The sequence below is a fragment of the Filicampus tigris genome, chromosome 11, assembly GCF_054856515.1.
Source record: "Filicampus tigris isolate MCC_2025a chromosome 11, RoL_Ftig_1.0, whole genome shotgun sequence".
Taxonomy (NCBI): Eukaryota; Metazoa; Chordata; class Actinopteri; order Syngnathiformes; family Syngnathidae; genus Filicampus; species Filicampus tigris.
In genome coordinates this window covers 3,903,965-4,048,143 of record NC_141227.1, presented here as the reverse complement: position 1 = coordinate 4,048,143, position 144,179 = coordinate 3,903,965, and the positions used below count along the sequence as shown (strand labels likewise).

General features: G+C 40.4%; 3 protein-coding genes and 1 long non-coding RNA gene across 8 annotated transcripts in view; 1 reads left to right on the top strand and 3 right to left on the bottom strand.

The window, feature by feature from the left end:
* ltbp1 (latent transforming growth factor beta binding protein 1) overlaps window positions 1–26,763 on the bottom strand; it is an 84,027-nt gene extending 57,264 nt beyond the window's left edge. For 2 of the 3 annotated variants that reach the window (XM_086045177.1, XM_086045179.1), the window contains exons 1-4: window positions 26,002–26,763; window positions 23,801–23,871; window positions 15,278–15,614; window positions 2,197–2,342 (exon numbers count right to left, since the gene is read on the bottom strand). In XM_086045177.1, the coding sequence (XP_085901303.1) occupies window positions 2,197–2,342; window positions 15,278–15,614; window positions 23,801–23,871; window positions 26,002–26,393 (946 nt within the window). In that variant the 5' untranslated portion in view covers window positions 26,394–26,763. The remainder of the gene's footprint in view (window positions 1–2,196; window positions 2,343–15,277; window positions 15,615–23,800; window positions 23,872–26,001) is intronic. The other variant, XM_086045178.1, reaches the window with a different exon arrangement.
* Window positions 26,764–34,540: 7,777 nt separating this feature from the next.
* On the bottom strand, window positions 34,541–100,637 carry ttc27 (tetratricopeptide repeat domain 27). The gene is made up of 20 exons (XM_086045871.1): window positions 100,355–100,637; window positions 89,648–89,831; window positions 88,120–88,249; window positions 85,199–85,339; window positions 81,325–81,427; window positions 78,833–78,991; window positions 77,572–77,699; window positions 71,671–71,783; window positions 68,675–68,741; window positions 58,245–58,358; window positions 55,040–55,135; window positions 52,368–52,490; window positions 46,295–46,522; window positions 45,987–46,085; window positions 44,483–44,535; window positions 42,975–43,140; window positions 40,010–40,207; window positions 39,792–39,903; window positions 39,020–39,120; window positions 34,541–36,427 (listed from the first exon to the last, which is right to left on the bottom strand). The coding sequence occupies exons 1-20, from the start codon at window positions 100,443–100,445 to the stop codon at window positions 36,302–36,304; spliced, it is 2,532 nt and encodes an 843-aa protein (XP_085901997.1). The 5' UTR covers window positions 100,446–100,637; the 3' UTR covers window positions 34,541–36,301.
* An 11,654-nt stretch (window positions 100,638–112,291) lies between these two features.
* Window positions 112,292–144,179, bottom strand: part of birc6 (baculoviral IAP repeat containing 6) — a 112,732-nt gene continuing 80,844 nt past the window's right edge. For both annotated transcript variants that reach the window (XM_086044536.1, XM_086044537.1), the window contains exons 65-73: window positions 138,796–139,018; window positions 137,226–137,371; window positions 135,360–135,470; window positions 132,105–132,322; window positions 130,883–131,044; window positions 128,559–128,636; window positions 125,038–125,226; window positions 115,811–115,945; window positions 112,292–113,513 (exon numbers count right to left, since the gene is read on the bottom strand). In XM_086044536.1, the coding sequence (XP_085900662.1) occupies window positions 113,334–113,513; window positions 115,811–115,945; window positions 125,038–125,226; window positions 128,559–128,636; window positions 130,883–131,044; window positions 132,105–132,322; window positions 135,360–135,470; window positions 137,226–137,371; window positions 138,796–139,018 (1,442 nt within the window). In that variant the 3' untranslated portion in view covers window positions 112,292–113,333. The remainder of the gene's footprint in view (window positions 113,514–115,810; window positions 115,946–125,037; window positions 125,227–128,558; window positions 128,637–130,882; window positions 131,045–132,104; window positions 132,323–135,359; window positions 135,471–137,225; window positions 137,372–138,795; window positions 139,019–144,179) is intronic.
* LOC147139447 (uncharacterized) overlaps window positions 142,982–144,179 on the top strand; it is a 3,387-nt gene continuing 2,189 nt past the window's right edge. Inside the window, exons 1-2 of one of the 2 annotated variants that reach the window (XR_015088642.1) lie at window positions 142,982–143,150; window positions 143,235–144,071. This is a non-coding gene — a long non-coding RNA (uncharacterized LOC147139447). Of the gene's footprint in view, window positions 144,072–144,179 lie in introns of both variants that reach the window. The other variant, XR_015088643.1, reaches the window with a different exon arrangement.

The window sequence follows — 144,179 nt, the reverse complement described above, 5'->3', positions numbered from 1 at the left end:
ACTAAATTGTTAGCGTGTGGTCCGTCAAAGATTCAAAATTTATGACATCCCTTCCTATTGTACATGTAATCTGTCTTTCAAAAAATTGCAATACTGGTGCAACCTATCCTCGTTTGGGCACGCCCACCGCCGGGACAGCACGCGGTGCGCACGCCGTTGCACACACCGGCACGACAAAACACAGGTCTGCGGTCAGTCGTCTCTGATCACGCACACTGACACCCTTTAGACTTACACTAGACTTACACTATCACTAATAGGAATGACTAAATGTGACAAAAACTAATAAGCATTTTCGAAGACCAAGACTAAATCTAAAATGCCTGCCAAAAACAACACTGCTCGGATGACGCCGTCTTGGTTTTTATACTTTTAAATCAATTCAAGCGTTAAATTATTGACTGAATGTATTTAGTAGGGACTATTATGTGGACGTGAGAGTGCAATAGCAATTTAAGGTATAATACAACTTGAACGAAGCAGTGCCTGGGAACTCAAACAAGCTGGCGTTTGTTTTGTTTTTTTACCTCCTGTAAAGTTGTGATTTTGTCACTACGAGGATCCCGCCCAACAGCGATGAATAGGCTAACATCTTCATTTCAGATGTTCAAAAGTGTTTGCGGTTCCCAGTGTTTTCGTTTTCGAAACCGTGTTGAAATGGCTCTGAGTGTTACATGTTGCCAACCCCTGACTAGAAGAAATTAAATTGAGTAAATTCAACAGAAACTTTTTCCAGTGTGTGAAACGGCCTACTGGAGGAACTCAGGGCCGAGTGTTGATATTTTAATTTATTTTAAGGATGCGAAAGACCTTTATTCTGACTACCTTGTTTTCTGCCAAATACTTATTTTAGTTTAACTTATTTGGCATTTTCTATAACATAATTGGTAATTGCAGTATTGTATTTAGTCAATTAGGGTCTTATATCTGTATGATCTTAATATAATTATTTATATTTTTAGTAAAGTGATATAGTGTATGTATTCATTCATTTGTGACACTCTGCAACACTGTTTCCTCACTAGGGGGATCGTCAGCACTGGGAGTTGTGATTGGCTCCGGCTGCGGAGTACATTTTTGTGGGTGTGGACCTGTCTCTGTGGGGCAAGAGAAGCCTTTTGCCTGTCGTCCCGTCTCCTCGTGCCTGTGTGGCTCGATCTGTTTCAGAGGCTGTGAGCTGTAGCAACTCCTGGTGTTGACGGCCCTCAATGAGGGCCCCTGCTCACTCCACTTCTCTGTTCTACGCCATCTCCTCATCTATGTCTTATCTTTTAATCTTTAGTTTAGTTTAGTTTTTGCTCATGTGATGGGGGTGCAGGAAATGGTGGGTGGAAATAAGACACTTGTTGGAGGGATTTGGTTTTTATTGTACGATGCTGTTACTGTAAAGCACTTGTGTTGCTTTTTAGTTAAAAAGGAGCTATATCAATAGAGTATTGATTGATATTTAATGGTTTATGTTTTCTATAGTTTACATTTACAGCAGTTTGTTTAATGTGTGGTTGGTTGTGTTATTTGGGCAGGTTTGCATACAGTACATTCGCTGCCGTCGCATTGGCACATAATGATACGATAAAATACGATAATACGTATATTTTTTTTTATCCACATTTGAAAGAGGCCTGATTCTTGTCTGAGGATAGTCGATTCCATGTGGGGTTTTTTCTCTTCATGCTGCCATTAAGCATATCCAAATTGTGCCAGAGCAAAAAATTGGAATTGTCACTTTGCAGTTCAAATCAAGTCAAATATAGCAAATAGGACACTTTTTCCTCACAGAGGTTTCTGTGTTGGAATTCAAGTCGTCAAGCTTTGTTGTATCAGGCTTGCAGGTGGTCCCAGTGTCTTTGGGGGTTCTCTGTCGGGAACCCACCAGGTATAGTCTCACATTAGCAACATTTAGTGGGACTGAAATTGGCAGTGCACAGCTGCAGCATTTTGTTTGCCATGGCATTTGCCTAATACTATGCATCCATTATGATTGTCACAGTTTGTTAAATGACTTCTCTGAAATGTTAAGTAACGTCCCTGAATGAAAAACGTTTGATCCTGCCGTAAACTCCTCCCACCACTGGCAAAATATCACCCACTACCAGTATCAGTCCAGCATTTATCAATGGATTCTTTTAAAGCCAGGGGGAGAACAGGAGCACATAATCTCTTTTGAAAAGAAAGCTATTAGGTATAAGGACTCACCGTGTATAGGGTTGTGTGCCACTGATAGAGGGATGGGCCTTTCAAGTTGAGGTTTGATGTGTGTCTGTGTGTGGGTGGTGTGTGTATGGTAATATTTCGGCTTTATGACATATTGCTGGCCAGGGTGCATGGGCATAGACCGGATTCTGGAGGGAAAGAGAGAAGAAAATAAAACATAAGATACCTACACCAGTAAACATGTCTGATGGAACATATGATGTCTAAATATAAATAAAAAGGAACTGCGTACTTCAGTGGGTCACTAATTCAAGCTACAGTAATGAATTTTATTTCAACAGATAAAGAAAAGCTCTTAATTTGATTAGTGTATCAAGTAAAATCCAGAAAAAATGACTGCCCCCTGAGATGGATAAAAATGGGGGGATTTTACTGCTTAACTCATATTTCACAAACACAATATTACCCAGAATGCTGTCTTTAGACTAGTGGCCCTGCATAGAACATATTCTTGTAAAGAATTTTTGGGGATTGACTTCCACTTCAAACCTGTGCAACAGAACACATTCGAAAAAAAAAAAAGCTGAAGTAATAACTCAGTTTTGAGCGCAATACAATTTTGAAGAATTTTAAAGTTCAATTTGTTGCTCTAATGCATTTTTCTTTGAATTTACATTACAAAAACTGTATGTAACTCATGTGAACCGGAGGTGGCATAATTCTAACAAGTGTTAAGTTTTGTTTTTATGTACATTTACAGATGAAATGTCAGATAAAAATAAGTATGAAAAAATCAACCAGCCACTGTTTTGCTTTTGTTGTTTTTTTCTTTTCCTCATCCAATGTGGATATTAGAGGTATGAACAAGCAACTCTTGTGATGGCATCACCAAACAATTGTTGTTACAAAAACAAAAAAATATCAGACTGAAAAGCGGAAACATATCATGGACCAGGAGAAGCCTTCATTGTTGAGTGAGGTCACACAACATGTCAATGTGGTCTAAGGGGACAGGGACAGTTAGGCCCACCATACATTGAGCGACGCAATTGACTGAGGTGGACCATCTCATCATCACAAAAATTAATGTCGGATACTCTTCACTGCACAACAGATTAAGAATCACACATTGATCAACCCACCGCAACGGAAAAATTGCAACCCTGTATCGGGTTTGAGGCTAAACTTACAATATAACAGGGTTTTTCCTACATTAAAAATTGAGAGGCTGCCGCCTCCAGCTAATTGTGTGCCTGCCTCCAGCCAGAGCGATTGATATTGTTCAACATTGCGCGATTGATGTCCCTCTGCGGCAACTACGTATTTTAAGTACAGTTGCAGCATTCGCCACTATGGAGGCGCTATATCAGGCCTGGCCAACCCGTGTCTCACGAGCCGCATGCGGCTCTTTGCCCGGTTCCATGCGGCTCTTAGCTCTTTTCACTCTGACCTTGCAGTGCGCCATTGTCAACCGCATTCATGTGTATGTGGTGAGGGGCGGCGCCACAGAATGGAGCGTTGGCCGTACTCGGCTGTCTGCCACGACGCTGTCGTTGGCGACAGCAAATCCCCTCGGAGTGAAACATATCCGACTTTAGAAAACGTTTACAGTAGGAGAGGGGCTCGCAAGCGATTTACTGTTTTTTTGGCGGACTTAAAGCTTGAGTACGATGGCAGAAGCCTTGATAAATAAAGTGCATTTACTGTATCAACGCTGAAAGATACATCTTGTCTTCTCTTGATTTTCCTTTTTAAAATGAGTAAAGACCAGGCTTTCTTTTGTAACAATGAAACAATGATATATTTTGTAAATCAGTGGGAAAAGCCTCACTTTTTACTTCCTAGTCGGCCGGCCACTTCCAAATATAGCCACGTTCTTACACGTATGTTAACTTAGGTCATTATTTTAAGAGGATGACGATATGAAATAATGAATATAGCAAGGCCTTCTTTGCTGCCCTAAACACTATCAGAAGCACTAATAACCTATATTTACAACTTACAACAATATGAAATTCTATTCATTTATTTTCAACATTATGCTCATTTCATAGCTATTCTTTGAGCTTCTTAGCCTGCAGGAGTATGCATTTTATATTTTTTTAGATTCATTTTAGAATTCATTCCAGGTGGACATTGTGAGAATAGGTTGGCCAACACAACAGGTTTTTTTCATCCCGGAAAAGGATTTATTCTATAGTTCCGGAGCAGAGAACTAGTTTACAGGTAGGCGCAGACAAAGGAGGTGTGTCTGTGTAGTCATCCAGGTCAAGGTAATCAGCAAAGTCTGAATCAAGGAAACTGAAGTGGTCGTGTTTGACAAAGACCTTTCACCTTGAATCCAAAAGGCTTCTTCAAGATTAGGAATGTGATGGGGCCTTATATGGCTGCTTTGTCAGAGAAGCATAATTTTTCCAAACATAACATAGAAATTAGGGGTGTAACGGTACGCTAAATCACATTTCGGTTCGGTTTGTTTATGTTGGAAACATCGGTTCGGTATATTTTCGGTACAAAAAAAACAGATTTTTATTTATTTTGAAAAGATGAAAAGTAAACAGTAATTTTTTTTAGAAAAAAAAATAAAAACGAACCATTTGGGTGATATTCTAAGAAATTACACCAGAATAAAAAATACACTAACAATAAAGATCTCTTAATTTTGTAAATTAGTAAGTCACTGAAATAGGGCTGGGCGATATGACTGAAAAGTATATCACGATATAAGTGTTTCATATTGGTCGATATCGATATATATTGAATTTTTTTTCAACTATTAAAAATTATGACCCAAAGCAAAATACATTTAGGTTATTTATTTTAACATTATACTTAACCTTTAATAAGAGGTCAATGTAAGTATGAAAGAGTGAAACAAACAGGTCGATATAAATATGAAATAAACTCCATTTTAAAGATAATGTGCTTAGAAGGGCAGAGAAATGTTTGAAAAACTGTCACAATCCAAGTATTTCATATCAGTCAATATTGATAATTATTGATTTTGTTTTAAACCTTACCTTTAAATAACAGTTAAATGTTTTTGTACATCGTTATGTAGTGTAATGTGCAGTTTGTCCTCCATCAGTGCATTGTAAATGCATATTTGCATTAGGTCTACCCCAAAGCAGTTGTTGACACATATATTAGCCTGCATTCAATGTTCATCCAATGTAAGTGAACGAATACTCTCTTGCAGTACATACATCATCGTTGACCAACCGTCTTAGGACTACTTTATCTTTTTAGCGGACTCATTATTGCCATAGTCCATTCATATTTTACTTGCTTGATTTGACCTTGAGTGCGATGCCGGTGTCGGATAAGGCTAACTACTGCTGGCATGTCAAAGACAAGCACTCCTCTACTTGTACACCATAGCTCCATCCACGGGTTTTTAATAGGGTTATCATGCATAATATAAATTAATTTTAAGAGTTGTACTGAGTCGAGTAGTCATTTATTTGACGCACTGGACGCGAGCATACCGCACGGCCGCCGGCCCCGCGAGCGTAGCGCACGGCCGGCGGGCCCGCGAGCAGGCTCCGTTGAGTTAACAGCTTCTTCCTCGTTGGTTTAAAAGCTGCTTCTTCGTTGGTTTAAACGCTTCTTCTTCATGTTTGGAGGCGGAAGCGCGCTAACTACATCACGCACTATGCTGCGATCGGGTTTGTTTTTCTTTTTTTCTGTCGAATGTTTTATCGAAGGCATTTTCTATTGGTATCGATCACGTGTCAATCGCGATACATATCGATATCAAATTATTGGCCCTGCCCTACACTGAAATCTTTAAACACTCAGCAGCAACAGCCTATGACACATCTAAGTATTCAAGTTAAGGACAAGTTGTCATTACATATATACACTTTTTGTGATGAAAAAAAATACATAGCAGTTACAATAACAGTTACAATTATTGCTAACTATATTAAAACTTTTTATAATGAAAAAAATACAGTAACTTTTAAAAATCTTTATGAAATTGTGTACACTTTTTAGGCATTGAAATCTTTGAATGTTCAACAGCATATTGTAACAAATTGGGTTATCTGTGTTGTGTTCAGATTTGTGTGCTGCTGATTTGTAATGTTTCCGAGATTCATGAATGCATCGTACAGAAAGCGAGACGAGCAGCGGAGAACTAAGAAGAGCGTGTGCAGTTCTACTTGGATTGATAAAAACGTGATAATTAAACTACGTCTGACGGCGTGTTCCTGGAAGACGCTACAATATGATAAATTTCTCTATTTAAGTTTGACGTTTTGGGCTAAAAAGACTAAGAAACATTCACTGTCATATGATGCCGTGCATGTTACACGTGCTACCTGCAACATAGCCGCTGATCTCATGTAGCATTGTCGGCACACAACTTTGGAACTTATCCATGTACCTTTCCCTATTGGTGATTTTAACAGGAAAGCCAGAATTTCCCTAACAGGAGGCCGCAGTGTACGGGGGACCTTCGAGCTCTGGCTTGTTTGTGTATTATCACGACTTCTGGCGTACTGGCTCCTCTTTTGTGCCGCCACCCTCCTCTCCCGCATGCAACAGTCAATAGTGCCCGTGTGTAAGCTCGCGCTAACAATAAAAACTGATCCGAAACAGTACGCAAAGTGGACCAAACCGAACATGCCATACCGAAACGTATTAATAAACCCACGTATACCGTTACACCCCTAATAGAAATACATTTCAAACCCGCTAACACCCTCAGAAAAAAGTTGTTTCACCCCAAAGACCCGACAAGCAAACTTAGCAATGTTGTTTATGGAGTGCAGTGCAGTGCAGTGAGAAGCAGAACGACCTTTACATTAACACTAAGCCGCCGCTGCACTGGCGCATATCGCAGCAGCGGCTTCTGCGGGTCCAGAATCAGCAGTTCATCAAGAAGGATGGACATTCCTTGGAGGACAACAAGGCCTGAATTTTGGAGAGGGGGAACCGCTGGGTTGAAAGAGGTGTAAAGTTGGCTATCTACTGTACATCCAATTAAAAAAAACATTAAGGTACTTAGGTTGGCTGAGCCAGACTTTAGTTCAACAAGCACAGATGACACAGTATTACTGTCATTTAACAGATTCATCAGAGCGTCTTTGCTGATGGACAGAAATCTTTGTTGTCCCTGTATTCGATAAAGAGGGAAATTCGACATTTGGGACAGAGGGGACAACTCTTAGGTTGATCAGGTCTAAAAAACACAACATACTGGAGGCAATGGTTGCTGAAATAAACAAAGCATATCTGAGTACCGAAGAGATTGTCAAGGCTGCCGAGACCTTGGCGAGGAAGCACCCTGCCTGAAAGAAAACGGTTCCATATTGGGGTTTGAGGACTGGCAGAATAGTCTGCTATGGGAAATTATAGGGCCTAATCGGAGCCGGCACAAAAAATGTGGCTGTGAATGCAGGGAAGGGTAGTAGGACCAGTCCAGAAGGGGCAGCACCCAGGGTCAACATCAAAAGACCCAGAAGAGAAGAAGTCAACTTTGTTCCCAATTACCCCCACGGAGAAACTAATCGAAACCCAGAGACGAGACTCGAATTGGTGGAGCAAATGAAAAGGACATCCATAGAAAGAGACATGATTCTTATTCTTCTAGAAATGCAACGCACGTTTGTGCTCAGGGACTCTGGGAAACAGCCATCTTGAAGCAAGCTTGGCAGTGACATCACAAGCTTGGTTCCACTCTGCTATGCAGGCATCAATTGAAGTGGCTTGCAAAAATGGATATGAAGAAACCAAGAAAGGGAGATGGTGACAAAAGAACCAGATGGGGAGGTCTTTGTTTTGCGCCTGGAGGTTTAATTGAGTTGCACAACAGGAAAAAAAGTGATTCGCTCATTCTCTGATGGCAACAGGTCACCTGTGGGACAGTCTGCACTAACCAGGCATCTGAATTCAGATTTGAGTTCAGAGTGGTTTTCTTCACTGACCTGCTTCCGTTCTCCTGACAGGAACAACATGAAAACTGAAGTGCTAAAAACATGAAGTAATAATGTATCTTCATCCTAATAGTCTGCAGGATTTGACATCTGTATTTTGTCCCAATAATTGACCAATACGTGACATGAACAGCATGCACCTTTTTTTTTTTCCAATTAAAGAAAACAACTTTGGAAGCAACTGATTTGACAAGTGTACCTGAGACTGACTGTTTTAGTCAAGTAAAGATGAAATGTCACATAACCTTACAGAACTTGTTATTGTTGAAAGCTAACATACAACAAGGAAGAAGAGCTTCGCAACAGAGCTGTCATGGAGCACAAAGCCTTGCAGTTCTTCAAAATAAAACACTCCTCTCCGCCCACCTATCACCAACGCATGACAAATAGCCTTAAAAGAAGCCTGCACAGTGTTTAAGTTTTATTTATGTGCACGAGAGAAAGTTTGAAAAGGTTCTGTTGTTCAAATGAGCGTGCATAGCATGGTGACATCATTAACAATATGCAAGAAAAAGAATTCTCCATCTGTTCAGTAATCTATACATGATATGAATGTGGATGACCAAAGGTAAAATCAAATTGCATGATTTGACGGCACAATTTGTTTTCAGAAAATTAGCTAATGAGTCCTATATAATGCCCAAAGTAATCTCTGCTATAAACCTTGAAGTCATCATGTTTGATATGTTCATTTGGTGAGGTTTGACTCTTCAAAGCACAGATTAGATTGAGGTCTAAAACTGTTATCAACTAATTTAAGATTTAGGTAACATTTTGAATTATTAATTGTAAATTTAATCTAAAGTTAATCAGCATCTAACACGAATCAATTAAAAAGTGTTGGTTTTTTTTAACTTCAATGATAAATGAGAATGGGCAATAGATGTAGCATGGATAATTCAGGTCATCCATCTCATCAATCACTCAGGTAAAACAATTTAATCAACCACTAATGTAATGTAAAATGTTAAAACATAAAACATGCACAGTAACATTCCATCATTCGATCACAAGTGGCAGAATGTCAGCTAGCCAGTCATATGACTTGGACTTCAGTCTCGAGTCGCTGATTTTATGACTGCAATCTCGCTGTTCCGCGCCCGTGGATTCGTATATTCACAGATTTTTTTTTTTTTTTTACATTTTTGTATGTAAATGGAAATGGACTGTACTTTTAGCCAATTGCAGTAATGCACTAATTTTGAGAGACAGGACAGAAGTCACAGTTGGGTTATAATGACAAATTTGACCTTTAACAGGAAGCACTTCTGTGCTGTGTTCCAATTGTTTCAAAATGAGGCATTTTCTAAAAGGTTGCCATTCATACACGTCTTGTGATGCATCAGGAATGTTTTCAAATAAATTGGTGGTGAGCAGTTACTGGATCAGCACAAAAAGACTGACCAAGACTTCGCTCCGCAACAGTAGGCCAAAATGAAGACGATCGTCATGATGGACAGGACATCGACTGATTACAAAAACTGAATTTGAGCCTTGAGCAAAATCACAATACGAACCATCCTCCATTAATATAATGTTGTTTAAAGGAAACACATGATTTAAAATGAATTTTCCTTCATTCTATTTGGCAGTGTGTACATACATAAAACTTGCAAATATCAATGGCATCTGATTCCAACATTTTTTATTTTATTCACGTCGTAAGCCACTGCCTATGAAGAAGGCAACGTTGGGAGCCAGCTTCAGTCTCTAAAAAATATTGCGACTTTCAGTCTAATATTTTCAGGATATGATTCGGCAACGCATAGATGTGACAATCAATCATGGTTTTCAGATGTAGAGCTTTTCATTGAAGTGCATTGGAGGTACACAGGCTGGTTTGTTTTGTTTTTCATTGTCACTGTAAATGTCTTTTCTTTCCCCCCTTTCCCGAAGAAAGAACATGAAACCTGACGGTTAGGAGTGCTATCCAAATTATGGGAATACTTGATGTAAGGTAAATTTATAGCACAACAGACCGGGGGTCTCACTTATCAACGCTGCATAAGCACAAAACGGGGCCCGAAAGATGCGTACGCAACTTCCTGCGTAAAGTATGTGACCTATCAAAAAAAAAAAAAAACTTGACGGGAAAAATTGCGCAAGTGTACAGCGGCCGGACTTATCAAAGCTGCGTGCGCACAAAACAGGCGTGAAAGATGCGTACGCAATGTGCTGCGTTAAGTACGTGACCCTCTCCCCCAAAATTTTTAGGGGAAAAAGTGCGCACATGTACGGACCCTTGAACCTGTCCATACGCAGATTTTGAGAAGCTTCCTTTCGAGCAACTCTCTAATCTCGTAACTCGAGAGGAATAAGCAAAGGACACAAAACCACTCCATTCTTTTATCATCACTTTTGCACTTATTGTACATTGTCAATGAAAGACAGAACAGTACTTTAACTTCTTCATCAACCGCATCAACTGGGTGGGCCCTTGGATTTACTTAATTCGGACGGTTGCACATGAATAAAAATAACTGACGGATAACTGACGGAATTGTCTACTCTTAAAAATATTTAAATATAGTGCAACGAATTGGGTTAGCTGTGTTGTGCTGACGTTTGGGCGGCACAGTGGACGACTGGTTAGCACGTCCGCCTCGCAGTTCAGAGGTCGTGGGTTCGATCCCGGCTCCGGCCTGTGTGGGGTTTGCACGTTCTCCCCGTTGTCTGCGTGGGTTTTCCCCAGGTACTCCGGTTTCCTCCCACATTCCAAAAACATGCATGGTAACTTGATTGGAGGTTTGATTGTGAGTGCGGATGTTTGTCTCTCTGTGCCCTGCGATTGGCTGACGACCAATTCGGAGTGTCCCCCTGCCCGAAGACAGCTGGGATAGGCTACAGCACTCCCTGTGACCCTCGTGAGGATAAGCGGTTAGGATAATGGATGGATGGATGTGATGACGTTTGTGGTTTGCTGAGTTGTGTTTTTCCCGAGGTTCCTGAATGCATCGCGCGCCTGGCTGGATGGGAGGTGTGTTCTTATGACGGTGTTCTGTTTTTGCACTGTAGTTGGCGTCGGCTACGGCCCACAGTGTCAGTTACCACAGTAGCCGTGTTGGAATAATAAAAAGGGAGATAATTAAGCTACCTCTGATGTCGTGTCTTTGGAAGACGTTACAATATGTTCATTTTACACAAGTTTGTTACGTGCAACCGATGTACATGTCCGAATTAAATAAATCCAATTGAATTTTTTTTTCAGTAGCTGATGGTGTTGCTGTGCAGTCCACCCGCAGCGCAGCGACACTTGCTGGGTCGCGCTTGGGGGTCGAAGCCGCACTCACGCGCGAGTCACCGGCTGGGAACCGCTGGTGCGCTGACTGCTGAGCTAAAACATCCTGGCCACCAACAAAGCAGCCAGCACTTTTTTTCCAAAAAAAATATTTTTTAAATATTTTTTTGTAGATTTTACAGTAATATACACAAATTTATCACATTTTAACCATATGCGCAGCCAATGTACACTAATTACGTAAATTGAATAGGCTACTTTTTTCAGTGCAGCAACATTTGCATTCCCAAGTTGTGTCCCTCTGTCTGAGCGCACACCTACGCCTGTCATCCATAACGATGGAGCAGCAATTAAGGCTTGATGGGTCACACCATCGCAATTGTGTAATCATCTACTTTTAAGCCCGAGCACTTTCTGTTTTTCCTTCTGTCCTTACGGACGTGTTTGTCGATATTTTTTGCACGATGCCAATTTAGGCCACCAAACAAGATTCCCTTCCTTATTTCCACCCCACTGAAAAGCATTGTCGTCATGATTCATCTTTCACAAAGTATTGGCCAGCGTGGCTCATTCATTTTCATGTACTGCTTATGCACTGACCATATATGGATAGATTTGGCCATGTAGAGGGCGGTACATTCGGGCTCCCAAGTTCAGTGACTTATCAAGGGAAAATGTCCTACAGGTGCGTGTATGTACGCACGGTTTGATAGGTCGGATTTTTTTCGTACGCCATTTTCGGATTTTGTGCGTACGTACACTTTTAGTTTGAATCCTACGCACTCTTTGATAAGTGAGACCCCAGGAAACAAGTCCAAAATTAGCAGTCTAGTGTACAGCACGTAACACGTCACAGGGCTTACGTGAACCGGTCAAAAATGGCCAATATGGTAGTGGACAGGAATTGTCATTATTTTAATCCTTAATTATCTTAATTTTTTTTCAGCGAATCAGTTGTCATATGTATTTGCACTTTTATTCTTTATTTTTGAGCGGTGTGTTGCTTTTCATAAGTGGATTTGAAGTGCTATGATCTGTTTTGTTACTCAACTGTATGTACTGCTATGTTTTCAGACACTGCATCTTCAAAGTTTGTAGTACTGTACAGCAACTGGGTCATGAATGTCACCATACGCAAAATACAACACTATACACAAACAAACAAAATAACTAGCATTAGTTGTAAAATTATTTTCAGTATTGGCGCTAAATTTACCAATGTTTGACACTTATTTATCCTTATTAATTTATTTGTAAATGTGCCTACTTTAATTTCCAGTCAAGTGAAAGACAAACATTATGACACTCCCTCCATAGAGCACAATAAAAGCTTCAAGGGTAAATCATGGTCAGAAAGTGGAAAAAAGCAGTTGAAAATAATCCTGTCTTGATGTGTGGTTCCCTGCGATTGGCTGACAACCAATTTGGGGTGTCCCCTGCTTACTGCCCGAAGACAGCTGGGATGGACTCCAAGTGCTCCCCGCGACCCTTGTGAGGACCCTTGTCCGTTTGGCTGTATGTGTGATTATAGGGCTGGAATGTGACGAGGTGTTCTTCACCATCAGTGCAGTCCACCCTATAAATCATGAACGACAGGTTCATTCCATTGCAATGGCTGATGACGAAAAGGGTCAAATGCTGCTGCGGAGAGGCCCAAATGCTGCAGCTGAAGTATATCAGCATCAGACCATTAAATGTGGCTCCCAGCAGAAAGAGTGCCACTCCAATGGGATTTCCCAAAGGGAAAACAAATCACCGTATAAGTCATTTTCTCAAAAGCAGGGTTTCAGTTTTGGTTAGTGCACAAAGCAAGTCACAAGAAGGCATCCTGGGATGTTGATACTGTTTGATGCTCGGAGTTTGATACTGAAAGACTTGAGAAGCCCTGACCTCAACTCCATCCCACATTCGGTACGAAACAGATTGTGAGCCAGGACCTCATGTCCAGGATCAGTTACGTCTGACCTCACAAATGTTCTTCTGGATGAATGGTCAGAATTTCCCACGGACACACTCAAGTAAGCTGCAAAGAGAGACCAACTTCACAATTTTCAGTTCCTTTTAGTCTATTTTCCAACTGTGCAAGTCTTTGGGGTGTGCTCTTTGGGGAATAAGCAAATTTAGACGCTAGCGCATTGTTAAATTTAGTACATATACCTTATTCCTTTGCATGCAAAGTATGTCCTTGTGTGGGACATTGTAAAAATCTCTGCCAGCACCGATGTACACTTAAACGAGCAGCTATCTCGGTTGACAGTTCAAATCCACTCTCCAGATACGCCAACTTCCTTTCTTCATTCTCCAAGCCTGCCTGTTTTTTGCTCACTTCCGGCCGATGAAGGAAGCTCGCTGTGTTGTCTACCACTCGGGCTCAAAGACCGCAATGATATTGTCCCACACTGTTTTTATTTCACCACAACTTTATTTGGCTGTGTGTTTGCTTGTGTTGAGCCTGCGTGTAATGTACATTCATTGTTCACGCTGATTGGCTTTTCCCGTCTTGATGCTGGCAAAAGTTCACTTCAGCCCACCATGGCGAAATGGACTTCAAACGCTTCATCTGCACCGGATGGCATGCAACCGCATGCACTGCATTGACTATATATGGAAATGCACCGCCAGAAAAGCTCAGCTCATGTTTGGTCTGATCGCACCTATTGTACCTCCTACCTAACAACATAAAGAGGGACCTATGGTTAACTGCAGCAGAAATTAAGCCTGGAAATATTCATTTTTGCGGCGATATTGAGTGGTAAAAGTTAAGAAATGTGTCACAGGCTACGCATTCAAACTACTCCCACAAGACTGCACACTTGAGTTAGTGGATCACTTGAGAAGAGCCTTGGCTGGATCAAACCATTTTCAAGCAAATAAAATACTGTTTATTTATTTATTTATTTATTTTTAAAAGGGGACCTTTGACAAAGCGCCTTTCGTTGCTATTAGCTAGGTATGCACATAACAGCAAACAGATCTTTCAAGAAACTGCAAATTTAAAAAAATATAACATTATATACTTGTGGTTTTATAATTGGTCCGGAGCATTAAAAGCATAGTGCAGTGTACAGTATATGCTGTGCTATTTTTGAGGGGTGTCAGGATATCCAAACATCACGATATGATAATTCTCACGATATTGTGGGGATGTTGGCGATGAATAAAAGTTCACGATACTGTATAAAAGCTCATGATATTGAAAGAAAAATAAATAAATAAGAAAATAAAAAATAAAGCGTGTTGAGTGTTCAATAAAGTTAAAAAAAAAAGAAAAAAAAGGAAAGAATATTTAGACAATGGCCAATAAGAGGAGGGTCCTACACGTCACTATCTCTGATTGGCTGAGACCACAATATGCGTGTTTGTTGAGTGCGGCTTCAACCTCTGATTTTTTTTTTCAGTTGCACCAGATTGCGTGCACCCAAGAGCCCTGCATTGACAGGCAACTCCTGCATAATAGAATGGAAAATAATATAATAGATGTATCAACTGTGCCTTTTCAAAGAAAACAAAGCTCAGTTTTGTCAAGTGGTATTATATCATGGGTTTATCAACGTAATTATAGTGTGCATTAGAACTACAATGGGTCATATGACGCAGAGGTGTTGCTAATATTTTTGGTACTCTTTCGTAGCTAAGCGCTGGCCAAATTGTTAGTTACAGCACTCATTATGATACACACCACTGCAAACCACAACCTCAAGAATAAATACATTACGGCTACAGGCAGAGAGCAGGCAGGACTTTAGAGAAGCCCCGCCCTAAAATGCACAATGCTGCCATCTGTAGCTCAAATGATGTCAAATAAATATAAGGGAAAACAGGTCATATTTACATTGAAACTGAAAGGCACAATTTTTGGTCCAAATTAAGATCTCAAGTTCATTGCAATCCAAATTGATGTAACAAATGATCTAATCATGTTGAATAAATAAACAGTACTTACTGTTGCTGTATGTGCTGTTGGATATAATGCGGCCTCACAAGCTGTGGAGAAGGTTTGACAGTCAGTTTCATCAGGGCAATGTTGTCTGCTTGAGGTGGGGGCAGATCATAAGCATTAGGGGGCACTTTCTGAGGTATGGGCCGCTGTGGTCCTGCGTGGTGTCCATTCATGTGACCGCTGCTATGATCATTGGTCGGTCCTTTCCCAGGCTGTGCTGGAAGGGTGTGTGTGGGCACAGTCTTCTGCTCACATGCCTTGCCGCTCGAGCCAGGCTTGCAGACGCAGAGCTGAGGCCTGAGGCACATTCCTCCGTTTTGGCACTGAGGGATGCAGTTAGCTGGAATACAAAATCCAGACAGATGAGAAGAGAAAAGCAGGGACAGACAGATGGTGATAAGAGGCCACAGACGTGTACACATTCATTCATGATTAAATGTGATTAGATTGTAAAATAAATTACATGCTAATTAGACAACTTTTGCCCACAAAACTGGTTGGCAAAGTTGTAAAATCACAATCCATCGAGAACTTACTAATATCACATTAGACCCGGCGTTCCCTAAGAATCTTGGGTCAGAGATCGTATGCCCAGTAGTTTTGACTTGCGATTTTATTTTACGCAAACAGCTCTGACTTGACCAGTGGCCTCAATAAAAGTGGGTTGAAAACGTTTAGAGAGAACTAAGTATTGACACAATTAATCCTGAAAGACATTTTTTAACTTTATGAGTGTACGTGATTGACGTAGATTGACCAGTCCAGCACAGTCAACAAATCGAAGCCAGCTAAGGTCATCTCTACCTTCGCTGTGACAGCATAAGTGTTCTACAATGGCTGGATAGAATGTACAATGTGCTTGAAGTTGACCAAGTCCTTTGCAATACAGCACTTCCAATGACAATCGGTTATCAATTACCTTACCTGTATAAATAAAGAAAAAATTAATGGAGCAAAAGTGTTTTTCATCAAAATCAGATGATATGGTTGGGGATATTGATGATTTGCATCAGTTTATGTACAATATATCAGTGTCATTTATATAACCGTTGGTTTTGGTTTTGACATTGTCAAGCAGACTGAATTACAGTTTCTCATTAAATGTGGAGACGGGTGCCTCAGCTTAATTCCAGGCTGTCTCTAGCTCTAACAGCTGTGACGTCATGTAAACTGTCATTTTTAATTGCCACTGTGGTATGATGCCGCACCGACAGGGCAGCGATGGACCAGAAAAAGTGGGAAAGCGCTGAAGAAGACATTCGCCACAAGTGACATATTTTCTCTTGAAACCAAGCATGCACTGAAAATGTTGTCCTGTATTTATCCCATTTTGTTTTGTCAAGTGGTTGCATGAAATAAACTCAATTGAATCCAGATAGGGCGGCAAGGTGGTCAACTGGTTAGCACGCCCGCCTCGCAGTGCAGAGGTAGTGGGTTCGACTTTGGTCCCGGCCTCCCTGTGTGGAGTTTGCATGTTCTCCCCGTGCCTGCGTGGGTTTTCCCCGGGTACTCCGGTTTCCTCCCACATTCCAGAAACATGCTTGGTAGGTTAACTGGACACTCTAAATTGCCCCTAGGTGTGACTGGGAGTGTGAATGTTTGTTTATCTCTTGTGTGCCCTGCGATTGGCTGACAACCAGTTCAGGGTGTACCCCGCCTACCGCCCGAAGACAGCTGGGATAGGCTCCAGCACGCCCGCGACTTTTGTGAGGATAAGCGGATTGGATAATGGATGGATGGATGGATGAATCCAGGTATATTTTTTAAGCAGAATATACATCTACCTAAAAAAATGTATCTGAATCCAGATGATTTTACTTTGTGCAACCACTTGACAAAATAAAATGGAGGAAATTCAACCAGCATTTTTTTTCAGTGTGCTGCGTTTTGGGCTATTCAGAGATGTCTTGTAAACTTATGTAAGTGTCTTTCAAGGCCAGCTGGCGTAAAGTATTGGTAAAACTGCGCAGATGATTACTGGCAATCAAAAGGTTAATGACACTGATGACATGTGGTAATTTGTCAGTTCTGAAAGTAGTAAGCCTCATGAAAGGGAGATGATCAGTGAAGGTCAAGGGTTCAGAACAGGACTTTAGAGGTGAAGTAAGAGCATTCAGTTGAGGAGGATCAACCTTACATTAACGTAAAGCCGACGCTAGCAAACTGACGCTAGTAAATTGACATTATAATGACCATAAGTTATGGTGATTTTAACCATATCTTAACGGTGATTTGAAAATAGGTTTTCATTCATCTTTGAATAGTTTCCCCGATAGTTTCCCCAAAACAGAGAACAACAGGTTTTTACCTGCAGTGGCTGAACAAATTCAGCTATACTAAGGCAATATATGTCACTTATGCCGGATGCATTATGGCATTTGCTTCTGCTCTTGTGAGTCAGCCATCTACAAACTACAAGCTGGATACTGTAAAGAAGAGTCCTTAGATGATGGCCATCCAAGTCAGCTATAGAAAAAGAAAAATACATCCAGAGGGGTGCATGTTAGTTCACTCTTAAAATCCCCCCCAAAACTATATTAACTGTTTTTTACTTTAATTGCTTTATTACGCTTTTTATTCTTTTCCAAGAGAACACCTTGCGATAGCTGCCAAGGTGGACAACTGGACATGGACCACGGGGCTCAGTGGCCACAGCACACAAGCTATGAACCCATTTATGCAGCGGCGGTGTGGAACATGCTCACATGCGAAGAATGGTTCCACCTCTGACAAGAATATCCATCTTGTACATTATCAGTGAACATTAACATTTTTTATTTGATTACATGCTCCATTTCTACAAATCTGGCACCCTACTGAAAACTATACGCTCCATCTTGGGGGTATCCGACTAATTACATTATTTCAGTATTTCACCAGCTCGTGTTTCTCCAATATCAAAACAATATCACCCATACTCGACTTGTGGGCTACCATAATTAGCAAAAAAGTTGCCAGGTAAACATTACTTTTGACATACCATGGCCACGTAATGTAGCTACTTGCGGGTGGACAAGGAGGTAGAGACTTTTTACTCTGTGTGGATTCTTGTCTGTACTCGCATTCTCGTGGACTTGAAATATCAACATTCGCAGAACATGTGTTGTTTGAATCCAAAGTCGGCATCTTGCCTAGAACAGTCAAAATGGCAGGATGTGGCCTTGTGCTACACATTTTGGTGAGGGTGTATACCTGCTTTCCATACAATCCAAGGATGCATTCATTACATGATATTGTCAAGATACCTAAAAGATGTTCTCTCAGGTTCTTTTCACAACATGAACTTGCCTAAACCATAAACAGGTTGATAAGAGTGGAATGCCCTTGAAGCTGTCCGATTTGCAATTTGACCAAAAATCTCAAATTCCTGGAGAGCAAACCATCATCACAGTGCTTGTTGTCATGAAGGGAGGTTAACATATCTTGTGGGCATCTTTTGTGATGTCGCCACATAAGCTTACCAGTGGTTGCAAAGAACATAATGAACATGTAGCCAAAATCAAAATGGTTCATATCCAGCATGGAGATGACCAGTGGTTTGCCAACAGATGGCACTGAAAATGCACGTCTTTTATTTCATAACCAAGCACGTTGTGTATCAATTTCATAAACAGTAAACACAGTCTTCATGACCTGTGTTTTTGTCAACATTTTTATTTGGTTTTGTTTCATGTTATGTATGTCTTCTTGTGGTTCATGTCTTGTCCTGTTGGTTCGGTCTTTTGTTTTCACACCCCCGGCCCCCTCGTGTCTTCCAATCGGCTCCCTCGGCCACTCGTATCTTGTCCAGGTGTTTGTCAGTTTGCTTCTATTTGGTTCGGCGGTTTCTTCCCGACCTTGTCGATTGTTTGTGTTTGCTCTTAGTCGTCACGTGACCGAGTCAAGTCATGTCATGTTGAGTCTTATCCTTTTCTTACTTTGAATCTTGTTGTTTTGGACTAATGTTCATTTAGTAGCTTTGATTTCTCCATGGACCTCATTTGGCTTTTTGTTCTTCTGATATGAAATTCCTTTTTGGAGAACACTCCTGCCTTGCCTCCCCGCTTCCCTGCACTTGGGTCCACAGACACGCTAAATCCCAACACAGTGGAAGCAACTTCAAAATGTATTACTCTGCTGCCTGTGATTTGTAATGAATAAAGAATGTTGTATTAACCTGCATCAAAAGACAACAGCAAATCATTTTCTTAAAAAGAAACAGGTAGTGTATCTTGTAACTAGGAAGGTATTGGAATCCATACATGACTCACTACAAACCTCTGAAATATTGAGCCGGTGGGGAAACAACTTATTTTCAAAGAGCGTGACTGCCCAGCGATGACATCACTGACGTCTTTTCCCACTGGGAGCTGAATTATATTAGCGGTTTGAAAGAGAGAAAACTTTCCACTTAGGGTAACTTTTTTTTGTTTTCTTTTCAAACAAGCGTAAATAGTTTTCATTTCACTCACCCACCTCTTGCCTGGAGCTGACGTTGCCATCTGTTCCGTAAATTGTTTCTCTCTCTTTGTCAGACTGGCGTAAGCAACTTAAGAGGTTTGTTCTGTGACAATGAGTTTGATGGAGTAAGTACTGTAATCTCCCTGTTAGGCAGGAAGAGGAAAGAGATCAGTCATGGTGATGTTCTCACCCTTTTGATCAAACTATGTCGGGTCTGGCATGTGCTGCGCTCCCCACCCGCCCTCGCTAAGGTCTGTTAGGGGGTCTGAAAAAAATAACATGGTTGTCTGAATGAGTGAGTCAGTGTGTGCTTGCGCTCTGTGGAAGCGATCCCATTTAGAGGCAGAAACGTTGGGATATAATGATTTTCCTTGTGTCACCTTGTTGTAATGCTGTAAAATGTCTAAGTAGGTGCAAGAAAATTGCCCAGACATTATGAACAGCTGCAACGGCCTGTTGTGACCTTCTATGTGGCAAGGACATACAATATCGTCACAGAATACAGGTAATGGTGGAAGGATATTGCCACTATATAAGCAATATGCTTTATTTTTGATACAATTGGCCTCTGTAAGGCTAAGAGGCTTAGTTCATCAAGAAAGGGCTTTTAATCAACTACTGAAGTCCCAAAATCATGTTATTCAACCCATGCTATTGTTACATTATTTATCATTAAATGTAGGATGTATTCATACACTTTAACTTGGTAAGTGAGTACTTTTCTTTCACATATTTCATTGTATATCCTTATTTTCTGTTGAGGCTGGTCCTTCTTTTGGAATATGCGTGAGAAAAAAAAAAAATCATGAAAAAGTCCAAGAAAAAGCAAAACACCCACAGTTAACCTTCGATGTCCACTGTACAGCCTTCTTGTGACATCATGAAGGTTTTATGTAGGTCATGTTTATTTTGGTCAAAATTTGACCACGTGGGTCCACAGAAGCATGCCCTTTTTTAAGCTAATGTGTATTATTGGTTACCATTTAGTGAAATGTTGGGTGCTGGTTGCATGGGGCCAGTGGGCAAGATCATGTTTGACTTTTTTTTTTGTGCGCGTGTATTTTTAATGCACTTTTCTGATTGATGTAACCATCATTGTTGCAAAAGCTGGCATTGCTGTCCTTGCCAATATTAATTTGTCCCTCTCACGGCATACATGACTGTCATTGTGACAAAGTCTGCTGCTTTTGTTGATATTGATTTTGCTTGTGTCGTCTTTTAATGTATGTCTTGTTTTGTCCTCACTTTTTCCTGTCTGCACCCTGGCAAGCGCACTGTATAACAGCACTAGCAATTAGCTAAAAATGTCACATAACAGCTGTGCACTGTTGCACTAATATTCATTTAGTTTAGCCCCGACTCACTGCAAGGGTACTAACTAACCTTGTATCAGCTAAGGTAGCAAGTGCAACACATGAGGTCTTCGTATGTAACCAACTTGTCAAGTTACCATCTAAAAGTCAAAAGTGTTGAATCTAATTCATTCTCATTTTCCATGCTTATCCTTTTTAGGGACAAGCTGGAGGCTATACCAGCTGATTTTGGAGAGAGGCATAGTACACTCTGGATCGGAAAAAAAAAGCTGTGAACTTACATCAAATATTGCATCAAGGTACACAGTTTTCATATTTTGTCGATGCACTGACATAAAAACACGTTTATACTCTGAACAAACTGTTTCAGCAAATAATGTGGATTTTTTTTTTTTTTTTTAAACAAAGGCACAATTACCTTGTGTGTGTAAAAATGTAATCATCTGCCGAGGAACCTTTTTCTGCAAGATATCATCCCATTGCATTAAAATAATTCATTAAAAGGTTATGCACTATGGAAGAGATTGGTGGTCTGAGGATGGACATTCTTCCCAGAACATTTTTTTAATGTCACAGCTCTACGGTGTCTGCGCTGCTCATGTAATTCTATAATGAGCACTAATATGCTTGGCCCTCAAGGAAAAGTGGAAAAAGTACTTTGGTAAGCATTCTGCCAGGTGCTCTAATGGTCAACCCTCAGGGACTACAAATCTGACTGAATTTGCACACTGTAAAGGATGGAACTGTTCGAATGGAGCAGGGTGTATAACACTGCATGTCGGTCTTGGGCCGCATCCACACTGCGACACTGCTGATTTATTTTGTTTTTGTTTAAGTTTCCTGTTAACATGAAATTGTTTGAAGACAAGTGTCTGTCAACACACACATAAGTTTGTGTGTGTGTGTGTGTGTGCAAGGTGGTGGTTGAAGGTTTTGTCTTGTGTTGTAATGTATTAAAAAAAATGGCTAAAAAGTAGCACATTTTTGCTGATTTAAAGAGTCAATATCGGCTGATTAAATTGGCCGACCAATCGGCCCTACTTACTGTATGTTCCATTTAGATTCATCTTAAAGGGACATTGTGTATAATTTAGTGCCATCTAGTGGTGAACTAATAGAATGCAATGACCTAAGCTCGAAATGCGTGTATTTTGAAGCGTGTGCACTATGGTGCCTCAGAGAGAGAGACCACACATCGCAGGCCTACCACCAATTTTTCAGCAGAGGTATAAGCAAAATGTTATCACAATCGACTTCTAGTATTCCCTCAAGTGAAAAAGTAAGTGCATTGCATTTGTTACACATGCTGTAGTCATGATGCTGAGTAACTACGTTCGCCAAGTTTGTTTCCTTGGGTGTCCGTAGCAGAAAGATGGCAGCAAAACATGGTAGCCTCCTGCAGGGGAGGCGTGCCCTATGTAATATAATTAGAGATTACTTCACCTACGATTATATAACAAAATGTATGTTGATGTGATAGAACAAGTTTTTTTTTTTTGCATATTATTGAAATTAATAGTGGGTTTTTAAAATAAACGAGCATTGATAAATCAAAACATTCTACACACTGTCTCTATTTTTTCCCCCAATGTTGTCCAACAGTTGTGAAGAAAATGTGAAAAGCGAATTTGTCAAACTGAGTTGGCAGGGGAGCAGACATTCATTGCCATTTTCCTACATACTTGACCTTGTCATAGTGAACTAAGAAATTCCCCCAAGTCACAATTATGTTTTGTCTACACCGGCCAGCCACCGTCCGTGCCTTACAAGCACACATAAGCAGATTTGACAAAGAGCTACTCTGCTCTGCCATTCAGTAACTGACTAGGGAGCTTATTCAAATGTTTCTTTGGTCCGCAGCTGAATTATTTTGTAGTGGTGACTCATGACTTAACCGCAACCACAAAGGCCGTAATACCAGAAAGGGATGAACATTTGACTACATTTCATTGAATGAGTATGGAGAAAATGAATGACTCTCTCTCTCTGTAGCTCTGTCTCTCTCTCTCTCTCTCTCTCTCTTTCTCTCTCTCAAAACATGCTGCCCAGAGAAGTTTTGCTCTCAATTATGAAAAATTGCTTCAACAAAGAATGATCAGTTACGTTCTACAATCAAATGTACGAAGACTTACCACATGTACAAAGGTCTTACTTGCAAAGTGTCATTACAATACATGTAGTTTTAGTATGTATATGAATAAAACGCACAACCACATTTTCCGGCCAGTGACAATAATTAATCAGGCATGACTGATCACATCAGTTTTTACGTTAAAGATGACACACATACTGTACATAGTTTCTCAAATAGAAATGTCTGGCCACGGTTTAAGGTACAGTATGACATAGTCTGGTCATTGTCCAGATGTTTGCGCAGTGCTTCCTGTGCCTGTATAAACAAGGGGAGCCTCTCCACCCTGAAGTGCTCAGCTGATTGGAGTTCCCAAAATCACTTCACCACTGGGCCAAACCAAACAGAGTCGCATCATACTGAGCGACATGCACTTCCATTGCATGCTCTTTGTCAGCAACAGTTTATTCTACTGTATTTATTATTGTGTTCTACTTTGTTTACCGCGACGCAACATACTGGATGCGCGATGATGCAACGAAGAGAGAACCCAGTTGGATTACGGGTTATCATATTCTTAAAAAAAAAAAACTGTTCAAATTCTACATGAGCAACGAGATTTTTGGAAGCCTTTATCAATTGCTTCATCATGCCCATCCCTAATCTAGACTATTCGTGCAAGGAATGTTTGAAGTTACTTACGCTTTGTGCACCGCTGGGATCCTTGAGCTTTACTCCATCCATGGCAGCATTGGCCTCCGCAGATGTTCACTCTACAAATACAAAACAAGCAGAGGCAACTATGTAACTTTCAAATGTTGCTGCACCTTAGGGCAACAGTAGAGATACTAACTTTCATCAGACCACTTGACAACCAAGTGGTCATTGGAAGTCATTGCAATTCATTCCATTTCATCAAAGAGGAGCCGCGCAAGACAGGCTGGAGTGCTTTCAGATAATATTGATGACAATGTGCAGCAATTTACACAAGTGGAGAACACATTTTGCAGAAAACAAAGATCAGAATTCCTGTTTCAAAAAAACTCTTGGGATTCTAAAACAAAACACTCTTGACGTCCTTCTTTTTTATTTGGCATGTTTTTCCTCTGTTGTGACCTTTCTAGATTAAGAAAGAAGGGAAATGCTAATAAATAGCACTGCATACAAGTGGACTGTGCCATTCCTCGTCTCTTGCGCATGTTCCGCCAATTATCAAGCTTCTGAAGTTTTTTTTTTTTTTTTTGCAGTTGCCTGCCTCTACAGACTTGTGCACTTCCATGAATTACAAATTGAAAACTTCTGGTGCTTTGCTCGCCCAACTAGAAGCCCTCTCATGTTGATGATACATTGTAGGCCTGTTTTGTGTGTATGCGTGTGTGAATGCATGTGGTAGTAGCACATTGTGATTCATCATGGAGAGTATGAATGAAAATTTGGCAGACTCTTTTTTTCTTTACGACAGTGTGGCGAACCAAAGGTCAAACCAAATCAAGATACAAATCATTTCTGGTCGAGTTCCAATCCCACAATGAATCGATGTTACTGCAGATGCATTCGGCTCAATTTGAATTTCTTCACAAAAGGCAAACTATGAGATATGTTTCATCACATATTCCACATTTTCTTGAATTGCTCTTTTTTATTATTGTGTCACACAAAAGTCATTAAAACAATCGGTCAGGGACTGACCACTACTTAGGTCAGTTTGAGCCAGCTTTTTTTTCTTTGCAAACTAAAAACTTGATTGTTTTGCACAAAAAAGTTGGGCCATATTGAGCCACGTAACAGGCCACTTTTTGACCCAGCTTTTTTAAAAAATGAAGGCTCTCCAACAATTTTCATACACTTGACACATTTCAACCCTCATCCTCTGATTTGAGGCACAAGTCCTTACACAAGGGGTATCTAAACAGGACCAGATGAAAATGTGTGGAGGTCGACCATACAGCTTCCGTTGCTTTAATTTTTTACAGTATTTGTTACGTGACTTTGTCGTACTTTGCATGTTCTAGTAGTTACTCATGATAGTGAATTTCTGAAAACAGACACAGTCTCTTACCGAACTAGACAAAAGTTGTTTGGTATTTCAGTGAAAAAAATCTGTCAATTTCCACTTGTCCTGGAAGCAACAGCCTTCTCTGTCAATGTCCTTTTTCTTCGCGACAATCTCTATTTTAAAAATGCGCTGGAAAGGGCCACACAAAGATCGCGCAGCGAGGGGTTAACTCTGACACCTAACATGACTTTGAGAGCGCTGTGTTTGGAGAGGAAGGGCGTGCTCGAAGCGCATTTCCGAAAGCACCTGAGATTGCGGCCACAGCTCTGCTGCCATCTTCTGGTGAAATATAAAATAGCTTTTTTTACACTCATTTTCTACTGCAGCCAGCAGTACTGACGGGCCAAACATAATTTTCTGCCAGAGGCTGCGGGCCGGTGGAAATTTGAACACAGGCCGCATTTGGCCCCCAGGCCCGACTTTGGACACGGTGCCTTTCACAGACTAACAGCTACAGCGTGGACACAAAAGTTCACTAGTGAGTGCGGACGGTTGTGCATGTGTTCCAAATGTTGGGAACCACCCAAGTAATTAATCATACGAAACAGGCATTTAGTGTAAAAAAATGTTTATCTTAGGTAAATAATTGAGTTTAGTATTGTGTGTATATGATGTTCAGAATTTCAGTGCGTATGTATCGAATTGAATTAATATTAAATCGCCAAACATAGGTCAGCACAGCAGACGATCGAGTCACACAGCTGTCATAATTAAGAAGTCTTGAGAAGCATGACGACGATATTGAGTCACTTTTCACTCAAGTAGTCAAACCAATCAGAAGAAATGACTTTGTGAATGAATACAAAGGTAGCCTAATTTCGCCCGCACGGCAGACAGACCGTCTTACCCAGACTGCTTGAGAAGCTGCCTGTGCTGGTTCGGCTCCGGACCCGGACCGCTGTGCCGAACAATGGACTCCTGAGCCGTCGAGGCTTGCTTCCCCATCCGGCGGGTCCGGACCTGGCCGCCCAATTTAGCGGTGAGTTCGACGTTGTAGGAGTGCGGAAGCCCCGACGCGCCGTGACGCGTTGAAATGGAGCTGACTCGCATCCCATCCCCTCTGTTAGCTCCCGCCGAGCCCGGACCGGGACCGGTACCGGTACCGGGACCTGGACCCGGCCCGGGTTGGAGCACGTACAGCTTCCTGACGCTGCTCTGGTGCGGTTGTGCCCCAGCTGACAAACAGAATGGTGAGAGAAGGAAACCAAATGAAAGTAAGAGGCCCCTACTCCAAGCCATGTCCGCGTCGTATCCAATCCAAAGTTTGGAAAAGTTTTTAAATGGGGGCTCGGCTCCGTGAAATAAGTTTTCTATGAAAACACGCCAGGGGGGTTGAGTTCAATTCTATTAGTCTTCGAACTCCGTATAGTAAAGTCCTTAAAAAAAAAATGAAAAAGAAAACAATATATAGCTCGCGTCACTATGGCAAATTCAACTAAAATGATTTTAGCACCGAAAGGTACACCTAAAAATGACCGCTATCCCCGCGCAAGTAGCTCCAGCAACGGCTGGTCGTGGCCACTACGTCCAAGGATCTCCACAAGTCCAGGAAAGTTTCTTGATGGAGCAGAAGGCTGCCAGCCCAGCAGCAGCCTGCCTCCAGAAGTGACGTCACGAGGGGGAGTCAGTGCAGACACACCGCAACTACATGAGCTGGGAGTTCCTCGGACCCAAAGGTGTCGTCAAGGGTTCCTGTTCGAAATATGCTCACCCGCGCACCTGCACACTAGACTGACCCACTCTGACACCTTTGTGCTCAGTAAACATTCGCATGTGAAGAATGTGGCAATTCTGTCTGACTTCTGCTTGGACTAGAATCAATAGACCTTCACTGTCCACAGCATTTAGTACATAATAAATCTGAATCAGATGCGGGTTTTTGTTTTTTGCCAAGGATGTTAAAAACAAGAAAATTGTATCCTAGTTAGAGGTACTATTTCACTTTCGCAAAAAAAAAAAAAAAAAAAAAAACCAAAAAAAGTATGTACCTTTTCAACATGATGTCACGTCTTCTGGGTGGGAACTTTGAATGTGTGAAGTATCAGTTGAAAGAAGTTAATTACATGAGGTAAATCGCTTAGAAGGAAGACTTAATGCGATTGACATTTATACAGGTAAGTTGATTATAAAATAGATGTGGAGGAAATTCAGACACCATTAACATGATCATTGAGGGACTGGCTAATTAATTGACTTTTCTGCCGCTTAGATTGAGCTCTTCTTTGTTTTTGCTCTTTTTATCACAGGTTGCGGGTTTTTGTGGTGGTGGCAAAAAGGGGGACCCAGGTGCCGGAAGGCAAGGCAGGAGTGCAGTATGAACTTAAAACTATCCATCCATCCGTGCTGGAGCCTATCCCAGCTGTCTTCAGGTAGTAGGTGAGATACTCCCTGAATCGGTGGCCCGCCAATCGCAGGGCACACAGAGACAAACAAACGTTTGCACTCACAGTCACACCTAGGTGCAATTTAGAGTGTTCAATTATTCAACCACGCATGTTTTGGAAATGTGGGAAACTGGAGTACCTGGACAAAACCCACACAGGCACGGGGAAAACATTCAAACTACACACAGGAAGGCCGGGAGGGTCGGATTCGACCCCACAACCTTTGCAATGCGAGGCGGACGTGTTAACCAGTAAGCTACCATGTCGCCCAACTCCATCCATCCATCCATCCATTATCGATACCGCTTATCCTCACAAGGGTCGCGGGGCGTGCTGGAGCCTATCCCAGCTGTCTTCGGGCAGTGGGCGCGGGACACCCTGAATTGGTTGCCAGCCAATCGCAGGGTACACAGAGACAAACATCCGCACCCACAATCACACCTAGGGGCAATTTAGAGAGTCCAATCAACTTAGTCGCCCAACTCAAAACTAAATATTTATGTGTAATTAAAAATACATAGAAGATATATAGAAATCCCCAAAAGCTTGCTTGGTTTGGCCTGGCTTAAATGGTTCGATCACCCAGGCACTTTTATTATTAGTTCTCATTTTTGCTGCAGGTAATTGCAAATGTACTGTGTACGTTGTTATGTAGGAGATAGCTGATGTTGTTTCTAAGTAAGAAATTGGGGGTTGACCCCAGTGAACATACTTTTTTATTTTTGGGCCACAGCAAGCTGGCAACCAGTTCAGGGTGTACCTCGCCTACTGCCCACAGACAGCTGGGATAGGCTCCGGCATACTTGCGACTCTCGTAAGGATAAGTGGTTCGGATTTTGGATGGAAGGTTAGAATAAAATGAAATTGTACATCCACTACAGTGGGGTGCTAGTGAAAGTTTAGTTGGACTCGCCGGTGGACGCCTGTTTAAAATTAGAGGCGGACCGGCCTATAGACGGGTACTATTTTTTTCCCCCCCGGAAAAAAAGGCGAATGACGAACGACTGAACGGTACCCCAGACGGATGACGAATAACGGACACTCAATTTTTAGTAAAATGTCCAACTCTGATTTTCATGTTCATGGGGACATCTTCGATGTAAAGCCTACAGTTAATATCAGTCCTACCATTATTAAATATATCGTTGCGGTACATGCTAGATTTACTCCATTACTCAAGTAACTTTTAAGATAAACTGTACTTCCCAGAGTAGTTTTCATGCAACATACGTTTTATTTTTGCTTGAGTGAATATATATATGTTCAGAAGAAACGGTACATTAAGCTGCTTTACATATACTACTTTTATTCTTGTCTATTAATTTCTTGCTTGCCTGATTTTTTTTTTTTTTTTTTTTGGTTGGGGGTGGGGTATGTGAGACCTCATTCTAAAGTAACAGTAGTCTTGAGTAAAATTTTTGGCTACTCTACCCACCTCTGGTCATTTTGAAAGGGACAAATTTATTCACAATTTAAAATATTTCCCTGCTTGTGGCAATTTGTGGAGGAACTCAAATGTGTTGTGTTCCCCTTTATCTGGTGATTAAACATCTTAATTTTCTATCCATACATTATAGGTGGCAAAAAATGGACTCAAATTAAACTGCACTAAACTAACCACCAGAGGGTGCCGGAACTGCACAAATGGAAAAAAACATGGGCTTTTAAACAGATTTGCTCCTATTAATATCGTGACACGACGCCGACGATATATTGTGGCAATTTTAATATCGCGATACCACAATATTACGGCTATTGTGACATCCCTATTTTCTATGCTTTCAAAAAGTCTCGATCAAGTTTCTTAGTTGTACGTTCAGGGTCGTTATTCCTCTGCACTCAGCCATCCTGTCAGTTTTGTAACATTTGTTGAATGTGAGCAGAGAGCAGGGTCCTCACAATTCATCTTTTACATCTGTCAGCAGTCACACATCAATAAACACCAGTGAGCCTTTTCTGTTAACAGGCATAAATGTCCATCTCATTCAGCACTGCTTCAACCATGTTAGCACTACGTGGGAGTCTTTGGATTGTGTCCTGTTCATTTGCTTTTGCATACTTTTCTCTTCCAATGATGACGATAAAAGTTAGCCTTGGTTTTATCTGTTCAATGAATCTGACCCAACAATATAGCAGGCCATGTTCCTGTGCTTGAATGTTACCAGCGGTTTGTGCCGTGCCATAAACTCTGTACTATATTTACATTCATGCAGGTATCTCTTGAATGAAAAAGTTGACACTCATACGCTTGATCAAAAGATGTTAAAGTATAATCACTTTTTAGAAAGTGTCCTACAGTGTGAATTGCAGCGCCACTTCAAATTGCCATTTTATCTCACCCAGGAACATTATGTAGGATCTTACATGTCCAATGTTTGGAACATGATGTCTTTTTTGTGACTAAAAGGTCTCTTTCTTAGCTGTTACAAAATAAACATGCAAGTACACTGACAGGTACTCAGCTGGGATTAGAAAAATGCACGCAGGTGATTCGAGCAAGACCTTACAAGCGTTTGTGTTAAAAAGTGATCGTGTGGGAGATTCCTTTGAAAAAGAGATCCCAGAGGAGATTCAGAAAATCGAAAAGCCATTTGCTTCCTCCCGCTCATAAGACTCACCCACTTGCACAAGCAAAAAACATGAAGAAACTGAGAAGTCTTGGCACAAGGAAGCCCTGGAGGCAGAGAGGAAAGCAAAATGTACTTTTCGGGAGGCTCGAGAGAAGGAACACCGCAATAAGCACCAGCTTGAAGACGATTGAAAGTCTAATTCTACGCTTGTAAAAACTCTGTAGAATGAGAAAGGGAAGAAGGCGAGTCTTCGTATTGAAACGCAGCTCATGACGAAACGTGGATACTCTTTGTAAGATGATAGAAAGGCAAGAGCGTGGCTGCACAAAGGTTGCGGGATAAACTGTGTAAAATGACAGCGAAAACGGGAACAAGACAAGAAGGCAATGAAGATGCTAAAAGGATTTGGAGGCAACTTTACAAAAAAGAAATAGCAGAATTGGAGAGAGTAACATATGATCAGGTCCAGAAACTGAAGGATCAGGTCACCAAGATGCAGGAAGGACGTGTGGAAAAAGACCACGAAATGACATTGTCACTCTTCAAGAGTCAGGCTCTTCAACAGGATATCGAAGCTAATGGGCGACGGTTTCCACCGCTCGGGGGCAAGTCGGCCAACCGGCCTCTGCGAGAGACGATCTGCAACAAACAGGAGCACGTTAAGAAGGTGCTTTTTCAACATGAGACGCAGGTCGAGGCAAAAACTGTCCTGAGTTCTGAACAAAAACAAGCCGTCGCAGCCTCCGACTGCCTTCAGAACCACATTCACTCATTCACAACATGCATTGAAGAACAATGACCTCATCTTTGAGAAGCAAGCAGTCGCTGCCAAAATCCAGAACATGGCGGACAAACTCCGAGAACGTGAGCTGAAACGGAGCAGACACAGCTGCAAGAGGCTCTCAAAGAGGAGAACGAAAAGATGTTCAAAGTTCGAGGAGAGAGCTGCCGACGCCCTCCAGAAGCAGAGGAGCATCTTTGAGAAGCGCAGCCGAGAGCTTGACAATGCTTTGAGCAAACGGCCACAACTAACGGACCAAAAGCGGACGCTGAGTGTGGCTTTACACCATGCTGTGGACGGCAACTTAAGGCTGAAGAAACAACAAGAAGAGGAAGCTGCTTTACATTTGAAAAAGCTCGCTGATGCTGAATCCAAGCTGCAGCAGCAGACGCATTCCCCGGAGGGATGCAGACAGGCTCTTGGCCAGCTACAAGAGGCACACGCAGATGTGGCCAGCAGACAAACTGAGCTCAACTCCAAATAACAGGAAGTTCTACAAAGTCACACAGCCTTGCAGGTTAGATATGAGGCAAAAGCTAAAGCCTGACCAAAAATGAGTGCCCCTTTAGTTCACCATACACGGGGGCTCATTCTTTTTTCCCCGACCACCGACCTCAAGGATGAGCTTATAGACGTACGGCACATCTGGGCACAATTTACCGCTGTATGCGTGGATTGAACATTTTAATATAACTGAATAAACTTTTTTACTTTTCTTTTCCAGTTTTCATTTCCGAATTCCAACACCATATTCATACCAGGCCTACACAATGGCGTCTTATTTAAACAATGCAATTAACTATTTTATAGCAAGCCAAATTCATTTTTAACACAATTGAGTTGCATGGCCCGTTCAAAAAACACACGGCAAGATCCCCGTCACGCACGAACCGATTCATTCACGTATATTCTCACGTCAGACGGAAAATCTCAGAAAACCCCTCGAGATTAAATGAGACTTCGCAGTAAACATGGCGGATGTAGAGGCAGCAAGTGTGGTCGGATCGTGTATGGAGAAAAAGTGACACAAAAAGAAAAGACGTTGGGCTCTGTTGCGCCATGACTGTTTTGATTTTGGATTCCCACCTCGCTTTCTGATTGACTGCACGTCACTGTCAACCGGCTGCGTGCTCGTTTGTCACGTCATGTCCATACACCGTGCAACTGCAAAGTCGGTCCAAAACAATCCAACATGTTGAATATCCCCGATTTGACGTCGGACGTCCTCCCGAGTGGTCGAGATCAGTCTGAGCACACCACACACGGCCGGAATATCTGCTAAAACGATCTTTGGAGCCATTGCGGGAGTCGGCCCCAACCTACGATTGAAATGAGGCCGTTTCACCTGCCCTGTGAACCGGGATTTGCTTGGCACACTTCTCTAGGGCAGCCGTCTGCGGTCCACTCTTTTTTTTTTTTTTTCACTATTCACCGCTTTTGTGTAAGAACATATTTTGACGGATTGTAGAAGCCGTGGCACAGCGAAACTGAGGTAACCGTCTTGCGGGCAGCTCTCCTGTACCTGTTGAACCCACCGTCTTATGGCAAATATAGTTTTAGTGCGGAACCGGCCTGGTCAAGTCAGCCACCACAACAGTTGTTTATAGGCTACATTGCAATGCGCCGCGAGGGTCAACTTGAAAACAAAAGTAAAACAAGTAACACCGTACATAGCAATTTCTAATCAAGATTTTATTATGAAGTTGGCCCTTGGAAGCAATCGTTGAACTGTGCTTTCCAGTGCTAATGCGCACCGCTGACTATAAAAATGGTATGATGTAGCAGTTGCAATGGACACTGCGACGGGTGAAGTTTATATGGCAGCAGGGCCTTAGATGAGTTAAAAAAAAAAAAAAAAGCTGCCTACTTCTTTGTGAAATTGAATTTGTATTAATGATTCTGTCACTGGGCGACTGGTTAGCACTTGTAAGGAGAAGCGGTATAGATAATGGATGGATGGATGGATTCTGTCACTGAATGATCTTCTGGGAGTGAATTCCTCAGTGCAGAATATCTCAACCTTTTCTATCACAAGCAATCCAAGAAAACATTTTATGGGGGGAGAGGGGGAATTCCTGTGATGCTTTAACACTTTTTTGTTGTTGTTTATCACAATATAGAAAGTAAAAGGGATTATTTTGTCGAATTAACTAATTCATTTTATTTCCAGGGTTCGAGTGGGGTTACAATTCACAATGGTCACAACCAGTGTTGGGCAAGTTAATTCCAAAATGTAATATATTACATATTACTAATTACTTGCATGTGAAAGTAATATGTTTCTTGAAAGTAGTACTGTATTTGTCATGTGTTACTGAAGTTTAATAAGTTACTTTTTGTTTTTTAATCAAGGATTAATTTATTGAATAATGATTTCAAGACTTTAAAACTCATAAAACCAAATGCAAACTTTGCTACCATACTATATTTGGTAAAGTTAAATTGTAATGGCCATACACGTATTTAACTATATATAGTGTGAGCTATAATATTAAATGTTTCGACTATGGTGAGAGATCACTATCTTTTGATCAATATTTGTATCGTGTGAAAGCGAACTAAACGATTGAAAGGGAGCCTGGGAACTGCTCAACATGACGTGACGTTCGCTGATCTCTGATTGTGTTGATTGTTTACATTTTTAACTTGTTGTGTAAGTGAGGTAATAAGCTGCCCTTTTGGCTAAGCTATACGGTATGTGAATAAATTTGCGTTGTGGTCCCGAATTTTGTAACGAGTTACTAGACTCAGTACAGTAACTAATAATATTACGAGAAATTTAGAGTAACTCATTATATGACTTCGTTACTACCGAAATGTAATGCGTTACTGTACTGCTACAATTCTTTAGTGTTGGTTATTTAGATGTTTGCAGAGGTGTCATTAATCAATTGACAACTAATCAACTATCAAATCAATCAACAACTATTTTAATAATCAACTAAACATTTAGAGTGATTAACTTAAAATTGTCCAAATCCTCTGATCTCCGCTCAACAGTCATTATTCGGATTTCTATGGTCCTTCATGATCACAGACTGTTATCTTTTGTGTTTAATCAAAATAAGACATTCACAAACATCTGCTTTAACTTTAGAAAACATTGACTCACAGATTTTTGGCGGCAGGGCTTTGTCTTTATTCCCCATGAATAGCAGGTGAACATTATAACGATGACTTTACTAATATCACAAATATGGGTTACGTCGGCGCTCTGTTGTAAAGCAAGGGCTTTTTCTATTCCCCATATTGTACCGACTGATCAGACACACTTTCCAATGTTGGAACAAGGCCCCTTTCTCATTCTGTGGTTATTGACAATTGCATTGTATTGTATTGTATTGCGAATTCAGGCACCCGATTGGCCGCGTAACGCCAACCCGGAAGTGAATCATATAAATGCAACACTGACGCGCAAAAATTACATTTTAAGACGGGCTCATTATTTTTGCAGCGAAACAAGACCAGATCGATAGCAAGGAACTTTTACCGCACCATTCCGTGCTCTCCCGCCCTCACCACATCTGTGATTATTAATCACATTTATGCCTATAGTTAAGTGTGGAAATGTTCAAATGGCATGATATTGGCCATTTCAAAACATCAGGCTTCACTTGAAACAATGTTTTTTACTGAAAATATGATAACATATTTAGATTGTAAAATGTCTTTATTAAAAGTCACTTGGGGTAAGGGCAAATGTACATGCTCCTGGTCATGCAGTCCTCCAATCACAACAATGAATTCCAGAAAATGGCAAACAGCAGTAAACGAGATTAAGACAATGTCAAAAACAGAATATTTCAGTTGATGGTCGATGCTTTGACATAGTTTCCTTTGAAATTGTGGTACTGCTTTCACAATAGATTTTCCCAAACAGATGAAAAATAAAAGTCAAGGCACAAGATCAATAAATGAGGGAACTCAGATACCATATCGCTGGCGTGGGGCCGAAATCTTTAAGACACAATTTCGTAAATTTCACTTTTTTTTTGTCCAAAAATCTATACCATTAGTCAGTCCAAACGTGGGTGTCATTTTTTTTCTTTTTACAAATTACTGACCAATCTAAAGGGTTGAAAATGTCTTGCTCACTTTAATGATGCAATGGTAATGATTGAACAAACATGCCATTTTTTGGGTCTCCTGAAAAGTGACTACTTTGGAGGTACAAGGTTTTGGCCCGGCGCCAGCGACAAAAATAGTATACATTCAAATGCATCCAGGGGACCTGACTACCAGTAGCCTATATACTGTAAGTACAAAGTGGCCAATTTTCAATAACATCCAAATCTTTTTGCCTTTTATATGGGCAAAGCTGTAATGAGTGCTCAGTGTCATCACGTTCAATTCAAAAGGTGTGAAGAGGTTGGTTCATTGTCTAATTTCACATCAATTCCTTCATGTAACTTCACCTAATAAATAATACATGGGTTAAATAGCATTTGTCTTTTGCGATTTACCTCAGCCAAGAGCATAACATATGAAGTGGATGTAAAAAGTCCACACACGTCTGTTTTTGGTGAATTAAAAATTAGACCATGATCACCACTTTCAGCACCCCTTAGTGTGACATATTACAACTCAAATGAAAAAAAAAAAAAAAATCTTTTGGAGACTTCCTTTTGCGCACACCTGCCACCATTTAAGCTGCCTCTGATCAATACCAAATAAAGTTCGGATGTTCTAGTAGACTTTTGCTGTCATTTTTATGGCCACATCTTACAGTACAAGCCATGGAGCACAGAGAGCTTCCACAGCATCAGGGGGATGCTATTGTTCAACAGTATCAGTCAAGAGAAGGGAACAAAAGCATTTCCAAGGCATTAAATATACCATGGAACACAATGAAGACGGTCCTCATCAAGTGGAGAAAATTTGGCATTACCAAGAGCAGGATGTCCCTCCAAAATTGAACAAAAGCGCAAAGGGCAATTCAAACTTGGGCCTTCTGAGTGTGAGGCAGACGTGCCAGCCACAACAACATCATGGTTGTCTTTACAAAATGTCACTTGTTCATTTTGTAACTTTTTACAAGGCTTTGAAATTCATAATGCACATGATATAGTCGCTGTTTACACATCATTTGTACAATATACATATCCTTGACATCAGGATGAAACCTGTCACAATCTGGTGAATATATGTTTTCATAAAATTATACAATAACCGGTAATCAATCCAAATGTGTGGGTGTTGATTTAAAAAAAATATATTGACCAGTCAAAAATGTTGAAATGGCTTGTTCTCTTTGATAATGCAATGTTAATGGTTGAACAAACATGCAGCTTTTTTTTTTTGTCTCCTGACACCTGATAATTTAGGATGTACGAGGATTGCGCCCGACGCCAGCGATGTGTAAGATAAAAAATTTTTTTTAAAAGCCGTGAAGAGACTCCTTTGTATTGGTGTTCACGATGATTGCCCACGCAGTTCTCCACACAGCTCCTGCAGTTCCGTAACAAGATGCTCTAGAAGAGCGACGTCATCTCGCAGCTCAGCACGGATCTCACCTGAAGCCACGTCCGTGTGCATTTGCTGCAAGACAAGACGAGAACATTCCAACAATTAGTGAAGGTGGGGAGACAATGAATGAAAAATCAGCCTGTGGTAGATTAACTATATCGAAGAGTTCTGCAGAATTTACAGTGAAACAATTCAACTCTGAGGGACTTAAAACTGGATTTTTTTTAAAAAATTGATTATATACAGTGCATAATTATCACTTTTTAATGCTAGTAACCCTACATTTTCTCACATGCACACTTCAAATTGCAGGCCCTGTGACCTTATTGAACATTTAAAGGCACGTTTAAAAACGCAACTTTACTGAGGTCTACTAGAATTGTCTCATTTTTAATTTCAAGTCAGGAACTCTTTGAACATATCACCATGGCAGTGGAAAAAATGATGAACTTTGCACCCTGCAGAGTGCTCGCTTTCTTATTTCTCCAAATGTTTTGAATTGGGACCCTGACAAATTTGAACCTGACAGACTGCACCTCCCCTGAAGTGCTCTGGCGCCCTCCAGGGAGGGTGCATGTCACACATTGTCAACAACTGCATAAAGTGAACCATGCAGACCCATGCAAAGAAGCTGGATGCATGCAAGTGCCAGGAAACTTTGTCTCTTTGCATTTGTATGCGACTCCAACGTGTACCACATTCCTTAACACTGTAGACATTTAAATGGTACTGATTATTACCCAAGCGTTTAGAGTGGTCTCAGACCTTAACCCATTAAGGCCTAAAGCGCCTTTCTCAACAGCTCCCCAAAACCTAAGGTCGCCTTTGGAATTACCCTTGAAAAAGTTCTCCCAGAAATTCAACACTTACAAAATGATTAATATCTCAGCCCCTGTAGCAGACAGAAACATAATTCCAAAAGAATTCAAGCGCTTAGACATGTGGCTTTCACACAGGCAGAATTTATTATTATTTACTTTTTCAATCGAAGATGTAAAAATAACGTGTCAGCGCAAGAGAAGCACTATTTCAATTTTTTTTTTTAATCGAGTGGTAATTACCATCCTCTATTCTGTTACAAAGACGTCAATATCGTAATTGTCTACAAACCATATCATATCACGTTCGACTGGTTCCACTGGTCGTGCACGTCGTCTATATATCACTGCCGTTACTTACTTTAATCAGAGCTCCCGGCGATCGACGGCGTCCGCCATTAGCCTACCTACGGCTCGAAAAAATTCCACGACATCCTCCGCGGTCTCGCGACGCCGTCACGTGTATATTCTGATGCATTAAGTTGGCTAAGAGACGGAGAATTGCATTAAAAAAGGACAGTGACGTATCCACTCTCCCGGTTTGAAAGGTAGAAAGACGCAACAGCGCTCCCGGCTCTAGTGGTAGAAACGCGGTTATGCGCTCCCGGGCTTAATGGGTTAAAGGGGACGTGAAAAATTCTGTTAGCAAACTGGCATGAATTCTGCTGTGATGTCACAATTTGTCTAATTTACATAATAATGGCGCCACACCAAGTTTATCCATCCATGAATTGGCAGCCAGGTTGCCTGAAGATCTGCTATTGTCTAGCGATGGCCGGAGTCCAATTGCTGAACTTCATGGAAGCGGCATCGTTACTTACAAAGCTAAAAGTCAGATGACACAAAGACTGTTACCAGTGTTAACTTCTGATAAAAGCACATACATAAGGAAAATAAAACGTTTTGGATAAAGTTTGAATAAAAACAATATTAAATTCCAAACCGTTTATTTTAGTTTTCTTTAGCACAGTGTATTTCAAGTATTTCGTATTTATTTTTGATAGTTTCACATTATAAATGCTACAGCGTATAGTACATAGTTTTTGGTTGCCATTAAATGCACAACATTTACAGCAACCCAAAAAAATAAGGCAATATTGCCTTGAAGCGGAAGTCAACCCAAACATATTATTTTCAAGAATATGTTCTGTGCAAGCCCACCAGTTGATACACGGCATTCTGATAAATATTGCTTTTGTGGAATAAGAGTTAATCCGCCAGTTTTTAGCCATCTCTGGGGGCGGCCATTTTGTCACTTCTGTAAACTGAAAATGACATCACAGTTGCTCAGGGCTCAGGTAACGACCAATCATGGCTCACCTGTTTTCTGAAGCTGAGCCGTGATTGGTCGTTACCTGAGCCCTGAGCATTTGTGATGTCATTTTCAGTCGACAGAAGTGACAAAATGGGAGGATTAGCTCTTATTCCACAAACGCAATATTTATCAGAAAGCTGTGTTTCAACTAATGGGCCCGCTGGGAACATATTCTTTAAATAAATATGTTTGGGTTGATTTCCAGTTTAACTTTAAGTGGCTCCCACATTTATAAAAATGTCAGGAATGCTGGTACATGAGGAAATTATTCATTTGTGGATACCTTAAAGAATTCAAGCTGTAAGCTAATGCTGGTTATATAGGAGCAGCTGCTTGCTGGTGCGATTATGCCGCGATTTACATCTGATCCGATTTGTCGACTAATCGCCACTACTGTTGATTAGTTGACGAGCAAAATACTTGTTTGTGGCAGCCCTAAATTGCGCAACATGTTTCCTTGTTGAAGTCTGATCCATGAAAGCAATGTGCACTTAACGGCTGAATGTCTTGAAGAAGATGAGTGGATTGTACCTTTGCCTTGCTGGCCAAGCCCCTCAGGCTGAGGCGTGTCGAGGAGAGCATTTGAAGAGCTTCTGCACCATTCCTTTTCTTCTTACTACAACTGATGGTTACTATAAAAACAAGAGACATGTTAACGCTGATCATTACTGATATTCATCTATGTGAAGACACTCATCATGCTGATGAATTCTCACAATGTTACCCACGATGTCTTAACAAGGTAGGAAAGAGCTAAATATCGATATGCACACTTTATTGCTGTAAATCTCGGAAAGTGTTGACATTTTCAAATCATCACTGCGACAGAATTCCTAGAAAATCACAGTGTCCCATCGCTGGTGAGTAGGGGTCCGCATCTCTCCACAAAAGATGATTCGATATGGTTAGGTGCGAACCGATTCAAAACCGGCTCGGTTTGAAAGTGGAACAACTCAGTGAGATTATGATTCGATTCGAAATAATATGGCTCAGTTCGATAGCGTATGATGCAATTTCTTTTTTGCTGTTGTTTTACTCACATTTGAATGAATTTGTCAGTACTGTAAATGTTCCAATTCCTTGTAAGATAGAACTCCAATAAAAGACGATTCCATACGTATCTCAATACATTTCAAAGTGGAACGATTGGATTCGGATCAGTTGGATGGACTCGCACCTTTTAAATGAAAACACGGTTTTCCGGTTCAAACCGTTTTTCGTTACACCCCTACTGGTGAGCGATTTTTAGAACAGGCTTACAGGCTATCGTGTTTGACAACAACAGCAGTGACTCCGCACTCACCTTCAGCCATCTCGATGGCTCTTTTGATCACTTCCTTGAAAAGATCCGGCTCCTTTTCCCAGCCACCAGCTTGAAGCTCACAGCGATGGGCCTTGCACAAGAACTGCAGTGCCTAAAACCCCAAACCATAATGACTCTTTTGAAAGAAGAAAGGAGCAGACTTTTGGCGTTGTGGTTGTGTGTGCATGTATTGTTTGAAGTAAGATGATCGCACAGACCTTTTCATTGTCTTCTGCATTGGAGCTGCGGCCACCGCCATAGAGCGCGGCATACTGCTGCCATATTTCGGCATCACTGCTGTGGCGGGCACTGACGCGGCCCAGGAGTTCCTTTAGTTTGGACTGTAAAGATGCTGTCTGCTCACCCTGGCTGTCTGTCAGCTTTTCAACGACAGCCCGAACTAGGATCTTCACAATCTGCAACAGACCAATACCATTCGTACACATTGCAGAAATATTTATTGGAAACATACACAGAATATAACCGTAACGGTAATTTGGGAATGGTTTATGCTTCTACTGTCATTGATGCTCTATTTTTGTAAACGCCGTAAAATAGTATAGTACAATGTCTTGATGGTTTTCTTCCAAATCCACACTCACAATAGCAACATTGGGTGTTTTTCTCCCCCTTCTTTTGAAGAATGTTGTGTTTCTGACAAAGTGACTGATTCAAATTAAAAGGTGAACTCCAATTGGAATTCCTCATTGCAGTTCGATACGGTAAAACACAGAGCCCACCGAATTAAGTAGTTCATGAGGCTGGGTGGTCTCTTTACGGTAAGTGTCAAGTTAATTTGCATCTGCACATTTATGGCCTCGATTTGTCTGGCGAAATAGGGATATACTTTATACTCTGTGTATCATCACTCGCTGCTTTCTGAATACATGGTAGGAGACCTGTTGCTATTTCCTTGTTGATTGCATAAACATGCAGAAGGTTGCATCTACTTATTTGGTTTCAATTTACATCATATTACATACTGTCAAAATAGAAACAATACATCAGCAAGACCCAAAATGTTCTTATACATCTTAACGGTCTAAGTTTCTATGCAACAGCGTAGGACTTATTGCATAGAAAGTGATGGAAATGGGATGAGATACATTTCTTTTGAATTGACTTCCAGTTTGACCCCCGTCCCAAGGTACTCAATGGTGCTTTTCCAAAGCGGCTTCCTTGACGCAGCCCTACAGTATGCTTCCCCAACAATCCATTCGGCAGCGGCCGTCCTTTGCCCTGTCTGTTGCCCAGCCGATCCCATCCCGTGACGCGAGTACATGGCTCAATATGGAGACACCGATCAAGCCTCAACCCAGAAGCCTTAACCCATGTTGACAGGAAAAATTTAGTCAAAGTATCATAATATGTAAGAAAAGCTTATTTCTCTACAAATGTAAACGTTGGAGCCTTAAGTGGTTTATTTGAAGCCAAGGTTTAATCTACTAGATTGGTGGGAGTAATATTCACAAGACGTGATTGACACTGGATTTACGTGTTGTAAATCACCCCGTGTTTTCTTTTTCAGATTAGAGAGATTAATAAGTGTTGCCATGTACAAAAAGCATTTCCTCTGTGCCTCCGTGTAAAATGTGGCACGAGAGTACGTAAATTGTCTTGATTATGAACAATCTTACCGACGGCCAGGAAGGCATCTTGCTTCCTCAAATGTTAATTAACGATTTACGTGAATGACTTTGGACAATGTTGTGATGGCAAGATGACTGGGTCAGAGCAGTAATTGCTTGGAGTTGAAGAAACACAGCATGTTGCAGCCACTAGAGATAGATCAACATGTTTTTTTCACCGATAGATACCGACGGCGATTATTAGTAGTTATGGAGGCCGATAACCGATATTCATTTGGCATCAAAACCTAAAAAAAAAAAAAAAAACCTCTTAAAGCTGAAATCAACCCAAACATATTTTTTTCAAGAATATGTTCCCAGCAGGCCCATTAGTTGAAATAGGGCATTCTGATTAATATTGTGTTTGTGGAATATGAGTTAAGCAGCAAAATGCACCCCTTTTTAGCCCTCTCAGTGGGTGGCCATTTTGTCACTTCTGTCGACTGAAAATGACATCACAGTTGCACATGGCTCATTTAACGACCAATCACGGCTCAGCTGCAGAAAAATGGTCAGCCATGATTGGTCGTTACCCGAGCCCTGAGCAGTTGTGATGTCATTTTTAGTCGACCGAAGTGACAAAATGGCCGCCCCCACAGATGGCTAAAAAGGGGTGGATTAACACAAATGCAATATTTATCAGAATGCTGTGCTTCAACTAGTAGTCTTGCATAGAACATATTCTTGAAAATAATATGTTTGGGTTGACTTCCCATTTAACTTTGTTTAAACATCTTCAAGCATGTTTATTGAACAATTTTCCAGATTTGTATAATGTTGATTTATTGTTATTATTATTATACATTTTTGACAATGTGACATCAACGACAGTAAAACAAAAAGTTCAGGGAGCACTCAAGGTCGTCAGCATGTTTTGAAAAGTGAAATGATAACTTAAACAATAGCGAAGTCCTCCAAAATTTCCAAATTTCCAGAAATGTTAAACCTTCACATATCTTAGTATTGATTCCAACACGGTGTTAAATTGATTTATTATCGGCCAACAGATAGTAAAAAAAGGCCCATGCCGATATTCATCAAAATGCCAAATATCGGTGCCGATTATCGGTCTATCTCTACTAGCCACATCCAAATCCAAATGACCTCAGACTGATTTGAGTTGTTGCGTAGGCAAAGATGATAATCGCCATAATAATCAGTAGGTTGATCCGTTTGACGGTTGTCTCATCGCTGTATTCGGACAAGGATTTCATTTGTATTTCAGAAAGGTGTACTATCACGTCGCACTGCTTTCAGTTTAATTCTACTGTGAAAGGTGGTTATCATTATTAACTGCCAAGAGGAGTCAGCTCATTAACCGTGCGTGACCGAGTGTGCCGTGGAGTTTTTTAATCATATTTCTATCATACAAGGTGCCACTTACCATGAATCTGGCGAAGAACAACACGCACGCATCTACATTGGACACACGCACGTGCCCACCCACCTCTTCTAGCTACGTCAGAGGCGGATACTGACCTTGAGTATCAAAGCACTCACAGACTAGCCAATTATCGTGGATTTTAGGTGTCAGCGGAAGTGTTTCTTGCTTTACCTGGATGTCCTTGTACCTGTCCCTAAGATCCATCAGACGGTGGTAGGCCTTGATGGCTTCAGCGAAGGCACCGACGTCAACACTGACGACAATGAAATTTTCCCAAATCTGCCAGTGTTCGTAGTTACACTTGAGGGCTTCCTGGAGGGTGCGAAAGGCTTTGTTTCTGGGAAAATAAGGTCAAAGGAGAAACCATTTCAATTGTGCAATAAACCGCACATACAAATGAATATTTGTCCATTTTAAAATGTTGAGGAATTGCAGGCAATACAAATCACCTAAAAAGTTTGGATAGTGTTTATTATATTACTATAAGCAGAGGTGGGCATTTTACACAATTTTATTTGTCCGTCATTTGTCATTCGTCAGCGGCCAGGGTACCCGCCCGTTTTTCGTCAGTCTGTCATTTTTCGCGACGAACAGAATTGTAATCGTCAGTCCGTCATTCTGTCATTTAAGTCCATCAGTTAGTCCGGCTGAAGTGTGTTGGTCCATCAGTCAGTAGAAGAAGAAACAGAAGAAAGAAGAAACAAACATTGAGTGCAAGAACCCATTTTGTAGATTTTTTGCACCAAAATCAACTCACTCAATATTTTAATATTATAGAAGTACTGTTTGTCCTGCATATGACTCCAAATCCGCAAAAAAATTATTTGACCTACTCACATTGTAGTATAGGGCAGTATCAGGCTATGTTCACGCTGCAGCTTAATTACAATTTTTTTTCTCATATCCATATGTGGTGATAATAATAATCCAGCCACACAGACACTTCATTTATTACGCGAGGCAATGACGTGACATCGTCTTTAGCAGACGACTCCGTGAAATGAGGACCGTCGCCTCTTTTCCCCAAAATATTTCTACCTCCTCCCGCCTCGCTACTTGGCGATATGAGATGATACAAAGATGAGCCCCAACACGCAGGATCATGTTTACTTCTGTAAACACGTGTGCCTGTGCCACGTGACGTCCGTTTTTTGTTGCACGTCACTCGGCGTCGTGCTTTGTGCGCGTGCGTGTTACATCACGGACGCGTCGTGTTCACATTAGAAATCGGGTTTAGCAAAAAATCCGAATTGAACATCACACCCTGCAACGTGAACTTGGCCTAAGACCCAGTGTAAGACAATTCTGCCATCTAGTGGTGATTACAACTTAAAACTAGATTTGACTCCTGCATATTTGCATTTTCACACCCATGTATTTGCACATTCGCAAATTTTTTTTTCTTCAATATTTTTTTCACATTTTGGATCCCCCCCATTTCTCCCTGTTTTCAAACGCATATGTATAGCAGCATTTTTTGAAGAATTTGCGGTTTGTAAAAATAAAAAATAAAAAAGATGTTTTTTTTGGGGGGCGGGGAATGATTAATCAAGGGGCCAGGCCACTCAAAGTTTGGCCGTGGACTAGCCGCCGGTTGTTCATCCATGGTCTAATGAATATCATATTGAGCCATTGTTTTATAAATAATTCAAACGGAATTAGCAGTGAATATCACTTACTTATTTCGTAGTCGAATGTATGCTGTCGAGAGGTTGTTCCATGCTTCTGCATTCTAAAACCACAATGGAATAAAGAAGAAAAGAGAACAGACATGAGAAGGCAGTATAATAGTGTCAACAGTATACCACAGATGCTGTCAAAGTGAGGCGTGTGCGCTGAATCAATGTTACGTTTATTTATTCATATTCCATTCACTCATTCTACCTCTTGAGTTGATAAAAATCATTTCGTAAGTATTCTACTGAATACAAATATTACCAGTGTTTACTCATTTTAAATTGTCCAGGCCAGGGCAGCTAGAGCTGCAAATTACAATGGGAGGAAAAAGTATGTAAATTGTGAACACTTTGGATTTTCCAAAATTTCTGCATAAATTGTTTTTTGAACAGTCCTCATCTAAATCACAAGAATAAACAAACAGAGTATGCTAAAACTATCAACATACAAACAATTATGTTTTTGTAATTTTATTGAAAATAACATGTAACCATTCACAGGACAGGGAGGAAAAAGGGAAGTCAGCCCTTGGTTATTAACCTTCCTTTGGCAGCAATAACCTTAACTCATTCAGTACCAGACTTGTCCAGACCCTCTGTGAAATGACATATGAATACGTCAGTGGGATAGAATGAGTTAAACAAACGGATGGCTGAGCGAATTTGTAAAAAAAAAAAAAGAAAAATCGGATTATTTTGATTGATATTGAAAGTGTGATTATTAACAATAAAATAAAAGATTATTCATTGATTTCAAAACTGTTTTATTCAACTACAAAAAGCTATTCAAAACTACGTCTTAGCCTCATTCCCATTGAAAACGTTATTCTTGAATACTCTATTCTTTATGTTCTATTATTTTTTTAAAGTACGACATGACGTATATATCACGTGAAATTTAATCGTTTTGCATTTTCAATCTGCTGCAGCCATTCCTTTGCTGCACTGCATCTTTGCACACCGTCGCAACCGTGAATAAGCATCTCCCTTATCTCTTTAGCTTATCTTATTTTGTTGCTCTATTTCTATTTTCACAAGTCTTTGGGACTTAGTGGGCTTTTGAGTCAAGAAGAGAGCACTAAAAGGTCATTTGTTCGCTCCAGCCCCGTAGTGTTGTTTGATAACCAATTATTGTTATTGTCACTTTCAATACTAGCTGAGCTCTTCGTAATATAGTGTTTGAATAAGAAATGAGTGAAAATCAAAGGCTCTTGACATTCAACAGGAAAAAGCAGCAATGTGTTTTGTTGGCAAGTAATAGTTTCTAACCATTGTGAATTCCTATAGTGGTACTACAATGTAGGGCTCAATAATATTTATAGTTGCTATTCAAATGGGATTACATTATTTTTCTTAAGTCTAGACTTGAGAGACAGCGTGTGTAGAGACAAGTATGAGGGACTGAAAAGAAATGTGTTGTAAAGCGATAGATTTATGGCTTTGTCATTTTTTTTTTTTTTGGACTACTGCTGTAACGTTTCATCAGTATGTTTATCTTGGTACTCACATCTGGCTCCAGTCCCACACATCTTTGGAAAGCCTTGGCCGCTCCCTCGTAGCCCTCCAAGGCCAAGTAGGCACAACCGAGGGAAAACCACACACCAAGCTACACACACACACACACACACACACACACACACACACACACACACACGGTGTCACACATTCTCTATGCATTCAGTTACATTTTTATTTTGTGCTTGGATTTATGGTTACATTCACTTGGCAGGTGAATGTTCTAAATCAATCATTTTATGGTGACATCCCAAGTGAACCATAACGTCCGACCAATATACTGTAGAGAATAACTTGTACCTGCAGTGTGTTGATTTTGAGTGACTGTTCGAAGCAGTCGACACACTGCTGGAACTCCTTGTTGCGGAGATGTAGCAGGGCTTTGGAGCGCATGGCTCTGGCACTGCGACGGCCTGAAAGCTCCCAAGCCCGGTCATAGTACTGATGCTCTCTCAAGATGTCCCCTAGTAGGCAGTACAGACTCGGCGTCTCCTTTTTCTCCAACTCCCTACGAACGATCTCTTCAGCCTGAGTACATGGGAGGGGAAAAAAAAACACTTGTCAGATTTGTTCTGGTTAAAACAAACTCTGGTGCGATTACTCTGACAGTGTCATTCGTTCGTAACGCCATCGACCCAACCCTGGTGCGCATCAAACCGACAGACCGAGACCACTTAAGGACGTGATCTAGGTGCACTTGCAAGTGGTGTGGTTCAGTCAGTTTACTTCAACTCAAGTCTGAACAGTGCGGGATCTATGACATGAATTAGTGTTCAAATGATTGATGAGTACAGCACATGTGTCAGAAACGCTGTCTGGGGCTTGTATCCCATCTTGTGCAGGTGTGTTGCACAGACAGGCCCAACAGCCAAGCCTTTTTTTAATGTTCATTTAAGGAGCTTTTTGTCACAGCTCAGCATAAAAATAGGAGGGATGTTACAATATTGTGATATCGCGATATATCGTCATCGCCATGTCACGTTATTAATAGCAGCAAATCAGTTTAAAAGCCCAAGGTGTTTTCCATTTGTGCAGTTCCAGCACCCTCTGGTGGTTAGTTTATTAATGCAGTTTAATTTGATGCCACCTATGTTTAGGACCCACGCTAATCGCCAATAGGAGCGCATGACTGGCCAAGCCTATTTCTTTGTGAATGCTGTTATTATGTACAAAAACAGAGTATTGTGATGCCTTTTTTTTATTACAACATTGTGAGCTTTTATACAGTATCGTGAGCTTTTTATATAACGCCAAGCTCCACACAATATTGTGATAATTATCGTATCCTGATATTACCGCATCGTGACATCCCTAAAAAATAGCACAGTTTATTGAACACTGCACTGTGCTCTTAATGCGCCGGACCAATTATAAAACCACAAGTATATAATGTTGTATTTTTTAAATGTCGCAGTTTCTTCAAAGATCTGTTTGCTGTTAAATGCATACCTAGCTAATAGCAAGGAAAGGCGCTTTGTCAAAGGTCCTCTTTTAAAAATAAATAAATAAACAGTACCCCCTTTGCTTAAAGGGACACTGGGATGATCTTAACATTGGCACTTATATAATAGGTTTGCATGTAAAAATGACATCAGTACCAAAGTGTCCCCCCCAAAAGACTCTGTAGTGATTTAAGGTCTTTTTTTGTGATTCGATTTATGACAAATTTCCCCGCCCCTTTTTGGGGCGTGGCTTATGTTATGTTTTCCGTCTCAGCGGTCTACGTCACGCGAGGAAGGCATGCGTGGTAATTTTGCTCGCTTTGTCAGTTCTGTTGTCTAAAACGGTGACCGATCGCCACCAAAATGCAAATGCACATTACTACTCTTGTCCACTTCAACCTGTGAAAGTATAAAAGTGTTCTGCACAATAGTTTGGATGTATTGACATAAAACGTGATCTCATCATGATCACCTCCACAAAATCAAAAATACAGTGCGATTCCTCCTCCACTTTCACAAGCTGAAGCGGACAAGAGCATGAATGCGCAAACGAACTCCGACTGGTTATATTTCGGACATTTAGCGACGCTAAACTCATGTCTCAGGAGGGAGAGAGATGGCGGCTTGCAGCAGCAGCAGCGGGCAGATTGGAGCTTTACGCCCCCCTCTTCCCTCCCCGGTAGGATAATGGGACGGCTAATAGCAACAACTAGCTTCAGGTCGTTAAAACAAAAGGCGTTAGCACAACAACATTAGCTCCTTATTGTCCGCCCAGCGTGTGGAGGTGAAGATGAGCCTGTGTCTCCATGTCGCAGTCGCGCACGGTGTCCCTGCTTTTTGCTTGCAGCCGCCACCTTCTGCCCGAGTCAAGCGGCGTGAGAGTGACAAAAGCCCTCATCGAACAGCGAACGAAAAGTTCCAGCGAGGCTGACTGCACAGCCTATGTAGCTCTGCTAACTTCCACATTTCCTCATTCTCAAATAAATCAGCCACGGAGAGGTTAATCCTTTTGATATGGTGAAGTGGGCATTAGTAGGGATATCCACATGAATTTTGGTGACAATTGATCACCGTTTTTGGACGTTATAAGCAATGAAAGTACAATGATTTCCAATGGAGAGTTTGGAATCGGTTTCTCGCGTGACTCCGGCCGAACAAGGATAGAACGGTAGGGGGTGCGGCCATTGTTCTCATTATCAAGGGGCGTTATTCATGGAGACACTTGTTTCCTAATTTCTCCCAAATGTATTGATAAAATAGAAAATGACAACTCTTTTCATTTCCTGATCAAAAAATATATAAAATGAACTTGTTAGTGAAAACGTGGCCATCCCGGCCCCACCGTCCCTTTAAGTCTTCTAGTCACATGGAGTAGTTTGAATGCATAGCCTGTGACACATTTCTTGACTTCTACCACTCAATATCACCCCCAAAATGTAATACTTCCAGGCTTAATTTCTGCTGCAGTTAACCATAGGTCCCTTTTTATGTTGTTTGGTAGGAGGTACAATGCGGTGCGATCAGACCAAACATGAGCTGAGCTTTTCTGGCGGTGCATTTCCATATATAGTCAATGCAGTGCACACTGTAGGGCTGCACGATATTGGAAAAAAATGACATTGCGATTTTTGGGTGGTTTGTGATATATATTGCGATATTAAAAATAGAAGAATTTTCACCAGATGACTTGAATAGATTTGTTTGGGAATCATTTGGTTAACTCACCATGACATCATTCCATTCATATAATATTGTTTGATCCAGACTAAGGGGGTTCATCTGTGAATGATGATTGCTGTATATAAAAGGGATCACAGCGGTCATATCTCTGTAACATAATAGATTATTTAACATTGTATTTCAATGTAAACAGCATCAATATATTAAACATATTTTAGACAAAAAAAATAGAAAGAGCAGGTGCACTAGACCCTTGAGTCATTTCAAAAAATAGAAGAACAAAAAAACCTCTAAAGCAGCAGCAGTTATAAACACCTTTAAACTACCGTAAACTATAAAATATTTAAAAAATTAAAAAGCAGGTGTACTAGCGCTTGAGTTGTTTACAAAAATATAACATTAAGATAAAAAAAACCTTTGTGAAACTGCAGCAAAGTTGTAAACAAATTAGAACAAAAATATTAAAAATTAAAGAGCAGGTGCATTAGTCCCCTGAGTTGTTCACAAAAATATAACAATATCTAAAACGGTCTGTAAAACATATTGCATCCATGATTTGTCAGTGCTGTTTGGACTTCTTATCATAAGGAGTTATGCTGGCGAAGGAGTCTGTAATTGTTTTTCGAGTAGATGAAGTTTCACCTCGGGTCCCACTTCTTAGTTTGAACTGCTCATACAGGGGCTTGTGACGGCGATTGCAACAACAACGGCGAGGCACTGTTGGCAAAGGATGTTTTGTTGTTCTGAATCTTCCTTTTTAAAGCCGAAATACTTTCATATTTTGGATGTTGACTTTCTTTTGGGGACTAAACCCACTGCTGCTTCTACCGTTGTCGCCTCCTCCATTTCGCCTGTTAGTGTTTTCAGAGCAGAGCAGCTGGCGCAGATGAAGCATTTGAAGTCCATTTCGCCGTGGTAGGTTGAAGCGAACTTTTGCCAGCATCAAGAATCGGGAAAAGCCAATCAGCGTGAACATTGAATGTACATTACACGCAGGCTAAGCACAAGCAGACACACAGCCAAATAAAGTTGTGGTGAAATAAAAACAGTGTGGGACAATATCATTGCAGTCTTTAAAACCGAAAGGTAGACAACAGCGAGGTTCCTTCATCACACGGGGCTGAGCCAAAAATAGACAGGCTTGGAGAATGAAAAAAGGAAGTTGGCGTATCTGGAGAGTGGATTTGCAGCTGTTCAACTGTCAACCGAGATAGCATTTAGCAGCCAACATAACCACCGGTCACCAGACTGACTAGTGACGTTCAAACTTTTTTTCCCCCTATCAGAGGAGTTCACACGTGGCGAAAAAAATGGGATTATAATGGAAGGGGACACAGCATCTGCTTGTCTTCCTGAGCATTGTGCGAAAACAGCTTTTGAATGATCACTATGCTTTTTTGAAGAAGGGTTTAGAATTTCACTCAAAGGAAGAGTTTGCAATTTTGAAAACGAAAAATCTCAATTTGTCATAAAGAGGATCCCTGCATATTTGAAGTTTGCCATCTATTCTTATTTGCAGAAATCCCCACTTGCCTTTTTTATTTTTTGCACTATTCCCCCCTTAATCATGTTTTTTTTTTAACCTAATGCCTTGCTAAATTTTTTCCAGATTTTTTTTTCATGGCATATAGGGGAGCATCAATTATTCACAGATTTTTGCTATTCACGCTTGGTCCTGTGTATTTGTTGAAACAGTCAATTTGACTTGACAGTTGGACAAGATAAATATGATCTGTGAGAAAAACAATCATTTTGTGCATCTAATTTGATACCTAAGAACCCACTATGGCTAAATTGGCAACCTGTTAATACAGCTCTGCCAATTTTCTTCTTAATTCCACCCAGTAAGACACATTAAGCAAACACATTTTGGATTGCTTCAGCACTTCTGGCCGTGAAATTCTTGAGAGCATCGGCACCTTCACCAGCAGTATGTTCACAACAGTTCTGGTACTTTACACTTGACACCCTTTTTGCGGAATGCTGGACTGTTTGCACTACTGCAGCATTTGGCCGTGGTGTTTAACTGAGCGGAGAATATCAGCGCTAAAGGACTTTTGCCCTTTCATCTACGGTGATACAACAGCAAGGAGCTTCGCCCCGCATGAAGCTAGCTGGTCGGCCGAAGAATGCATTCCCAGAGGAGATATGGAGCGGGACGGGAGCTGGCGCTAAAATGAAGTGAAGGGGGAGGGAGGACTAAATGGGACAGGAAAATTGAACCCGTTCTTCTGTGTGCGTGTTACTCGCCCATCGATGAACTATTAGAAAACTGTCGTTGTTTTTTTACATTCAAACTCCGCTTGTAGAAAACCTGAGTGACATCATGCATGCTGTGGTCGTGAGATTACAATTTCGGTGTCTCGGTAAACATCTCGGATCCTGACGGCCTCAGACATGCCGCTGGAGACTTCAATTCTGCTCCTCTCTATCATCCGTAACAAATTCACAAGACATGAGGGAATACAACTTTGCACCTCCTGTCTGCAAAATGGCATGTTAAGGGAGCTCTTGTGTATTTTAATTAGAAATGAATATATTATTTAGTAATTTATGATGGTCTTTTATGTTGTACGTACAGCACTTTGTTACAGCTGCAATCGTAATTTTTAACTACCATAGTAATGATGTTGAATGAGTTAAATTTCACAAATATGTCTTTTGTGATTATGGGTTGTTGTTTTTTTTAATTACAAACTCTTTAAGTATGGACACATGTCAGAGAAACTTACAATGTCATGTAAACAAACAGCCAAAACAACTGGCTGTATAGTACAACAGATCTAATCGTTTTTGCAGTTTTCTGTGTTTTTTATTTTTTTCATTTCAGTACATCTGTATTTCTTTTATAGACCTTGAGTTCGAAATAAACCACTGAGTTGAAATTCCTATGACTTACTATCTTGCTTTATTTAACATCCCTCTTTTGCTTGCCCTTGTCTGTATGACCTGAATAAAATTGTGTGCAAAATGTAATCAGACTGAAACCAGCATCCATGATTTACACATTTGTCTTTGAGTTTTCGTTTTGGTCGAAGGGGCGGGGAATGATACATTTATTTAAATTGATGATGATCATTTTTGTTGATCTTGTGGAACAACTTGAGGTCATGGCAGTAGCCAGCAGAGGCACAGCTAATTCAGGCTCAAGTAGACTGCAGTGGAAGAAACTAAAGCAGGAAGTGCATTCCCTATTGGATAAAATGTTGATTTTTGGTATTCTTTTTGAATGTAAATGTGAATTTGTATACCTTGCCGTGTTGTCCAAGTCTCTCGTAGCATATGATGACATCTTCCCATAGCTGCAGCTTTTCGTAAATGAGTAGAGCTGAACTGATGCAGGCAAGGTCTGTCAGAAGCCTCGCCAACTGTTTCTGTAGAGAAAGCCAGACATAGCGATGTCACAATATCGGCAATATCGCGATATTAAAATTGCCACGATATATCATCCTGGTTAGTTTATTAATGCGGTTTAATTTGATGCGACCTATGTTTAGGACCCAAGCTAATCGCCAATAGGAGCGCATGACATGATTTCTTTGTGAATGCTGTTATGTACAAAAACAATATTGTGAGTTTTTTTTATTTTTTATATGACCTCCCTTTTTTTTTTTTTTTTTTTTACAATACCGTGAGCGTTTTTTATATCGCCAACCTCCCCACAATATTGTGATAATTATCATATTCTGAGGTTCATATCGTAGTATTATCGTATCGTGACATCCCTACCGGACATTTTTTATTTATTTATAATATTTATTTATTCGGCACATTATTTTTCTCTCGAGACTGCCGCACCTAGCTCTTCTCCCGCTGGCTGTTTTCCTATCTGCAACGCATATGCACAGTGGTTGTAATCTGGGTCCTATCTAACGTAAACAGAAGCATTGTGGGTAAAGTAGTGTCAGGGCTAATTCGTTTTGGCAACAGGGTCTGAAATTTACGGCGCATTTCACCAAATATACTCAATACAATGCAAACCTGGCTTTCATGGCAGCATGATGGGGATGCCCAATAATTTTTAAAAAAGGAAGCAAGTTATGGCTTATGCCTGATTTCATATGTGACATAGGCACAGTTGTGTCTAGAAGCTAGCTGCAGTTAGCATACACACGTTACGGTGTGTTTGATGTAACGCTCCTATTTGGTACGCTAACACGTCGTAGCATCATCTATGGATTAAATAACCATTATTCAGTGAACTCGTGTTTATTAACAACCACTCTCTCTCTTTTCGTTTAATACAAGTTGAATGTACTATTGTCTTAATTGTCTTCAAGATTAGTTTGTACATAAAGAATTCAAGCAGTAAACCAATGATGGTTATGCTGCTTGCTGCTGCGATTTGCCGCGATTTATATATTATCCGATTAGTCCACTAATCGCAAGTACTGTTAGTGATTAGTCGACTAGCAAAATAATCGTTTGTGGCAGCCCTAGCATATATATGTATATGTTATGGCTGCACAATATATCACATTTTTTTTTTCGATATATAAGTGTCCACTAGAAGGCAGACTATGCCTGTGAGAACAATACTGCAGGGATGGAACGCACATAAAAAAGCACTGTACAGTCTAGTGCAGGCAAGCCATGGCTGATCCGTCATATTGCAGAAGAGAAGGGTGGTCTTTCTTTTTCAAAGAACCCAACGCAACACATCAGCCAGTTCACCTGACCCAGTTCGGGACGAATAGAGGGACGGACGAAAACCCACCTCCGCCTTAAAAGACTTCTCGTCCTCCGTCCGTCCACCCACAAAATGTGCATCCGTCTGGTAAAGCCTATGTTAATTTGATGGCACGCCTTCACATTTAAATACGAAATGCGGTGTGAAAAGAGCATCAATGTGAAATTGTGTAGTATTGCTATCAATTTTTGTGAATTGAAAATATAATTTGGCATGAAAACAAAGCACACTTAGACCAAGCACACTTGCAACTCCAGGCAATAAAAAGGACCTTCTTTTTTTCAGGCCATTCTCCATCATGAAAAAATTCCTCACATCACCAGCTGCAATCAAGAGCCTCGACCTACTTTCTTGTCCCCAGGCTGCAATAGAGACTCTTCAATTCCAGCTTTATTGCTGTTATCAGTTATTAGATGGCGCCTGGCTGAGCGCTACTCCCCAAAATGCTCTTTCCCTCTTTCAGGCATTCTTCCTCCATCAATGCCTCAGACAAGTGTAAATTATTCTATTACTGCAGACTTTTTTTTTTAATACTCATATCTCAGGCATGTTATCATGTTTATTTGTCTTCCAAGCATTTATGATGCTTTGTGGCTCAACAGCTGTTGACATTTGTTTTATAGTTGTGTCCTCATGCAATCCTTTTGCTTGCGAAAAGCATCGGCTCATTTTCAAAGGTACCGATGGTCCGCCAAAATTGGAAAACAGCAAAGTAAACAAGGACTTAATTTTATACAGTCAAAATCTATTTAGGATACATTTTGAAGCCTCACTTTGGTTTGGTTGGACATTATTTCCTAGACAGTCTTCATGACACCCATTGGTGGTTTGCTATACACTGGAGAGGAATGGCACAGCACAATATATTTAACTTGCGAATTAATAAAATGGATTAATCCAAATTAAAGGCATTGACGATGTCTCCATCTGTAATTAGCAAAATGTATACCTCTGCCAAGTGCTAGTGGCACATCTTTATGAATATGTCCCCAATTTTGAATTTGTGGACAGCAAAACGCTAAATCTAGTTGCTGCTAGAATTTTACCTTGTCGACCGGTATTAGTAGAGAACTGCAAGATTGTTTATACTAGAGAGCCACACATACGGAGTTAATGTGGCGTTCCATGTGGTGACACAGACAGTGCGTCTTTTCAAGTCAAATCTACCATCTGCTGTGGCCACACAACTGAATGTGTCACAGAAAAACAAAAAACAATCACACTCTTTGTTACCTGGACAACCCATCTGGTTGGAGCTTGGCAGCAGTAAAAGACTTTCAAACGCTCAGTCAAGGGACAGTTCTTGTCTTCAAAATGGTCTACTATTGCCTGAAAGAGAAAACACAAAACGTGCTGCAGAATAAAACATATTCCCTTCTGACAAGATTATTGCAAATCATTTTTATCAACTGACGTGCTATTACCTTTGATTTGACAGCAACCCCCAAAATAGACATGTAGCATTTCAACTTTGATGGGTTTACGATTAGTAGGGATGGGCACTGATAAGATTTTATCAATACTACTACTTTCACTGATACTGCTTATGGATACGGTGCCTTAATAGTATTCTTAACGGTCGTTTTTTTGTTTGGAAAAACACCAAGACAAAAATATTAGAACTCACACATTTTTTTAAATAAATGTACTTGCCTTGCAACTACAACAACATTCATGTAAAATAAATAAATACAAAGAAAATGATTTGGAAAAAAAACGGTTATACTGTTGAACAGTATATAAACAATTATTTAGTGTAAAAGAAAACTTGTGCAGAGCAACAAGGCTGGAACATGTGGTCGGGCTGCAAAAAGCACTTGTGTGAGTTGAGATGCACATTTTCTCTTGCTTGCGTTTCCTTCTCACATTTGAATGATTGACTACACTTGTGGCAATGTGCATTGAGCAGCGACGTTACGACGTCATCACTCCGTCTCTCTCCAGTAGTGTTAATTTCATCAACGAAAACTATGCAACTACGGTTTCAGTCGGTTTGCAAGTTTACTTGAAGCAGACAGAAGAGCTCATTTAGGAGCTGCAAGCGAATATAGATCACCTGGGCAGCTACACGTGGATGCATACTAAAAACTAAAACAATTCATCTCGATCAGGGGTCGGAAACCCGCGGCTCTTTCATCCTTATGTTGCGGCTTGGGAAGATAAATTATAAGTGTCCAACTGGAGTGTATGTGATTCGTCTCAAAAACGTGTATCATGTCTTATCATTAAGACAAAGTTTTGAACTCCTTTCTTCAGACCTTGTGCAATTTCGGTGATCAGCATTCGCCTTCTTCAGAGAGGTTTGACAGCACTTGACGTGTCAGTGGGCAGCCGGTGTGCTCAGAAAGCTCTGAGACATCAAAACTGCACAATATCTGAAGTATTTTATTTGTGTGTGTTTGTTTGTTTAATTGTAGTTGTAAATTGTAATATTATGGTGATCTTGAAATATTAGAATTAAAATATACATCATCGCTGTCGGTTCGAAAACCTCAGAAGTCCAAATATGGCTAACATTTTTTGTGCAAATCGATTCTAATGATCCATCCCTACTTCGTCTGTAATTTTTTTCTTTTCTGGCTAATATAAAGCGGTGACAATAGTAAATACTCAAATAAAGCACAATTTCACTGATGCCAAGTGCTAGTTGCACATCTTTGAGTAAAGAACACATAAGTTGACCGCAACTTATGTGTGTACGACACAATGACGTATTTTTAGACAATAACAAGTGAAAATAGTAAATTTCGCTGGATTACGTTGGCTTGTTTGTTCCTCTATTCTGTTACAAATACGTCGGTATTTTCATTGTCTAAAAGCATATATCTTTACCATATATCACGTTCCACTGGTTCAAATTCAATCAAATGATCACAATCGTTATCAGGCTTGTGCAAAGCTTGCTGATGAGCGGATCATTTGAATCAGGTGTGTTGCAGGCAGGGAGAGATGGACAACAGGCTGGATAGGGGCTTTTGAGGATCGGACTTGAGCACCCCTGCCCTTTACCTTTTTTTATCATGTTATTTTGATGTGTGGGATCGGTATTTGTTTAATAGCGGCGGCCCAGCATCACCTACTCGGGTTTTGAAGCCGTTCTACCAGTCTGCATCCAAACAAAACACAGGTTTCGCACAGGTAGGATATCTTGGCAGAACACCAAGGTTGGGAGTATGGGGGCGCTAAGTCACCGGCTTGGAAGGCTCCGACGAGTGAGGTTTTAAAATGTACACTCACATGGGTTAGCTCTGTTGCTACGAATGTAGCATCCAAGCATTTCTTTCTAGACATAACTAATTGATTTACACTCAATTCAACCGTTACACTAAATCAATCGAAAATTAATTTCTCCAAGACCGTTAGCACCGGGGTTCTGTACCTATCCCTAAGTATAAGGCCTACATAAACACTTGGCTCATTAGATCAAACTCCAATATAAATCACTGAGGGCAGAGAACATTTACAGCAATAAAATCTAAACTCAACATGAAGTGTGAAGAAGCTAGACCGAACTTACTTCAACTTTGGAATCTTTCCTTATGAACAACATACTGGGTAATGTTCCAAATGAACAATACTGATAGAAATTTATGTCCTCTTATTATCCATGTGGCACAAATGCATTTCTATATAAAACTGGGCAAAAAAAAGAAAAAAAGAAAAGAAAAGCTAAATAATAACAAAACAAAAGTAGTCCATAACACTGACATTTCCATTTCCATACATTATGTGGTTCCATTTGGCCTGCCGTCTTCTTGGAAAAGGCCTCATCTTTCCTTAACAATGCAATCGTCATGCAGATAACCCACACAGAATCCAGAAAGATACATCTTTATTCGGGCCCGACCAATTAATCGGAGGGACAATTAAATCGGCTGATTATGGCCCTTTAACTCATTCACTGCCGACACTTTCAGACCCTCTTTTCCCCTAACGTTTGAATAAATTTGAAAAAAAATATGAATCAATTCCTGGGATTGAATGTCTGCTATCTGGACTGTGAAAAGACGTAAATATGTCCTTGGCAGTGAATGAGTTAAACATCGACCAAAATAATCGGCCAAATGGCCAATGTTTGTCAATTGTTTTTACCTTCATGTTCTCTAACCATTTACAGCCATTGCAAATAAGATTGGCTTCATTATTTATTACACAAATTTAATCAATAACCTGGTATCCTTACATATATATTATGAAACGTGTTAATAAGATCATTCCAAGGACCTGTTATTCAAAACCAAGCAAATCTTATTTTTTCCAAGCAATGCGTGGTTGAGCAATGCAAGTTGCGCAGGAATGCACCTGTATGTCATTATTTTACACACAACCTAAAGTCAAGATTTGTTTAAAAAAAAGAATACATATCAGCAAGGCCCGAATCTTTATAACACTAATGATGAGCTGATGTTCACGCCACAAACGCCACCACGTAGTTTACCTGAGTTTGCATCATGGCTCTCTCAATACATCGGGAACTCCCTTTTTCCAGTTTGGTCCTGAGGCAAAGTGCAGTCACCTCCACAGCCCAGAACTTGGGCTGAGACAGTAAACACTGTAGACACACAAAATAGACATGCACTGTACATTTCAAGTAATGAAAGAAAAGATTGGAAGACAACATTTTTTTATTACCATCGTAATGAAGGAAGCACATGTTCGATGTGATTACAAATGATGCTTAGCAGTGCTTTCCTCTGTTCGAGTACGAGAAAATGTCACTACTTGTTCATTGTTGTTATTGCAACAACATCAAATTGTCATGCTGCATCTTAAGACCGTTTTAACAAAAAATAATATCTTCACAATGTGATTCTTACTATTATTGTCTTAAAAATGAAGTACAGTGTACCACCCTATATTTGCAGCACTTGCGAACTTGTCGAGTCAGAGATTTTGGGGGGAACCTAACCGCCCTTATTCGCCCGATAACTCATATATTTGCTGTTTTTGTGCTCAGTAACAGTATTCCTTGATCTGTCCTTAAAAAAAAAGGAGTCCTTTGCTGCCATTTTGTGGCATCTATGGGCAATATCTATGTACTGTATAAACATTTTGGGGGTTTTGGGTGAGTCGCCTGCAGATTTTTACTCTTCGCAGATGGACTTTGCCCCTATTCCCCTTCAATAGTGGGGAACACTGTATACCTTTGTTATGCTTAGCGGAGAGTGGGGTAAATAGTGCCAATTTTTACTTAAAGTGACTTTTACGTAAGGGATGACAGGAATGTCTCCAAATAAAATATGTACATACAGTTTAGGGATGTTGTGCATCCTTCGGAGTAATCACTTTGGATCTAAAATAAGCGGTTTGAGAAATATAGCCTTAGAAAAAAAACGTGGTTTTGAGGCACAACTTGCCCCTAGTGCGGGATAAATTGCGCCATTAGTCAGAAATCACTGGGGTAAATTATGCCATTGATAACTGAAGTAAAAAAGATCATTTTAATCTCACAAACGATAATGCTACATAAAAGCAAGACAAATTCAATACAAAGGTACTTGTTAAATGTTTATTTAAAGTTTTAACATAATCAAAGGCCAATTTGCTTCAACGAGGCCTAGCGCCACATGAGCACATGGTCAGAACAAAATGAATATTCCGAAATGAGCACCTAACTGCATCTGCATCTGAACATCATCTACTACTAGACATTCCACTTGTCAGTGCTGCAGGGGAATGTGAACTTGTGCTCCCTTCTAGCTGTACCACAAGCCCATTTTTTTCCTATCCATATATCTTTTTATGGTCATACTGCAGATCTCCATCTCTTTTCTAATCTGACGTATAGTCTTCCTCTGTTGCACCTCTTTCACTGCTCCTCAAGAGGGGTTGAAACCCTGTCTGTCTTCCTTTTGTATCTGCGTAACATGATGGATTTTGGTCAAAAATTAAGAATCGTGCATGGTTTTAGTGATCAAATGTAAGAATACAATTTACAATAGCAAAATACAAAGTAACATATAGTAAACAATCATAAATTGGGGGAAGTTATGCCATTGGCACAAATTACCCCAAGCCCACCATTTTGAAAGAAATGCATCCTCGAGCTGTTTTGAGCTAGCATCATGCTAACTGTTTAGACTCATGACGTAGCTTACTAAACCACTATAACAGAACTTTATTCAAAGTTTTCTATAATTGTTCAAACACAGCAATCAAAAAACCGTCAGCATGGAAATTTTACTTCGGAGGGCAAAACAATGTTTTTGGAAGTTAAATGTGCTTAACTATCAAGCAATGTTTATCCCTTCTTTGCAAGATGAGCGAAATGGATGCCTCTTCAAAAATATGGGGTCACATAAACAACTTCCTCTATGGTTGTCTAAATAACAAGGGTGGCACTACTTGTCCCTTGGCACAAATAACCCGACTCTCCCGTGCTTGCTTCATATCTGAATGTGCTTTTTCGGTGACATATTACAGGAATTGAAGAGCAACATTGGTATATGGTATATTTGAATTCAGACTGAAAATATATCTACCCGGTATGTCATTTTTGCTTTTTGTCACTTTTGCACAGTGCTAAATCATATTGGGGAACAAAGTTTGAATTGTACGCAATTTCTTAAATGGTTCATGATGTTAGCTTGGATCACATGCAGCTTTGGCCGTCGGCTAAAAATGTGAGTGATTCAGAATTTGGAGCATAATCACACTGCAGTAAGTCTGTCCTTTCAAACAACTTGGAAGAAACAACATTCATCAAGATTTATGAGGCCATTTCTCTTTTGTAGTATTTTGTAGTTAGTTAACCCATAAGAGATGAGAATGTTTGAAAAGTTTGCTTTTTTTAATTCTGGGAAAAAAGAAAAAGGCATCCAAATCACATCTTTTGAGGTGTGCTTTTGATATTGGGAGTTTGAGTTTTTAGTCAAATATGATGCGCAATGAATTCAATGTGCAGTGGAATAATTCACTTTTGTCTTGATGTGATGCTACTCTACAGACAAAGAGGAAAGACTTTTTCAGAGATGGCCTTTTGGCAGCAATGGAATATGCCGTATAACTGTTGCTATTCTTAAGTCTTTCATGTTAACGACCTTCAAAGAAGTTGAAATTAAAAAATGTGGTTCCTAAGACCCAAATTAATTTTTTTTGAATGCTTTGTATGCCAATGTGCATGTAAAAGTTTAATCTGCTGAATGCCTCAGTAGACTCGAGTGAAAACTCAGCAACAGTTGATACTATTGTTTAAGCTCCCTCTACAGGACATGTGTCAAATTCTAGTCCTCGAGGTCCGCTATCTGGCATGTTTTAGATGTTTCCCTTCCCCAACACACCTGATTCAAATCATCAGCAAGCTCTACAGGAGCTTGATTTCGATTCTGATCATTTAAATCAGGTGCGTTGGAGAAGGGAATCATCGAAAACATGCAGGATAGTGGCCCGCAAGGACAGGAGGACCCGAATCAATAATTGAAACCAGAACATCTCGACTGTGTGGCAGTGGTGTGCTAACCAAATACTCCACTTTTTAGTTAAATATGTTTCTCTATGCTTTTAGAGTTAGTTTAACGCTGGTCAAATTTTGCACATCACACCATAGTTTGCTTTCAAGCGGACCGAAACCAACTCTTCCAAGTGGTCTCAGGCCACATCAGTTTGTTTGAACTAAACCTCATATTAAACGGTTTAAACTTGAGATGTCCCATTTGCTTTCCAATTTCAGCGTGTTTCATAGCCGTGCTTTGCATCCACAAATTTGTAACTAGGTGACAATGGTGGGTAGTCTCACTGCGTTAAGCCGGGTACACGCTAACACAATCCGATTTTGCCATTTCCCGATGAAGGGTGTCAAACGGCTTATAAAACCTACCCACACGATTCATTATACCAGAGGTGTAAGAGATTTAAGGGATTTGTCCCAAAAATGTCCAAAATGGGTCCGGGCATAAAATCTTAAATATCAAACATGTTCAATATTAATGACCCATAACCTATCTTTATGCATGGAGTTTGTCACAGATAAATAATATTTTAAGATTTGAAAACTCCTTATGTGTGTTTGCGGCCCGGCCTGAGATACAACGCCGTGCAAAGTAACTACTGCTCTTGTGGATGAGAAATGACACACTGGGACAGAGGTCAGTAACTGGCGAAGACAGCCAGACATGTGACAACCATCTAACCAGCCTGCAGATTCCTGGATCTACATGTAGACTGGGAAGATGCCTGCTCACAGAGCCAGCAGCATTCCTATCACACATGGGTACGTTGCATTTATGTTGCAACCTGATGACGACAGCAAAAGATCTCAAAAATTCGATAAACAGGTCAAATGCTCTTTTTTTTTCACCCCAGTGGCCCATTTTTATGTCCAGGACACTACAATTACCGTACTATGTGGCAAATAAATGCTGTAGCGCGTGTGTGTGTGTGTGTGTGTGTGTACGATTTATTTTTATGGTGGTGTCCTTCTTGGTCATCACACATGAAGTCCACTTCTGCTTTCCCGATTCAAAATAATGCTTGAGGAGTTTTTTTTCTGCCTCTTGACCAACCCTGTCAGAAGGCCATCTTCAAAATAAAATCTTACCAAATAACTGCCTTGCTACACTTTTATTTTGAAGTTGTTCCCGTTAGCATCTAGTGGCTGACTTGGTTCGTCTTCCCGACTAGAGAGGCCCAAAGCCCAATTTACATTGCGTGTTCAAAAGCTAATTAAGGACGCTAAACTAACTCTAATTACGCCGACATTGTATGATATCGCATCTGTAACCAGTAATAACCGCTAATGGCTAGCAGCTAGCTGCTAAGCGGCTGCCGGATATAGGCTGGCAAGAGCCGTCGAACTACTTTTGAAAGGCGGGTGAAAATAACTGCGCACTTTGATGCTGACAGCCTGACACAGTTGCAGTTCCTACTGATCAATTTTGAACAAACCTGACTTTCTTAAAAGTTCTGTTTTAGCTGACCAAATCACTACTTTCTTTCTGATTTCTCTTTGTCCCACACTCATTCATTTTCTTCTAGAGAAGAAAATACAGTTTGCTGCTATCCACAGGTTTAAGTTTAGTATGACATATGATCTCAAAATGAAAACAAATTGGTAGCTCATTAATCAATTTTTATTTCTCTATTCATAATTTTTCTTTAGCCAAGTGTTTTTTATTTCTATTTTATCCTAATACTCGATAAATGAATAGAACTTTCAATAGGATATCCGAATACCAAAATATTCAATAGCTGCAGCTCTAGCTCAAACGACAACGGACGGTGCGATCTGACACTAATGTACCTTGACCTTGGAGTTCACCTTTAATTTCTTTGGAGATTGTTATCACCCTTTAAATAAGTCGACTGACTGATTACAAGTTTGAAGATACCCGTGATCCTAATTAGAAGACACAACTTAGTTGAACATGTCCTTATAGTCAAATTATTTACAATCTTTTCTAAGATGTACCATGATTTTTGTCCAATTCTGTTTCATGAGGTTTTTTTTAATTATGTTGAACAATTCAAAAGTAATGTAATGTAATGTCAGATTTTCGCTTGCTAATTTTCATTATACCTTTAAAATGTATTATTTGTTTTCTCAGATTCATTTTTTTGTGACCACTGTAGGCATTTCTTACAATAACAGAGGGGTACCAACCATTTTTCGCACTTCTTTCACTCTGTCTCTCCTGCCTGCATGTGTGTGAGCTAGTTCAATGTGTGCTTTAAAACGCAAAGTACATCAGAGGGTGAGTTGAATTTCCCTTTGGGGGACTATAATGAGCATCATAATGAGGAAAATGTTAATTACATCCTTACTTTTAAGATGATGGGCTCACTTGTATAACCACATTATTCAGCGCATTCAGGAAATCTGGGAAACAACTTTTTTCCCGTCCTCATAATTCCCTTATTTTTCATTACTCCTCATTTCCATGACAACATTTACAAATCAATGCAGGCATTTGAAATATTTACCTCATCCTACTACATTTCTCAACTAATTCACACCATTCCAACTTCAAAATGTTCATCTCATTTTGGACACCTTGGGAACTACTGTATAATTTTAACAAAATGTCCACATTTTATTAGTCTACATTTTCTAAGACGTTTACAACATTCTTACATATTTATCTCCTCCTCCACATTTAAACTCCAAGGCAAACCATTCCAACTTCAAACTGAACTTTACAGATCATTCAGGGAGATACAGATTAAGTTAATATTACCCAAATTCCCATGTTCACATTAAAATTCCCAACAGATATTTTACAAATTTACTTACACATTTCTTGACCCAGTCAAAACATTCTATCAAATGACCAAAATTCTGACATTTTCCTAATACAATTCCCCAAATATTTCTGACATTTACTTCCTCATTTACCTCCTTCTTCCACACAAAAAGTGAGTGAGTGAGTGAGTGAGTGAGTGAGTGAGTGAGTGAGTGAGTGAGTGAGTGAGTGAGTGAGTGAGTGAGGAAAAACAACATAATCAAGTCAATCAGTTGGTCTGGGGCACACATGTCACAAGTACGGTAACTCAAACAACAAATTAAATATTAATATGAGAGACAATATTTTTTGTCGTGTCATAAGCAACAGAATGATTTGGCACCAAACAATTCCAGATGGATCTGTTAACCTCTAGAGACCTGCTGTTTTTCAGTTTTAATTTCCTGTTCTGACAGGCACTCTTATCAGCCTGGACAGATTCAGGATCGTCACCGAATAAGCCAACTGCGCTATCGTATTACTTTGTTGAGATGTCTCCAGACGAACTGTTGAATTAAAGAGACAGGCTTGTCTTCCAACGTTAATCTGTCGCAGTTTAGTTTTCAATGATGGAAGTCGACTTGGGTCCCTGACGCTCAAGTGGCGAGCGGGATAACTTGAAGACATCAGGAACGCCTCATTACGCCAAGATGACCTCACAATGACCGAAGTCTGATGACAATGAATTAATGGCTTTTGCAGCTGCTCTAAGTAAAAACAGCTCGCTATTCACACTTGAACAAAAATTACAGGGGAATCTCTAAAGACGAACGTAATCTGTAACAAGATGGTCAACCATTTGTTCTGCTTTCAAACCCATTTTTTTCCATAGGAAATAATTGCAGCATAAAAAAAAAATCCAGGGTTGATCTCCTGACATTTTGTAATGTCATATGTACAACTGGTATGAACTAAAGGTTTTACCAAACTTTACGGAGGGAAAAAAAAAAGTAAACTAGACTTTAAAGTAGACTTTAAAGGGATTTATTTTTCTTCTCACATTATGCTCTTTTCTAGTGCTTCTTTTGATATGACGGTTGACAAATTACACAAAAAGCCAAAGAAGGAAAATCTTTTGTCAATCCTTTGATGCCAGCTGAACTGCTTTCTGATGAGATGCTGATGTGACGTCAGCATGACAGTCAGTTGATTTTTAAATTTGTACTTAACTTATTAACTTAAAAATTGAGTTGAATTCCAAACTCAGGTGCGTTAAACTTATTAGTTCTACTGTATAAGGTCTGTACCCTACATAAAATATTTTTGTTTCATGAAATTGTTTGGTAAACCAGATGAACTTGCCAAGTCGCAACAATTACATATTTGAGAATAGGGCTCAGTCTAAGGGCGCCTGTCCTGTTCAAGTGAAAATTGACATTTTCTGGAAGTCACCAGCAACTCGATGCTCTTTACTGCGAGGGCAATAAAATATTCAAGATTAAAATGCCAAGGAGAGCAATTTAACAGAGCAGCTGTATAAACATTTACAGACGTACCAGTATCAACAGTCTGGTCCAAACGGAGTTGTTATGATATAGGCTGCTGTGTCACCTCTCAACCAGCACCAGCGGGAGGATCACAAAATGGCAAGAGTGAATCTTGACCTTTTTTCATTCTGTGGAGACTTCAATCACAACTGTGATGTTTTGTTTTAACGAGAAAGTCAACCCAAACACATTTTTTCCAGAATACTTTCTATGCAGGCCCACTGGTCTAAATACGGCATTCCGGTTAATCTTACATTTGTGGACTATGAGGAACACCCCAGTTTTTAGCTAGCTCGGGGGGCGGCTATTTTGTCACTTCTATCGACTGAAGATGACATCACTACTGCTCAGTGCTCAGATAACGACCAATCATGGCTCAGCTTCAGAAAACAGGTGAGCCGTGATTGGTCGTTATCTGAGCCCTGAGCAATTTCAACGTCACCTTCAGTTGACAGAAGTGACAAATCGGCCGCCCCCTGAGATGGTTAAAGGTGGGTGCATTTTGCTGCATAAATTATAGTCCACCAACGCAATATTAATCAGAATGTTGAGCGATTTCAACTAGTGGGCCTGCATAGAACATATTCTGGATAAAAATATGTTTGGGTTGACTTCTACTTTACGATGGTTGAATATTTGTTACCTACAACATCCATGTATTAACGAGAATCAAAGATTAACTCATTCACTGCCATTGACGAATTTACTTGTCTTTTCATAGTCCAGCCATTCAATCCCAAGAACGTATTTATATGTTTTTTCATATTTTTTCAAACGTTAGGGTAAAAGAGGGTCTGAAAATGTCTGTCAGTGAATGAATTAATATGGCTAAGATGGATGCAAGAGACCAAAATCTAATAAGAGCCTACATAAGCATGACAAATGACAACCCCAGGAGACTAAACAGAGACATAATCATCGGTAGGGCTGGGTGATACGGCTGTAAAGTATATCACGATATATTGGTCGATATCGATATATATAGAATTTTCATTTTAATAATAATGACCCGGAGGAAAATGAATTTAGGTTATTTTGCGCCCTAACTCTTAGAACCAAGTTGGCAAGAACTACCTGACTTTATCTACAATAGGGCTGCCACAAACTATTATTTTGCTAGTCAACTAATCACTAACAATAGTCGCGATTAGTCGACTAATCGGATAATATATAAATCGTGGCAAATCGCAGCAGCAAGCTGCTGCTCTTATAATAATCTTCATTCGCTTACAGCTTAAATTCTTTATGTACAAACTAATCATGAAGACAAGATGATAGTACATTCAACTTGTATTAAACTTTGCAACTTAAGCCATCATTCCTGACATGTTTATAAATAAAGGAGTGACTTAAATTGATGGCGATACTTTTTTTTGCTGTATTTTTCATTCTTTAGTGCGTTTATAAAATTGAACCAAAACTATACACTATGCAGAGTTGCACTAATACAGTGAAATTATTTATGAATACAAAAAGAAGTACTTATTACATAGTACATATTTCACTCTTCTTGGGCACCAAGACTTTTTTTTTTTTTAAGGGAAGGCAGTGAAATCAGAGGAGTAAATTGGGAGAATCCTCTGTGCTAAAGGAAACTAAAATAAACACTTGTCTTGGTTTTTAATTTTGTGTGAATGTAAACTTTATCAAAAAGGTTTTGTTATTCTTTTCACTAATATGCATATTTAAAAGTACTGTATTGTCCGGACTATAAGTCGCTCCGGAGTACAAGTCGCACCAGCCATAAAATGCATAATAAAGTGGAAAAAACATATATAAGTCGCACTGGAGTATAAGTCGCATTTTGGGAGGAAATTGTGCGCTTAGTACACATCATTTCCACCGAGCTACGATGCTACATGTAGCATACAAGAAAGTTATGGTAAGATAACTTTAAACACACCAAAACGTTTGCAGATCGATGAAATAAGTCTTTTATTTATCCCCGACCATGTAGAATGTTTCCAAGTCTCCAAAAGTATTTATGTATTCGGTCGTAATTATGTCTTCGTCTCCTTTGTGCTCCTCCTTACGTCTGTGGCTGCATGTTGCAATACCCCAGCCAAAGGCAGGCAACTGCCTGTTTGTGGTTCATTCTTGTTCAATCATCGCCTTGTAGATCAATGAAATAAGTCTTTTATTTATCCCCGACCATGAAAAATGTTTCCAAGTCTCCAAAAGTATTTATGTATTCGGTCGTAATTATGTCTTCGTCTCGTCTGTGCTCGGCTTCTTACGTGTGTGGCTGCATGATGCAATACCCCAGCCTGAGGCAGGCAACTGCCTGTTTGTGGTTTGTTCTTGTTTAACCATCGCCTGTAAGTAACTCAGACAATTGTGTGTAATGAGCATGCAAAATTTATATAGGAGCTGAATTGTGGATGATTGTACTGTGTTGTTGACTGAACATACTAATCGCTATCGCTAATGCTAATCACGGTTGCCAATCGTTAGCATGTCTGCCTGTTTATGGTTCATTCTTGTTCAACCATCGCCTGAAACTAACTTAAGACAATTGTGTGTAATGACATTTACATATGAGCTGAATTGTGGATGATTGTAGGTTGTTGACTGAACATACTAATTGCTATCGCTAATGCTAATTGTGATCGCTAATCGTTAGCATAGGCTCATCTTGTTCATGTCTATGAAAATACATGTGTATTTAATGCATAGCTTGATAGTATTTTCTGTTTCTTGTGCAGTTTCACAAAAGAAATAGGAAACTTCGCTGCACACCTAGAGTCTGTGGAGTTTGTTTGTGAATGTTTAGCTGTTTGGATAAGCTGGCTTCCTCGACTAGCAAGGCCTGTTAGTTTAACAAAACATTAAACTTTAACCGTTTGAATTATTCATGCATTTTAATAGCTTTTAGGATGTATCTTATGTTTCTTTATGCGGGTTACAATAACATGTCAAATGATATAGAAGTAATTGTCATGGCTTGTTAGTGCTGACTTGTATTTATGATGTTTTGTCTCCCTCTGATTTATTAAACTTTGGAACTCCATTTGTGGATTTTTGCATGGATGCTACTTTTTAAACATATTTTTAAAATCTCACAATACCCCTGGAGTACATTCACATACTCCCATTTGAGAACAACTGGATTAAACAATTCAAAGTGTACAGCGGATAATGTGAATACTATGGAAGACACTTACTGATGTGAAAGCCAGAAGTTCTTCTTCGGTCAGTTTGTGGACAGGGTTATTCTTGTGAAAATCAGTACTGTAAAACACAGTATACACAAATGTCCATAGCAGTGTCAAATATTGTCGAATCAAAAAATTAAAAGCATATTAGTTCAGTCAATAAGCTTCACACCCCAAAAAAGCCATCCATCCATCCATTATCTATTCCGCTTTATCCTCACGAGGGTCATGGGGGGCTGGAGCCTATCCCAGCTGTCTTCGGGCAGTTGGCGGGGGACACCCTGAATTGGTTGCCAGCCAATCACAGGGCACACAGAGACAAACAAACGTACACACTCACAATCACACCTAGGGGCAATTTAGACTGTCCAATGACCCTACAATGCATGTTTTTGGAAAGTGGAAGGAAACCGGAGTACCCGGAGAAAACCCACGCAGGCACGGGAAGAACATGCAAACTCTACACAGGAAGGCTGGAGCCGGAATCGAACCCACAACCTCTGAACTGTGAGGCGGACGTGCTAACCAGTCGCCCACCGTGCTGCTCAAAAAAACCAATGATAGTTAAAAAAATAATTACAAAAAACAGCTTCACTCTTGCGGCTGCAAGCGGTGTCGAACAACGCACGAGACTGCTTGGGAGACAACCCCGCGATATGAAGACGCAGACTCATGATCACCTCCACACGCTGCGCGGACAGTAAGGAGCTAATGTTGTTGTGCCAACGCCTTTTGTTTTAACGGCCTGAAGCCAGTTGTTGCTATTAGCTGTCCCTTTATGGGGGTGGGGTACAAAGATCCAATCTGCCTGCCATGCTGTTTGCTGCAAGCTGCTGTCTCCCTCCTGGGAGTTGACACGAGTTTAGCGGCGCTAAATGTCCGAAACGTAACAAGTCAGGGTTCGGGTGCGCATTCATGCTCTTGTTCGCTTCAGCTTGCGAAACTGGAGAAGCAATCGCCACTGTATTTTTGATTTTGTGGAGGTGTTCATGATGACATCACGTTTTATGTCAATAAATTTAATATCACTTAAGCAGGGGTGTCAACCTCCTGGTCCTCGGGGGTCATCCTCCTGCATGTCTTATGCTACGTTCACGCCAAACGCGGATGATGCGTTTCTGGAGGCGCGTTTGAATTGGAGTCAATGTAGTTCGTGCGGGGCGGTGCGAATGATGCCTTTGGAGCGGCGGGACGCGGAGCGAAGAACCGAAAATCCATCCATTCGCCCCATTCGTCGCGTATTAAACAAGTCAACTTTTTTGCCATTCCGCCTCACGGCAGCCAATCAGCATCGGGCAAACAACGTCACACACAGCCACACAGCATCCTGTTCACTCTGCAGCTTTTTTTTTTCTTTTTTACAGTTCCTGAACGTTACCAAGACAGCAATATTGTTAGCATTGCCACAGTGTGTCGGCCAATTGATTGCGATGTTGAAAAATGCTGTCATGGCCTACTACCAAGCGAAGCCCCTCCCCTCTCGGCCGTGAGCGAATGAGCGGCTGCAGCATTCAAGATTCAAATTTCCCGCGGTCAAACGCGAGCGAATCAAGCGACTCGAAACGCTTCATTCACGTTTGGTGTGAAAGTAATATTAGAGGTATCCTCCTGAAACACACCTGATTCAAACGATCGGGATCGGGTCAGGCCCCTGCAGAACTTGCTGATGAGCTGATCATTTGAAACAGGTGTGTTGCAGCAGGGAGAGATGGAAAACAGGCAGGACAGCGGCCCTCGAGGACCGGAGTTCGACACCTGTGACTTAAGGTTTAAAGTTTTGTTTATTTTTTTTTCCCTATGTGCTTTCTGCTGCTGCGAGTGACTGGTACAGGGTGACCCAAAAAAATGGCAATTTTTGAATGCATTTGTACAGGAGGGCGCCGTAATAAAAAAATGAAAATGACATCATTGTTTCTTAAACGGCATGTTTTAAGGTATCAATAACTATGAATAAAATATTTTTCGTCCATCACTCTCGGTTTTATTGGATTGTGAAAAAGTTGCCGATGAATAATCTAAATAAGAAACTTTAACCTCACGTAGTAAGTAAATCTTTCCATAATTACAATGAAAAATATTGTCCCAGTGATTTGCTTAGGGGAAGTTAAATTCCAGACTTCTTTTGAAAGACTTTTTAATTCCATTTGAAATTAAATTTAAGACGAACTTCACAATATTTAGTTAATATCATATATTTAGTTTAATATAGTTTTCCAAAGTTGCTACAGTCCATAAATGATGTGTACTTGCTCCTAAGAGTCCAGACTAAAACCACATTACTGTTTTGTTGGTTCTGCTATCCTTATTGCATTACCATGAGAATTACAGTAGTTGGTCAATTTTTTTTTTTTTAAGGATGTTCATTTATTTTGAGATATGAGAATATTTAACATCATAAAATCCTACTTATCATGTTAACATTTACCCCAATACAAATTACACGAATAGTTGATGTTTTTAACCAAAAAGACTCACCAGGCAGTTGGTAGGTTTGTCTTTTCCTCTCTACATTTTTGGTTTCCTCGCAATGCTGTTTCAAAGAAAGCCAACCTTTTGCCCCATAATTGATCACTTTCCCATCGCCAAGACTGCAAAGTGCTTTTCCCGGATCTTGGTCTTTGAAAATGAACTCCAAGAGTGCGCATCCATCAACCTGTTTCTCCAAACGGGACCAATTCCATCAATTCTTGATCCCTTCAATCTAACCCGGACATTGTTCCACTACATCTCTTTTTGGATGTCTTTTTGTCATGACAAACTGAATTTTAGTTTAAGGCACAAAAGGAAACTACCTTAACTTGCTACCTAACACAACGCATTTCAATGGCCGACAAGTATACAGGCATTTTGGGATTTGCGAGATGGCCTGGTCCCTACTCGCAGAGCTCCAATGTAACTGAAATGCAAGTCTCCGTTTGGATTATTCAGGAGAAATTAAGCAGGAAACAAGACAAGATGCTGCTAGTGTTTGAAGGTCAAGTGATCGTCCAGTGTAGAAGACTTACCAGATCCCCAGGATGACTGCCTGCTCCTCTGCAGTGAGTTCCGGCAGCTTGTATTGATCCGGCTCTGCTAAATTAATCTTGTCCAACACTGTGTCATCCCCAAGATTGCAATCCTGCAAGTAAAAAAAAAATAAATAAATAAAATAAGAAGAAGAGTAAATCCGATTTATGAACGACTGCATTTGAACAGAACACACTATGGCGGAAAAGCAAACACACAAGAGAAAAAAAATTCATTCTGTTAAGTGGACCACATCATCTTTGTCCCACAGCATTAGCAGTATTACTCATATTTGTCGTCTTATTTTGCTTTACCCTAATGGCGAACACTGTGCAAGGGAAAACGGCACAAAAAACATATTTGTCAGAAGAGTAAAGGAATCTCCTACGTGCAACAAAAATATGGAAAACATGATCGTATGCAAATCAGAATGGAATCTTGTTTAACAAAAATAGCAGGATTAACAACAGATACAAAAACATTTGATGCAATAGCACCAGGAAAAATCCTCCATTGTAACACGTCCAGAGACAGTTTATACAAAGTCCTACACTGGGTGTTCGTCTCCAGTCTGTCAGTCCACACGTAGTCTTTTCCGTTTCAGGGGTTAATGGCTTTCACAGAGTTAGTCGACAGGGTCCTTTTTTACCATGCTTCATACTGTTAATGTCTGACTGTTCAGGAGGGGGCCACTGAGATCTTTGAAGTCAGGCTTCAGGTAGAAATCAGGAAAATCATCTGTGGCGTCAGTTGGGCTCCCCCCTCCCCCGCCCATACAAAACAAAAAAACATTTTAATACATCACAGGTTTCCACCTGGTGGGCCTGGAAAATAAACCCCTCGATAAGTGGCGTTCACTTTGGTTTCACTCTACTCTTATGGCTCTGATAGTACGACAAACATCAGAAACATTCAATTTTGTACAGGCAGTGTGAAATTGATCAAATTACTAGTAGCAGGGATAATCTTACTGAAAACAGTTGACACGATATAGTAAAGTCCTCTATGTAGAAAGTTAAGTGCAACGTGAGCATGACCTGAGTGGCTGAGAATTAACACAGTTTTACAGCTGGTATTGTTTTATTGTTTGATTTGGCACATATGTCCGTAATCTTTTAATTACAATCTTAAATCATTTTGTTGGTGAGAATAGTTCCAAGGAGGTCCTGCTCCAGCGTGACTATGCCCCAGTGCACAAAGCAAGGTCCATTAAGGCACGTTTAGATGAGAGATTGATGCGATATTGTGAAGCGGGGCCCTCTTAGCAAACTTACTTTCTTTAGTTGCTGTAGATGTATTATTCAGCCTTCCAAATAAATTTGTCCAAAACGTATCTACCACGCTGACGATATATCACAAGTTCTACCCTGGAAGCTTGGCTGAAGATTAAAAGTTGGACTCCTGGTTTTCTTTCTGTTTGAATTACAATCCACAGAATTCGGTCTAATGACTGCCTTGATTAAGCCCATTTACTCCCTCTCCCCCAGTAATGAGGACATTAGTGGTCTGAGCACTGTTTGAACAAAAAATACAACGGAAGTAAACAGGGGGAACATTACGTTTTCTTAGATTTATGTGCAGTCTTATCGCTAGGTAAAAAATGTGGCACACATCCGAGCGCTTACATCAGATCTTCCACAGTCCCCCAAATTATTTGCAGTATAGCTCCCACTTTGACCAATGCCATTGTACAAACATTTTTGTTCCCAGTCTGTTAAAACAACGCTTTCAAGGCAGCTGTTACAACTGTATTTTTTTTTTTTTTGGTCATAAAATCAAACAACTGTACTTGACCTTTGTCTACCACTCCTAGCTAAGCAGGCTGTGTCGTTAAAAAGGTCAATTGTGCTTTTTCAAAAATAATAACCATGACCAGTTTATTAGCTACTTTATCTTCATTTCAGCAACACCCAAGCAGTCCGTGGAGTCAAAAAGGTCGGAAACCCCAGCGATTGTGCAGCCCTAATACACAGTATATGTACAGTATATTACAATTTCTGAGCTGGAACAGAGTCATTGCATTTCCATTCATTCCAATGTAAAAGTTACCTCGATTTACCACTGTATATGCAGTACAGTACTGTACAAAAGTCTGATTGATGATTTAACCATTTGACAAATGTTACAACCACTAATACTGTGAATTGTGAAACGTCTAATGTGAATATTTACTTCTGCAGTTGTTAATAGTATTTTTAATCTCAAGATCAAAAGATGGACAAACTAGCAATCGTGCAGAAAGGGATTTTTCATATGCTTTAGTGACAATTACAACTTGAGATAGGGCCCTCACTGCAGTGCGTCTTCAATTTTTCTGTGTGACTTTCTACACTTTAGTTTGAGCTTTACTGTAGTAACACTCTGGCAGGCTGTCATTGACTGACTTGGCCATCTAATTTGTCTCAAAGTTTGGTAGCTTTGGCTGTAGGTTTTGGGTCATCCATCTGTGCAACACTGCTATGACTTTTGCAGCAATTGGTTCAAGGTGATAATTAGATTACAAAAACTGATATACTCCTACTTCTATCAGCAGTCACATCATCCATTAACACCAGTGGCCCTATTTCATGTGCATTCATACTGTGCATGCCAGGAAATTGCAGTCTCTTTGAGACATGTGGCTTTTTTTTTTCTTTTCTTCACATTACTTTTCGAATTTAAGAATGTTGATTGGAGAAAAATGTGAATGGCGCTTTAAAATTTAACCTGGTGTAAGGGTGTTTTAGTTAATTCGAATAAATATGAATAAAACAAATTTATGTAATTCAAAAGCCTTACTACTGTCCTGTGAAAAGACAAAGACAAATAAGCAGAGTTACACAAATCAGGACATAAAAACATGGGATCCTCACCGAGTCTTAAAATTAGGTAAATAAAACCTCAGTTCAACAATAATACATAACATACTGGATCTTGCTCTATTTCCAAAGTAAATTTCCAAAACAATTCAGAATCTCCTTATTCTGAAGTGAGAAGAAATATTCATAAGTGGAAAACATTCATGACTGTGGTGTGGCCACACTTCCCGGACTTGGACATCACAGTCAGATCACCCCAATGTCTGCTATGCAGTGTAATGTTCAGAAATACCAAAGAGCTTCCGGCCCTTCCAACGCATCTCCGCAGCGGCCGCTGGGAGCCCGCGGTGGCAGCAGTCGCCCTTCTCAGGGTCGATGATCCTGCCCGGGCCGGCCCGGCTGGCTCATTTGACAGACGCCGAGCCATATAACTGACGCGACGCGGTTTATGACTCAAAAGTCAGAATCAGCTAAGTCTAATGGCAAAATTGAGCCAACAAGTTCAACACACAAATGCCCATTTCCAGCTAATGTTTATCTTATAGCATACACAGCTACAGCATATACATAAATGCTGTACATACATCATATGGTATCATATGATTACATAAATTGCTTGGATTAGATACTTTCCTTGCTTGCCCTTAAAATGCAGGGTTGTGTTTTGCCGTATATATCGTCTTTTTAAAGCAAGACATGGTTAGCCAATCAATTGGTGTTCAGAAGCATGTTCTCAGTAACAGCTGCATTAATTGTATTGTCTTGAACTTCTCAAAAATAAAGCTCTTGTGAGAAATAATACAAAATATTAATACGAAAAAATGTATTGAAATAAATATACTAGTTAAAAACAGCCCTTTGAGTAATCCATGGTAAAGTTCACAAATAGTAAAAAGTTCAGGAAATTGAAGAACAGAGAAGTTCATGTGATTTGTCCAAAAATAAATCTTTTTTTTTTTTTTTTGATAGGAATCAGAATCAAGAATCGTTAGGAACCGGAATTGAATCAAAGAACCGGGATAGTTTAAATTCAAACAATGCCCAACCCTAAAATTAATTGGGTTATGTGAAAAATGGTCCTCATTAGAGGTGGGCGATATATATCGTTATTGATATCATCGTCAATCTTGCTTTCACGATGTGTAATTTTACATTATCGGGTATTAATACTGCCTCTGACTCGAGTCAGTCGACGGCCGCAAAGTATGAGGAAATGCATAGAGGAGTGTCGAGCCTCGAGCGGGGATTCATACTAGCGAGGCGCGAGTCCACGTCGTCCGTAGTCTGTAAATGGTTTGGAGTTGACAAGACTGACGTCAGTGGGAATAACATTGTTAGATGTGCCAAAACGGTCACCGTGAAGAGCAATTTTGTTGCACCACGAGCCATATGGATTACGAGGAAAACTTGGCGACCGCGCAAGCACGCTAAACAAAAGCTTAAACACACACTCAGAAAAGAGTTGAACCAACAAATATAAACGCACGCAGGCACTCACGCACATAACACTGTAGCGAGCAAGTCAATCGTGACATCCTGCATGATCGGTTAGCATTCAGTTTACACGCTTTTAGTCCGCATCATTCATAACTAGCCTGTATTCCCGAGGCATGGTGCACAAACTACGACGGTTTATTAGTGTGACGCCAGCATACACCCAAACATGAATTAAGTCACAAGTCTACATACCACAGCGATGAATGAGAAGGAAAATGCACTTTTCTGTAAGTTGCAGCTTTGTTATTCAACATCATTCTGAATACGGTGGCCAATGTATGAGAATGGGTGTTGTCATGACAACGTCTTTTTTTTCCCCTCGCTGGGTGACATTTCGTCACACGTCACATATCAAATACATTTTTTCTCATTCTGATTGCTGTAGTTAACACCCTTTTCCTCATTCTTATTGCTCTCGTATTTGGCTGTGGTACACTAGTTCTTACTGCAGTTCAAAATGTTACATCATTATGGAATAACAGCAGAGACATTTAAATTACATAAATATTCCCAAAAATCAATGTAACTACAAATATTTTTTTGTTCTTTTTAGTTAAATATTGTCGTAGAATATCATTATTTTTTAAAGAAGCTGTATTTAGCAATTTAAAAGAGATGTTGTTCACAAACGCTGTCTATCCACAATTGGTCTGTGAAGCAAGTGCAAATCTAAAATATTTTTTGTAGAATATTGTCAAATTATCGTTATCGAGTTTTTAAAAAAAATATTGAGGTATTTGTTTTTTGCCCATATCGCCCACCCCTAGTCCTCATTTACTTGATGTCAATTTCTTGCGTCACGTGTGTATGGTTGATTAACGGGTGAACGGACAGTGTTGGCAAAAGGTCATGCGAAATGTCTTGCTGTCATGCTATGATGGCGAGATTCAAAGAAGATCATGGGAAAAAGTAAAAGACAAAAGAAGCCATCAGGTGCTCAGGTTAGAAACAGAAGAAGAGGATTTGATGTGATGTAAATGACAATAGGCCAGGGGTCTGACCCCTTAAGTAGGCTATAGGCTATTTAGTAGCCTCTTGCTAAGCCATATAAGACGACTCTATTTGGTATTTAGTTTTGCTGAATTAGCAACTATTAGAATTGAGGCATCATGTCATCCACCTAATTTAACCCTTTAGGCAACCTAGTCTCGTTTATGTTTGCAACAAAATTCCCACAGGCATCCTGACTGTGGACTTTATTTCTACACGCTATATGCTAAGATAAATAACTTGTAACATACACTGACATGCCATTTTGTAAGATACATGTGATAAAGCTTTTTAAATCATTTGTAGTGTGTTATGCTTAGTTAAAGGGGAAGTCAATCCCCCAAAATTCTTTACAATATTATGTTGTATGCAGTCCCACGAGTCTAAACACGGCATTCTGATTAACATTGCGTTTAAGGAATATGAGTTTAACAATAAAATCCACACATTTTGTCCACCAGCCATTTTCCACTTGCTGTCGACTGAAAATGACATCAAAGTTGCTCGGGGCCCAGGTAACGACCAATCATGGCTCAGCTTCACAAAACAGATGAGCCATGATTGTGGCCTTCTCCATCATAAGTTGCCCACCCCTGCTATAGAAGTACCTCATACCTTGGGCAGTAGGGCTTGCGGTGTTGGTGAGGGCCTCGCGGATTGATCCTGATCCTGCTTTCTCTTGACCTCAAGGATGAGCTGAGCCAAGTACTTTTGCTGGAAATAGGTACGTTTTCCCAAGGCACCTTCATTGACCAAAAATAAACAAATACATATTTGTTGCTGTTGCTCATATTATTCAATTAGTTAAAAATGAAAAAAAAAAACATAAAACAAAACAAAAAAGGAATAGCCCAAAGGGTTCCAAAAATGAGGCTGACTTAAATCAAATAGTTTAAATGTCTTTTGGCGAAGAATGTCATCATTTATTTGTTTAGTTCACAGGAGGACTGAGGGCAATTAATACAATGTATCTCACTGTGAATGAATACAATAAAACAAGAAGAAACAACATATATTAACAGTTAAAGACTAAACTTTGTAGTCCAACTGATGACCACTGAGGAAAATTTAATAATAATAACAGTCGTTCTTAATAATAATTAAAAAATAATAATAATAATCATCATAATAATTAGGGATGTAATAATATCCAGATGTCATGATACGCTAATATATCCCGATACGAAACTCACGATACGATAATATATCCCGATATGAAACACACGATACAATAATTATCTCAATATTGTGGGGAGGTTGGCGATATACATATAAAATGCTCACAATACAGTATAAACACTCATGATATTGTAAAAAACAAATTTTTTTTAAAGCTCATATTAAAAAAAAAAATTAAAAAAAATTAAAATCACAATATCCTGTTTTTGTACATAATAACATAATCAATTGACAAAGAAATAGGCTTGGTCAGTGATTTTATTTTCATATGCTCCTCTTGGCTTAGCAGCGCAGTTATGCTGAAGCGGCCCGACGGATATGTTGAAAAATATTTTCTGTTATGAGATCTTGAAGCCTCTTTTTTGGACAATATTTACGGTACCAATTATTAGGGCCCGGCTGATTAACCGGCCTAGCGATTATGACCCTTCAAACATCGGCCAAATTAAGAGTTCTGACATTTAGAGCATTAACAATTTAAGATTACAGACAAAACTCAAATCCTTTGTAATCTTTGGTGCTTTTTTGGGATGGAAATTAAAACATGTTTTTTTCAAATATCGGATTCTTCAATTAATCAACAAAATAATCAACAGATTAATCGATTATGAAGACAATCATTAGTTGCAGCCCTAGTTGTGAACTTGTGATGAATGGAGAAATAGGAAAAACAAGAAAATATTTATAAACATCATACCAGTCATGTTGATATCAAGCATTGAGAGCTCCTGGGCTTTCTTGATGTGTTCCTTGGCAGCCTGGTACTCGAAGTAGGTCAGACTACAGTAAACACACTCCAAGTGGAACTGGATTGCCAGGTTTCTCTGCTCAGAGAACAGAGACTCGCATTTCAGCACTGTAGGGTTAGGAAGAGGAAAAATTCATCACAACCAAAAATCCATCACTACATTATTTCCCAGTAAGTCAGTCAACATTTTGATCATAGTTTTCCTTATATTTATTGAACATCTGACAAACAAACAGATGCCGACAGATGTCCAGAAATGTCATAAATGCTCATAAAATGCCATATTTTTAACTAATTCCCCTTTCTGCTGTAACCCACGCCAAACAACACTACTCCATACGTGCATTTTCAAGAAGAGGAAACTACTGCGTTCAGCTCGCCAGCTGTCATTACACTCCGCACAGAAGAAGACGAAGGAATACATCTCAGGCCGCCAAGTCCTCTGCAATGCTTTCGTCAGCACTGGACTTATTGGTGGTATCATCCAACTCGCGTCCGCATGTCCTGGACACTCAGTTGAAGAGAGGGGCGGAGTTGTCAACTGATCACCACCAGGTGGTGTGTTGGTTCAGATTGTGGTCCCACCTGGTAGACCCAAATGTATTGTGAGGGTCTGCTGGGAACATCTAGCATAGTCCTCTCTCAGAAGGAGTTTCAACTTTCACATCCCAACTCCGGCAGAACTTCACCCACGTCCGACTCAACAGCACCTCTACTGGTTACAGCTAAGTATTTTGTCTAACCAACTATATGTGTGATTCATCAACAAATAATCAAAGGTGGACATTTTACTAAATTTTGCTGGTCCGTCATTCGTCATCCATCAGCGGCCAGGATACCTATCTATCATCCGTCAGTCGGTCGCTTTTCGTGACGAACTGAATTGTAATCGTCCGTCCGTCAATCAGTCTGTCCATCCGTCAGAAGTCCGTTGTCCGTCCCCTCGCAAAAGCGTCAGAAAATGGGCGTCCGCCGGTGACGGATGACAATTACGGTGACTGATGAAAACCCCCTTCCGTCATTCGTCAGTGCGTCTTTTTAAAAAGTTGCACCGTCATTCATCAGCAAAACAGGTGTCCGCCAGTGAAGGACTGACGAACCGGTCCGCCACTGTGACGGAATGCCCACCTCTGCAAATAATTACACACAATCAAGCAAATTTTCAATGATCAATTCTTTGATTGAGGTTCAATAACTATGTTTATTTGCAGCCAATAAAACTTTTTAAACCCCATTATTGGCAGTATTTGGGTTTTTAAAAGCCAGGTAAATGCGCAAAACAACCCAAATATGTCCTCATTTGGGTTTTTAAAGTTCCGCATAACATGCCGGGGTTACTCCTTTTAAATCCGAATATGTGCGCATGTAGACGTCAATCAGAGTATCCCGAATGCATTTTGCTGCTTAACTTATATTCCACAAACGCGAAATTAATCAGAATGCGGTGTTTCAACTAGTGGGCGTGCTGGGAACATAGTCTTGAAAAAAATATGTTTGGGTTAACTTCCGCTTTAAGCAGCAAAATGCACTCGTTTTTAGCCATCTCTGCTCGGCCATTTTGTCTTCTGTCGACTGAAAATGACATCACGCCTGCTCACAACAACCAATCACGGCTGACCTGTTTTCTGAATCTGAGCCGTGATTGGTCGTTTTGAGCAGTCGTGATGTCATTTTCAGTCGACAGAAGACAAAATGGCCGCCCCCAGAGATGGCTAAAAACGAGTGGATTAACACTTATTCCACAAACGGAATATTCATCAGAATGCCCTGTTTCAACTAGTGGGCCTGCATAGAACATAAACTTGAAAAAAAAAAGTTTGCGTTTACTTCCGCTTTAAGGAGAGAAAATAACTTCATGGTGCCAACAGCAAGTGAGGGAAGACAGAAAGTCTATGTGGCAAAGCTCTAACTATAGTCTAAATGAGTCTAAACGAATGTTAACATAAGTTTGCCTTCACTTTTAATGTTAATATACCTCGTAAACACAATCCCTTCAGGAACTATGGACGACCTTCAATTTGTTTGAATTTGAAAAATCATGGAAACAGGAATAATCAAGTCCAATGTAAAAACACACACAATACTGTACCTACTTTACCGTGCTAAACGCAAGGCAAATTGAGGTCTTGCGCAATATGCTGACGTCTGGCGTGGTTTTATGCATGACCTTCTTTCGAAATAGGTGTTGCAAGAAAATGCTTAAGATGGCCAAGGTTTATCGAGTGAACTTTGCTGGCATCTCACATGCATCATGTTCAAAGGCTGATATTTTGTAGGAATTTAGGGGCATTCTACTTCAGAAGCTCCATTGTAAAAATATGCTTCAATTAATCTACCCAATTTTTGTTAGCAGCATGACTTTAACTTAGAAGTGAATAAAACACATTTCCAAAAGATACATGTATGTAATTATCTTGCTATTGATTTAAACCTGACTTGACCTTTTTCCATGCTCATGAGCGACAAGGCGAGGAACTGCTGAGAACACGCCTCCAGGATTTGCTGGTGTAGCTTGATGTAGCGTAGAGTCCACCAGGAGAGAAGCTGCAAACATTTGAATAACATTAAAAAAAAAAAAACATTTAAAGACGAAGTAAAGTCCCTCAAAAAATCTTTACAACAATATGTTGGTGTGCCCTCTCTAGTCTAGTCCGAAAAAATCCATCCGTTTTTATCCATCTCAGGGGTCGGCTCAGTTTGCAAACATCACATAACCCAAATCAGAAAACAGGTGAGCCGTGATTAGTCGTTAACTGCGCCCTGAGCAACTATGATGTCAATTTCAGTCCACAGCAAGTTGCAGAATGGTGGATAAAAACGGATGGATTTTGCTGCATAATTCATATTTCACAAACATAGGATTAATCTGAATGCTGTGTTTTAAGTATTGGGGGCGCATAGAACATATTATTACACAGAAACCTTTTGACTTGACCTTTTGGCATCCCCTTTAGGAATGCAGAACACATTCTATTTCTGTTTACAATTAATACACATTTTGTGACAATGGAATGGAAACAAATCTCATCCAATGTTAACATTCTGACCAATAGCTTTGTATGTGTGGTTTCCATTTCATTAAAATATAAACTTAAAAATCCTTGCAATTGCATTGAACATTTTTTTCAATTCATTAAAAAAGTAGAAAAGTCAACATTTATTAACTCATTCCCTGTCAGATATTTTCAGATTATCTTTAACCCTAACTTTTGAAAAAAAAAATGAAAAAAAATATAAATAAATTCCTGGGATTGAATGGCTGGACTGTGACAAATAAATTCGTCAATGGCAGTGAATGAGTTAATTGAGCACGAGAAAATGCATAATGGTCAAACTGTGGTGACATTTCTTCATTTTTATAGAACACACGACTAAAGCAGCATATTGTTTGGAATAATTTGCTGCTAGTCGCCAAATTTGTTCTCAAGATTGGGAACCTGCCAGCCTTCAAAATAGAAAATACTAGCGTACCCTCACGCCACCCCACACCACTCCACCCACCCAACACACACACAGACACACGCACACACATAGAATTAACTGATATTACTGATATTGACTGACAATGTTTAAAAGAAAAACAATTTCAGTAAATTGCATTTAAAGGTTTAACATTTTCACAATCAGTGTGATCAATCGGATCAAATCAGACTGAGTACTTAATTACTGGTGAGAATTCAATTTTTAGCATTAAATAAAATGCAGTAGGGGTACACGGAGACATCTCCCCTAGTTATTGTGATTCACGTTACTTTAGTCACGCTGTCGAGAACTGTTGACATCTTTTTTTAAAAATACAGCGTTGCAGAAACTATGCCCTGAGAACAAAGAGTATAAAAAGAGAACACCGGAATGCAAACAAAACAAAAATTGTCTGACTGCAAGGGTTTTGAGAAAAAATAGAAAAAAAGTGTGAACATAACCAAACAAAACTGGCTCTGAAATATCTTCCAATTAGCCGAATCTTGAAATAATGTACTTTTAGTATCAATTATAGAGGGAGTCACCAATTGCCTCTGCAACAAGAGAGAGGAGAAGATAAGATAAGAATGCCTTTATTGATCCCACAGTGGGGAAATTTTCATTGTTACAGTAGCAAAGATATAGGTCACACAGGGGCGGCGGCATAATGTGGCCATTAATGTATAACATTGACGGCAAACATTTAGAATCAAACCTATGTAGATATACGCAGTAACATGTGTATATACACATGTGTATACACACCAACCTACATCTACATAAAAAATATGAGGAACACTCATTTCGGCCTGTACATAGTACAGAGGAAAAAATACTCTAAGTGACAGTGCTGCAGTGCTGTAGTGAAATGTAAGGAACAGCATTGGATAAAAATAAAACTAGACTAACAGTAGTGGGGAATGTTGAGCATTGCACGGTATTACAGTAGTGGGGAATATTGGGTATTGCACGATATGAGCTCAGGTGCAGGACTGCACAATTGCACTAATGACCGCCAGTTTGTAGAGACTACACAATGTTCTTGTTAAAGAGTCTGACAGCAGCAGGCAAGAAGGAACGGCGGAATCTCTCCTTTGCACAGCGAGGGTGTAACAGTCTGTCACTGAAGGTGCTGTGGAGTGCTGTTAGGGTGCCCTGGAGGGGGTGGTCCGGGTTGCCCAGCATTGATGACAGCTTGGCCAACATCCTCCTGTCCCCCACCGAGTCCACAGAGTCCAGGGAGCAGCCCAGGACTTGACCAGTTTGTCCAGCCGCTTCTTGTCCCGGGCCGAGACGCCGCCTGCCCAGGTGACCACTCCCTGGAAGATGACCGATGCAACCACCGAGTCATAAAAGTTCCTGAGGAGTGTCCCCTGAACCCCAAAAGACCTCAGTCTCCTGAGTAGGAAGAGTCTGCTCTGACTCTTCCTATAGAGGGCGTCTGTGTTGTCGCACCAGTCCAGTTTATTGTTCAGATGAACACCCAGGTACTTGTAAGTTGAGACTCTCTCAACATCTGTTCCCCGGATGTTCACTGGTGCAGGTGAAGAGTGCTGGCGCCTACCGAAATCCACCACCATTTCTTTGGATTTCCCCGCATTGATCAGGAGGCGGTTCTGCTGGCACCAGTCCACAAAACCCTGAATAAGTTCTCTGTACTCCCGATCATCTCCGCCTGTGATGAGGCCGACAATCGCAGAGTCGTCAGAGAACTTCTGCAGGTGACAGGTAGGGGTGTTGTAGTTGAAGTCCGAGGTGTAGAGGGTGAACAGGAAGGGAGCCAAGACAGTTCCCTGTGGGGCCCCCGTGCTGCAGAGGAGCACGTCAGACACACAGTCCTGTGTCCTCACATACTGTGGCCGGTTTGTGAGGTAGTCCTGGATCCATGTGGTGAGGTGGTGCGCCACAGAACAAGGTAAGCATGTAAAAAGCTTTGTAATGTGTCAGGGAGGTCCTGCATCATTGCAAGTGTGAAATAGACCCGCCCTTTGTCTGCCTCACCGAATCAATATCGCGACACACACTTGCCAAGAATGTGCACACGTGCTCTCACAAAGTCAGTCAGCATTGGCATGGATGTTTGTCTTCTGGCCTGGCAGAGTCTAGGTGTGAGGTGCTGGCAGAGGAAAGTAGCAAGTAGACCAACTTGAGCTTTAAGTGGACAAGGGATGAGCGTGCATGTGCCGCCGGGGTTTAATTGGTAGTGTTGCGCATTTTAAGATAGTCTGGCCCTATTCCCACATGCTTGGCAGACACCAGCAGTATTAATAAATTACCTTAACGTCCCATTAGTATTTTAAGAGCAAATTAACATTGAATCACCTCTGATAGAAAATCACTGTCGCACTTGTGTGTACATCAGTGCTGCTGATGTCAGACCAGGGGGCATGGTCATTATTTTCTGCCCCGTGACTTTAAGTTGATTTGCACTCATGCATTAGTAATGACTTACGGCTTGCTGAGCATGGAGAAAAGGTGCCATTTGCAGTTTCTTTTATTTTGGTATTAACGGATAGGGGAGGCTTGTATGGATGACAGGAAATGCCATCCAAATACTTCCTCCAAAATTAGATGCTGCCTTTTAACGAGCAACTGTGCCATTCTAAATCCAGTTAGAGAAAGACAAGTCATTAGCCGTTAGCAGGGGGGATGTTCTTGTGGAGAGGGTGAGCTACTTTTCACGTACACACGAAAACTGGATCCTCCCATCTCGGCTAGCTGTGGTCCCGGTGTGGTCAAAAAGTACGATGATGATAATGATACTTAAATATGTTTGATCCTCAACTAAAAAACTTGGTGTGACAAAAGTAACACATGGTTTAATAAGAGCTTTTCATGGCAGAGATTGTTTACCTGAAGGCTTTCCATCTTGGAAGAGCATTTGGTGAGAATAACCCTCGCCAGCAGGAGGAGGAACGGGTTGGCCACCAGGCTGTACACGGACTCACCATCCAGGAGCAGGCAAGAGTGGATAGCTTCTACCATGGACTGAGGCTGCAAGAGAAATTGCATCGGAAATTACGCCATCGAGCTTTACGACAAGAAGATCAAATGATGCTCTGGCGTTCGAGGAAGATCATGGCACTACTAACTAAACATTATTGAACACCCACTGTAATCAGATTGCTCAAAGTCTACATTATGTACAGCTTGCTCTAATTCACTTCATTTTGACTTTTGCAGCTCAATTCCAATTTTTTTGCTCATAAGCGACACGTGCGATTGTTTCGTGCAGTGTGAACAGTAAAATTTCGGCACCAAAAGCCCATTATGCGCTCCGGGAGACTACGGACATCGTCCGTGAATCTGCAAAGGTGTTTTGAGTAACGGTGTTGTCTTTGTATTTGACTTGAACGAAATACCACTTGAAACATGAAGCGTAAAGAGACCGTGGGGTGATAGTCGAAATTCAGCCACGCAGAATTTATTACACGCGTCAATGAGGGGACATCATCTTTAGTAGACGTCTCCATGAAATGAGGAGGTTGACGAGCGTCGCCTCATACCCCCCAAATATTTCTACCTCCTCCCGCCTTGCTACTCTGGCCATATGAGATAATAAAATGAGCCCCTAGATGTGGGACCATATTTACTTTGGCAAACACTGCGCCACCTGACATTGTTTTTTTTGGGTGCACATAGCTCGACGTTGTGCTTTTTGCGCGTGTGTGTCACATCACGCACGCGTTGCATTCACATTAGAAGTGGCATTTGTTTTTCTAATGTGAACGAGTACATAAAGAGATGGGATTTAACAAAAATTTTGAATTGGGCATCACACCCTGCAGTGTGAACATCACATAAGATAACTCACGAGCCTTTTTTTGGTAAATGATCATATCACAAGAAATCATTCACATAATCTTTACTATTCAAACCAAGTATTGCAGGACCAATTGAAGAGAAAATAAATCCATACAAATTTTTTTCAAGAATATGTTCCCAGCAGGCCCACCAATTGAAACACAGCATTCTGATTAATATTGTGTTTGTGGAATATGAGTCAAGTTGTAAAATCCATCCATTTTTTACCATCTCAGGGGTCGACCATTTTATCACATCTGTTGACTGAAAATGACATCACAACTGCTCAGGGCTCAGGTAACGACCAATGACGGCTCAGCTTCAGAAAACAGGTCAGCCGTCATTGGTCGTTACCTGAGCCCTGAGTAGTTGTGATGTCATTTTCACTACACAAAAGTGACTAAATAGTTGCCCGCCAGAGATAGCTAAAAACAGGTGGATTAACTCTTATTCCACAAACGCAATATTTATCAGAATGCCTTGTTTCAACTAGTGGGCTTGCATAGGACATATTTTGGAGCAAAAAAACGTGTTTCGATTGATTTCCCTCTTTAAGGAAAGAAAAACCCATAGTGCCAACAGAAATAACTTGAATCTGACAAAAGTAACAACAAAAATCGTCCACATATGATTTCTGCTTCTTGCTGAGTTTGCTTTTAAACTGCACTTACAAAATATAAAACTGTTTTACATGCTCTAAACGTCTTTTTAATGACAAAAAATGTCATAAAATTGAAGTTACAATTCTAGGTTACATTCTAGGTACTGGCCTACAGGTAAACACCATCAGAAACACTGACCAACATTTACAACCTAAATGTGTTAATTGTATTAATTAATTCCCAACAGTCTATTATATATTCATTTCGTAGCTTTTCTTTTGGCTGCATTGCGTCCAGTATTGTATGTGGATGTTAGATTTTATGTACTGTATTTCCCGGACTATAAGCCGCTACTTTCTTCCCAGGTTTTGAACCATGCGGCTTATATAAAGGTGCGGCCATTCTGTAGATTTTTCTTCCACTGCTAGGGGCGCTCTAACCGGAATTAGAATCAAAACTAAGGAAAAAAAAACGCAACTTTTTTCTTCAGCAGATAGAACACGGTCAACAAATTACAAACAGTCCTCGCCGCTTCATCATGGAACCTGTTATGTATTGATGACATCATTAACAGGATGTCACTGCAGGTGGAGCAGTTCAACAGGCGAGGGCGCTATGCACTTGCTTATGCACGAGACGTTGCATTGGGTGCTATGCGGAAGTAGAGCAACAAAAGGTGGATGATAACTGAAAAACTGGAGTGTGTTCAGTTATTAAATGTGGGTCAAAATCCAACACAACCTACACGAAGTTCGCATGATGCAAGTTTTAAGTTGAAGTCCATCGATCTTACTATCCGGGAAGGAAACCGTGCTACTGCTTAGCGTCAATGGTGCGACTTTGGAGGCTGCAGCGGGAAGTGAAATGAAGATAAGTACTCTCTTGGTTCTGTTCCGTTTTAATCAGAATAGATACTGCCGTGTTAAAAGGTATTGTTAGGAAAGAATCTGTTCAAAGTACATACATGTGCAATAAATATCTAATTATTCAACATAGATAGGTGTGTCTTATAACCCGTGCGTCTTATATATCGTTTTTTTTGTTTTTTTTTTCGTTTTTGTTTTTTAATAGTCTGGATGCGGCTTATATATAGGTGCGGCTTAAAGTCTAGAAAATACGGTAATTTATTTATTTTTTGTCAAATCAGATTTCCGAATCTGTATCAGCCATGTCCATCTAATCTGGCCAGGCCTTGAAAGTCAGTAATGCTGGATGATTTAACTTAAACTTTACTAGAACTGGGACTGTTTTTGCAATGCAATGTAAATGTACCATGAATGACGACAGGAAAAGTCACCAAAGGCTTTCATTAAGATAGCAAATAGCTGAAGGCAGAAAACAGAAAGGGTAATGGGATGTTTTTTATACCTGAGAGGAGAACAAGGCCGAAGGCAGAAGGTCAGAGAGATGAATGGAGAGTGGAGGACCGGTCCAGTTGCTTTGAACAAACATGTGGAGGCAAGAGACTGCTAGCACCATCACTACCAGTTCTCTAAAGCTGAAAGGACAAGATAGTTTTAGTAGTGAAGGTTACTTCGGGGTTTTTAGGGGGAAAAAAAGCTGAGTTTCAAAAACATGAGGTGACCACAGCTCTTTTGAGCTGCCATATTACTTTACGGATAATTAATGTGCTTTACAAATTGGGAACAAGCGACATGCTTTGCTGCCGTTCTATTTGCTTTCTTTCAACATTGATGGACGATGATGGAGGAGAGGGAACTGAACCAATTATTATGAGCGAGGAGGAGGAGCAATATGTGTCACGCTCATTTTATTCATGAGCTGTTTTCGAGCTAGCGTGAGGAAGAGAAATGTTAAGCTGTCCTTATTGAGAATGAATAATTCATGACGAAAGGAATAGAGACACTTAATGGCAGGGAAAAAACACTCTTGAGAACCGCTTGAAGTTACGCTTAACTACTTCCACCTCTACACCCACCTCATTAGGTCATGATGACGATTTTCATGAGTCAACTGCAAAGCAACATCAGTCAAACAGTGAAATGATCTAATTTCATCAAATTTGGAATTCAATCACAATATTTGGGGAAAAATATTCCTCAGAAGTCACACAATATTTCAGTTTGCATATCGCAAAAGACTTCAAGGTGCCTCACAAAAGCTCAGATTTTTTTGAAGGCCAAAAATGACTGTCTTGTTTGTTATTTCGAAGAGGCTAAATTACTGAATCCCTCTGGCAGGGATGAAAGGACTGCATTATGTGGGAGATAGGTGGTGCTGTAAGCTCCTTCTACTGATTGGAAATGATCTCTCAGCCTTGACAGAGACATTTTTTTTTTTTTTTAATATATTAATCCCTGTGTCAGTTTCTAGTTATTTTAGTGGTCATTGAGGTTTTTTTCTTCCTCGAACAAAATGATATCAACAATACCGTCCATATCTGTAAGCATATTTAAATCAAGTGAAAAACAGGGGAGCATACAAATGCATACAATTTTAACCTACACAGACAATTTCTATGTTATTTTCCTTTATTTATAAAGGACACGGCTATATCCAGAGATGGGCAATTTACCCTGTTTTGCCAGTCTGTCCTCCGTCCGCGACCTGGGCACCCTTCGTCATCGTTCCTCCGTCCTTATTCATAAAAATAATCGTCCTCCGACCCTGTTCGTCCTCATCCTTTTAAAGATGTTACATCCTTACATTCCGTCAGTTCATTCCGCCACCCCACAAAAAAATTACGCCGTGGGAGAGAGGCTAACGGCAGAGGTAGCTGGCTAATTTCCTATTCACATCCACTTAGCCGTTTGCGGTATCGTGAGTGGATTGAACCGGTCCGTCCATGCGACAGAATGCCCATCTCTGGCTATATCTTACTGTATATTTTCAGTCAGCATGAAAAGGAAGAAGTGACGAGTGTGTGTTATTGTACCTGTTGGTTTGATCCCCATCTGTTTCATCAGTCAGGTACAACAGGATGCGCCTTTCGAGATAGGCCTCAATGTTCTCGCCTTCATGACAGCTACCATCACCAGTAAGCAGTGCAAACACCTGAGGGCTCCTCAAAACTGCCTCAAAGTCCCCATTCATCAAGGACTCCAACAAAGAGCCCAACTCTAGAAGAAAACATTTTTTTAAGAATGACATCAAATTCAGATTATTTGAGGTTGTTAAATCAGAGTTAACTAATTCAGACTTGTGCAAGTATGTTTCTGAGTATGGTTTATCTACATTTTTAATCATGTTTGAAAATTGGAGCATTTTCCTCTCTTCTACTAACAGCTTTGCACAACATGTTGAATGTGTAAACATAGAGGAATGAAATTAAAGACCTTAAAAAGTATGGGACACAATTTTTACAAATGTTAATGTTGTATTAAACAATATAACATCCATGTCGCAATGAACGGTTTCACGAATCGATACATATTAACAGAGTATTTCATGGATTTCGCATTCCGCTTTGAAAATCTTCCGGACGGGGCCAGGGCCACGGCAAAATCATGAAGAAGGTGGATATGACGTCATCAAGCCACATCTGTGACTTGCTGGCTGTGAAGTGTGCTCGTCGTGGTTTTTCTTCTGATTCACTTGGAATAACAGCATCATTCTCTTTTTCTCAGCCAATGAAGGCAGGTAAATGTGTTAAGTAAGTATATGCGTGAAATATCATAATGGAGAAAGTCATCATACCATCCAAATTTGATTAGCAAGTACACATACAGTAATGTTGGTAGCAACACACTAATAAGGCACTCGAAGCTAGGGCCCAACCGATGAATCGCTACAGTAAATGTCATTTTATGCACTATTTTTTAAATTAATCAGACGATTAATGCGTAATCTGTATTTTTTCTGCCAAAAAACAGCATCGGCCTAAAAAAAATCCATATCAGTGGGGCCCGACTCTAAGCATTAATATAAACTATGGCTAAAACGGGTCCTCAAGTAAATTTAGTACCTCGGTTCAAAAAACTGCTTCAAGTATTCCTTCTGCCTCGAGTACCCGCTTAGTTACATGTACACTGTCAGGAAGAAGTCAAGTTAACCACAGCAACAATTGTTCATGCTATACATGACAGTAACATGCCGCCGACGCCGTCAGAAGGCCAAATTCAAATAAACATTAGTTACAAAATAATATATGGACATCAATGTAGTTTCACTTTTATTTTCAAGTTGTTTTCGGCAGCATGTCGCGGCGTAATGGCTGACTTGACTCGTTTTCCAGACTGTGTTTGGAGGGTCATTGATTGCCGTCATAAGCTGTTGCCTCCAACGACAACAATACAACGTAGTCTTGAAATTTCATTTTTCAGTTTTATTGTTTATTTGAAAGGGATAATGTACATTAACGAACACTGGTACAATACCTGCGTAAATGTGCAGTGCAATGTGAAGTTAGCAAATAGCTAATTTAAAGTCGTAGTCCCTTGTTCAATAATGTTCAATCTCTAATTAAAGGCGCAAAAAAAAAACCTTAATTACACTGAATTGTATGGATCATAAATTACGTGTGCGATATTAGCTGCCTAAAAAAAACCTTTCTTGTACTTCAACCTGATTGTGATCTATTTAAATCAGCGGTCTTCAATCGTGTTCCTCGAGGTCCTCTGTCCTACCTGTTTTCCATTTCTCCCTTCTGCAACACACCTGATTCAAAGGATCAGGATCGTTATCCAGCTTCTGCCGAACTTGCTGATTATCTAAGAGATGGAAAACAGGCAGGGCAGCGGCCCTCGAGGAACACGATTGAAGACCCCTGATTTAAATGCATCTACTAAATGTGTACAGTGTTGTAAAGTGTTGAGGCGGGGGGCTAGTTTCCAGGTGGGTGTGCATTTCTGCCCAACCCGAATGTGTAACTTTCTATTTGAGCCATTCCTGCTTGATTAATTGCTCACGTCCTGCTCTGTGACTCGGGATCTCCTAATAAATCACCCGGTATGAACTGTAAACTCTTTTACGATCAGAGCTATTCATCACACATGGGTGGTATGGCTATAGTGGCAGACAGGCCATCCTGCAATTGGCATATGAATTACAATTTTGATTCCCAGTGGCTTTAGAGCAGTGCTTCTCCATTATTATCTTTTTTATTTTTACAAAAGGGGTTCTACCAATGATTTTTCCCCTGCCGCGTGCACACAGAAAAGAATCACTCTAGGGGTTTTACGCTGAGTAATGTTCTGGGGCTACAATGCTAAATCCCACACAGGGTGCAAAGAAACATATCGTCGCTGTCCTGTGAAAAACACTTATGTCCAATTTTGGAAAAATCTTACATTTTCATGTTAATGTGATGTCTGTAACGCGGAAACACCATTCACGTAAAAATAAGTCAATTGAAAAAAATGGACATAAATGATTTTCACAGGACAGTGACGATATGCACGTCGATATGCGCAAGGAATTTATTTGCGATTGGTACAGTTCCATCTAGTTCGGTGACGTCTCCCAGTGTGCAGCAAGCTTTAAGTTACGTCCTTGGCAGAGACGAACAATGATACATTATTTGTACTACATAAATAATTTGTTTCGGTCCAATTAAGCACAATTATGGGTGGGAATAATTGGTTTTAAGTATTTTTCAGAATCAATTAATTGACTAGTAGTTTATCATGTCCACCTTGCGACTAAATATTATATTGTACATGCATAGGTTTTTTTTTTTTTTCTTTTTCTTTAACATCCCAAGTCATTTATATCATCATTGAAGCACACCCTTGGCTTTAATAAGGATCTGCAGCAACTGGTGTAGTAAAAGAGTAGAGGAGAGTTTTATTTCTCTGTAGATGTAATGAAACCCTGGGGCTGCTATGATAGCACAATCAAAAGTGCTGTGAGAGGATGAAGTGAGGGCTTTGGCTTTATGAGGGAGAAAATGAAAGCCTGAGGAATGGCCAAGTGTTTAATAACATTTCAGCTACTCTCCATGACTGCTGATGAAATGGCAGCAATTATGGAAAACAAGGCCGAGGTCCTCAAATTACTCTATAATTCATAACGATTCAGAGGGTGCACTGCATTTAATAAGCAGTGGGGAGCAGAATTTGCAGCTGAATTACCTGTGAGCGGCAAAGGAGATCCAAAATGAACAATGAAAGAAATCTCTGTAGACATTTCCGTCTATGAGCCTTCATTAAGAAGCCAACGTCTGGTGGTTTCTATCCATCAGTTAATATGTGGGCTGGGTAGCCTTGGTTTCATCCAGAGTATATTGTGCCGAGATCATATTCGGGGTATTTTGGAGGCTTGACCTTACTGACCAAATTCCAGCTCAAAGAGAAAATAAATAGTGGTTGATATTCAAACACCAGTCAAAGTAAAGACAGACTAATGAGTTATTACAATGTTTCCAATTGGTCATATTTTGACATTTCTTCACTCGCCGTTCAGATTCAATCAATTCCAGATGATGTTTTTTTGGCTTGCTATACAGACTAGCTAGATGGACGACATTTTTCCAGAAGTTGTTCCCTCCTAGGGTTTTGACGATTATGTTGGAAAATCCTTTTAACAAGTCAGTCCAAAATGTAAAAATAAGGGTTGGTAATAAGGAAACGAGACTACTGTATGTGCAATTTATGGACAAACTGCGTGTGAATGCTGAAAATGCTGAACATAAACATTTAACACTTGTATGGTGTTCGTATTTTGGTTACTAAGTCAGTGTTGAGTCTGGTGGAGCCGTTAGAGTTTAGGGTTTTCAAATCAACACAATCAAATAATTTTCTTATTTTTTACTATTGCAAGTCATATGAACAGCAAACATTGTTAATATTTGCCCTTTACCTTTGTTAGATCACATTTATGAATTAATGTGCTACTCCTTTTTTTTTTTTTTTTTTACAATAAAATGTAATTTAAAAAAAAAAAGAAAAAGAAAATCCCATAACAGTGTGTTATTATCACCATGAGGAGAAGGTTTGTGATATGCCTTGTTTTTTTAATAAAAACTGAACGGGTCCCACAGACCTGCAAACACCATACAATGATTAAACGCAAGTGTAATTACAAGTGTTTAATTTAAGTTTTTTTTTTTAAATTGAAGCTTTACTGAAATCTGTCTGATGCAGGAATCAAACCCGGATTCTCTGCATAGAAGGCTAACGCCTCTACCAACTAGCCCCACAGAGACTACGTTGAAAGTGACAATTTTAAAGGAGAAACAAAGTGTTAGTGTCATGTCACACGCCAATTGTGGAATGGATCATTAAAAGGCATTATTTGATATGAAATTATACTGAATTTGTCTAGTGAATTATATTTAGTCAAAGTGGTAAAACCCTTTAGCATTTCCTTGTTCATGTAGATAATAATGTACAGTCAAAGGTGGGATTCGAAACCACCGACTTCTTGGTGAAATGGACAAGCGACTCTACCATTTGAGCTAAAGTTTGTAGAATGTGAAGTAATGTTCAATTGTATTGAAGGGTGTGGAGATGCTGAAATTGAAAGTGTAATGTCTGTCCCGTTGGAAATGAATGGGGACATTTTAATGTAAAATATTGAAATGTGCAAAAACTGTACATATGTGGAAAGAGGAAAAATAGTACCCTGGGATGCATTAATTTTTGGAATATGTTGAAATTGGAACGGTGCAAACTGGATGCATCATTTGGGAGAATATGCACGCCAAAAAAGTGTAGAGAATAATAAAGATAAAGTATCAAAATAACACGTGTTCAGCATTCACACGATAAAACAAAAATATATTTCAAGAGCTATCCTATCAATACTTTCAATCACTTAAACCTGGCTACATGCTCACACTGTAAAAACAGTTGGGTTAAAAATAACACAATTTGGGGTCAAAAATGGACCGCTCTACTACTTCACTTTGGGTCAAGTTGACCCAACTTTCTGTGTTGTCTTTGCAGAAAACAACCCAAAAAATGGGTAATTTTGAACAAAACAACCGGGAAATTGGGCCGTTTTGGACAAAACAACACAAGAACGTGAGTCAAATTGACCCAATTCGTGGATTGGTCCATTTTTGACCCCAAATTGTGTTATTTTTAACCTATCTGTTTTTAGAGTGTTCTGATGGCTTTCGTACTTGAGGCTGATCGCAGTACAAAGTGAACTTTTCATCACCAGTTTATGATGTCCAATATTCCACAGACTACAACAAACAACAACTTTATTGCACACTTACGATCCTGGTGAGCTCAAGTGCTTCGGAAAATGGATGGATGGATAGCAAAGATTGTGTTGTTCCTGTCATAATAGTCATTAATACTTGTTGGAATAACGGCCATGGCTCGTTGGAAGTGCAACTCAGCTATGGTGAGTGATATTTGAAATCATTTATTTGGGGCCTTGAGAATGTCGTCACATGAAAATGACCGTGAGCACTCAAATAGGGTCCTGCATTTATTTGAAAATAGGTGTGTGCTCACGTATGTGCTGTGTGCATTGTTGAAAGGTCACTGTTAAGTAAATAATTCTGTGAGTGATTTATTCTTTGAAGCACTCATATTAAATAGTCAAACACTCCCATGCACAGTATGACTGTAACATTCCTGACAGAATTTTAAGAACAGGAAAATTAACATAAATTGTTCAGGGAAAGAATTTGTGTAAGTTGGCAGTTACTGTGAATGTATTGCAGTCTTCATTTTTTTCTAACTTTAGCGCTGGTGCAAGCAAGTAAAAAAGTTGGGCGCACCAGTTTACAAGCAGTACAAAAACAGTCTAGGACTATGCTTTCATTTATTTTGCATTTATTTTATTCAAATACAGTACATTCTCATGTTTGAGGTTGAAATTATTCAAGCTAGATGTTCGCAATAAATCGCTCATATTTTTTCTCATACCTGCCGTGGCTGACTGTTTACAGTGTAGTATAACTTAATCAAGTTTCTTCTCACAAGAAGGCAACAACTGCCACCATTTAACCCAGGGTAAGGATTAGCAGCAGAAATACGACGTTTTAAAGGAGCAATCTCATCGAGAATGGCAGAGCAGTGTGAGTTGAAAGTTAAAGTTTGAGTACCAATGTCATCCTCAATACTGTAAGGCTGCACAACACTGTCAAAAGCAGTGGAGAACTTGGTTGTCTAGCAACGGGAGAGTTTCATACGCTTACTGGTTGAACAATTGGAGCTCATAGGTTAAAAAGGATCAGCAATGAGAAGATCCTCAGAGACAAGTCAATGTCCAAACCTAGTGGAAAAACCAGGTCCAGTGTTTCCCTTATCATGTGTTGGTCCACGGGACCATGGACATTAAAATGGCCGCATCTTACCAGAGCCCGTCTGCAACAGGAGAAGTTGTTTTAAAGTACTGGTAACGTGTTTTTATCAAGATGCTTCTTAAATAAAAGTGTGAAAACAATCGAGAATACTGTGCTAAATAAATTAACGAACTCCATCTTGAAAGGTCACGTGATGTTTACATCGATCTCCTCAGCTGTAACACGGCTGATCTGATGAGTTGTACACCCAACACATACAGTATATGAAACTGTAGATTTGAGTACAGTATTATCTTAATACTATAATAATACTATTATATACCTCATCTTCCAAACCGCTTATCCTGTTCAGGGTCGCGGGGAGGCGCTGGAGCCTATCCCAGCCGACAATGGGCGAAAGGCAGACTACACCTCGAACTGGTCGCCAGCCAGTCGCAGGGCACACACACAGACACCGTCACTGAGCGGGAATCGATCCCACGCTGCCCGCACACAACTCAGGTGTGTGTACCGCTACACCATCAGTGACCCTACTATTATATACTATTATTATCATTATTATAAACTTGAGCCAAGCACATGTAATACTGTTCTGTGTACTACATAACTGCGATCTCAACTGAGATTTTTGTTTTGTTTTACTTTTCATGTACAGTATATAAAAAAAGAATGACTACAGTTCAGGATAGATGTATTTAACATTTAAGTACCATCATTTTCATTTAATCTTTAAAAACGGTTTGTTTTGAATATTTATTCAGATAGTAGCCATTTTATAAGATTCTTGTGATACTTGTATGACAATTCATAGTCTAATGTAAACATTTCCTGTAAGTGAAGGTTTTAAGATGTTTTGGCACTGGTACAAATTATTCCTAATATGGATAATGAAGTTGGAATCTGAATGGTGTCTGTGGCAAATGTTGTTCTGAGAGAAAACTTAATCAAACTTTGACTAGCGTCACAAAACTGACTGAAGTTGGACTTCAAGTTAATCTTCAAATTATGAGGAGGGAGGTGCCAAAAAGTCAAGGGTCATCATGCGCCTTTGAAAATTGTTTGGTTGATGCTTGCAGCGTTAAACCTAGACGACAATAGTCACTTGAAGGATTTTTCGCATTTCATTATTACAAGAGTACAGCTGCTGTCATGTTTGGACGACAGCCCTGTTTACCCATTGACGCGTTTCTTGGAATATCTACAGACAGTCACATACAATCTCACTGTGTAAATGCCAAAAATCTTACACATCTCCTAGAGGAGCACAAAAGGATTGCCAGCTGAAATGCTGACAAAACAGCAAACAGAAATAAAATCAGTTTGAGGATTAGCATCTCTAAGACGTATGTTGGTTGCATTCCGCTTTGTAATGCCAGACTGAGAGAAAAACACAAGCTTGCTGATAAATTGGAATCTGGAATCAATATGTCTATACGATAAAGCCCGTAATTCAAGTCACGTTCCTTTGCTGTTTTATTCGTCACTCACCAATGACCATGAATGCCACGACAGATGGGCGTAATAATAGGTTATCAAGTATTCAATCGATTATGTTAAATTGTTTATTAATCTTGCATTGAAGCAATTTGGGAAATGGAGTCCACTAACTGGCTGCAACGAGAGGAGGTGTTGTTGATCCAGTCTCGACAAGTCTCCCAGCAAAACAGGACTTCGGTTGAGGTGGCAAACGTACGCGTAAAAAAAACGCGATTGCCGTGAGAAATCACGGCTGACCTGTTTTCTGAAGATGAGCCGTGATTGGTCGTTACCTGAGCCCCGAGCAGTTGTGATGTCATTTGCAGTGGACAGAAGTGACAAAATGCCGCCCCCTGAGATGGCTAAAAAGGGGTGCATTTTGCTGCTTAACTCATATTCCACAAAAGATTAATCAGAATGCCATGTTTCAACTAGTGGGCCTGATGGGAACATATTTTTGAAAAAAAAGGTGTTTCGGTAGATTTCCACTTTAAGTAAAAAGTAAAGTACAGGCACTGAACTAGTGTTGCACGGGATACCGGACGGTACCAGTACGGTACCCTGATATTTCGGAGTCAAAAACGTCTCGATACCATTTTTATTTTAGCACCGGTGTTCTGAAATTCCTTCCTACCCGTGAAGACGTCCTACCAATGAAAATCATGCGCACAACGCCGATAAGTGTTTTTGTGGGAATTTTGTAACTTTTTGTCCTACCTGTCATACGTTCGGTTAAAAGCTGTGAGTACTTACTATTGTTGTTTTTATTGAGTCTTATTTGACTTTTTCATTGCCTCAAAAATACTTTTGCCGTGTGTTTTCCGTCATAGCTTTTAAGCATTGTGTGTTTTTTTGCTTTGAGCATAGTGTTGATCTGTTGACCACATTCATCACGCAGTGTATGTATACTACACGCAATTATCCGGACATATTAGCTGCTTTCACCTCAGTGTAAGTATTTTTTAAGGGATTTTTTTTAAAGTTCTACCTACCGGTCTGCATCAAAACAAAACAAGCTGAAAGCGCACGGTAGTATTTTGGCTGTCAAATTAGCCTTCCGTAAGAAGTTTCGCAAAGGGCAAGACATTTTGGCAGAACAGGCTGTCAAATCAGCTTTCGGTAAGAAGTTTCGACGTGTTAGGTAAGAAGTTTCGACAGGTTAAAAGTGGACAATGTCTAAGTTTGAAACAAAGTAGCCGCATATATTTCTGTATGCTCTAGCTCTGCCCCTAGTCGCAGATAACAAAAGCCAGTCTGTATTTAGCATAACACAAAACCAAGTGACTTTCACCAGAGTGTGACAAGTACACTTATTGTTTTTATCCTTTAGGTATTTTGACAGGAGTATGTAAGTGAACGTTTAAGACACCTGAGAAATGTTTTGAATTCAATTTGTTTAAAAAGCTATAATGTATCAAATATTTTTGGGGAAAATGCTGTTTCAAAATTTACATAATAACCTTTAGTTCTTAAATTTGTCCAGGTACATGGTGAACCAACATTTTAACAACAAAACTACAGCAACGCTGTATTAACCGGCGTTAAAATTACATCTTGACAATTTCAAAATTATAACCTTCATTTTGTACACCAAGCACCAACTCATTTTAGCTGTTCCTCATCAGGACTCCCAAATATATTGATAATTGGAAAGTATACAGTAATATTATTGACAGTGACGTATAATGATAGAGTGATGACTTATATACCTGTACAACCAATACGTGCAGCATATGAAAATCTGGATTTGCATAAAGTATTATTCGGCCAAATCTTCTTGGCCCTCTTCCCTGCGCTGTGCAGGAAATAAGATTGTTGATAACATTAGGACCACTGCTGTCATTTTTGCTAGTCGCTTTTAAGGAAAAATTGTTCCTCGAGGAGTCGGAAAGGTTGCTAAATTAGCAACACTGCAGATATAAATTGTAGCTCTTGCTCGCCACCTTGCTTGTACTGAAGTCCACATGTGTGCGCATTAAAAGAACAAGTTTGAACATAAAAGCAACATATATTTCATGTTTAACTTCGACTTCATGCTGAGTGTGAAAGGCGGTCAGAGACTGTGGGAGGGCCGGAATGTGGCACCTGGGTCTCACTATGCCTTGAGCTGCTAAAGCTCCCCCCCCTCAATTCAACATACCGTAGTTTATCGCCACCAGATGCCAGAAGATGGCGCCAAAGCAATTATCTTAGATTAAACATGTCTTTAGCCTGAGTAAGTAACACCCCTTACCTCCACCCCCAAAACCCACGAATAATAACTAGTAGACACTTTCTGTGACCTTTGTGACATTAATTTAATGGTTGAAGGTGAGATTTTTCTACTGCAAAAAAAACTAAAACTAAAAATGTGCCCTGGATCAATCAAGGTTGAGTAACATCATTTTAAGTTGAGGTGGAATTTCAATCAAATAATTTGAAAGCGACTACAAAGATACGAGAGAAAACGTTGAGAGCAGTCTTCAACCCACCCACAGCCCAATGAGAATTTGACCAAAATGTCGCCGTGGATTTATGGCATTGGACAATTGTATAAAGGAATATTGGATAAACATAAGGTTAGCTTATTAAAAACACAGTTACAGCACGGGAAATTGCAAGCTCACATCCATTTTTTATTGCTTGCTATCAAGTGTATTTCCATTAGCTAAGTACTGTTAAAACTGTGAATTATTGAACGGAGTCTGGCACGACATTGTTATCAACCTGCAGGCGTGTCGTAGGAAATACAATCGCATCTCAGCAACTACGAAAGTGATGGAATGTGTTTTTGTTGTTGTTCTTTTCAGCGGTGATGCTTGCAACAACTGGAAAAAACAACGCGTGATTGTTTTCCTACAGAGAGTAGTAACCCCTAACCTGCGTACGGGTCTGCCAACGTTTCCTTTTGGTGACACCATCCCTCACGACAGGGTTCATGTTTGCGTGCCGCAACAGTACAAAAGTATTCTAGTATGTCACCTGTGATATTGTAGATATCCTGTTTCCATGCCGTCTCCTCGCTGGGTGTTAGAAAGCCTCGGAGGATGGAGATCTCCACGTCGAGCGACATTTTTGACGGCCACAACTTCCTGCTCTGGTCTTGCTCGCTCTTTTTGCTTAAGCTACGATTTAAATGCAATTCCAAACGACGAAGTTTATCCGTCAAAATTAAATTACAGAAATAGAATGTTCATTTCCACCCATGTGATGCGTGAGACATCAGCGGGCAGCCATGACAGCTGCGCGTTGCATTGTGGGAATGTGACTCCAGCCTTGCGTGCAGTCAGTCAGCCGGCATGTCAACCACATTGTACACCCCCCCCCCCCGCTACGTCACGGTTCGTCTTTCGCGGATATTTAGCAGATGTTCTAAACTAATTGTTTTTCGTACAATACAGTGTTTTGTTTTTCCTTTTTAAAAATTACGATTCAAAATAAACTATGCCAGGAAGGACTGGTCAACTGGAAGAGATGCAGCATAATTAACTGCTTCCTTTCAAAGAAAATTATGTTTTTTTGTTATTTGTGTTTATAGGAAATCATCAGCAAAAATTGATTTTTATGATCAGCTAAAAATGCTTTTAAACTTCTGCAGTTCTAGTAAGGAGGTGATCTTAATTAAAGTTTTTAACTGGGATCATAAGAAAGAAAGGAGTATATTAAAACAAATAACAAACCTTTGTAATATGGTCTAATTAATTGAAAACCCTATTCGAATAACCCTCCAGACTAAGAAAAGAATAGATTTATTTTTTGCAAATAAGCATGAAAGAATTGTGAAAGCTTACCTGCTTACCTGGTCTCTATGACCATAATGCAATCTTTTTTACAAGGAAATTGGGCAAAACGTGGACCCAAATGTCTTTTACAAATTCTAAGGGTACGTACTTTTATGAAGTAGTCCCAAGAAACCAATATCATAACCTGGCTAGAGCTGTACATAAGATTGATTGGAATGAGATTCTTTCATGTGATGATATTTCAACAAACAGTATTAATTTCTACTCGAAAAGGAAAAAATGTGATGGCTCTATTTACAAAGACAAATAAGAAAACACAAGACAGTAAAGGTAATTTACCAAGGCTCAATGATCAATGCAGAACTTGAATGAAAACTAGGGACCAATTTGCATGTCATGTCATCTTCCACGCCACTCATCCTTCACAGGGAGGTGCTGGAGCCTTTCCCAGTTGACTATGGGCGAAAGGCAGACTACACCCGGAACGGGTCACCAGCCAGTCACAGGGTACACACAGACACCGTTACTGAGCGGGAACCGATACCACGCTACCCACACACAACTCAGGCATGTGTACCACTACACAAATCATTCATTCATTATCCATACCGCTTATCCTCACAAGGGTCTGGAGCATGCTGGAGCCTATCCCAGCTGTCTTTGGGCAGTAGGCGGGGGACACCCCGAACTGGTTGCCAGCCAATCGCAGGGCACACAGAGACAAACATCCGCACTCACAATCACACCCAGGGGCAATTTAGAGAGTCCAATCAACTTACCATGCATGTTTTTGGAATGTGGGAGGAAACCGGAGTACCCGGAGGAAACCCACGCAGGCACGGGGAGAACATTCAAACTCCACACAGGGAGGCCGGAGCCGGGATCGAACCCACGACCTCTGAACTGTGAGGCGGACGTGCTAACGAATCGACCACCGTGCCGCCGGACTAAAAAATTATTGATCACAAATCCCTTAAAATTGGCATTGTCTCTAATAGACTGTGTCAATGCGAAATAAAGTAATTCAAAAATTGTGCAAAGCTAAGGCAAACTTTTACATATCAATTATTGAGGCAGCCAAAGGAAACAGCATAACCATGTTTGATAAAATTACTGCTAATAGAAAGGCAGGAAATTACAATTACAAATCAAAAATCAATTGGTGCACAATCCTGTTTTTATGGCAACTGAATTTAATACTCAAATATATAAATAAATTCAAGTACATGTTGGCTAATTCTGGCATATTTATGTAAATGTTCATTAATATACACGGTCCCCTTTAAATAAATAAATAAATTACAATTTTTTGTCGGGCCACATCGTAGTTATGGTTTCCTTTGGAGGGCCATTGTGACTGTGAATACAAATAAGTGTATGATTGCCCCATATTGCAGTAATACAGCATACAGCATATGCACAACAAATGAATAGCTAGTTTTGAAACCAGAAACCGGTAAAAACTCTTAAAATTGTATTACATTTACTTTAAAAAGGGGATTGGTAACAAAACATGTTCGCGCTATCTCAGCGTTTTTAAAAGTGAAGACAATTTGCAGTTTTGTTATTTTAGCAAGAAACATGAAGTTGATGCGCATGATTTGCTTTCGCGGGCTAAGTAAAAATGATGTGGCCGGCCAGATCTGGACCACGGGCCTTATATTAATTTGTTGTGTATATGCTGTAAGACTGCAATATGGGGCAATCATACACTTATTTGGATTCACAATCACAATAGCCCTCCAAAGGAAACCATAACTACGACGTGGCCCGCGACAAAAATGACTTTGACACCCCTGCCCTAGTGTGTCATCAAAAGTGCACGACACATCTGTGGCGTATCCTTCACACCAATACTGCACATATACAGTGTGACAGGCATGACACAAAGAGGGCACAGAACATGATCAGAGACAGCCCAAATCCACAACACACACTTTTCAAATTACCTCCATCTGGCAGACGGTACAGCAGAATCAGAACAACAAGACTTGAAAAAATAATAATTCTGCTCACACGCCATCAGACTAAATGACTAACCTGTCAACCGTGCTGTGCAATATTTAGGGCCCAAGCTCCACCCCGACACAATGCATAATAGTAACCGTAAGCAGTCGGCACTGAGAAACCACGTGCGGAAAGGGCAGCTAAGGTGAGCGTCCGCACCAAGAGGACCTGCTGTGCTCCCTTGGTCCAAAAGAAATGTGTCAGCTTCAGAAAGCAGGTCAGCCGTGATTGGTCGTTACCTGAGCCCTGAGCAGTTGTGATATCATTTTCAGTCGACAGAAGTGACAAAATGGCCGCCATCAGAGATGGCTAAAAATGGGTGGATTAACTCTTATTCCACAAACAATATTTATCAGAATGCCTTGTTTCAACTAGTGGGCTTTCATAGAACATCCATCCATCCATTATCTATACCGCTTGTCCTCACAAGGGTCGCGGGCATGCCCATCCCAGCTGTCTTCAGGCAGTAGGAGGGGGGCACCCCGAATTGGTTGCCAGCCAATCGCAGGGCACACAGAGACAAACAAACATCCACACTTAGAATCACACCTAGGGGCAATTTAGAGTCTCATACTCTTCCACTCTGGAGTTGCCCAAGGTGAGAGGCATGTGTGAGCATACTTACTGCCCCCCGACTTGGCGCCTGTACATTGGGGTTTACCCCAGTAGACGAGAGGGTAGCCTCCCTCCGCCTTAGGGTGGGGGGACAGGTCCTGACTGTTGTTTGTGCCTATGCACCAAACAGCAGTGCAGAGTACCCACCCTTTTTGGATTTCTTGGAGTCTCTGTTGGAGAGCGCTCCACTTCGGGACTCCATCGTTCTGCTAGGGGACTTCAATGCTCACATGAGCAATGTCAGTGAGACCTGGAAGGGCGTGATTGGGAGGTACGTCGCCCGATCTGAACCCGAGTGGTGTTCTGTTACTGGACTTCTGTGCTCGTCACGGATTGTCCATAACGAACACCATGTTCAAACATAAGGGTGTCCATATGTGTACTCGGCACCAGGACACCCTAGGCTGCAGTTCAATGATCGACTTCGTAGTCGTATCATCGGATTTGCGGTTGCATGTTTTGGACACTCGGGTGAAGAGAGAGGCGGAGCTGTTAACTGATCACCATCTAGTGGTGGGTTGGCTCCGATGGTGGGGGAAGATGCCAGTCCGACCTGGCAGACCCAAACGTATTGTGTAGGTTTGCTGGGAACGTCAAGCAGAATTTCCCTGTCAGAAAGAGTTTCAACTGCCACCTCCGGCAGAACTTTGCTCACATCCCAGGGGAGGCGGGGTATATTGAGTCTGAGTAGACCATGTTTCGTGCCTCCATTGTGGAGGCGGCCGATTGGAGCTGTGGCCACAAGGTGTTTGGTGCCTGTCGTAGCGGCTATCCCTGAACCCGGTGGTGGACACCAGCGGTAAGGGATGCTGTCCAGCTGAAGAAGGAGTCGTATCGGGGCTTTTTGGCCTGCAGAACTCTGGAGGCAGCTGGCCAAGCAGAATGCAGCTTCGGCAGTTGCTGAGGCAAAAACTCGGGTATGGGAGGAGTTCGGTGAGGCCATGGAAAATGACTTCCAGACGGCTTCGAGGAAATTCTGGTCCACCATCCGGCATCTCAGGAGAGGAAAGCAGTGTACCATTAACAATGTATATAGTGGGGGTGGGGTGCTGCTGACCTCGACTCGGGACGTTGTGGGCCGGTGGGAAGGATACTTCGAAGACCTCCTCAATTCCACCGACATGCCTTCCACTGAGCAAGCAGAGCCTGGAGACTCCGAGGTGGGCTCTCCTATCTCTGGGGTTGAAGTAACCGAGGTAGTTAAAAAGCTCCTGGGTGGCAAAGCCCGGGGGTGGATGAGATCCGCCCGGAGTTCCGAGGGGTGGTGGTCCCCCTTTTTAAGAAGGGGACTGGAGGTTGTGTTCCAATAACAGAGGAATCACACTCCTCAGCCTCCCTGGTAAGGCCTATTCAGGGGTGCTGGAGAGGAGGGTCCATCGGGAGGTCGAATCTCGGATTCAGGAGGAACAATGTGGTTTTCGTCCCGGCCATGGAACAGTGAACCAGCTCTACACGCTCAGCAAGGTCCTGGGTGTTTGCCAAACAGTCTACATGTGTTTTGTGGACTTGGAGAAGGCGTTTGACCATGTACCTCGGGGAGTTCTGTGGGGGGGTCCTTTGGGAGTACGGGGTACCAAGCCCCCTGATAAGGGCTGTTCGGTCCCTGTACCACCGATGTCAGAGTTTGGTCCGCATTGCTGACAGTAAGTCGGGTTCATCCCCAGTGAGGGTTGGACTTCGCCAGGATGTCACCGATTCTGTCCAGAACTTTTATTCTGATCCGGGCATGCCCCACTGGCAGGAGGGCCAAAGGACGACCCAGGACACGCTGGAGAGACTATGTCTGGCGGCTTGCCGGGGAACGCCTTGGGATCCCACAGGAAGAGCTGCGTGTGGCCGGGGAGAGGGAAGTCTGGGCTTCCCTGCTGAAGCTGCTGCCTTCGTGACCCGACCTCGGATAAGTGGCAGATAATGGATGGATGTATGGACGACATTTTTGCCAACTTTTTGAAGTCTTTAAATGTCATAACTTCCTTCATTCTTGACATATTGACAAAATGTAAACACCGGTTTGTGCCTTTATTGCAGCTCTTTCCGATTCAAATGTTTTGTCATGTAGCTATTTTTATTTGATATGTTTTAAGTTGCAATAAAAATGGCATTAATGAGCATTGCCGGTAAATTAGATTTGCTGATATTGTTTCACTGTATACTCCAATGCATGCAGTAATGTTTAAAATGTGGCCTACCCACATCTTGTACCATTGTGGCAATGCAAAATAGATGAGGTGATGTATGGAGATGTTTCATGTAAAGCTGCATGCCAGAACACAGGCTGACAAGACAAGGTGAAACCAATAATCAAGATGCCAGATATAACAGGCTTTTATGTGTTGCCTTTGGCACTCATTTAGAATTGATGTCATATTCATTTTTTGTTTCATAGGAAGCTAATCAATATTCCTATTATTATAGGATGGAGCTGTCTGCATGTTACCACACTTCTCTCAGCTCCACTGATCGTACATGTTAAGCAAGTTGCCCTTTGTCTTACAGTGGAATGTCTCAAATTGAGCCTTTGTGCTTGTACAATTCAGAAGTTGCCTTTTTTTTCAGGGGGGAAAAAACAATCACTCGGATTTTGGCATCTGTCCTCACGTGCTTGCATGTGTGAAAATTGCAGAGCTGGGCACTTGACCCTTTTTTGCCAGTCCGGCCACGACCCCCCACCCTTGACCTGGGTACCGATCCGGCCGCGACCCTCCGGCCATATTCATAAACATTGTCGGCCCCCGCCCCGTTGTTTTGAAACAGTTACATTCCAAGTCGGGGGCGTCGCTTCAAAAAGCTGCGTGCTGCATTCTCTCCTCCGTGTGGGAAACTGTATGTCATCGCAACATGTGACATAATGGAGCGATCAGAGCAGCAACAATTCCTGATGTGTGCATGGCATGTGTCGCAGACCTGTCGCCAACAGCACAATGCATCGGTCACGTGAATAAATGCGGCAGTTGTCGCTCGCGCTGATGCGGGAGTAGAAAGAAGCCTCTAAAAAGAAGCCTTTCACTGATTACATTTGTTACTAATCCCTAACTAATTTAAAATACATTGGAAAATCGTTGAAATAGCTCTTTATCAAATAGTTTGAAATCAGAAGCCAGTAAATAGTTTTATTTACTGGCTTCTGATTTCAAAACTAGTTATCCATCAATTTGTTGTGTATATGTGATAATCAGAGCTGGGCAGTCCGTCCCTGGGCCGGACCAGTCGGACCCTCCGGCCCGGCCGAATGCCCATTTTTGGGGCGGATGGGTGGGGGGTGACAAATGCTGTGTATTGCTGTGTAAAATGCTGTGTAATGCTGTTTGCTGGTATGCTTTTATTTTGAAGGCTGTGAAGAAGGGGAAGTGTGCAAAATAAATAAGTAACTTGTTGACTGCAACTTCTGGCCGTGTGTTGGACCGAAATAATTATACGATACGACAAAACCAACCCTGGGGCTCGCAATGGAAGTAATCACACGCAGTTGGGTAAGTAGTAAAATACTATGGCGCATTTTGAAACGTGTTTGAAGCGTGTCCAGAGCAGGTTTGAATAGTAAATTAACCAGCTAATGATCCTTAAAAAGCCTCTGCCGTTCGCATCTCTCCCGCAGCGGCATCAATCCAGGCCCCTTTTTTTTTTTAGGGGTGGCCGGGGGGCGGAATGGGGCGGGGGGTCGCGGCCGGAAGGGTACCCAGCTCAAGGGTGGAAGATTGAGGCAAAAAAGGGTCAAGTGCTCAGCTGTGGTGATAATAAAGGCGATTTTTTTTAGGGGTGGCTGGGGGCCGGAATGGGGCGGGGGGTCGCGGCATTTACAGTATACAGGTTCACAGTCGTATCGGCCCTCCAATGGACACCGTAACTATGATGTGGCCCGTGACAAAAATGAGTTTGACACCCCTGTTGTATAATGACAGGTATGATAAAAAGTAATGTCCTTGTCTTGTTCGTTATTCGTGTCACCATCTCGCCATGGTCCTCCATAAATTACTACACTTGTAATTTTTACCTTGTACTGGATGCTTAATGTGCGAGACGATTTCTTCCTCATCACTTACATATACTGTCAGTCGCGTAGGTATTTTTGTCGTCTTCATCATCCATCTATCACCTTCAGCGCCATAATGCCCCTGGTGTCCCTCCTGCACATTGTGCACCACCCACAGCATCCTCACTGTTGCAGTAAAATGTGAAACGATCACGCCGCTATTATTCACAAGTTGTAAATTTTAATGCATCTTTGGCTTCTGCCAATGATAAGGCCTATTTTTAGAGACAATCAGAACACGGAGTGAAGTTAAAAGTCACATCCTCTCACGTGACGAGGAAGAGAAAAGTTGTGAGAATGCATGGATGCAAAAATCTATTTGTTTTCTTTACAGCTGTCCTGTTGGCTCAGCATATGATACGGACTGAATACAACTCCGAGATTTGTCACGTGCAGAAGTTTGCGGGCGCCTGCACTGCGACAGTTGTGTCAGGAGTGGACTGCATGTAGTCAGGCTCTGTTGTGGGCAATGAGTTGGGCAGCTTGACATCTGTGGCGCAGAGGACGGAACAAATTTCTTTCTGCCCGTCCTGGACAATCCAGAGCATCCCCTGCCCAGCGCCAGGCAGAAGAACGGCTTCAGTGATAGGCTACTGCAGTGACATACTTAGGAAATCCTTCCTTCCTCCTGCCATTTGGCTTTTTAACTCCATCATGGGAGGGAATGCTCAGAGGTGGGTAGAGTAGCCAAAAATCGTACTCAAGTAAAAGTACTGTTACTTCAGAATAATATGACTCAAGTAGAAGTAAAAAGTAGTCATCCAAATAATTACTTGAGTAAAAGTAAAAAAGTATTGGTGAAAAAACTATAGTACTAAGTATTTCAATCGAAATGTTTGGACATCGTGTGTGGTGTACCCCAGGGGTCAGTGTTAGGACCAAAATTATTTATATTATATATTAATGATATATGTAAAGTCTCCCACTTATTGAAATTTGTTTTGTTTGCCAATGTTATTGAAATTTGTTTTGTTTGCCAATGATACGAATATTCAGATTTCTGGTGAAAAAATGCAACATATTCTGGATCACATCAGAGTTCCAAAAAGTTTAAAATATGGCTTGACAAAAACAAGTTATCAATAAACAAGACAAAACTGATGGTGTTTGGAAATGTCAAAGCAAACAACCAAGTTAAAATACAAATTGAAGGTGTAAACATAGAGACAGTGGAGGAGACAAAATTCCTTGGGGTAATTATTGACCGGAATATTTGTTGGAAGCCTCACATTAAATATATAAAATCTAAACTTTCAAAAAGTATTTCTATCCTGTCTAAAGTAAAATATTTTCTCAACCAAAAATCCTTGCACATTCTGTAAAGCTCACTAGTTTTACCATATTTAAACTATTGTTCAGAGGTCTGGGGAAACACACAAGAATTCAATGCAGCCTCTTTTTATACTGCAAAATAGAGCTATGAGAGCAATCCACAACGTCAGTTATCTGCACCACACAAATCAACTGTTTCTATGCTCTAAAAGTTTAAAATTGTTTGAGTTTATAGAATATAAAACCATACAACTAATCTACAAAGCAAAACATAATTTACTACCGGGTAATGTTCAAACTATGTTTTCAGAAAGAGAAGGTGTGTTGTGAGTAGTCTGCTGGTCCCTTTTATTTTGAAGGATTTGTAGTTCCTTTTCCTGTGCTGGTTTCTGTTTTTGTTTTCAGGACCGGGCGTGCACAGGTGTGCTGAGCTCACACTCGTTTTCCATCACTCATCCAGTATTTAGCCGCAGGTTGTATTCACCTTCGGCTGGCAATTCAAGATCTCGAGTTGTTCCCTTTTGTTTTTTAGTTTTTTTCTCTGTTACACTTTGAAATCACTCCTAGTGTGTACTTGTGAATTTTAGTTAATTACTTTGTTTTTGAGAACTCTTTCCCAGGTTAACCCAGTGCTTCAATTTTGGACTCTTTTCTTCTTTGTTCTCTCACAGCCCCAAGCACTGAGAGCTCAGCCACTGCCACGCCCGGTCCTCAGTTTCTTTGTTACTTTGATTCTCTGTTTAATAAACTTTATTTGTTACTTTTACATCGGTCTGCTCTTGGGTCCTACCACCACTAGCCTGCCATACAACAAGGTGGCTATAATCTAAAGGGAACACATAATTTAAAGACAAAGTACTCACGCACGAGAATGAAAAGTTTTTCTATATGTATATGTGGAGTAAAACTATGGAATAAACTGAGTACTGATCTACAACAATGCTCAAACATACACCAGTTCAAAACGAAATATAAAATAGGTATTTTAGAGAAATATAAAGCGAGGCTGATAGAGTTGTAGAAATACATACATATATATATATATGGTCATCACTGCCTGGTTATATTATCATTATTATTACTATTGTTCTTGTGCCATTATGTAAACCCATTTACCCATATTTCTAATAGATGTACCAATGCGTATGAACAGAATCCAGTATAATCGAATAGTGAACTACGCTTAACAGCATTTATTAATATAGTAATCAGTAGTGGATATGGAAGTGTATTGCCTGTAGTTTCTATTATATATAATACTATTTCTTGTTATAGAATTAGCGGACAATTGGAAAGTATTGTAATATCTTGTTGATGAAATGGAGATAAAAGGGGTAGGAAATTAGGAATATAAAAGTGTACATATACTTCTTCCTACTCCTTTTCGAACATGTAATGTATGTCTGTCTTTTTTTATGCACTTAAATGGCACTCCTTTTTTTTCTTATTTTATTTTTATTTATTATTTTCTTATACTGTATGTTCGACATAAAGCGAAGGGGGAAATCAGTCACTATAGCAACGTCTCATTTATTTTCTTTTTTTTTTAAACAACAATAAAATGATAGTATAAATAAAATAAAGAAATTAAGCACAAGTAGCAAAAAATGTCAGCCCCTGTACTTTTTTTTTTAAACAGGCGGAGCAACAAGGTAGCCCATGAACTCGTATAAACTGCGTGTGCATCCGAAGACAACTCTTTCCCGGAGCTGAAGTTGAATATGATCACGTGATGAGACTGCAGGGCTATAGGGCTACGTTTGATTGGTGAAACACAATCACAGGTAGAGCCTGGCGCAGGTCTCGGACAAAATAAATGCTCCTTTGAGCGAGCGAGCGAGCGAGAGGGGGGGCTAAGGGGGAGGGGGGTTGGGGGGTACAGCGATAGAGACGCGTACGTACGCGGATGGGATATAAGTAACGGGTTCAATGTAGCCTAATGTAGCGGAGTCTTCACAAATTTACTCTAGTAAACGTAAAATTATAGTGATTTAAAACTACCAGAAGTACAATATTTCCCAAAACTTACTCAAGTAAATGTAACGGAGTAAATGTAACTCATTACTACCCACCTCTGGAAATGCTAAATATGTTTCTCAAATTCCGGACGTTTCTCAAATACCAGACCTTTAGACTGCTCTGATGTTTATTTCTGCATTAAAAAAAAAAAAAAAGACAAAAAGAGAAAAGACTTGCACAGATGATGTTTGTAACACTATCTAAATTTGAACCCTATTTGAAAAGACTGCACTAGTAATACATATATATTTCCATCCATCCATTATCTATACCGCTTACCCTCACAAGGGTCGCGGCGTGCTGGAGCCTATCCCAGCTGTCTTCGGGCAGTAGGCGGGGGACACCCTGAATTGGTTGCCAGCCAATCGCCGGGCATACAGAGACAAACATCCGCACTCACAATCACACATAGGGGCAATTTAGAGAGTCCAATCAATTTACCATGCATGTTTTGTGCAGCTGTGTGTGTGTGTGTGTGTATGTATATATATATATATATGTACATATATATACACACATACATATATATATATACGCATATATATATATATATACACATAAATATATACACATACACATATATATACATATATATATATATATATATATACACATATATATATATATATATACACACACATACATACACACACACACACACACACGCGCGCGCGCACCCCCCCCCACACACACACACTAAGCATTGCCGGAAGCCCATTGTTTTCCTGTCTCTATAATCATCTATTTTTTTTGTTTTCATGCACACCTTGACAAGTCTTTGCCATGTTTTACAGTTGCTTGATTATGCTTGTGGGCTGTTCCTTTGATCTTGGTTTCTTCTACCCAAAGGGCTTCAATTCCCTTTTCCTTTTGAGATGTTTTCTAGCTATTTAATAACACTTATCTAATTAGTCTGTTCGGACTCAAGTGGTTATTGACATTGAATATTATGGCTGTATTTACAGTTAGGTGAAATGTGTGAAAACCTTATTGATTGCTGCAATTCTTTAAATGTTTTCATGAAACCTCTTCAGGGTAAGTCTATACTGTACACTTTACTATTGCATTAGGAGCAGCAACGTATTTACCGTAGTCATTTTATGTTCAAGTTGTGAGGAGTTGAGCAATAAATTGACCTTTCCTGTTTGCAGGAATTCTTCGTCTTCGGTAATACGCCAAAAGCACTGCACATGGAAAATGGACAACAAAAAAAGCATTGGCACAAACGATGCATACTTTCAAGCATCATTTAATGTCCTAGCAAAAGGATTAAGCGGCTGTTCTAAGGAGTGATTAAAATAGAAAGTGCATCTTTTTGTTCACTGGAGTTCCAACATAAAAAAAAAAAAAAAAAGTTCCAAGCAATTCTATGTCAGATGGCGCAAAATCCATAATCATCACTGTGTAGAAACGGCAAAAGAAATTCAGTAAAGGTACACTGTGTACTGGAGTATTTGGTGGTATGGTGTCACTCAAAGGCACATCACAGCTTTGTATCTCACGGGGATTGTTGCACACGCACAGAAGACACACATACAACATGCACAAGCCTTCAAATGACACGTGGACGTGACACGCAGTCTCATGATCCAGAATGTTTATCCAGCGTTGGGAAGAGGGAAAACATAACATTTAAGGATGTCAGCTTTTATTGAAGTGGATATGATCCCAGAGATATCAAATGAAGCGACGCGTGACCAAAGGGGCTTTTGTCTTTTTCTTTCCCTCTGTAGTGTTTTCCTCATTTCTTTCCTCTTCTTGGCTGCCATTATCTTAAATATTGTCCTTTAAGAATAACCACTATATTCTCAATAACATCTGTTGTCACTCTAATAGTCCAAAAGATGAAGGAAAAAAAAAAAAAAATTAAAATTTAGTAAACATTCATCTCTAAAGGTAGTTTCCCTTATATAATTTTCCTCTGCCATTATGTATTTATAAACAAGTTTAATAACATACCAATCAGTGGTTATTTCACAACTGGGGGGGGGGGGGGGAGCGGGGGGCTGGGGAAGCACAAAATGTTTACACACTTTTTCAAGGTAAATAAAAGTTTTTGTTGACTTTTCATGACAGGCATAGCATAGTTCAGAGTTCGTCTCATGGCGTTGTGGTTCCTCACATCCCCACGCGTTCCACTATTATACTATTAGATCTTTACATACAAATATGGACAATATGGCGGCTTGTGCTCCAAAGCCTCGGGTCTTTTTTTTTTTTTTTTTTTCCCCGTCCAAAGTAACCCATCTGCTCCGAGGTGCCGCCAAGGAAAGACTCATAGCTGGCCTTCACCGCCGACCTCGTCCTGACTGCCGCCGGGCTTCTCCGAATCCTGACCGGGCAGCTCTCGGAGGATGAGGGCGGCGCTCTTCTCCGAGAACTCGTCGCCGTCCGCTTCCAGACCCTCTGGGCAGTGCAACTTCAGTAGTTCCTCTCGGAGCTGAGCTGTGTGTCGCTGCAGCCAAAAACACACAAACACGTTGAGCCGGTCTCAAGTCACAATGTCGAATGTACAAAATCACGTGTCATCCTCCAAACCGCTTATCCTATACAGGGTCGCGGGGAGACGCTGGAGCCTATCCCAGCCGTCAACGGGCGAAGGCAGACGACACCCCGAACTGGTCGCCAGCCAGTCGCAGGGCACACACAGACAGACCGTCACTGAGCGGGAATCGATCCCACGCTGCCCGCACTCAACTCAGGCGTGTGTACCACTACACTATCAGTGACTGGACACGTACAAAACTAATATAAAGAAATCAAACACTTAAATCATAAAGTGAGATGTCAGATTCCCTCTCGCGACATACATGGACGGCTATTTTGACGTGATTACACCGACTTTAACCATTTGTTGCTTAGTTAAAGCGGTGCTACAATGCCTCACTTTTTCAGCATGAGTTACTTATCACCAGAGCTGGGCACTTGTCCCTTTTTTGCCGGTGCGGTCGCGACCCTCCACCCTTGACCTGGGTACCTTTACGGCCGCGACCCCCCCGCCCTTATTCATATAAAATGATCACCCACACCCTCCCCGTTCCGCAAACTGGTTGGCTTTTGCAGCAGCAACGAGCTGCGTGCTGCATTCTCTCCTCCTCTCCGTGTGGGAAACTGTATGTCATGGCAACCAGTGACATAATGGACCGATCAGAGCAACATCAATTCCTGATGTGTGCGTGGCATGTGTTGCAGACCTGTCGCCAACAGCACAATGCGTCGGTCATGTGAATCAATGCGGCAGTTGTCGCTCGCGCCGACGCGGGAGTAGAAAGAAGCCTATAAAAAGAAGCCTTTCACCGAGTAAGCTGAGATGAAATTTGGCCGCCTCGCGACCACGTCACACGCATGAGGGCCGATTAGTGGGCCTGACGAAAATCCACTTCCGGCCATGCTTAGTCCAGCCATTTTTTAAAAAATTTGTCACCCCCGACCCCTCCGCCCCAAAAATGCGCATCCGGCCGGGCCGGAGGGTCCGACCGGTCCGGCCCAGGGACGGACTGCCCAGCTCTGCTTATAAAATGACCAGGTCCAAGTGATTTACCTACTTTTTTCATTTTTCAATTTATTTAAAAATATACATAGACTCCTTTAATTGTACAATATGTGGGTGTATATGCATGACTGCATGAACCCACATTGCACAGTACAACTAGTGTACATTCCCTGTCCTTCTCTTATGACTCATGCGTAATGTAATCAGCCAGGGATGGCCAGAGGAGATGCTGAAAACGAGCCGTGTGCACACCTCCCAATGAACATCAATCATGTTGGACCGGTACTTGGGCTTAATGTTTTTATCAATGTCCCGGAAATGCTGCTCCACATTCCCCTCCTTCAGCTGGCCAACAAGCGCCCCGGGCGGACTGTCCAGCATGACGCACCGGTCAACCAGACGTCCAATTCGCCACACCCACCATCACCACACCAACCGGCAGCCACAACACGCGCCATCGGAAGGGCCCCGGCCTCAAGCCGGTGTTCGGGTGGATGGCTCTCCGTCCAGCAGTTCATTCTCCAGCTCCGGGGAAAACGTAAGCGTGTGGTAATGTGCGAACAGGCGTATGACTGGCTAAATCTCACAAGGGATAATAGAAGGGAGTCTAGTTTTTTTTTTAACTATTCACTGCAGTTGACAGGCAACAATATCAATAGCATAAAACTGGGAGGGTTGGCAGTAATTGCCATGCAATCAACCGACACCGCCTTCGCGAGCTGCTAGGCGATTGCGGACGACTCAATGGGCACCCCAGCTTTAGATAGCATTTTCTGACAAAAATAAAATGATTTTCGGACTCTGACGCTAGCACATCAATCATTTGTGGTTCCACTGCATTCTGATATAGATACATATCGTCGCCCAATGGCTATAAACTGGGGCGCTGTGTGCGTTTCCCAGTTCCAGTGGTACCTTCTGATCTTAATTTGTTCCAGCTGACTTTTGGCAAGAGGCGTGCCACACTTTGGACTGCTCACCAGTCAATAGCAGGGCAGGTTCAACCATGATTGAATTAAAACACAGACTATTGGCATTTATTATTATCCTGACCAAGCACAAAGGTGAGTAGTATTTTTGGATCAGCATTATTTAGGTTTTAGGTGGTTTGTTAGCATTATTAGACAATAACAAACTAAACTTTGAGAATGGGTAGCTGCCAAGTCCACATCGAATTGTTCTCCATGTGACAATGTTACCGTCAATCATCAATGTGTCGCCTGTAAACAAAAGTTACTGATGGTTCTAAATTACAGTACCTTTAGCGCTGCAGCATGATGGGACATCGTACGCCCGACCCTCTTGTCACTGCTGTACTGCTGAATGTCAGCGATCCATTCCTCGCACTGAGACATAATCTCTGTTCGCTTCAGGTAAAAATGTTTGTGGATCACCTGCAAACACAATAATGTGACACGGTGAGGAAAAAAAAAACCATCAACAGAGCACAATCATCCATTCACAAAGACAATTCATGTAATATTGACAGTCACTATCGTCTGTGGTTTGTTGGGGCTAATGCTGCAGTTCTGCAGTTTGTCTGCACCAAACCTCTGCAACCATGCACTCCTGGATTTTGCATAAATGGAAAAACAAATTTGGAAAGAATTGTCAAAACATGTCTAGTTAATATGAATAATGATGATCAAACACCTTACTGATTAATTAATTAACTATTTAGGGGATGTGGCCCAGTACGTCCGTCAATATAATGGCCAACATAATGGATTACAGGATCAAATATAAAAATAGATAAACAGTTCCATATCCACCATTCAATCGAAAGCAAATGAGGAATGAACTTAGTTCTTCATAAACTTTTTTTGATAAATCCCCCGACCCTTTGATGGTGGTAACATTTATTGGAAGTAGTAACATAGCAACAGCTGTGATACGACTTTGAAGCAACGGGGAGACTAATATGGCTGAAATAAGTAAAAGTTTCGAAACAATTGCAAAGGAATAAACCACACAGGCTGAAAATATGAGTGTGTCAAGCACAGCAGACGCAATCGCTTCTATTTTGAAACAAAACAACCACACTATGAGGCGTTTTATTACCGAGGCGGCCTAAGTCCTATTTTGATATCTTCCGTTCAACACCCTACCCCAGCTTTATCGTCACTTCAGTTCACTGCTTTTAGCCCCCTTCTGTCCTTCAGCTAACTTGCTGTTGGTGGTGAGCAGAGACTATATGTGTAACCCTTGATCTGCGGCAGGACTGCTGGATTAGTTCTGGTCTGCTGATTTGCTGCAAAGAAGCAGCAGAGAAGGTTGACCACTTTAATCTCTATCTTCCTTCCACATGCCTCTTCCGCTCTATCCATCACAGTCACAACTTCCCATCTCATCCTCGTGCCCTACACCCATAAACCACGTTACATCCGCCGAGGTGAGTGATGATCTCCATCTCACAATAAATGTTTCAAGGTCACTGATGTGTGGTAAAAATGGCAAATTTGAGCGTCTGCTCAAGCTCTCTTGAGGCCAAGACAGGATTTGTGACAAAAATTGGAAAAGACAAGCCGACATTATGCGCAGACATGGCAAACATACAGAGGTTAAAAGAGGATGTTTTCCCCAAGGCTCCATGTAGCGGCGCAAACAGCCACTTGACTTTTGGTATTTGGACATGGCCATCAATCACAATACGAAGACACACTTTATGCAAACTGGCGCCGATCTTGTAGCAAATGCTGGATTAGGATACACGCAGTCTTGTTTTTGGCAGGCATTTGAGATTTAGTCTTAGTCTTTTGGACGAAAATGCTTATTAGTTTTCGTCACATTTAGTCATTCCTATTAGTGATAGTTTAGGTCTAGTTTTAGTCGACGAAAACTCAAAAAGGTTTTAGTCAGGTTTTAGTTGACAGAAACTCACCCAAAAAGTTTTTGTCTTGTTTTCGTAAATTTAGTCGACGAAAATTCAAAAAGGTTTTAGTCCGTTTTAGTTAAAAATAGGCATACAAGGTTTCGTGCATACATTCCGTACATACAGGCATACATTTTTTAAATGATTCGTCAAAAATGTAAGTAATTTGGTGGCTAACCGCATTGCTAAGGCTAAAAAGTCATTCAATATTGGTGAAATAAAAAAAACAGTGGATTCGCATTTATTATTGTACACACACACTCACACACAAACCCCAACACGGACCAACCGGTCCGTGGTAGAAAAATGGTTGGGGACCACTGCCTTAGTCTATTTTTAATATTTGACTTTACACACAACAAGTGAATGAATTGACATTAGCCTTGACGTTAGCTCAACTAAAATAACTTATGCCTTAAGTCAGCCCATTTGCGCCACGAGTTACGTGGAAAACTTTAAGCACAATGAAATTGATCACCAGCCGATTGTTGAATAACAGAGTGCAAGTAAATGTATACAGTTAACATGACGAGTTGGGACAAAATATCAGCGTGGTGAGTCCTCAGATGTCGCTTGAGATTTGTCATCCTTTCCACTTCGTTTGTGGGCACATTCACCGTTACCGCTGTCTACAATGCATTGTGTTGTTCTTTCTGCTGGGTTGTACAGAAAGTATGTCCATAGCTTTCCTTCGTTTCCGACCACCAAGCCCATTTGCTGTCACTGTCGCCATGGTCCGTCAAAGGAAAGCGTGTCAGTGTGCCTGAGCCGAGACCAATGACCGCAGACCTGTTAGTGTTTTGTTGTGCCGGTGTGGGCGACGCGTGCGCCCCGCGTGCTGTCCAGGCGGTGGGCGTGCCCAAACGAGGATAGGTTGCACCAGCATTGCAATTTTTTGAAAGACAGATTACGTGTACAATACGAAGGGATGTCATACATTTTGAAGGTCTGACAGACCACACGCTAACAATTTCGTCCTGTCTCGTCACCAAAAATTCATGAACATCACGTCATGTTTTCGCCAAAGAGGCACATTTAGCCCGTCATCGTCTCGTTATCGTCATGAAAAAAAAGGGGCGTTAACGACATTTTCGTCATTGTCATCGTTGACGAAAACAATACTGGATACACGCACACAAGCACACATGAAGGAAACGTGCAGTCGGAGATGAGGTCCACTGGCAGAGGCAGATCCCTGACTACCAGAAAAACTCAGTGACCTTTGAGATAATGCTGTCCAACGTCCACTCATTATTCCACAGGGCAACCAAGGGAGGAAGACGGGCCAAGGAATGGATATGCAGAAGATGTCTGTCAGACGGCGGGTCAAGGACAGGAGTGAATCACATCACCGTTATGAAGCTATTATTTATTAATGGTTTTACGTATTCCAATCAGTAACACACTGAGGCTCGCGGTACTCAACCAACTGACTCTAATTTCCAGACTGCAGCTTCTGGGAACGCACCAGCTACCAACATTTGGTCCAACGAGCTAATGCCATCAGGTTGAACTGATGCTGCGGCATCAGGAGCAACTGGGGGTTCAGCATCTTGCTCCAGGACACTTGGACATGGTCACAAGGGCTGAGGAAAGAACCCACAACCCAAACATATTTTTTTTCAAGAATATATTCTACGCAAGCCCACTAGTTCAAACACGGCATTCTGATAAATATTTTGCTTGTGGAATAAGAGTTTATCCACCCATTTTTAGCCATATCTGATGGCGGCCATTTTGTCACTTCCGTTGACTGAAAATGACATCACAACTACTCAGGGCTCAAGTAACGGCCAATATGGCTGACCTGTTTTCTGAAGCTGAGCCGTGATTGGTCTTTACCTGAGCCTTGAGTAGTTGTGATGTCATTTTTAGTCGACAGAAGTGACAAAATGGCCGCACTCGAGATGGCTAAAAAGCGATGAATTTTGCTGCCTAACTCATATTCCACAAACGCAATATTAATCAGAATGCCGTGTTTCACCTAGTGGCCCTGCTGGAACATGTTCTTGTAAAAAATATGTTTGGGTTGATTTCCATTTTAAGATTGGGAGTTGACCATTCTACCACATGAGACCTGCCGCCCAATACGTGTTTTGGAAAAGCAAAAGTTGAATCATGAACCAAGTACCGATAAGAATATTGTTAAGGTGCCCGATTGATAAGCAGTATCGTTAATAGCAGTAGAATCGTTCAAATCTTAACATTTCTTAACACTGATATACAGATTGTCTTCCTTCACAAATTTAAAAGTGCACATGTGAGACAACAAAACTGTCAGTTCTCACTCCAGGAATGCAGACTAAACATCAGTGCTTCCCACACCATGTTAATACTTGGGCAGGCCGCCCAAGTAAACAAATGGCCGCCCAAGAAGTTTTCAAGAGAATTTAATAAAAATATATAAAGAAAATAAATAAATTAAAAAAAAATCCCTCCTCCAAAAAAAAAAAAAAAAAAAAAAAAAAAAAAAAAAAAAAACGGGTCACGACTGTAGATACTGCATGCAACGTTAATTTGCCGTCACTCAAGCCTAGTTTATACCTCTGCGGTGCGTAGCAAAAATGTGACGAGTTGGCCAATTCGTCGCTCTCTCGGAGCGCTCCACACCTACGCAGCCGCTTTGCCGCGTGTAACAGGTTACAGTATACTATTAATTTCACCAAAACACTTGTATTGCTGTTCGGATTGAATGTATATTTATTAATTATTATTAATTAATAATAATAATTATTATTTACTAATAACATGAGTTGGTATGCGTGCTGCTGGGAGCGATCGTGTGTGACATCACGCTGCTTGTGCGAGCCCGGTCGCTCTCGTACTTGATGTGGCCAAGGTAAGGCGCATGCGTCGCTCTCTCCCAATAGCCGCACTCATTGACATGGTAGAGCTCGGTGTTCCGACAAATGGCTCGTGCTGTGGTCAGAGCTTTTATTGGAGATATTCTGGGTGATTTTGGGCGTGTTTTGTAGTCGCGGGGAGACATTTGGAGCCGTTGTCCGTCGACGGACTAAGCTAATGTTGCTAATGTCGATTAGCATGCACCTTATTTGCGTTGTTTGTGATGTCCAGGGAAGCCAGCAGGGCTGTAAGAGTTGCACACCAGTCTCTGTCTTTGCAAGGAATCGGCGGAACATGACTTTTTTTTTTTAAGACAACACAGAGAGGCAAGATCCGGCCTCGCAGAGTTTCCATTCAAACTTCTGTCATAAGTTCAAAATCTCAACTATATTCCATGTTTGAATCGTCTCAATAGGCCAACTTAAACCACAATTAGGATAAATTGATCAAACCATACTTTTCATTAAGATTATTTTTGTCACGTTCGATGACGAGGTTGTGGTCGCCGTTCTGCGACATGGTCATTCAAATTCTGTCCCCAGTCTCTGTGCACTTCATACTTGCAAAGCACTTTGTGCTTTGGGCTTGTGGATTAACATCTCAAACAACATGGTGTTATATGTTTTAAGGCTCAGTATGTTTCTTTTTCACTGTCACCATTCAGTTTTTTCTATTATGATCCAATGACAGTCTTATTTTATTAATATTATTTTTTCATTTGAATACAAAATAAGTGCAAAAAATGTGGTGCCACTGAGTAATGTGGCAACAATTTTTACTCTGAAAATTCACTAGCATATGAAGTAAAAAAATTGAAAAAAAAAAAAATTGCCCCACCCCCACCAGCGTCCACCCACCCAAGTGAATTTCAGATCTGTGGGAAACACTGAACATCGATCAAATAAGACTGAACGTGAAGGCAAAAGCAATCCCCAGTGCCATTGTCTAGCAAAATCTGTTAAAATGTACGATTTTAAATCCAATGATCATACGCGTGATATAAGTGAACATATTGTTATGGAACTCTGAGCAGCACCTCTACACACCCAGCTTACTAACACATTTTACACACTAAGGTCCAAGTGTATACTTATTCTTTTGCTCTCAGGCATCCATATTTTAACACACAACTGATTGTCCTTAATTCCACCTGACAACCTGCTGCTGTGCAATTCACGCTTGTGCCGCATTCTCCAGATCTCCCATTATAGCACTAGTTAGGAACTCCTTTCTCACTCACAATTACAGTACTAAAAATAAAATGGCATCTACACTGTCCCACTTTGAGTTTAATAAACACTATGTAATATTTACAATTTAATGCAAAAAACTACAGTGATATCTAAAGTATAAAATGATTATATGTATAATACGCCCCTCTCCAATATCTCAGAATTTTGTCAATTGCTGTCAACTGATAATGACATGCGTTGCTCAGAGCTCAGGTACCAACGAATCACGGCTGTGCTTGTGAATGTCACATGACCAAACTCGGAAACAAGGGGCAACTTTTAGACAGAAGGTGTTGCATTCAACATATTATTCTCAAGAATTTTTTTTTTTTCCCGCTATAAGAGCATCGCACAGATACTTGTTTGATCGGATTCTGGTCTGAAGTCTGGCTGGGTTTAGTTTTACTTGCCCTCACTAAAATATATATATTTTTTTCAGTTGGTTTGAAAACATTATAGGTCAGACACACACAGAAATTTGAACGGGGTTATAGACACAGAAATATGAACGTATGAACGGGGTTATAGACCGGGGTTGCAGACTGTAAATCTACTATACATAAAGTGAAAGAATGTGAACCATGAAGTGACAAAGCATTTTTTTCTAAAATATTTAAGTGTGCAAAATACCCAATAGCACACTAACTTGGTCTGTTGACAGGCTATGGTGAATCATAATAAGCTGACCTTTGACGTATAAAGAGATTAAATGTCATGACTTCACATTATGGTCTCAGACTCAAGTGTGATTTTTCCACCCCTTGAGCCATTCCTAAAATATTACATTCCTTAATTGAAAGGGACAGAGATGATGTCATTGTGGGATTGGCCCTTGACCACTTCTTCCATCCATGCTATTTGCAAGTTAAAGGAAATCACAGTCTAAGGCTCAGACTATTTTAACAGTTCACGTCAACAGTAATACAAGATCTAATGGTAATGGGGTTAATTTTCTATTTCTATTTTCTATTTCAATATCTTGACAAATGTTGCTATAATAGTTTTGTCATACTATATAAAATAAGTATAAGGTAAAATGGTGAAAGGAGTGCACTTATATAGCACTTTATCTACAAGACCATATGGTCCCAACATGCATTAGAAAGACATTCTCGCATATTCATACACCAATGGGCGGCTGCCTCCATGCAAGGTGTTGCCAGGCCCACCACTGCAAGCAAATTAGGTGTCATAGCCAAGGACATTACGACAACAGGCGCTGGGATTTGAACTGGCAATCCATCGGTCGCTGTAAAACCCGCTGTACCAACTGAGCCACAGTCGTCCTATAAGTATATCATTTTTTAATCATAATTTTAGCACAGACTAAAATAATTTTTTTTTTTTTACAAACTTTTCCAAAGAAAACAATGTGTTTGCGACGTTGGTGGTTTTAATCCCTTTTAACAGCTGATGCAAGGATTACATGTCATATATAATTATAAAATTGAATTAAAACATTTTAAGGATGCAGATATCCTCATATCCTAGGGCCCATTAGCCAACACTTTTTATATACTAAGTGTTATAATAATAATGTGCTTTATAGTACAAGGATTCAAAGGAATGCTTAATGTTTACTGATACAGTATGCTTGAGATAAAACAGTTTATTAAAAATCTGTACTGAAACCTTCAACTGTTAATTATTTTGTCACTTTCAGATCTAGCAAATTCTGCAATTCCATCTCACTGACACAAAACAGAAATAACCAACCCCAAAGACAATGACTTGGAAGTTAGACTGGATGAAGGTCCAGAGCGAAAGGAGTGCTTTGAAGCGGCATCGTGTTAACGGTAACAGGTAAACACAGCTGCAGTGTTAGCACAGTTTATAGTTAGCCAACAGCTACTAGCATTAGCTTCTAATAATAAAGTTACAGTAATGTTCGTCTAATGCCGATGTCAGACTACACGAATGTAGCCCGATTTTGGACCGACAGACAAACGGCGACAAATGTAGTGTCTCGTAGCCGATTTTGAGTTGTCTTGTCGCATCATAGCCCGTGTAGTGTGACATACTCAGCGATTGGTCGTTTGGCGTCTGGGACGCTTCCTGACCACCACGACGAAAGCCTGGCATGTCAGAATTTTTGTTCGCCTCGCCGCATAGTGCGACCTGTCCTACGTCATCCTTTGCTTGACTCTTCGGCATTGACCAATGACAGGAGTGCACATTCAAACAACCAAAATGATGAAAAAAGGAATGGAATAGGTATAGGAAATACTGGAAGTATAACATAGCATTTTAACTCATGCTACATTTGCTAACTGCAAAGCCAGTAGCTGATTAGCAAACGTGGTGTGTCATTAAACACATTTATTACCTTAAAGTGGAAGTCAACCCAAACATATTTTTTTCAAGAATATGTTCTATGCAGGCCCACTAGTTGAAACACTGGATTCTGATTAATATGGCTTTTGTGGAATATGAGTTAAGCAGCAAAATCCACCTGGTTTTTTTAGCCATCTCAGGGGGCGGCAATTTTGTCACTTCTGTTGACTGAAAATGACATCAGAGATGCTCGGGGCTCAGATAATGACCAATCATTCATTGCTCAGCTTCAAAAACAAGTGAGCTGTGATTGGTTATTCTACCAGCGCAATATTAATTAGAATGCCTAGTTTCAACTGGTGGGGAGCATAGAACATAATAATGTCTGTAACGGGGAAACACCATTCATGTAAAAATAAGAAAATGAAAAAAAATGGAGTGTGGGAAGTGTTTTTCACATGACAGCGACGATAAAATATGTTTGGGTTGAATTCCCCTTTTAAGTTAATTTTGGAGAATAGGCAGTCCATACTGCCCCCTCCTCACCATCCAGGAACAGGTCCATAGTCTCTCTCTTTTTTTTTTTTTTACCTTTCCAGAGCAGAGAACAAACGTATATGCACATAATGCTTCCATCGGCATGACTACACAGTTGCTTGTCCCGCGCCGGTGGACAGGATCTTGACAGAAGTATGCAACGATTGGGCGGGTCCGAATCAGTGACGTATGTATTGTGATGTCTCGCCCGGTCCAAGACACAGAACAATATTATCTGGTAGTCTGACAGCGCGACCATTGTGAACGACAAAAAAGTCGTGTAGTCTGAGAAGGCCATAAGTTGGTGATGTGGAGGAGAAATGATGCATTCACCAGTGGCATTGCAATGTGATCTGAGAGCTGTAGATGCTCGGTTTAAGTGTGGGTGCGGGACAGATGAATAATTAAATAAGCCAGTGCTAGTAAGCAAGGTATAAAGAGCTACAATGAGTGTTGATGAATGCAGATTAGCTTTGTAACGGCATTAACGTCTCATAAACGACAACAGCTTGATAGATGGCTGAGGAAGTGTTGGAGGCTGGAGAAGGGGTGTTTGTTTGGCAATTTGTCCATGTGTTAGTATAGAGTTTTCTGTCTCTGCAAATTAAAACGCTTTCATTGTCTGTAAGATAAGGGCACCTGCTTGTTTTGCACACTCAGGGCTCTGCTTCCGTTAGAAGCAAGCAGCTGGCATTCACAATGTTTACATAATTGTTGAGTCTTATACCTCTTTGAAGCATGGTGATGGGTTGCGCATCTGTTCCAGCATGGCCCATTTCACGGTGGCCTGACGTATGTTGCCATCGTATTCCCGTGAGCTCTGGGTGCCACTCGGAGTCCCACGGGAGCGCTCGTACCCTGGCTCGTTGAAGTAGGGCTCAGCCACCAGGATGAGGGACTGCACTGACACTAGCACCTACGGCAAGGTGGCAAATAAGAGATTGATTGTTTATTTGATTAGCATTAGTAAAAAAAAAACAGTTATGACAGAATTATACAGGAAAACAAAGTCAGTCAAAGACGCCGAGGGTGAAGTTGCAGCTTATCAAGCCTATGCCCCCCCTTTTTTTTTTAAACAAAACATACTTCAATAAAGACAATCATCAAAACGGCAACATAAATTTCATCATTTCACAGAGAAATCAAGTCAAGAAAAAAACACTTTTTTAAACAAACTTTTTAGACAAAAATTGGAGACCCAGTCAAGTTAACAACAGTATTTACTGTATTTATAGACTTTCTTTTATGCTTGGTTCATAGATTTATTAAGTACTTTAAACATTCGGTTAAAAGATGCTATTGAACCACACATTTTCAGATTATTGTCATAATTATTCCACAAATTTACACCTTTTTCCCCCGAACATGAGGTAAAAAAAACAACAACACACACACACACACACGCAAAATCTACAATACAAATATATAAATATTCCAAAAGAAAACACTACTGCTAGTCCGAAAAGGAGTAGGGAAGAAGCCAAGTTTAGATCCTACCCCTAGCTTCACATTTCCAAGATAATTAAATAATCAAAATTTTCAGCCCAAAATATATACTTGGTATCTCTACTTACGAACGTCTCTTCATACGAAATTTTCAAGTTACGAAACGCCTCAACAGAAAAATATTGCCTCTTGTTACGAAAGAAATGTCAAGATACGAAAGGTAAAAAATACAGTATGGGCCGCCACTCGTAGCTCCGGAGTTTCCTGAACGCAACATACTCATAGCTGCTCTGCCATTGGCTAGCCTAGCATCTTCCTGGCATCCCATTGGTTAAGAGGGACCTCTAGCGTATGTGTGCAGATAGACAGGTAGATAGATATATATGCGATAGATATGTCTATGCAGCGTCCTCGTCATTCGCCTATCGGGCCCTGAGGTGCTCCGATAGTTTTACATGAATTAGAAACGAGGAAAAGTAAAAAAAAAAAAAAAAAAAGGAGAAAATCGTTTTTTTTGTCCATACAAACAAAGCAAGAGATAATAGAAAAGTATGAAAAGGGGATGCGTTTGGTTGATTTCGCCAAAGAATATGACCGTAATGTATCGACAGTCGCCAGTGCCGCCGCGTTATTAAATCAGTTTACAAAATGCCAGGCAAAAAACACTTCTGAGAGAGAACATGAGCCAAAGAGGGTAAAAAAAGGGATGAGGACAGCAATTAAAAGGTAAACGACCATCATTTTTATACTTTACTTTATTCTTTGTTTTTTTACATTATGCACAACTCTCATTTATTGTGCAATAATCTAATTGTAACATGTATTTTTTACATGTTTTGATGCATTTTTATGCTTTATAAAATATTTATGCCTGAATATTGGGGGGCTTCGAACGGATTAGGCCATTCACATGGAAAACCCGTCTCTACTTACAAAATGTTCTACTTAAGAAATTTCTTCCAGAACCAATTAATTTCGTAAGTAGAGGTACCACTGTATACTGTACAGCATACATACATACTAAAAATAAATATACACCTCACCTATAAACTTAGTACATACACTAATTGCCCATAGACCCCTCTCCCACCCAATTGCTCTTCTCCATACCCAGTATCACAAACACATACACACTGTACAACTATTCTCCCTTCGCAACGTTCCCCATAAGCAACATATTTTTATACCTTCTTTTGAAATGATTTGTTTTTGGAGATTGTTTTTGTTCCCCACTCATACTGTCCCACAGTTCTACACCACAAATTGACAAACAAAAACTTTTCCTAGTTGTGCGTTTGTTTAGTACTTAAAAATTGTGTTGACCCCTTAAATTCCCAGGAGTTTTGTTAGATTTTGAATGTTTCCCCGTAGTCTGTAATGTTTCACTTATACAGTGGTACCTCTACTTATGAAATTAATTGGTTCTGGAAGAAATTTCTGAAGTAGAAAGTTTTGGAAGTAGAGACGTGTTTTCCATGTAAATGCCCTAATACGTTCCAAGCCCCCCAATATTCAGACATAAATGTTTTATAAAGCATAACAATACATCAAAACATGTAACAAATACATGTTACAATTAGATTATTGCACAATAAATGAGAGTTGTGCATAATGTAAAAAAAAACAAGAATAGAGTAAAGATTAAAAATGATGGTCGTTTACCTTTTAATTGATGTCCTCATTCCTTTTTGCCCTCTTTGGTTCATGTCCTCTCTGAGAAGTTGTTTTTGCTTGGCTTTTTTTTTTTTATAAAGAGCTGATTTAATAACGAGGCGACTGTCGATACATTACAGTCATATTCTTTGGCGAGATCAACCAAACGCATCCTCTTTTCATACTTTTCTATTATCTCTTGATTCATTTGTATGGACAAAAAAACCCCGATTTTTTTCCTTTTTTTCTTTTCCTCGTTTCTAATTCACGTCAAACTATCGGAACAGCTCATGGCCCAAGGGGCGAATGACGAGGACGCTGCATAGACATATCTATCACATATATATCTATCTACCTGTCTATCTGCACACATACGGTAGAAATCCCTCTTAGCCAATGGGATGCCAGGAAGATGCTAGGTAATAGCCAATGGCAGAGGTAGCTATGAGTATGTTGCGTTCAGGAAACTCCGGGGATGCGGGTGGCAGCCCATACTGTATTTTTACCTTTCGTATCCTGAAATTTCTTTTGTAACAAGAGGCAATGTTTTCTTGTTGAGGCGTTTCGTAACTTGACCAGTATAAAGTCATTAGTATGTGCACCATGTTTCTGTGTGTGGTAAATTTGTATTGTTAATCCCCAGCCTGACATTTCAGCATACTTGTTGGTGTCCAAAAACCCAGCATATGCCTGCTTAAAGCCACTGCATTACCACAAACGACAGTCATAAGCTTGGACCTCTGCCCGGTGGACCTGCCGCACTGGAATTAGATGCTCTGTGCTTGAAAAGTGCCCATCAAGTGAAAAACAATGACCTTCAACTGATGTGATAGTCTTAAATGGGATGCCAAATTTAGAAGCCAATATCCAACCCCGGTTGATGGCCGGTTAATGTCGGCATGGTTCCCAGCGTCTTGTACACCAAATGCCTTTATTTTCCATTATTGATTTATAGCATGCTAATTAGAACAATAATCAATGGTGACATCTTTATGTGCCTTTCCAAAACTGCAACAGAGGAAATTAGGAATGTGCTGCAGCCATAAAATTAAAAGTTGATTATTTTCTAAAAAATAACAAAAACTATCCGTTTGAACATCAAATATCTTGTCATTTTAGTGTATTCAATTAAATATAGGTTGAACTCACCTGTAAAAAGCTTGAGGTCTGTGGGTTCCACTTCTCCTCTGGTCTCCCATGCCATGTGTTGAGGATACTTAAACATACCTGACAGAAACATACATTGAAAATGATTAGGATAGACTTCCAGCAATTAACCCATTAAAGCCTAAATCGCCTGGCTCAACAGCTCCCTAAAACCTAAGGTCATCTTTGGAATTACCGTACCTTTGAAAACCTGAAGTTTTCCCAGAAATTCAACAACTACAAAATAATTAATAACCCAGCCCCTGTAGCAGACACAAACATAATTCCAAAAGATTTTGAGACCTTTGACATGTGGCTTGCACACCGGCCCGAGTTTATTAATCTTTACTGTTTCAATTGAAGATGTAAAAATAAAGTGACAGTGTAAGAGAAGCACTATTTTTAATTTTTAAAATGTAATGGTAATTACCATTCTCTATTTTGCTACAAAGACGTCGATATTGTCATTGTCTGCAAACATTACATTACAAACAAACTACCTTAACCATATATCATGTTAGCCTGGTACGACTGTTTTAAAGTCCACAAGCGCATCGTCTATATCACTGCCGTTACTCATTTCAAAGTTAGGAGAACAAAAATTGGATAAAACAAAGAAAATGGTGTAAATGCTCTCCAGGCTTTTAAGGGTAGAAAGATGCAACAGCGCGCCGGGCTTTAACGGAAGAAAGACGGTTATGCACGACCATCCTTAATGGGTAAATCTAATCATACTAGTATATAAAATTAAAATAGGTTTATTGTGTATTGCTTGTAATACATTTTTTTTAGTTGTCCCACATGTAATATTTTGTTCATTCTAATACAATTCAATTATGTAGATACTGTAGAACAATCTATAGTACAAAAAAAAGTGACGTATGTCATATGAGCTTAATATTCCGAAATATAAAGTACATATAGAGTACATAAAAGTTCTTGAGATATATTACACTGCATTGGCAAATGAAACCAAAAATGTGTGAACATTTCAAACTTACATGTTCAAATTAAAATTTTATAAGGCATTCAGTTTGTTGGTAAAAAATAATACATCAATAACATAGCTTTTGAAAGTGAGCTGTAAATAATCGCCACTGAATGCTTTGTTTGTATTATATGAGCATTGGAGAAACGTTTTTTTGAATATTCTGTTTTTTTTTTTCCAGATTTGTGCTAAAACACTCTAATTCAACATTCCACAAATCATAACTGTGATAGGCATGAAGTTGACGGATTTAATTAAGAAAATGTTTTGATTCCTGCACCAAGGCAATCTGAAACATAATGCAAGGATCAATATCGGTCAAGTCAAAAGCAGTCCAAGAGAATTTTATCAATCTCTCTGTAACAAGTTATCCCCCCCCTCCCATTTAATCAAGTGTTCCTCATCTGTGTGCTAAATTGCTTCCTGCTTTGTCCCAGCATTGATATGGGAAGCCCCGGGTAATTCTTATAGCAGCTGTCAAGACCTATTATGCAAATACATGTGGACTGTCAGCAGCTGCCTAATGAGGCATAGCAGAGGGTGAGCTGAAGCACCTTGACCCTTCCTAAATGGAAAGGCGAAGCAGCCAGGGCTACCGAGAAGGATGTGGATGTCTACTTCCAAATGTCAAGTTTGAATAAAAACAGCATGTGAGAGACGGAAGAGTAAGGTACTTCGATATATTTATTATACAAATTCAGGTAGGTTACTTTTGTCATTCTTTTTATTTTGTCAACAGTAAACACCATTCGCTAATTTAATATAGCCTTCCACCTCTATTCCCATTGCAGGTAGTCACAGCTGTTGGTGCACTTTCAGTCGCTTTATTGAATAAGCCGTGACAAATTAAACAGGTAGCAAGCACATTCATACTCTAGCTGCACCGCCACAACCGAGACCAGGTCAGTCAATTCCCAATCAGCCAACTCTACAATCACACACACATTAAAAATAAGAGATACAGTGTAGAACGTGAGAATGCTGATCCTAAGTGGCCCCAAAAAAATAAAAATAAAAAATACCTACACCTCAAATGAGTATTTTGTATTGGTATTGTGCATAAAGGTTTTAAAAAAAAAAAAAAATATATATATATATATATATCTATATATATATATATATATATAGATTATAATATAGATTTTACTCTATAGAGGGTGTTGTGTTTCAGAACAGAAGGGGCTCTCACACTTCCATCTTAATTTTCACACTGAAGTTTTTATCCCAATGTAGAGAGTTACCGTGATGAGGTTCAATTATACCGTGATATCGCCCAATTCTAAATGACCTTTATTTCCAACTCCAAAATGACCAAACATTGCCAAATGTTTCCACTCACTTTGCCATCATTGTAGAGATTAGGGTTAAAGCGCACACTGTGTCCACCGGTGGTCTCCAGGTTCACCAAAGGAGGTGAATTGGGATAATCTTGGGGAAAATACACATCAAATTCGAAGCAACCATTGGCATATGGGGTGTCTGCTGGGCCAGTGATGAGAACCTGAAATGAGATCAAAAGTAAAGGAGTTAGCGCAAAGAGTATACTGTATTCCGTTATTTTGTTCATCCTTCTGCCCTGGAATATTGCAGACTTTTAGTACCATTTAAGATTTTATAAATCATCCCCTCCTAGTGTTTCAGGAATTCATTCTTGCAAAGCAGCTCAAGTCTGTCACTCCGAAACACCAAACGACATATTTGAAAAGCGCTTTGAGTATCTGAATGGTCGGAGTGGAGCAAAGCGTGCTTGGAGATTATATCCGAACGCACCCATAGAGGAGGAGACTCTCTCATTGCAAAACGACACCGCGCAGGAGGAGGAGACCGGCTAAAGCGGTGTAAAAACACGCGCCTTTCAACCACGTCTTAAACAGTGAGACTGCAGTGAGCATAAAAACATGCACTCAGGGGCAATTTTGAGGGCGCAAACTGAATTTCTTCCATGAAATTGATTAAAATAATGAATCTTGTTAAGCCAACCTTGGCTAGGCAACAGAAGATCTCATAGAATACATGTGCTCTTGTTCATGCATTAGGTGTATTCTGACATCGAACAATCATGTTTAACAATTCTATGCTTCTGCACTTAACAAATCTGGAGTGGAAGTCTCTGAAGACAACAAAAAATGAGACACTAGCTGGAATAAATGCAATGGCTTCAGGCGGGAGTTGCAGGGAAATACTGACATGTCAAAGGTCAGGCAACTTTTTGCTGACGTTGTTGCGTAGACCACTCAGAAGCCCCGAGAGGCAAGTGGGAGGAAAAGCAATATTGGTGATTTTCTTTCTCATCTTCCAACTTTTTTCTTTTTATCATCTATCACTTTAAAGCGGCAAAATATGTTTTGGAAGGATAAACTTCCAAAGTATCTTATATTCTATGTATTGAAACAACTGGATTTGATAGATAAATTAAGTGTGCTGTTTAACATTTATGACTGACCAAATCCTCAGGCTTCATTCAGTTTGTATCTGATCCACTAGTGTGCTATGTGGTAAAGATACACATAATTAAGAATATGTAAATAACTTGGTTGAATGTATTATTTTGCCAGGTCTACCTTCATAATGTCCAGTCTCTCCTCATCACAACGGACAAAGACACTTGATGAGGATGACAGCGGCAGAGAGGTGGAAAGGGTGACAGCCTCCTGAGCAAGACGGCGGGATCTGGCAGCACTGTTTGTGTCGTTGGCATTCTTCACCTGAGACATGTAATGGTAGTTGACCTTGAACATCAGCTTCCCATCCTCATCCTCTGATACCATTTCAAAAGTGTCTGAACAGAGAGGAAATCAAAGTGTTCAAAGTTTTGTCTTATCACAAGAAAAAGCTCTTAACCACTAATCAATTATACATTGTTTCCTAAATTGTCTCCAATTACTTGGGACTGTAAAGTAATCACAGTATTTCTGCCAAAGCAAAAGAATGATTAGATCTTCATGGGATTTAGCATCTGGTTCAAATGAAAGAAAATAGTAAATGCAAGCATGTACATTGAACTGCCCCTAAAAAACACTCATATTGTATAATCACAGCTTCGGCTAAGCAGCAGGTGTGCTTACTTTATAATAGAGGAAAAACGATGAATGTGCAAAACGGCGCAGTGACTTTACAAGTTCCCGACGTGAAAGTACCCTGAACGCACCATGTTGCTTTTGGAGCAAGCGATTAGCATGTATTAAAGATTTGTAAAAAAAATAAAAAATAAAAGAAACAAAATACATGTAGCGTGTGTGATTCTGCCGTCCCTGAGCATGCTTTAAGCTGACACCCAGTTGGAATTTACTGTAAAACTAAACACACAGCAAAAAGAATTATTCACATTGTATATTTAAATACAAAACATGCTTCGTTTTTAAAACATTCCTAGCACTAACGCTAAAGTCAATGTAATATACCATTGAAATGCTAATGGGAAATAAGCATAGACTTCGGGAGTGATATTCATTTAAATAACGAATATTCACACACATACGCTGGCGGAAACACAAACACACAGGTAAAATAACGCCACTCAAAGGCGCAAATTCTTCCCAATCTGTGAAAAACGAGTTATATTAGTTCAATTGAGTTATATTAATTCAATTACAATTTCTAAGTGTGTACTCCATCCATGCGTGGCAACACACTGCCCCTAATGGCCTAGATAGACCAAAACGACATTGGCCAACAGTGACAGACGCTTACCCCTCGTGGTGTCCGGCCGGCTGTCAGCACGTCACGCTGGAAAAACGCACCGCAATGACAGACAGCGACGCTGACCATTAAAGTACCTTCTGCGCATGCATAAGATGTAATACCCTTCCATACCATTGCCGGCGGTAGTCACTATTTGTCATTGTTAGAAAAATCCAACTGGAAAGCTATTTGCCAGGGGCAGATTATAAAAAATGTAAACAATGCATTCAGCTATATTCTTCGCTCACGATTAACTCCCACGCGAAATAAACCCTCACGTTCTTGACGGTGAAATACTTAAATTGTCAAGCCTTGCTCTTGTACTTGTAAGAAGATTAAGGCAACGAAGGCATGCTCACTGGTTATCCGCATTTGTCACTTCCCGTTGGTGCTCTTAGTGCTAATTTGCTAGCTAACAGCCAATCAGAGCGACCAAACATCACGACTGGTGACGCCGATTCAACATGCGTAAACGCCCGCAAGACGCTTAGAGACGGGTTGAGACACTACGACGGTGGTCACTACACCAATCAGACGGCGCATTCAGACGCCACGACGCTTCATGACCTCCGACGTCGGTTTGGTCTAAGCCTAAAGAGTCCAAAATGTGCATGGCCAGTCAATAATTGTTCTTGTCTTATTCAATTGCTATTATTTCAGTATATTCTTATTTTACTTTCTTTCTACTTTATTTTCTCGTCGTCCGCTCAAGTTACATTTAAAGCTGAGTTTTTAAGGATTCAACGAATTTTCCTTTCCTCAAAATTCAACAATACAAACATCAAAGGACTTTTTTTTGGATCGACACATTTCCACATGACACGGCACAAAATATAATCTAGAGGTACCAGGTTAGCCCAGTACATCCCAAGACTTGTGAAAAATAACATACGATAAAATAAATGATAAAGAGATAATGGTAATGCTTATTCAAGGCTTCAATGTGTGCAAAGATTCAAAGGTGTGGATGCAGCAGAATGAAAAAGCAAGAGGACTTGAATTTGACGATATTTACTAAATCATTGTGTACGTGACAAAAAGAATAGAGTATTCAACGTGCAGGGATAAATCGGCATGAGGCTATGATAGTAGTTTTGAGTAGTTGAGTTTTTGTAGTAAATATTAAATAATCAATGAATATACGTTTTACTAATGGTGATTGCAATCTCAATCAAAATAATCGTTTTCCATAATCGTCCATCCTTAATTCAAGGGACTCTTTTCCCTCTATTTTTCTTTACATATGCAGCAAAACATCAGCGTGTGGCGAAATCTACAAACGCATGCAGCAATTTATACTTGCAAGCGTGGGATTGTTTGCCCTCCCTCAGGCTCACAGGCTTGAATTGTCAACCTGCATTTAAGTTTCATTATATTCATACCACCTGTCGGCTTTAGCTTGTGATATCAAAAGATCTTGTGTTGTGCCAATGTGAAATATAGTTAAAAAAAAAAAAAAGCTCTACAGTTTTTCTTTTGTTGGGCGGTCTTGTTTACTTATGAGGCTTTTGGTGCTTGACTTGGCAAAAAAGTAAAAACTTGAGAATTCTGCCCAAAGAGCAAGAAAGTGAAATATGCACGGTCATTAAAAAGACACAAGTTGAATATTGCCTCCATTCTTCAACCACAAACAAATGCCTGCATAAATTAAGTTCAGGAGTCACTTAAAAATCACTTGAAATGCTGCTTTAAAAATCAATTATAATAAACTATGAGTGTAATTAAGCCTGTCATGGCAAATTGATGGGGTGATGAAACACTCTAAATTATTCGTAGGTGTGAATTTGAGTGTGGATGGTTGTCTGGTGCCCTGCTATTGGCTGGTGACCAGTTAAAGATGTAACCCGCCTCTCGCCCAATGTCAGCCGGGATAGGCTCCAGCACGCTCACGACTTGAGTGAGGATAACCGGTTCAGAGAATGGAAGGATGGCTAAATTGAAAGTGATGGAACAAAATAGGAACATTTAAATGGGTCCAACTGTGTTCTTTTTAATTAAGAGTTGTCACATTGTTGCAGTATGAATCATCTTAGAGAGAACGGTATACGTTTATAGGGAATAAACAGAACATTAACATATAAAACAGAAATACATTTATAACTGTTTCCAAATGAACACAAAAAAAATCGTCTCACCAAACTGCAGCTTCTTCATGGCAGCAACATATTTTTCTTCAAGAGAACGCAGGACAGACAGGGGCTTGGGTCTGCTTGATACCTTTCTTGAAGACTCAACCAATTTCCTCTCTGTTAAACAAGATGTGGGGTGGGGGTGGGGGCACAGAGGAGCAGGTTGGAGAACGAGCAGGTTGGAGCATATACAATTGTGTGCCCCAATGTGCCTCTGGAAACTGCGTCATGTCATGGCAACGCTGGACTTGTAATACGGTTATTTTCTGGACAGAATGACTAGTTAAAAATATGCACAATGAAAAAAAAAATTGTTTGCGAAGGGAATTGGTTGAGAAATGTGATTTGTGTGTGGGCTCACAACATCATATGGCGGATGTCTGAAATTACTTTGATCCATGAATCAAAAATGAATTAGGTATCTTTTTCATAATTAGTTTTGTATGTCAGACACTATTATTAGCAGAGCTGGACATTCAGTCATGGACGCCTGTTTTGCTGATGGTTGACGAATGACGGGAACAATTTTAAAATAGAAGGACTAAGCAGAGTCAGAAGCCCACGTATTTAATCCGTCTTTAGTTTGTAGTCCGTCTTGAGTCTATTTTTCGCTGCGAGGGTTTGATGGCCGCGGCGAGGAACAATTGTGAGTTGTTGTTGCTTGGGGGACAGATTTGAGTGAGGGACCAGGCTGTGAACAGGCTTCGCTGACGGAAGCCCGTTTAAAATCAGGGAAACACCTCCCCCCCAAAAAAGGGCGAATGGCGGTCGACAGAAGGGTACCCATGCTGCAGATGGATGACGCATAACGGACACTCAATTTATAGTAAAATGCCCAGCTCTGATGATTAAGTTTGAAAGCAGCGTAAGCATTTAGGGCAGATATTCTGTTAAGATCATGGTTTCTCAAGACATATTTCTTAAGAGAACTACCCTAATTAAATGAGTATTCATTTGTCAAGAGCTTCATGTTGCAAGTTCCACCCAAAAAATTGGTGTGATTTGTTAGGCCTTAAACAGATGGATTTCGTCAAGGGAAGTAACATAGCATCGATCTCTATGTCCACATGACGCATACTATTACTCTGTTTAATAGTCAGTTCTGCACTTGGATGGCTATTTATATGGACAGAGCATTAAAATTCTGGAGCGCGAAGTTAAATAGGCAGTTGGGGGATAATTAAGAGGACTGTCTGGCAACAAGGTAATGGGGATATGTTTAAAGTTTCAGTGTGCAAAAGAAATTTTATTGATCTGCTACTTTATTAAGGTGACTGATTTTGTTGGAAGAATCTTATTTTCTGCTTCGAGTCATTGGCATGGACTCACCATGAATCTTGGTTTGAGTCGGTCTACTGTCTCTGTTTAAAAGCAACTTACATGTGGGGAAGCTTATTAACTAGTCTTCTATATGTCATATAATTGCAATTTCATCTCCATGTTGCTTCATGTTCCACAGGATATATGAGGAAAAGAAGTGAGATGTAAAATTGCACATGCTGGAAATGGTTTACTTCAAAGTTAACCATCAATGATTTGATGTGGAGCTAGATGCTTTCTGGGTCACAAATCTAAACTCGTTCAGGGGTGTCCTGTTTACTACTTAATATATGACCTGCAGTCAGAAGTTACGGAAGGTGAGTACTTTTTGGTTGAATGTCAATCGCTTTAGGTGTAAAATTAAGAGAATGATGGCTAATTTAAAGCCAGACTAAAAGAAGGCAACCACATGATGAATTGAAGGTTGGTTTGTGCGGGATTTATTGCAGTGACCCAGAAGTCATCAGGCTTAAGATCTAAGTAACACAGATGATAAAAATGTGAAATGTGCTGCTACAGTAGTAAAATACGAATCGGCATGTGCATATATACCTTGGTTAGCTTGCCGGAGGCTCGTTGTTGCGGCATAGACTATCTCAGCTGTCCTCTGGATGTCGGGCACAAGAAGAGTGAGGCCCTCGGGCTCTGGATCTGAGCTATCTGGCTTCACAACACCTTTGCTTTTATCTTTCTTGGACCTGGAATACACAAATACATATTTAGTCTTCTTCTTAGAAATGAGACAATCATAGGGTCCATTTTTCAAAATCCAGACTTTCTGAAATGTATCCAGATGTCCTAATATGAATAAATAATAATAATATCATATGATTTTATAATAATAAAATAAAGATAAATGTGACAAATGCCAAGGTTTTCCCTGTAACCTCAGTCATATGTTTTTCTTTTGTCCTGACCTTGTTAATTTTTGGACTGGATATTTTGGGACTATGTCTGCTATACTCCAGGTGAATTTGCAGCCTTCCCCATTGGTTGCAATATTTGGTGTACCTGACAATGCTCTTAAAAGCCTCTTTTAAGTGCCTCTTAAAAGGATATTATAGCTTTCACTTCCTTACTGGCAAGACGTTATTATTGCATTGGAAGTCCCCTAAGACTCCTGTCTCTATATGGCAAAAACACACCATGCATTTTTTTTTTTAATTTAAGATTAAATTTACATAATAATTTACTTTGAGGGGGTTCACTGAGGGCTTTTTCAAAAAATGGCAGCCCTTAATAGCTTACTTTGAGTTGAAGTTATTACCCACTTAGACGTGCCTGTTTTGATTAGAATTAAAAAAATATATTAAAGATCAATAAATAAAAGAATAAAATAAAATGTATTTTGTTTTTTTTTCGTTTCTAATTTTGTATAGTCAATTTACCACACTGACCATGCTAGGTCGAGCCGAGGTGAGGCATGGGTGGGGGGAGGTGGGGCGGTGTTGTTTTCATTTGTTTGTGAATATGCATAATACGTATTTGTAACTGTTCATTGAATTGATCTCACTGTTAGTTTGCGTATTCAATTAAAAGAAAAAACAAACAAGAAAAAAACAGTATATGTATCATTGTTATTATACATATTTTTTTTTTTTGGAACAAAAATATTTTGGAAAAAAAAAAACAAAACAAAAAAAATACAAAAAAACTGCTGCCCAGTGTCAGAAAGCTTGGTGTCAGTTGCCGGTCATGGGTCTTGCAATAGGATAACGACCCAAAACAGAAGCAAACACATGAATGGCTCACTGCAAAACACTGGACTATTCTGAAGTGGCCTTCTATGACACTGATCTAAATCCTATTGAACATTTGTTGTAGGAGCTGAAACGTGCCATATGGACAAAGCATCCTTCAAACTGAGATAAAAGGAGAGATTTCCCATGAAGAGTGTGCTACAATACCTGCTGAGAGGTGCAGAAGTCTAGTGGTTGGCTCAAAAGTTTGTGCTATACAGTATTTTAAAGGTGCCATCATTTTTCTCCAGGCCTGATTCATTTGTTTGTATTGTTAAATAATTCCATTGTACCACAATTCAAAAGCAGTATCTGATTTTCATTGGTTACTTTTCATTAATTTATTTATTATGACAGTGGTACCAACAATTGTGTATACGTACCTGAGGCGATTTGTGTACGTGTCCACGCATGTCTTCATTTTGGCCAGCAGCATCCCAACAGAAGTCTGTCCCTCCGAGTGTTCTTCATCCTCCTCTTCCTCATCCTGCTCTCGGTCACCAGACAGAGGAAGCAGCAGAGGGACGAGGGATGTACAGGTTGAGATGGCCCGAAGCAGCTCCAGTAATGCCCGATACAGGGGCACATGGCGTGCCATATCCAGAACTACAAAGACACAAAAAGAGCTTTCAGGTCAATTTCCAGTAAAGTCAAAACTGAACTAAACAAAACAAAAACTACGTTATCTGAAAAAGAGAATCAAGGAATTTATTGCAGACAGTTGCAACCTGGATTAAACTAAGCAAATAATCAGGTAAGAGTTGGTATCTTCTTTGTTCCTTAATAAACTACTTTTGATGTGGACGTTTGGAATGCAATGGTCCCATGGTCATTTGTGTTTTTTGTTTACAACTAATGCCAGCACACAGCATTGTACTGTGTCACATTTCTATTATTTGAAAATCTGAAGGGATTGATACAGAGTGGTACTGCTAAAACAGTAACTTTAAATGTTAGTGATGAATCGACAATACTGAGTCTTATCGGTCTAGTAGTCAGTGTCATTACTTACTGCTGTCAGACTAAAACATTTACTTTCCCACAATCAAGATTGTTCTTATCTGTTATGTTGCCCACACCTTTGAACCAATTTCAAATTGAGTCTACCCAACAGCCCCTTGCAAAGGCCCCAGTAATCATACGACAACATCCACATAAAGAAAACAAATTGGGGTTATCGGTGGTATTATTTTATTATTAAAATAACAATTCGATTATTATTACCGGTATTCAATTTCATATTTAAATTAACCCTGAGTGACAGCATAACTTTAAAGAATGTCACTCTAAAAACTGGATTAAAAAAAACAAACTTGTACACTGCATAATTGCTTAAATACGGTTTTGAGCACTTCAGCTATAAGTAAGCTCTGAAAAATTACATAAAAGATGAAAATTGTAGCATTATGCAAACTGATATATATCAGTGTCTGATATTTACAGAAACCATCTCACCTTGTCTGCCTGCTAGCGAAGGCTCCATGAAATGACATGAACAATATACCACGTGCATAAAGTCACGATCACTATAATCAGCACCAAACAGAGAGAGAAAAAAATGTGACCACTTTCCTCTTTCTCCTTTTATTACTTTTCTCTCCAACGCACATAAATACCACTACGGCAAGCGCTAAATTTCTTCTCACCATTGCCATGACAACAACTAGAGGAGGATGCACGTTGGTGATGCAATGACACTGCTTTAGAGCCTGATAGTCACTCTGCTGTAACTGAGATTTAATGTATGAGTGTGAACCAAGTGAATGATACTCCCATTTTACGCAGTGCAATGTGACTTGCTTTCTTACAAAACAGACCAAAAATACTACAGTACAGAACAGGCATTAGGGTGCAAATAGTTACTGGTAGTCGTGGTGTTTTATAGTTTCCTGAGGAAAAAGCAAATGGGACTTAACCAGTGGGTGGCTACTAATCTCAAAATCATGGGTGAACTGTGTCAGGTCTTGCTACCAAAAGGGAGGTGAGAGACAGAAAATGGTAAAGCTTTGCCAACACATTGTCTGCCTCAGTGGACAGTGTAATAATGTGCATTAAAGGGCGAATAAGTGGAACAAGAAGTAGACAAAAACCTAAATTGAATATCTTACTGATATACAAAGAAGCACTCGCTTTAGCCAAAACTAATAATTTCTCCAGATTAATTGTTCGAAATAAAAACAATCCTAAATACCTATTTGATACAGCAACGCAACAGCAGCAGACCTCCAATAGCTCCTCCCATACAGCTCATGACTTCATGCAATTCTTTACACAGAAGATTGAGCGCAATCGGGACGAGATTAAGGACACCGTTCCTAAAACCCTGTTGAATTCCGCAAATACTTATGTTAGCAGGGGTATTATGGCTGATAATTGTCTGACAACTCATCTCATTTTAAAATAGTATCTCTTGAAAGTCTAACAAAATTAGCTGGTGCGGCTTGTGTGCTCAATCCGCTTCCTAGCAAACTCACCAAAGTATTGTTTACAACCCTAGGACCCTCTGTCTTAAATATTATTAATTTATAACTCACCTTGGGCACTGTACCAGCAGCTTTTAAGACTGCTGTTATTCGACCTCTGCTTAACCCAGTGCTTCTCAATTATTTTCTGTTACGCCCCCCCTAGTAAGAAGAAAACAATTCGCGCCCTCCACACCACCAACCACCGCAACTATAAATAATAGCATTTGTCTATAAAATAGTTATAGGTACACCTCTGCATAACATCGTATCCTTGTTAACAGAAAGAAAACAAAAAGAAAGAGATATGGTTCAACTTACCAACTACTGGAGTGGATGTGCAATTAATTACACTTTATTGTAGTACGGCGGAAAAAAAGCATGTTCCCCAGGGTCACACGCACCCCCCTCAGCAACGCACCGCGCCCCCCCAGAGGGGCCCGCCCCACTATTTGAAAAGCACTGGCTTAACCTATTAACCCATTAAGCCCGGGAGCGCATAACCGCGTTTCTACCACTAGAGCCGGGAGCGCTGTTGCGTCACTGTCCTTTTATAATGCAATTCTCCGTCTTTTAGCCAACTTAATCCATCAGAATATACACGTGACGGCGTCGCGAGACCGCGGAGGATGTCGTGGAATTTTTTCGAGCCGTAGGTAGGCTAATGGCGGACGCCGTTGATCGCCGGGAGCTCTGATTAAAGTAAGTAACGGCAGTGATATACAGACGACGTGCACGACCAGTGGAACCAGTCGAACGTGATACGATATGGTTTGTAAACAATTACGATATTGATGTCTTTGTAACAGAATAGAGGATGGTAATTACCACTTAATTTCCACTCGATTTAAAAAAAATAAATAAAATAGTGCTTCTCTTGCACTGACACGTTATTTTTACATCCTCGATTGAAACAATAGATAATAATAAGTTCTGCCTGTGTGAAAGCCACATGTCTAAGCTCTTTAATTCTTTTGGAATTATGTTTCCGTCTGCTACAGTGGCTGAGATATTAATCATTTTGTAAGTGTTGAATTTCTGGGAGAACTTTTTCAAGGGTAATTCCAAAGGCGACCTTAGGTTTTGGGGAGCTGTTGAGAAAGGCGCTTTAGGCCTTAATGGGTTAAAGCCTGAAGCCCCTCATGAGATATCTCTCTAAAACCTTTGGTTGTCTTTGGAGTCACCCTTGAAAATCTGACATTTTCGCCACCTACAAAATAATATCTCAGCCCCTGTGGCAGATAGAAAGATAATTTCAAAAGAATTTGAGAGCTTAAACGTGGCTTTCACACAGCCTCGAGTTTTTTAAATGTTTACTATTTCAATCAAAGATCCAAGTGAAGTACTATTTTTAATTCTATTTTTCATTTTAAAAAAAAAATCAATTGGTAATTACCATGCTGAATTCTCTAACAAACATGTTGAAATTGTCATTGTCTACTAGGGTTGTAACGGTACACTAAATCACATTTCGGTTCGGTTTCTAGTGACCTAGTGATACCATATGTTCTGACCTGAAATCTTCGGTCACAAAATACCGAATCGGAGGTTGCTGTTCCGATGTTGGCTGACTTCTTTTGACTTTCCCATTATATTAAACAGTGTGTTTCAGGATTGTATTTTAAATATATCCACATTAACTCAAATGTTGTCAATAAGAAGACAAGACATGACATAATCATCTGGGGTTTCCCAAATTGTTGAAGGGTAGTAATCTTACTGCATGAGAACTTCTGACTTAAACATTTTTTTTTTTTTTTTTTTTAAATCGCTATTCTGGCATTTCGTAAATTGAAATACTTGAAGTACTCCATTCAAGCCTTGTGATGTTTAGCGATAAGCGGGTGATGATTGTAGATTTAGTACACAGACCGAATAGGGAAATAAAATGCATGATTGCATAGTAATGAAGATATGTATTACAGCAACCTAAAACTAGGCGAGCATGGCGGCTGTCACAGAATCATCCCCCTAAGAGATAAATAATGTGCGCACAGATCCCCTCTCCGCCCACCCCTTTTCACTGCCTCCTGCTTTGTCCTCCGCCCAGCTTCAACCACATTTTATTTCACCACTGCTTCATAGTGCCACCTCCTCCATCTCTCTTTTGCAATGCTCTGTCAAACAAACAGCAGCTGATGATGGGCTCCACCTAACACAAACAGCAGTGATGAGTGTGAGATTTTTTCCCTTTTTACATTTGTGTTATTTCGGTGGAAGCTGTGCTTCTGTGTGCACAAGCAGCCCCCACAGCAGGGAGAGGGGAGGAGAAAACGGTAAGCGTGAGCAACGTTGTTTCTCCCACCCTCCTCTCTCTTCCTTCTCTCATTCTTATGCTCCTTCATTGCCACGGCCATCAGGATCCAACCTCCCTCTTTTGCCATTATTCTGCTTGGTTATGCAACGCACAGTCCTGCCGTGGCGTCTAACTGGTGTTGGGGACCCACCGTAACACTCCTGTCACTGGCGGTATGTTACGATCCCTCCGGCTAGAGTAATCGTCTGGCTCTGCAGCTGCCTCTGCCTCTCCACAGTGATCTAATCTATGGAATGTTTTGGCTTTTTATCCTCCTCTGGAATATCAACAACCAGACCTGGCTACTTCAGGGACCTGTGCTAGAAGACTGGAGGCTTGGTGGCATAGAGACATCAGCTGACACACCTACACAACTACCAGACAATGATACATCGTTCGGGGTTGGATGCATCCGGAGTGAGCAAGCGACTTTATTGAGGAGCACTTATTCCCAGAGGAATCCGAAGCAAGAAAGATGTAAGCTACAGAACAAGTGGGGTGTGTAAAATAACCAGCACTATGAGGAGGGAGTTGGGAGAATTGTGTAGAAGAGTTGACACAAAACAGGGAACCGCATGGGAAGGGATGGAAAGAAAGGTGGGAAGAGAGAAGAGGGCTCGTCTTCACCTAAATAAAGCTGGTTGTACTTAAGCAGAAGAGAAATTACTGAAGACTAGGAAGGTCTGACTGAATTCAATTTCAGGAGACATTGGACTTGATGGTGTTATGAATTGGATGTGACACAAGGTGGGTTTCCCTGGAAGTCCAGTTGAGCAAAGCTGCTGACTCTCCCCCTTCACCTGCAGGTTTCCACATGTTGCAGGCCCATAAACCCAAGGAATTTTAAGAAGATCCAAAAAGCATGGTGAAAGACAATTCTTTGCACCAGAACCACCTTGGGGTAAGATTTCACCCCCATTCACGTGAAATTCCTTCTGTAATTCGTCTGATATACAATCGTCAGTAGTGATGGCATATTTTTCAGGAAAAGATTACAGAAGCTCTTAAT

Excerpts from the sequence above, each read along its gene's own strand:
- ttc27 (XM_086045871.1), bottom strand. The coding sequence starts at position 100,445 with ATGTCGCTCGACGTGGAGATCTCCATCCTCCGAGGCTTTCTAACACCC. Across the intron at positions 77,700-78,832 it reads GCTTGATATCAACATGACTG|GTGCCTTGGGAAAACGTACC; the intron begins GTATGATGTTTA and ends TGGTCAATGAAG. Across the intron at positions 68,742-71,670 it reads GCAGTCATCCTGGGGATCTG|TACTGATTTTCACAAGAATA; the intron begins GTAAGTCTTCTA and ends TGTGTTTTACAG.